This window comes from Galendromus occidentalis, unplaced genomic scaffold, assembly GCF_000255335.2.
Source record: "Galendromus occidentalis unplaced genomic scaffold, Mocc_1.1 scf7180000077527, whole genome shotgun sequence".
In the NCBI taxonomy this organism is placed as follows: Eukaryota; Metazoa; Arthropoda; class Arachnida; order Mesostigmata; family Phytoseiidae; genus Galendromus; species Galendromus occidentalis.
Genome location: NW_003805515.1, coordinates 727,911 through 863,189, shown reverse-complemented (window position 1 = coordinate 863,189; position 135,279 = coordinate 727,911). Strand labels below are relative to the sequence as shown.

Genomic DNA, 135,279 nt, shown 5'->3' with positions numbered 1-135,279 from the left:
TCGGAGGAGAGGACCTATCATTCGATTCGGAGCAAATCTTAGACATAACTGAGTCTATTCGACTTTTGATTGGCGGGTTTGAGGCTTCGATCGAGCTAAAGCCATCCAATGTCTCGGAACAGAACCGTACGAGCGAACATGACACGCGTCTGCTCGCCGGAATCGCGGTGGGAATCTTCGAATCACCCCGAGAGCATCAAACTCGGAAAGCCACTGACCTCTTGTAGACTATCGCGCTAAGGATCGTTCACTTTTGACAGTACTGGACGCTGTACAACAAACGCTGGTGTTTCGGTTCCTTCCGGAGACGAGAATCGAAACGCGGACCAGTCTAGGAACACATACCTCGTTCTATGCTGCCAAGTGCGAGCCTAGACTGTGATGGAATAACGAGAACTCACCTCGCTTCGCTGCCATGACCACCGCTGGTGTCGATATCTCGCGTCGGATCTTATCTTCTAAAGTCGAGGAGGGCATGCCAGTGGAGCGTCAGTTACAGCAGCAGCGAGACCGGCAAACTCATAATGACTTTTTGGACGCAACAAATGCTGATCTCTGCGCTCATAGCTCATATATCTCGTCCTCGAATCCTCGACTCGAAATCAGCGGATTTGTCGCTCAACCAGACTGTTGACTGCGATCGCCTATGGCAAGGCTAAGGATGAGATCGGTCATCTTTCAGATTCAGCGGACAACGATAGAAAACGATACCGCGGGCAGAATGCGGCGGAAAATCATCGGCGGCTCGCGTAGAGCAGAAAACATCGAGACCCAACTCATCTCTACCGTCTCTTCCACCTGTCTAGAGACACAGGTTCGATCCCGAGAAACCCAGGACCAAGGGCTGCACTGTTCGATGTATTGGAAAGTCGGATGAATAAGCGAATCACGACGACTCCTCGAAGTTGCGCGTCTCGGGACCATGTTTATTGACCGTTCGCTGGGTTCGGCGTTTCCTGCTGAATCTGAAGAGGCTGAAGGAGTAGCCGGTCGTTGGCCAGGTCGGCCACTAGCCTCTCAAAAGTGGATTTGCGGCGGAGCCAGGCAAAGCGCATCAAATCTCATCGGGGAGAGCATCGGACAAAGACAGACTAGCCTCCATTCCTATAGAGGTCAAAGAATAGTGGTCAGAGAATGAATCCAACCCACCTAAGAAAATCCGACTCGTCAAATCTCGTACCATCGGAGTCTGGAATACCGCTTTGGTACGTCCCAGAGAGTCTTCTTCAGCCGAAATGGTTCGGGACGCGCCCAATCCATATCACGAAAGTAAGATATCGAACTGAATTTCCCTGACGAAAGCTAGGCGACCGCTTGAGGAAGTAATCAGCTCGATCGGTCGTAGCAAGGCTCAATTAGCGCAGGAGGACCCCGAAACTCGAGCTGGCGACCGGAATAGCCTATTGATGTAAAGAGCTGTTGTGAGTATTTCGTGGAGCTTTCATCCCTCGACAGTGGCTAGATCGAGATTGTACACAATCCGTCGAAGCTAAGCCGACGTTTATCCCCAAGTGGATATACACGCACACACATACACAAGTACAATACACTGCCATTGCAGCAGACCTCATCATAATTCTTTTCTATGAGAGCACAGAACGAACACAATGCGTGCCTCTGATATGATTGGCACTTGAAATGGAGAGCATGCGACGGACCAAGCCAGAGATGCACCGGAATTTCTCTCGTCCCGCGGACGTTCACCGGATCGGAGTTCGAATAAGGCCAGAGGCGAGGACTTCACGCTCAGGGATCGCTGTTTCTCCTGATCGACAGGGGGTGCTCGATGAATTCGTGATCACTCCCACCAAACCTACTCGGAGACAACCGCCCCACACTCTCCGAGCCCCTCTGGGACGAAGAGAGAGGAGGGGGAGCGAGGATTTCCGACACATGGTCCTAGAGTAACAAGCGGCCAAGTGATTCGCCATGTGATAATAATAGTAATAATAATCATCATAATAGTGAGAGGGGCGTCTGGTTGATTCGACAAGCGTTCGATTTGCAAGAAAGCATTGCTTCACTGAGGCGCTCACCAATGGTAGGACTCAATTCAAAGCAGAAGTTTAGATTTACAAAGCAGAAACAAACTTTGTTGGTAGCCTTTTCCTCATCGGGAATGACTGACATCGAGAATGAGTGCTCCTGCAAGCTACGAGAGCTTAGATCCGCCGAAGAGGGAACACACGTTGCTTCGTCCATTGAGTTATGAAAAATCTATAACTTATCGTGAGACGTTTGACATGAATGGATATTGCGTCGTCACGTCATCCATCAACGAGGTTGGGTTTTCGAACCGGGATTTTTCTCCCGAGTGAGCTGAACGCCATCGGGAATGTCCAGGTGCGAGCCAGTGTCATGATGAAGGATTAGACGCTTTCCTTATAGGAGGTCGATTTTGACAAAACGTCCGTAAACCACCTAGAAATCGCTCTGGTCGCTGCTTAGTGCGAATGGCGAGGGGGGAGGGCTCCGACGTGGAGCGTTGGCGCTTCTGCCACCAGTCGTCCAATAATCTCTATTACTCCCTTCGGCGGTGTTTGCCGCTCTGTCAGACCACACAGTACTCGCAGCAGCAGCAGCAGCCGCCTCATCGCAACCATATTGAAACCACATGGCTTGCAAGGGCAGACTGACTGGTTGCTAAGTCGGTGGGTCGGTCGAGCGAGCGGGTGTTTCGCGACGCCTCGAGGCTCTCGCGATCCAACGAGCCGTCGGCTGTTTGCCGGTTGACGCGTCCCGTGCGCAATATCATATGAAGAAGTAAGAAGGAACGATAGAACCAATATCCAAGCATTAGTTCGGCGCTTGCCTTGTCATCTGGCTCTGTGTACCCTTCTACAACAACCGATGTACCTAGCCAACAGCCTCACGTCGACCGGGTGATCGAATCTTCCCCATACGAATGAGAAATTCGATTCGAACGAAGTTCTCGTTATATTTTCGGAAGACAAAAATCTATCACAGTTCATCTCAATGTTTGCATTTATCATAGACCCCGTCGCCACATCCTCCTGACATCGGGGAGCCTTCTAAACTTCTGAAGAGAGAAGATGGAAGCCTAGAGGGCGGCCTAAATTTCCTTCAAGGTGTCCGCGACGAGCTTCGAGCTTGCGTCGGTCAACATAGCGTCCACAGCATCATGGATCGTCATGCCTGCTCGGATTGCAGATCCGAGCAATATGTGGAATCCTCGGAAGACCGCCATCAGGAAGCCTAATGGATTTTTGCCGGTGAACTGGAGTACGCCTTGCAAGTAGAGGAAAGCGAGCATGCTGATCATTATGAGGAAAAATGTCCGGAGCTCGTCCCAGGCCTGTGGAGGGATAAACCAGCTAGATACGCTCAATTTCCGTTTTGATAAGCTCTATAGGGTATCCGCCTCTTCTCAGGTCACTCATCAGTGAACTCGTAGCGATACTCACTTCGGACGGTACTCCATTGATCAAGTCTTGAGTCATGAGATCGATCAGCATCCAAGCTTGCTTGAACAAAGGTCGCAGTTCTTGAATGCTGTTCCGGCTGCTAGGAATAATGAATTCGTCGATAATCTCCTCTTCGATGATTTCTTCTTCGATTAATTCTTCCTCGATTTCCTCACAGGCTGGGGGAGATGCTTCTCTGGGAATCAGCTGCGGCTCTGACGGTACCCGTGTATCTCCCGCGGGCTCATCCCTCAGAGGCTGGTAGATCGGTGCGCGGAATTCGGGAGGTATCGCCGCAGCTTTCTTCGAAGGCTTCCGAACGAATGCGTGTCCTACATCCTCATCGATTGCTTTCTGTGGACTTGAGAGGCTCCCAGTGCGTTCTTTCTCGAAGAGTTCCTCATACATATTGTCTACGTTGTCGTCTGCCAACGATGTGCGTCTCGGACTGACCCCCTTGACGCTACCGCGATTCCGGCACAAGCTGTAAGGCGAGTTTCGAGCCTCCGCAACTTCAGGAGCGAGGAGTCCATGAGCTTCCGAAGGCTGAACGATAGGAGACTCATCACCGACTTGTTCCAGGGGCTGGGTGCGAGGTTGGAACGGTGGAATTTTCGGTACGAAATATTTAGACGGCTTCAGGAATTCCTTCTCCTTCCCTGTTCCGACTTTCGTCAAGTCTTCTGTGCTCGGCGACCAGTCACGACAGTTCAGCAAGGGGGGTGCCGTCTTTGGAGTTGGAGGTTGCTCGACGTTTTTGTCTCGGGCCAGTTTGCTCATGAATACCTTTGTGAGCATGCCGTCCGGGATCGATTCAGGACCCTGGACAGCGGGTCCGAATACCAGAGGCATGGGCGACGTTGCTTTCCGCCTCTCATCTTTCTTATTGAAACTGAAAAACTGACCCAACTTCGATTTCTTCGTGGGGGTCGTGGGTTCTCGAGGACTGGGTGGAGGCGGCTCGAGCTGATCGGATCTTTTGCGTTCAGCGCCGGCGTGCGACAGAGACTCGTCCGCTTTCTTATTTTCGAAGAGCCCTTTTATCTTACGAATAATTTTCGAGGGTTTTCTCTTGATCGGATTCCCCTCTTGATCCTCTCCGCCATCACCCACGAGAAAATTGCCATCACTTTCATACCAGTCGTTGAAAGATTCCGGCGATGTCGGTCCCAATGTCGACTCGTTCGGCATTTCTCGATGAGCCACCGGTGCTTTCGGGGTGACCAACGCCGCATCACTCGCGCCACCGTCAACGATGGCAACCCCTTCGTCGTATGCAGAATGACTTCGTTGGTCGGTCGGAAGACCCTCATCTCCTTGCGCCGTCTTCCGGGACTGATGAGGTTCGGTGGCGGCTCGCTCAACCGCGCGAGTTTTCGTGCAACTGACTGGAAGATTACTTCCGAGCGCGATTTGTGCGTCACGAACCGAATGTGGACTTCTACTCCGTTCTCGGCGGTAGGGGCGCTCTTTATCGAACCGTTCCTCCGGAATTCCTCCTTCGTCAAGCAACGGAAGGTCGCTCCTAGGAACTGCTGTGAGGGAGCTCTCCCCGACCGCCGGGGAATGATCGGGCTCGTCTATCGGTTTTCCGGAGAAATTTGCGTCACCATCAAAACAGGGCACCGGTTGCTTATGAAGTCGAGCCCTGACAGGTGAGGATCGTGACCGACCCGGTGCTTCTCGTTGTACATCCGTCGTGGACTCCGGTGGGGCTTCCGGCTCCGAATCTCGCTCCCGTCTTTGCGAAACCGTCCCCTGTAGTTGCAGGGGATCGGACTCGTGTTCACCAACCACCTCCTCTCTTAGCCGTCCTCGTAGCTCCGCGTCGAGCTGTTTCTGTGGATCCGCTTGCTGTTGCCTGATCACTCCTGTCTTTTGATGCTCCTTGAGCTCCTCTCTTAGACGACGCACTATGTCTGCTCCAGTCTGTCTCTCGAGTCCTCCTTGGTCCCTTCGATATACTTCTGTCACTCTCTGCCTCTCGCGGTTCACTTCATGTATTCTCTCCGTAATCTGTTGCTCGGTCAATTCGCCTTCATGTTGCTTTCGGGAATCCTCATGGTCCCGGTCCTGGAGCTCTTCACGATGGATCGCCAGATCATCATAATCAGAGCGAGGTATGACTGAAGTGTGAGAATCTTTCTCAGAGTCTTCACCCCGTCGATCGCTTCGCTGTCCACCCGTGGCCGGAACGTTCACCGACGCGTCCGGCCATGAGGGGTCTTGTCCTATACCAGAGTAAAGTTTCCGCGGTTTATCGTATATAGGTGCCCCGGGAGCGATGACGGCCTTCCTTTCTGCACTTGATTGAAAACTTTTGCCACTGACGAGAGGTTCCGAATCCTGTTCAGGTAGGACGTAGAGCGACGATGATGCTGAAACGTCTCTGAAGGTATCGTCCGAGACAGAATTTTCGGGTGATTCGATACTTGGTGTGCTTTCTTTCGACCGCATAGAGCCGGGTCTATGCCGACGTAATGGCGGCGTTGGTTGGACCCCGAGGCCTTGACGCGATCGTCGTCGCCTGACTGAAGGCTGTGGGTTGAGTTGAGATACTGTTGGATCCTGGAAGGATGATTCGATTCGAAACTGTCGGTAGCTCGACGAATAAATAATCGGAGCGGGTATTGTTCGAGCGCTCTTTTCGCTTCCTCTCCGAGCCACTCGAGAAGAATTTCCCCCAGGAGAGCTGAGAGCGATCGAAAACTTTTAGACTGCCGAGTGAACCCACCTGTGCGTCGAGGACCTGGTGCTTCTCTTCCTGACGAGGCTGCTGCTGCTGCTCGTCCAAAATCAAAGAATTCCGAGTCTCATCCTGATTCGTTCTGCGCCCAAGTCGTCGCTCCTGAGCGATACCGCCAACATACAGAACTTCGTAATACCTTTAAATCATGAGAAAACAAGTCGACTTTGGTTATAGACTCCCATAGTCATTCTATGTTTTGATATGGATAAATATGGATTGATCACCTATTTTTTCTATTGCCGTTCGATGGCAAACCGATTTTCAAGACCCGAAGCATCTTGGATAATGAAAATAGATCCGGAGAACATTCTCACTCGGTTAGACGATTTCTCTCACTCCGGTATCTTTCCACTGTGAGTGAAATTTATCTACTGGAGTGACTTCGACCCGAAATCTGTCGGAATGTGGGTCGGAAACGCATCGAAAGTCCGGCGCCTAGCTCATTCGGCGCACCGAGGGTTCGCGTGAGTATCCCGTTGACGAGTGCCTCTGAATCGTGAGTTTCCCGTCTTTGGAACGACCTGACATACGCGAGCTTCGGTGGTCCCCCGGGACCATCGTCCAGAGCACATTCGCTGTCTGAGGCGATAGCTCGACGGTGGAATCCAGCGAATACAATATATTCTCGATCACTTGGTGCAACAATCAAAATAACATCAGGTACACGAGATGTGTTCAACTCTCGTTATTCGCGTCGAGAGCTTATCCTCGATCTCGTGCTCGAGGAATCGAACGGGTGGTCTCCAATAGGCGTTTATATGTACTGAGAGATTAGGCAAATATACACTTTCCAATTCCCGAACTCTCTGTGTCTCCAAACCGATAAATGATATCCCGCTGCTAAAGCTCTCTCTTCACGCCGTCAAACCCGATCATCTCCCAGCCTAGTCAGTCATGGAATCGCGGGAGTCATATTTGGAAGAGATACTGAGTGGACAAGCTGGAGCGGAAGAAACTAAACCCCAACGCCTAAAACTAGACGCTGAGCACGGTACTATCTGCAGAAAAAGTCATGCTCTGCACGCTGTTGATGGCAACGATCGAGGGATGACCTGAACACTCACTTGTCGCCTCGGCCGACCCGGAGAGGCCTCCGCGGTGCACTCTCAGAAATCGGGGCTCCGATTCCGGGAGCTTCAGACTGCAACAGATGATTGATATATTGAGAGACCCAGTCTCATACTTGCGACGATTCCCCAGAGCCTAGAGTAACTCCCCGAGAGTTCTCGTTAGCTCCGGAAAAGGGCCCAGAGATGGTGATCATCTACAGCCGGGAAATCGGGCCTCGTGGAATGAAATGAACTGATCAGCACCACATAGCCCGGTCTGGTCGAACACGGAAAGCACAGCCTCGTGGCAGGGGGCTTCCACTGAAAACCGAAACCAAACTCACATCCATGAGTGAGGCACTTCATCTGACGGGATTTCTGATCTGAAAAGTTTCAATCCGAAGCTAACAAGACGTATTCTGTCTCTCAGTCGAACTGCTTCTCAGCTCCCATCTCTACGAGAGTCAGACCGCTCTCTGTCCAGTTTTAAGGCCGCGTCGCCAAGGCCTGAGCGTCGGAGAGCTGAGGCCAGAATAGCACAATACAGACCCACTGGTCACGCGGGCAGACACGCACACACACTCTCACATGGAAGCTGGCGGGCTCGCATAGACTCGAAAATGTGTCGTGAAGTACCTAAACACTCTAAATTTAGGTTTATCTACGTCACCTTTTTGTGATGACTATGTAGGTACTATATCTGATTTCAATGTTACCGCTTCGAGCGACCATGGAAATGAACGAGGTGGAAGATACGCTCTCAGAATCCGACGCCAGACGAATGCAACGGAAAGAACAGGAGTAGGCAATCAAAAACATTCTTCGGCCGATCATAAACCTCAATCATCGGAAAGCAGCCGATATTCTAGCATTTTTTTTAGCCTACTCGACAGGGATGCCCCGGCTGAGGCATTGAGCTGCTTTCGTCTTTCGTGGGAGCTTCTTCATCGAACCGGAGCCCGTTGTCTGTCGATCTCGACAATGTTGTTCGAATGAGCGGCAATTTACCGGAAGAGCATGACGTCGTTCTATTATTGTTTCCGTCGCTCTGGCTGAGGTCTGTTATGCTCACGCTTGTTAAGTCGCTGCCGACGATGAAGGTGCTTGTTGCCCTTTCGATGAACAGACCGACGATTCCAGCCAGCAATCGATCGACAGAGTGAACTCATGCGATTGATTGTTGGGAGTCTGATACCAGAGCGTGGGCTTGGTAGCCAAGAAGACCATTTCAATGAAAGTTGCGATTTCACGCTCTGTTTCTCCAATCGGAGCAGAAACAGGCAGATTCGTTCGCGCAGCCAATTTTCGTGATCAGTCGCAGAACGGCGTCGCATCGGTCGTGCTTGAAAATAATCTCGACATACATCTCGGGAGCTGCCCCAGAAAAAGAGGATGGAAATAAGAATTTCGGAATTGTATCTCGTGGGATTCTAGAGAGCATCGCGTTCGTGAAACTGATTTTTTGGGCTCCTGCGGTCGAAATGACAAGAGTCGAAGGCAGCCTCTCGTCCCACAGGAAGAACCAACCACAGAGAGTCCTGGAAGTTATCCAAGGAGAATAAATTGAATCCGCCAAGCTCCGCCTTTGAGCTGCACATCCTCGTCGCTCCGTCTCTTGGTTGGCTGGTTGCTTCGTTCTTTCGTTCGCTCGTCTGTTCGCCCGCTCGTCCCTATCTTGCCGCCACTAGCCGCAAAAGAAGCGTTGGTGGGAATCAGAGGGGTCCATAAATGTTGCCATTTGACAGTCCGATGGAAAAGGAGATGAAAGGAATCCTGCTCCCGTGAAAAGGTAAAGCGAATATCCCTTCGAGAAAGCTCCCGAAATCGAGCTATAGCGGGGCGCCCCGAGGATTGTGTCTGAAAATTCTGTTCGCGGACAGCTTGAGAGTTTGGCATGTATCCAGTCCCGCCTAGTGCCGATACCGATTCAAATATCGTTCAGGACTGCTCGAAGCTTCATCCATCACCAATCTTTCTCATTCAAGGTAGCTCCGTGGAGCCTCCATGAGCCGAGGAGGCGCGCCACTGTTCCTCGGACCCGGCCCGACATTGAGAGATCCAATTAGCCGAAGGCATCCTGGTTTACTCCTTCTCTTCTTTGTTGCGACCCAGTATTGTCCTGCATTGTGAGCCATCGCTGTGCTTGCGAGCAACCAGCGACGACATTTGCACCACAACGAGCGACGCCTTATATCACTTTGCCTTCACCTCATCGTAAGTCTAGGGGGCTTGTCGGTTCCTCGCACGGAGCACGAGAGACCACCGAGTGCCATTTAGAGCTTGTTCGACAGCCCACAAACCCTCAGGGAGTCTTTCCGGTACGAGAAACCCTGGTTTGAGGTTCTAAGCTGAACTTGTCGGGATGCTTTCCAGGGAGCGATCGGAGGGGGAGAATCCCCTGACTCAATCGCTGCGGATGACATCACTCGCTTCCACGAATTTGGAAATCGATGGCTTATTTGGACCGCGAGACGAGTCGACTCTCGCCTTCAGATGTCAGCAACGATGCTGAGCTCGTGTGCGGCTGTCACATTTTCCGCATCGACAACTCGGAGCGGGCCAGGAATCCGACACTCTCTCGAGGATCCTATCGATATGATCTCGTTACGGGGACCGCGTCAAGTGCGCGAAGCATCTCCTGGCGTTAATCTAGTCTCGGCAAATTTTCGCGTCAGTGACTTCTCGATGGCTCTTCGAATATTTCTCAACACGATCTGCCGACAAGTACCTGTGACTTCATTCCTCACAACGTGTAGGCCCGCTTCGTTGCGAGCAGAGACACCAGATGGATTCCTCCTTCATGACAGCCCTATATTATTCCTTCTTTTTACAATACGCGTGCTTGCCCCCAAACCAGAGGTGCCGTAACCTGTCCGTCTCCGAGATTCCTGGCGAGTCGATTTCTTCGCGTCATTCCTCGCTGTGTGAGTTCCCAGGTACCTTATCCACCGTACGAGCGCTGTCGAGCGAGCAACAACATGTCGACTTTTCGCAAGAGTCCACGATGTTCGGCTCGTGAACGGGGAGATTCCGCTGCGGTGCCTGGAAGGTCGAGGCCCTTAAATGGACTTGGTTCAGAGATTTCGCCCCGTTGATGTGTACGAGCCGAGGAGATCATCTCCTCGAGATTTTTCCTTCGGTCGGCCGGGATGTACTTCGGGATCGAAAGGATCGATGTCGACAGGTGACCTCGATCGCTCCTCGATCGGGCCCCTCCGAGATGCGAATGACGTAAGGATGGGGAACTCCGAGAGAGTAACGAGAAGAAGTAATAGATGGTTCTCGCTAGCGAAAATATGGACTGCAATCGATCCAACAAATGGTCATTCTTCGCGACGGGAAGCCGTCACTGCAGGCTATATGTACCGCTCCACCTGCTTGCCCCCGAGCCGAACGTATTCCCCGAGCCCCGCGACATCTTTCCAGCATGATATCCGACGAATGGACTCTATCTTTATGTCAACCCCCGAGAGACGGAGAATCATGCCGTATCCGAGCGGCCTGCTGGTCAGCCTGGAGACTTTCGTCGCTCAGAAACGTCAAGTTTATGAGATTCCACCCTCACCCCTGATCCAGGAGAGAGCGCATGCGAGGTGGGACTCATGGTACAATGCCGGGTCACATGGATATCATCGGACTATTAGGGTGGAGGATAATCCTGAAGAACCGGCCCCTGCAGAAATTTTATGTCTACGAATTCGCTGGAGGCTCTACTGTTGTCGTTCCCGCGGCTGTTTCTCGCCAAGAGATAACGAGATTGTCGATCAGGAGATGAACTCAAGTCATAGGGAAAACGGATCTGAGCTGATTCAAGTAGATAATCTCCCCGGTCGAGGACTTCCCGCGAAGAGAACGCGCAGGGCGCGGCCATCTTCGTATGTTGATAGCGTTAGCAGACGAACTTCCCCGGTCGGTCCGCTCAGACGCAACCTTATTTCGAACGTCAGCATTCAGGTGCTCGGATTTGGAGTCTCCTCCATTGAGCTAGGCGAAGTCAGATCGTGTCACGCCACCCAGGCTCCCGAATACACCCCGTGCCCATCTAGGCGATAAGTGATAGTGAATTCAGGGTCGAGAGAGCCTCGTCCGTGGGCGAAGCTCGAGTTCGAATCTTCGTCTCTGGCAATAGACTGTTCGTCTGTTCACTGTCGACTGTAATCATCGAGACAAGTGAGAGCACCGTATGCGACTTCGATAGGCTCTAAAAGATTCGACGTGGTCTCCGGCCACCCCAGTCTGTGACAGGAATCTTGCCGCTCTGAAATTCAGGCAAGTCTGTTTTCGAGCTTTTCCCCGTCCTTCCACCCGCACCGCCAAGCGATGCTGACGGTCGGTGTACGTGGTCTAGTGACTGATGGTTTGGTTTCTCTGGTGGTGATTCCCATTCTGGCGGTGTTCCCGTCGCTCCCGTGAAAGGAATCGTCAGGCCGTCGTTCGATGATGGTAATAGTCTGTCCGAGTAGCGAGGAATTCCCGAGTCAAGAGCGCTTTCGGGGATCCCGTAGAAGTTTGGAAGACCTGCGGCTGTCACGATGAACTGTGCGGGGATCACAACCGTGATCATAATCATGCTGTTAATTTTCAACGTCAGCTGCAGCAAAGTATTGTTGTCAGCGTCAAGGTTCACGTTCTCGACGGCGCACTTCCCTCTTTGTGGATAGATCATAAAATCATTCGGCCAACTCCCTGACTCAGGCGACGTCGGTTCTCCGATTGCCTCCTTCGAAAAGTTCAAGTCCAGTATCCCAGAGTGATACAGGATTTTTTTGGCGGATTCGAGATTTGCGCGACGGACGGCTCTTGCGTGTTTCCTCAAACAAATTTATTTTACGGCTACATATTCCTGAGCGTTCGCTCACTCATTCATCCGGAATCGTTCCTGCTACGAATTCTCGTTTCTACTTTGTTGAACTTGGCGGAAGCGATAGCGCTTGACCTAGGCTAACATGGGTTAGAATTTTCGTTCCACAAATGGTGTCAGAACTCTTCCTCTGATTTCGATAGGCGTATATGGCGACCACCGCCGTCTACATCTTGGATCTGAAGGGGAAATCTCTGATCTGTCGTAATTACCGCGGCGACATCGAGAACAATGCCATAGAAAAATTCCTCCCCCTGTTGATGGACCGCGAGGAAGAAGGATGTTCTACGCCAATCATTCGACAAGGTGAGCTGTCTACCTTGTGAAATTCCGATGTTGATATGACCCGATGCCGGGTCGGAAACTGGGAGAACCTCTCGAACTCCAACAGCTGTGTCGACCTCTTCCAGGAGATGTCACCTTTGTTTACATCAAGCACAACAATCTCTATCTCGTTTCTCTGTCGAAGAACAACTCGAATGTTGCCCTCATCTTCTCGTTCCTCCACAAGATGGTGCAGGTAAATAACTCGGTGTTTCTCCATTCGAAGCTGGAAACATTTGTCCCCGCATTCAGACCACCTCGTATTCGTCGACCTCATTCTTCCCCGAAAAATTTCACGAATGCAGGTTTTCACCGAATACTTCAAAGAGCTGGAGGAGGAATCCATCCGAGACAATTTCGTCATAATCTATGAGCTGCTCGACGAACTCATGGACTTCGGTTACCCTCAGACGACCGATTCCAAAATCCTTCAGGAGTTCATCACACAGGTATCGCGGCACTTTCGATTCGATTCCTGATCCATAATGATTCCCAATTACACCGTCCTTTCCGGGACAGGAGCATAAAAGCAATCTCGGAATTTAAGGAATCCCACAAAATGGAAGTTGCCCCGAAACTCCCTATGGCAGTAACGAACGCAGTCTCGTGGCGCTCCGAGGGTCTGAAGTACCGGAAGAATGAAGTTTTCTTGGACGTCATTGAGAGCGTGAATTTGCTCGCTAATTCCAACGGGACCGTTCTCAGGTGAATATTTTTGTTCCCGAGGAAACGCATGCGCACCGGGGAATCGCATTGAGCAATCTTCACTTATCCATTCTTCGAAGCAATATATCGAGAAGGTTTTTTTTGCCAACAGGTCGGAAATCGTTGGTTGTATCAAAATGCGAGTCTACCTGTCTGGAATGCCCGAGCTCAGATTGGGCCTCAATGACAAGGTTCTCTTCGAGAGCACCGGTCGTAAGTATCGAGCTTTCCCCAGAGTCCATATTCCTGATGCTGATGCGAAGCGATCAACAATCGTTGTCAGAAAAGTCAAATCATTCAGAAGTGTGAGTCATTTATTCCTCGTCAGGAGGCAAGAACAAGAGCGTCGAGCTGGAAGATGTTAAATTCCATCAGTGCGTTCGTTTATCTCGTTTCGAGAACGATCGGACAATATCGTTCATTCCGCCCGATGGAGAGTTCGAGCTCATGAGTTATAGACTAAACACCCACGTGAAACCGCTCATTTGGATCGAAAGCGTCATAGAGCGACACGCTCACAGCAGGGTCGAGTACATGGTGAGAGATCATCATAAGGGAGTCCTAAGGAATTTCTTTGCGTCGCTCCGCGAGTACTGCTAAGCTCGTATTGTCCACTGATCAGCGAGAATCTTCAACAGGTCAAAGCGCGATCTCAATTCAAGCGGAGGTCTACTGCCAACAACGTCGAAATCATTGTGCCGGTTCCGATGGACGCTGACAGCCCAAAATTCAAAACGACCATAGGAAGTTGTAAATACGCTCCGGAGAGAAGCGCGTGCATCTGGACGATCAAATCATTCCCGGTGGGTCTCTGTCCTGCGAAAAAAATCCGATTCGGGAAGCGAGATCCCCGAGGGAGGAAGAACCTCCTATATAATTCAGTCTCGAGCGGAAATGACAGATAATAATTGTTCTTGGGCACTAGGGAGGCAAGGAATACTTGATGCGAGCCCATTTCAACCTGCCGTCAGTCGAAAGCGAGGAGCTGGAGGCGAGAGCACCCATCGAGGTGAAATTCGAGATTCCATACTTCACGACATCGGGCATACAAGTCAGGTAAATTATCCTCACCTTCCGCAAAAAACACCCGAATATCCAGATATGCAGAATCTGAAGAGCAGACTCTGACTCCGCGCATCGGCGAATGTGCCGATCAGCACTACTCTTTGATAATTAGACTGAGCTCTTATATTTTGCAGATATTTGAAAATCATCGAGAAATCTGGTTACCAAGCCCTCCCATGGGTGCGCTACATCACGCAGAACGGAGACTACCAACTGAGAACGAATTGACGTAGATTAATCGAGAAGCTCAAAGCTTTATGTCACCTAATGGGCTGCGGAAAGAAGTTGTTGGGACTTCTACGAGAACGTTCAACCGGACCGCTACGGTCAGAAATTGGATAAACTACATTCCCTGATGAGTTCCTGATGATATCCGTCAACCATTTGAGTCACCACGGTCGAGTCACACTCCCGGATCTGAGTAGCAAGCAATATATTGATGTTGTATGACGTACACCTGGTGAAATTAGGCGACCTCATGATGAGTTCCTCGCTTGATGATAATTGAGGAAAGGAGAGCGAGCACCGGTTTCTTGTCCGAAGAAGGTGCGTCCGGTCAGGGATTCAGGTACCGCAGCCTGGTTTGGGAACGAAATCCATGGTGACGTCCGGTCGTCAGAGGCGACAGCAGTATTCGGGAATTCTCTTACGAGATATAAAGATGTAATTTAATAATTGATTACCATCTCTATCATTCTGATGAATAAACGTTGTGATTGACATATCCTCTTGACTTGTGCTCTTGGTCCCGATCCTTGCGTCATACTCGGCGTGTTGAGAAAATGGTGAGAGACAAAATGATCCGACTGCGGGATCGAGTTCCGCGAGGATTAGCATTTATTCGATTCGGGGAAGGTACAAATGGTGAATCTGTGTCATTCATGGGATTCATGGGGTCAATGTCGGTCATCGACCGGACCGCCTCATTCTTGTGCTGATGCTTTTATTGATATATATAACTTGAAATTGCGTATGTTATATCCTTTTTTGACGGGGGCGGTTTATCAGGCTGCTGCTTCGTTCCTTCTATCTGTCGACGACCAAGCCGGGAGCCCTACCTCTTCTGGAACCCCTTCCTCAACGAAGTCTGTGTCTCTGTCCGAGGATATCTTGACCGAAGCTACTGACGATTCTGGCCGTTTTATCAGAGGACTTTCTCTTAGGCTGTGACCTTGAAGCAGACCGCGGGGGTATAATCGCAAGACCAGCAAGAAACTAGAATATTCCTAGCTTACAATCAATGATGATCAGCGGGACGACAATGTGCGTCTCCAAGGCATGGCGCTGATGCGATTCCTCGATTTTCCTCGCGTGAGTGTCTGACGAAGGTCTACTCGAACATCGGACTCTCTGAACCTCCACGGGCGAATAATCCTCGAGATCTCTTATGTCCTCTCGATCAATGAGGTACAATACTGAGTCCTACCTTTTTTCGTTTGGAGCGCGGTCCCAAACTATCAAAACAGGACACCGCAGGATCGAACTCCGGAGTACTCCTTGAAAGTACCTGAAATACTTTTTCGGAGACCGAGCAGCTGAGGTCGTCCAGGTCCCGGATCTCGGGCTGACTTCGTCGGAATCAGCTCTGTGGCATTTGATCTTGCTCCCTAAAAAGCCGAAAAGTATCTGGCGAGTGAGCGAAAACGAAGATCCGACCCAGCTAAGACGCGACAACCGGATCTTCGCGAAAATGGTCACTCCTTTGGATCTGCAGAAGTTCCCGAGGAGTCAGATTCTAACGATCGCGAAAATTGCTGAGATGTCCGAGCGTTTCGACGACGTGGCGAAGGTCTGTTGTTGCAGCAGATTATGAAGAATCGGGATTCGGAACCTCACCTTGCGCTTAGATGTGTCCTTAATTCCACTGGTCCTCTCTTTTGAAATAAGGTGACGAAACAGTTGTGGACTCGCGTCAAGGACGACGGAGGCTTCCTGCCTGAAGAACGAGATCTTTTCATTGTGGGCTATAAGAACGCTATCGGTCGACGACGCGCATCGGCCAAGGTGTGAGGGCCTGATTGCCTGCTAATCATTAGCTGAAGCCAGACGTCTATCTCTTCCCGATCTTGGGGACGGTTCTGAGAATTCCTCCATCTGCAGAAAATCAAAACATTGCTGATGTCAGGCCAGCGGAGCGCCACCGATCGTGAGGATCTCTTGGAATTCTACTTGAACATCATCCAAAGAGAAATCATTGCATTGTGCAACGAAGTCCTCGCTGTGGTCGACGAGTACCTGCACGCCACGGAGGACGACTTATTATCGAGAGCAATTTTTCTCAAGACCAAAGCTGACTACTACAGGTGACTCTCGACCTTGACAGCGTTCCACCCCTTCGATTCTCGACGGACATTCCGAGCGACGCCGATCCCTGGGATCGGTCGTTCCCGAGAGCTCTCTCGTTGTAAGGGAAGCGCGCGAGTCTTCGGCTACCCACCGCGCGTCCATCCATGGAGCTAGTTCCGATTTTCATTCCTTGATCCCACAGATACATGGCTGAGGTGAAGAGGGGCACAGACAATCAACACTGCGTCGACATCGCCACAGCGACCTATGAAGAAGTCCACCAACTTGTGTCGACTCATCTGTGCCCGACAGATCCCGTTTTTTTGGGTAATACAGCGTCCTTTGAGCTACGTTGAGCCTCCCTGAACTCTCCATCTGACTGAGATGCCCCCCGCCCCCCGCCCAATACGAATGTACGCCATACTACGGAAGGGGGGAAAACAGAGCTCGTAGGAGAGTCAATTTCATTGATCACATTGCAGGTATCGCTCTGAACTATTCTGTTTTCCTCCACGAACATTTGAAGAATCCCACCGAAGCGATTCGCATAGCCCAGAAGACCTTCGATGACGCCGTCGCTGAATTAGACGCTGTCTCAGAGAGTCAGCACCGGGATGCAGCTTTCATACTGAAGATAATGAGGGAAAATCTCGAGTTCTGGAGAGCGAAAAGCACTCGGAAAATACCGTGATCCCATTCCTCTATGTGCACAATTTTTCACTCTCAGTAAAGTCTGCGAAGCCTCTCGACTCAAGGATGGGCAGTAATTTTCACAGCATCAAAATTGTCAGCACGGACGATCTGCCGAGTCGAGGACCGGCGGATCGAAAACAGGAAGTTCACCAATACATTCGACACCCCCTGTCAGACAAACAATGGTGATTGAAACTCGACTCCGAAATTCAGTAAGTGAATTGTACATGTCCTGTGGCGGAGTGGGCAAGCGCGGAAGTGCACACTGGTCGCGTCTGGCGATCGATGAATTCTGTGAGCAAAACCAAGCGAATGAAGAAATTCGGTATGTACTGTCAGCTGAGTCCCTGATGACCTCACATCTTGAGGTCATCTTCGTCATTCGCCCGAAAGACCTTGCGGTGACGAAAGCCAAGCTTCGAGAGAAAAAACTTTTTTTCGGAATTCCCTGCGCACATCGCTGGATAAATTCTACTCCGTTGAGGGCCGACCAGAAAAATGGAGAAATTCTTCGCGAGGATCGTGGGATCATTGATTTTCGCGATTCAAAAGAAGGCCCTCAGAGCACCTCTCATTCCCCCGAGTAACCGAATTTGATTTGATGGATCCCGCATGCTATCATGCATGCCTGCGCGCCATCTCAGCTGATCTATGTGAATGAGAAGGCTCCCAGGACCGACACTGAGCGTCGGAGGAATGATGGAGCTCCGGGAATTCGCAAGAAATCTGCGCGAGGATGCTGAGCACGTTCTCACTCAAGAGCAGCTTCGGTACTCGTGAGGTGCATTTCAGCGTGTTTCCTGTCTGGAGCTACCAGTAGCAAACGACGTTCATCAGAAAGAAGGGGCGTCCGTTAGATAAATGACATTATTTTCCGACTTGGTCGGCTGCAAAACCGACTGCGGTCGACAGCTGCTGTCGGATGCACTTGACCGAGACCGATTGGACGAAAATCGAGGATCGAAGATTTTCCTCGGGGCCCCATCGAATTCCTTCCCTCGACGAGGAACATCGTCTTTCTTACCGCGCTTCAAGTGTACAAATCATCCTTACTTTTTATCGCTGCTCATCTCTGGCGTATGCTCTCGAGGGACAGGAGCAATTATTGCAGAAAGGGCTATCGATTCGCAAGTCCTCATGACAGTCTTCCGAAGTCGTGGGCCGCGTGAAGAGCTTTCCAGATGTATACAGAGCCGATTCTTCCCTCATTCCAGCGCTGTGAGGCAAGCCGAGTCGCGAAATGCTCCCTCGTTTTCTGTCCATACGATGGATTCGGTCTTCTCGGTTTGCGATCTATGTATCTATATCGGCCTGCTTCGATTTACCAATGTAGGTTGGGCTATACGAATTTTACATGCACGTATCAGCGCCGAGGATCAGACCGCGGATACTCCGACAGCTCTTCACCCAGCCATTTCCTTTCTACGAGCTTGCGCGATACCCGATATCATCCAAATCTCCACGAGTTCTCCGAGAGCGCACCGTGATCAGATCCCTGATATGCCACATTTACCAAAGACCGAATCAGACCCAATTAGGATCTCTGGATAGATCGTGTCGGATGAAAATACCCTCCGTCCCTTAATGTGCTCAGAACTTGCGTGGACAGGACCGACTGAAAGAGTCAAGCGTATTCTGGTCAGAATGAATCTCGCTTTGCGTAGCATGAGTCTATGACCAATCGACGGTGTGGCTGAGATCCGGAGTCCGGTAGCTGCGGTGAGATCTCGGCTCGCTGAGATCCGGTCTCGATAGAGCGGCTGGATTTCCGCCGAGGCTACACTGATCGGATTTGATCGGGTGCGAGCCTCCGCGAGTCCCAAGTCCCAAGCAGACCAAAGAAGCAGGAGGCTGTGCTAGTGCTCATCCGCTGGTCTCATCTTTACTGGATGCAAGGCTGACTCATTGGAATGGTCAGGAAATAATTTACAGCGTTGTCGTCCTGTGATGCTCTCTTTGGCTTATGGTGTCCTTCGAGGTGGGACAGGCCGACCTGTTTGGCTGGAATGTATCTCGAGTCCGTGTGTCTCAATCCGGAGAAGCTCTTCTCCACAATGGGTACGACACAGCTGAACGGAGAAGTTCGATTTCGGGAGTGGACAGCACTTGATTCATCTCATTTGAGCGAGAAACTTTTCTGAATCGGTTGGGCATCAGTAGGTCGGAAGGACCAAGCCCTCTTCTTTTGCACGAGATCTTTCCGATGGAGACATGACAGCTCGACGGATGATCGATCAGTTGATTTCCGATACTGACGATGACTCTTCCCGCGGAGTTATTGAAGGTGCTCCTTCCCTTCCCCTCTCTTGGGCGGCCCGCTCGCCGAAATCCTTACCTGGCACGAGAGCAGAGAATCTTGGCGGCAAATGTCACACAGATGAAATCGTGGCCCGGTCGCAATGCTACGCTCACTGTCGCCGGGAGAAGCATCCGAATTATCCAATACCTAGCGGTTTTCTTCTGTTCCCAAGCTGAAGTGAGCCTTGGAATGTTTTGTGCTGTCTTCTCCGCACAATGAAGGCGGTGGGCAATCCATAGAGGAATTCATGAATATACCGTGACAGTGCCGCCCCCGCAAGAAGTGACGACGACAACAAGGTGAGTTATTGGGCAGTATAGAATGAAACTGTGGGCGAGAAAAGCTCCTGCATTGGATCCAATACCTGCACCAGCGATTAAAGATCCGAATGAGCAGCTCCGACTTGGCTCATCCGCGTAGCTTCGTTCATAAATTAACTTGGTGTTCTTGTGCGAATTTATTTCGGCACGGAACTTGTTCTGCTCGAATCGTTTCCCGCGTTCACTTCCCGAATCCGAGGGAAAGTCGATGCGACCAATGGAACGTATGAGGGTTGGCGTAGCTGTGCGGAAAGAATGGAGAGACAACAAAAGTAGTGCTCCTCGTTAACGATCCAAGCCTGCACTTCCACGGAGGGATCTCGTCAATGTTGAGAGACGAGCTTTGCTGGTCAACTAGGCAACTAGGCTTGTGATCCACGGTACCTGAAGGCCTGGATAAGATGGATGTGATCCCGAGAAGCGAGCCCTCCACTCGGCCTTCCGGAGGGATCTATGTTTTTCCATCAGCATAGGCCAAGATTATGTTGCCGCCTTCGCAACCTACATATTACTCTAGGTCTCGATGGGAGAGGCGACTGAACTTCGGAAAATTGTGACTGACTGTCTGTCAGTGCCCTTCTCGGCTCTCCCGAGTTGCTGGATCAGGGCAAAGAGGGAGCTCGTGAAAGCCTAAATATCGGATGTGATCCGAAGTTATCCCACGCCGCGAAAATTCTCCGTTTCATCTCAGCCGTGCACTCCACGTCGCGCAGGTCGGTTTTCGTTCCTGACCGAAGACCGCGACTTCTCCCATCAAATAATGTCGTGAGAGTCCGAATCAATGACGAGTATTGAGCGGAGAAGCACAGGGCTCGCTCGATCGGTCGTTAGATACATTCTCTACACTGCGTCTCGGGATCGATTGTCGATTGGCAATCCCTAGACAAAGAATCACTTTATCGAGTGGTTCTTTGTGATGAGCTCTCGACGTCGAACGTGTTCGTGAGGGCGTCATCGCGGACACGCAATCGTCACCGTGAGCCATGAACCTGGTATGGGGATGATAATATCACAACGACAGCGATGTTTCACCAAAAAATTTCAATCCTCCGAGGGAGAAGTCCGGTGTGGATACAATAGAGACGCATCAGCCTCGCCGTGCGAGCGGGATAGGCTCCGGCAGCCCGTAGATTGCCTACCTCCACAAACCATCGAATCCATTGAATAGGCAATCCGAGTCATTCAATGTTCTCATTGAGGAATATGGGCTGAAGGAATTCCAGAATTCTGGGTGATCCGTCTGAATATAAGAATACTGATTAAGGAACGCAGACCAGCGTTCATCCATCGGTATTTAGCGGCTCGCGCGGAATTCTCCAAGTTCTCCTCGAGGATCCGTATCATGATCCCGTTCGGTTTTTTTTCTTCCCCGACGCGGTCGACATCGGAATCGACTCGCGACGCAGGGCTGACAGGTAAAAACAGCCGAAGCCGTTCTAACGATTGTCGTGTACGTCTTCAGAGGCCCCACGGTGTACTCTCCCTTCACGAGGAACATTTTCTGTGGGTCGAGGGTCAGGTGGTAATAGCTACCACTGATAAGAGTTTTCTCACGTAATTTGGAGCTCGAGGGCAAGCCCTGCTTGCAGCTACTGCGACCCCCGCCCCGGGATGATTGTCGTCGTAGGGTCTCTGCGAGAAAGCTTCTCAGCGAGTGAGACAGCTCAATTGTTCAGTTGTGCCGTCAGCGGCAGGAAAATTCGTTTCTGAGGCATGAAATCGTCGATAAGGAGCTTCAATCAAATCCGCGCCGTCGACGGACCGGAATGAAGGTCTGTATTGTATGCTCTACTCGGAGCAGGTTTGAGAGCGAAGCTGAAGATAGTGTAATATCACGTGTATTCTCCGATGAGCCCAGCTTCCAGTTATTGTCAACGCAGATAGAATCCGGAAGGTTGACGTCCAACACACTCGTACGGAAACGGAGCTGATACTTTCTGCCATCCGCTTTTCCGATTTCTCGAAGATCGTTCCTCGGTGTTGAGATTCCGGGCTCAAACCTCGAATCCCCATGCTGCGAGCCCGAGAAATTCCATGAGGACATTGCTGGTGCGAAGCGTTCTCAGAGAAGAAAGCGCTTCGGGCGAATCATTGAACTTGAGGTACTGATCCGCACAAAGCGCCGAGGATCTCCACACGCACCTCATGCTTACCGGTCGACTGGATACGCCAAAAGAATCAATGACCAGCGGGTTGGCGCTCGATGCGTTCAGAAGCTTCGCTTTCGCTCCAGGCTCCGGGGGTAAATCGGAGAGAGGCGAGCATCGTCCCTCAACTCTGTTCTGCACAGCTGGTGAAACGTTGCTTGGTCTCAGAGACAACAACATCCGCAAATGTCCACCAGGAAAAAGGTACGATCTAATTGAGCAACCCTATTAGTGTTCTTGGTCCCGAGTGAATGCGTCCCTAAATCGACGAGCGTTCTCTTCTTCTCGCGGTCAACCCAGAAAGGTGACGTCGGACGAAGAAAAATCAGAGCCGACCGAGGATTGTTCTGAGACGTTTTCGATGTCAAGCGGAGAAAAAATAGCTCATTGTTGACGGTCTGATTTGATGCCTGGTTCATTTCTGATTTTGGTGACAGGAGCCCGCTGATTGCGCGCTTAGCGCATCGCGAAGCGCCTCGACACGCTCTGACGGATCGCGGCCGCTTTGCGCGATTCCTCTATAATAATCTTATTGACGGGATGATTTCCCGTTGCAGTCAAGAACGTAGCTCTTATCTTGCCATTCCGTCTTCAAGCGAACAAGCTTCACCCATTTCGAGCGTGGAAAAAAAACAAGGAAGGACATGGAACGGCGAATCCCTTCTGTATCTTCTCGGTCACCTAGCTATCGATGAGGGTCATTGCAGACGTTTCGCGCAGAGTCTTTACAATGTGGTCAGAGCATGGAATAGCACCAAGCCTCAGACGGCTTGCGTTGCGGTCGGACGCTATCGCTGAAGCGTTGTACGTCGACACCGGGTGACTCTGCGCCGTTACATCCAGTTGTTTGAATGACCCATGATTGAGGGGATTCCACGCCGTGTCGGGAAGGATCCGCGATAAAGTGAACGGAAACTGAGAGAATCAACGCCGGCGAACAGTCGGACTCCGAGACTCGTACGCGGTCAGCTTGAATCGTTTCTCATCGTCAAGGTTATAGCGGTCCTCGATATCGGAGCATTTCGCCGTATCGAACTAGTGCAGTTCGTGCTGCGGTTCGTCGCGTGGTGTTTCGATGGACCGTCGAATCGGCTTTTACGATTCTGAGGTTCCGAATGCGGACGCCAGTCATTTCGATCGTAGCTCGCCTCCCGACCGAGGGTTTCCGAGATAAAATTCCGGATAGATGTTGGACTATTAGTTCGTTACAGATTCGACGCGGGTATTCTTGGAACCGCACCGCGCATCACAATCTCTCCGATGGAATTTATCCTCGGATTTTCGTCATCTAGGTCACTTGTGAATGATCAATCGAATGCAGGCTATAGGCGTTCAATAGCGGCGACAAGGTTATTGTTGACACCATTTTCCCCGCTGTCGGATTTGTTCAAGAGTGTCGACAGCAATTGATGCATTGGTTCACGCCTCTCGTCGTGACACTCACTTATATATCATGAGGTTAGGCTCAGCTGGGAACTCCAAACAGCCGCGTGGTTCCGGATTCCAGCATGTCATATGTATTCCACGAGGCTTAGCTCGCTAATCGGGCGCTGATTAAATGAATTCGAATGCAGGTCCTAGCAGCAACGTCTAGGTCGCATTGGCGTGACTCATGCCACGTCCAGGATTTCCGAGATCTCGCTCAAGCCGGTGTCAGCAGGGACGGAGCAGTCTGAGCTTTTTTTGCGTCAGAAGGCAAGATCTCGGCCCCGATCATCGTAAAAAATACTCTGGATCGGCATCGCCCAGGTCTAGGCCCCTGATTCTTCTCCCTCGATTAATGAGGCTCGTATCACATCGCTTCCTCCGAATAACCGACGTCCCCGTTCTACCGGAGGGCGAGAGTGATTCCGATCGCTCAAGCTCCACTGTACGCAGACCGACCACGGCTCTCTGGAATCTATTAGATAAACCGAAGAAAGCTTGGAGTGATCGCAAAATGCGCGGACGTAGAAGCGTGTCGCAAGATGCATAGGGATCCGAGAAACTTCCACTTAGGTTTTCTGTTGGTCTCTGCCGTGACCTCGGAGCTCCTCGAAAGTTCTCAATACCTCAGGGACCTTACGTCTGTGGATGTATCGACATCCTTCTCTAAGCATTGCACATTGCTCCTTCCAGGACGCAGGATGCGACCCCTCACCCCAGATCGCGTGAAGATGCTCGCGGGAGGATCATCCCTCCGTGGCTTCAACTCCGTCGGGAAAATAATCATAATATGCAACATTCTTCTCGCGCTGTACAACTTCATGTGTTTCAGCGCGCCGCGGAATCACTCAGAGCCATGCGTTGTCGTTCTGAACAACAGTCAACTCCAAACGGCTGCAGAGAAAGGCTTAGTAAAGGTATTCCCGAATAATCCACCAGAACCGCTCAAGCAGAAAGGGGTGCCCGAGAGCTCCGCCACGTCGACGCAGGACTTTCGGAGCGACTACGTGGTGCTCGCCAACTATATCAGGGCCAAAGGAACACGGCCCGAATTCAACAAAAGTGTCACGTACACGACGCAAGCTACTTACGAGTTTTTTTTCCGCACGTAAGCGAGCTATGCAATCGCTGGAATGGGCCGATATCGCTGGCCGTGTACGCGCCTGGGAGCGATCTCGCGGTGGTCAATCGAATGCTCGCCCACCAAGTTCGCTGTGATCCTTGCATAGCTAGCAACGTCACCTTCCACGTTGTCTACCACGGCAAGCATACGCCACCGAATATTCCCGAAGATCCTGAGCAATATATCGCTTCTATGGAAATCGATTGCGAAGAGCCGCCTCGCGCCGACTCCAACTACAGGAAATTCGCGAATCTCACCTATCCGATAAACGTTCTGCGGAACGTCGCTCGTCTCCGAGCAGAGACAAAGTACATCCTGGCCTCCGATATCGAGCTCTATCCGTCGGCGAACGTGATTCCAAGATTCATAAATTTGATGGAATCGGCGCCCCCGGGTCGCGCGGTGTACACCCTCCCAATTTTCGAAGTGGAGAAGGGCAACCCCGTCCCTCGGACCAAGACAGACTTGCAGCAGCTCTACGCCGACCGGAAAGCCATATTTTTCCACCGGTACGTGTGCGACACCTGTCAAAACTTCCCCAAACGTGACAGATGGATTCATCAGAACGAAACAAATTCAACCGCACTCGGCGTGTTCGTGACGTCGAAACGTCGCAAAGACCGCTCTTCTTGGGAACCAATTTACATAGGTACAAACGAGGAACCGCTTTACGCGGAGCAGCTGAGTTGGGAAGGCAAACGTGACAAAATGTCTCAAATGTTCGAGTTGTGTCTGATGGATTATGATTTCCGGATTCTTAATGACGCCTTCCTGTGTCACGCGCCAGGCATCAAGAAAATCAGTCGTCAGGATATCGCCTGGCGGGCACCATTCGTCCGACAGAACAACGCGTTCTATCCGAGCATCCTATCGAAAATTAAAATAAGACACAGTAAAAATGGCGTCAAGCCCGAAAAGTGCCTCTGAATTGGAAAAAGGTGTCCTGGCCGCGTGGACGTGTTCTGTGATTAATCTTGTGCATCCTCGGTCGGGGACTCTCGTAACACACAACTACTTCCTTCATGGGGGGATGCAGAGCCCATGAACCGTTTCTAGTCGAGAAGCATCTGACGATTCGAAGGAGAGGATTGTGTAAGATATTGCTTTTCCTAGGTATGTATACATAGGATTGTTGAATAAAGATCGTAATTTCACGAGTAACTATATTCTTTGCAAGGAACGCTTGGTTTTTCTTCTTCGCTCCGACGCGACCAGCGTCCGCTTCGCGACCCTACCCCGCTCGACGGTGATTCTCTGCATTTGGTGGCCTCGGGAGACCTTGAACCTAAGTCCGAAGTTCCGTCCGCATGGGCACGCTTGGAGCACAAGGACGCCGAATTCAATTCAAATCACTGATAACAACGAGTCTTGGTCTCGTGTCGAGCCCTCAAAACCGGTAACGCTCACGTGAGCAGGACACGTGGGAGTATTCGAGATTATGGAAACACTTTTTAGGCTCACCCGGGAATCCTTGCTCAGGCAAGACGGGGTTCGATGCCTTGGTCCTGAGGAAATTGATCCGATCTCGGTCTGATGGATGGAGTCGCAGGTATTGAATATCACTTACACTATATATACTAGTTGCTTGCCAACACATAGTGTCCATTCGGACACGTGCAGATATCTGCGAAACCGCCTTCAAAAACGGTCGGCCGGGCTCGTCATTGGAAAACAGTATAAAATTTAAAAGGCTGGATGGACCAGCTAGGGCACGCCTCTTAAAGGGGCCCAATTTTTCCCCCATGCCAATTCGTGTTGGGGTTAACCATTCACTCGTGGTCGCTCATTTCGATCTCGACATCGTCGACCCTCTGAGACGCCTGGGTCTCGCGCTAAGGAGGGAGAACCTCATTCATAGGTGGCAAAAGTCGGCGATGCTGATGATCCACAGGTAAACAGTGATTCCGGTCGCTCCATGCTACAGAAATCTCCCGTCGACGAGCGGGCTACGATACAATCGGCAGGGAAATCCTATTTTTCAGATTATCACAATAGGGTTAGCCTTCCAAAACCTTCGCACCGTGGAGAAGGGTCGATCTTCGCCTATACAAGTCGATGGCCTCTCACGAGTCAGCGCCACGACAGGGAAATCCAGAATTCGGCGATAGAGGATTCGTCCTGAATTGTTCTGCGGTTTCGAATCGCCGACGGTTCGGATATGAGCCATTCCTCACCGAGGAATATGCGGGGGACATATGCAAAGCTTCCAGAAGCTCGAACACGAAAACGAGGGGACAGACATCTACAAAGGAGTCAGATCCTGGGCTCGGTGTCCAGCTACCGCCAGCGCGGCGGAGTAGATCGAACTCGGAGCGTGAAAGATGGAGCTCTTCCTCCGGGAACAAGAAGGTATGCGAGCGGGAGCCCTTCGCGAGAATGAGAAGATTCCCGAGAAGTTCATCTGATAGAAAGATCATTCGACTCGTTGCTCGCTCTTTTGTGTTCTCCGACATGTCTCTCCATCCAATTCCACGCGGTCGTCCAAGATGGCCACGGCGAAGCATCAGATCCTCTTGGAGGTGATCCCATCGCTGAAACAACGAAATGTCACGAATCCACCAATTCCCTGAGGAGCTTACGTGACATGATAGAGTGAGATCCGCGTACCACACTCCTCATGATGGAGACTCTCTCCGAAGGAGAAGACGAAGAGGAGGGTGGAGGTCAGGATTTGTTGGGAGATATTCAAGCCTTTCTTTTCTCATCTAATAGACGCGAAAGCTGACCAGACACCCGCCTTTCATTTAAAGACGTTCTCGATGTGTGGGCCGCAAAGGTTGAGGAGTATATAACTCAGCCCCAGAGGAGCGTCACATGGAAATCCTTCCGTGGAGAAATAAAGAAAGCGCCTAAGAAGAGGTCGAGGAGATATCGGGAGCGGGGCGAACCACCGTGGCGTTTTTTCCTATATTTCCTGGTTCTTGTCATAGCCGGCGTTGCCGGATTTTTCGCTTACCAGGACTTGACCGAGGATGGATCCGCGCTTGATTCTGAGAATTCTGACGGAATCACTGCGATTCCCGATGGAGTCCTCGGAGAGGAGGAACGGACAGATTTCCCTGAAGAAACTCCCGCCCCCCAGGATCAAGGGATGGACCCTCCTGAAACCGATCCTCCCGTGGTAGAAAGCGACCCTGAAGATGGAGGAACCGACCCTCCCGAAACAGAAAGCGACTCTTCCGAAGAAGAGACTAACTCTCCAGAAGATGTCTACCCCTCCGAAGGAGAATCCGACACTCCCGAGGGTCGTCTTCTTGGGGATTGAGCAGGAGAGGTTGCGAAGATTTTTGCGAGAAACTTCTGCGCAAGCCCAGACAAGAGCTCTGCTCGAGTGGACATATTCATTGATTTGGTAATTCTTCACTTTATTAGGCATGACGATGGCGAGCGTGTGTAAAACAGCACAAGGCAATGGTGAGGGAATAAAATGGACAAGATATCACGAGCGTGGATGGAGATATTTCTTTGAGGCGTTTCTGAAGGTACTGGGCAGTCGATGGACTGAGGGTCCATAGGGGGGGAGTTCCAGGCGTGGGGAATCTGGAACAGAGAGAGGCGAACCCGGAGGGGGCGAGGGAGGGGGAGATGGAGATCGACAGGGTTGTGCCTCCTGGCTGAGGTGGCAACACGGGGGGGGGGGGGACAGAGGAATGGAGGGAGTAGGCTATCACGTCCCAGGAAAGCAAGACAGTCGAGGCGGTAGATGAGGAGTTTCTCCACATCATTAGTGTTGGGGAGATGGGAGAAACATGAGACAGAATACAAGGAAAGTCAGTAATAAGGATAGTCTCCGATGCCTCGTGGAGCTGAAGCTCGCGACAGGAAATCCGTCATCGTAACATGGTGCAGTCGGAAAGAAGAACTCCCGGGAAGCTTGATGAAGCCTCGAATTCCCGGTGCCTCCATTGAAGTAGGAGCGTGGTCAGAGTCTTCTGAAAGTCGGATCTGGATCTAGCTCCGGTAGGGACAGGATGTACAGGCAGATCTGAGACGAAATACGGAGCTGATGTGGGCTTCTTGAGTCGTATCCCAAGGAATCCCCCGTGTACACCGTGGAGCAAGTCTCTCGGGGCCGGTCATAATCATGACAGTGGGTCGTTCTTTATCAACGATCAAGGGGCACTATGTGCATTCATGTTCTCCTCGTTTTGCTATGGAGACAATACATTTCGATCTCGAGGCTGTCATCTCCCGAGGATGCGATGAATATCGTATGAGAAGCGAAGAGACGTAATTCTCGACAGCAACCTGGACGCCATCGAGAGGCAAAGGGATTGTGGAAGGTTGTCACGGTCGTTGATCGATGCGATTGGATCAGGATGATTGAAACGTCAATATTCCGCAGGAGAAGTCCCCGAAAGAAATACTTCGATCAACAAGATCGAGATTCCATCGAACGATCAAAATCATTGACCGATCACATTATCCTCGAGTGAATGGCATCTATGACCTAGGACGTGTGGGAGGACTGAAGCCACATTCTTGAATAGAGATCTCCATTATTTCCAATATGACGAGTCGAAGGGGTGGCATCAATGCAAGAACATTCAGCACAAGGGGATTCGGAGCTGTTGTCTCTACGCTCGACGAATCAGAGCCGGTTCCGACTCCTTTGAGCGAATACCTTGTGTTGACGAGATATCCCAGCGCCTTAAGCAGGCAGGCTGATACGAGTTGGTGTCATCGAATCGCGAAACCAGTCGATCGCGGACAAGACGGACTCAAGAATTGGAATCTTCCTCTCGGAATGTTTCGGGAAATCGTGGATCCTCCATCGGCTGCTCCTTTCAGCCGAGATCCATTCGAGCTCAATTTCTGCGGAGTGGTCTCTACTTTGACTCCTTAGGGAATGCGATACATAGGGCTCCGGCGAAGCCAGTCTCTGAATACGAAGGGTCCATAATAGTGATATATGGTACGACTTTCCCCGGACTCGACCCCTGTTAAACGTCCTCTCGCTGACCAGTCCGGCGACACGCTCTCAATCAGATCGATCGCCGCGCTGCCGGTCCCAAACGACGCCCGCTAACATCGCAGGGTATCGTGTCAGCTTGGAGAAGAGGAGTTTGTGAAGCTCCCTCGTATCTCGCCGGAATCCCGGACCTCGGACAGAGTTCGATCAAGCCGATCTCCCATCGGTGTACACATATTGCTCATCAATTCATCAATGATAATGAATAAAGATTCATGAGACACATAGAAAATAAGACTCACCTCCCTCGAGCACCAATCTCTCCCTCGGAGATCGATGAATTTCGTCGGTGACCGTGAAGGCTCCAATTGCATAGTTGCAGATAATTTGTGGACACGAAAATCTCCCTGAGCGACGACGGCATCGGCGGGGCGCGATTCATGGAAGGACCACGCGGACGGATACCCTCCGATGACGAGCAGACCATCTATGACTTCCTTTTCTCCGCTGATCACTTTGTCAGAGATATCGGCAGCGCAGAGCCCCTGGACGACGCAGCACGCAGAACCCTTTGCAGAAAATGACTTCGGTTCCGAAATGGTCTACGAAACCTACCCCGTCAGTCGGAAACAAAACTTGAATGACATATGGCATCCATACAACGGCGACGAGCCCTCGACGTTCGATCGTTCGAACCCTCTGAGTGGAGGCCATCGAAACAGACGGCTGTGGCATGAGCCCGGAGTCTGCTGCTCATCCTTGAGCATCATCGAGATCGCCCCTGTTTTTCGAAGAGTTTCGACCACCTCGAGCATCGGTGGCTAAGTCCAGGCAACAATCCGGATTCGCCTACTAGAGTCGACCGTGCCCTTCCGCGAGTCGATGTCGGTGAATAGGAATTTCCACCAACAATCGGACCAAGTCATGATCGAACGCAATGTGCTCCGTCTCACATGGCATCACAACATGGATTCGTTTCCATAACCTTATGTTCCGCTGGTGTCCATGTTCCCGTCGAGGGATAGACCGAGTTTACATCAATTCACGTGGTGAACCATACTCAGTACAATCGGCTGACGGCGCGCCGCGTCCGGACGCTTCGCTTTCCCGGAGGTTCGTTTCGGTCCGTGTCGCTCCCAGAGGAAGTCTCGGGGAGCTCTGCCGTCAAGTTTTGTTCAGCAAAACGATGAGGTTCACTTCATCAAAGATCCTGTGTGCTCATATTATGCTGTGGTTCTCGATTTTCTCGGCATGTATCGTCGGAGCTTCAACCCAAACGATAAAGGAGTTCCGCAGGAAGTACACCGCGGATTATATCATCCGAGACTCCGATCACATAAGAGAAGACCTCAAGTATCTCATCGACGTTCAAAGCTCTGGCTCAATGACTGATACGGAGGCTTCATTTTATGTCATAAAAATGCATGACTTCGACGACAACAACCTCCTGGACGGTCTCGAGCTGATACAGATGGTGTCACATTCCGCTACACTTCACGAAGACGCGGGAAAAATCACCATCGACTTCATAACGGCGTCTGTCGATGCTTTCCTCATGTACGACGAGAATCAAGACGGCTTCGTTAGTTATGCGGAGTGGGCATCGAGTCTTCTGAGGACGAGAGCGCGCAATCGACGAAACTGAGAGCTTGCGATCGCTCAATATCGTGGACGATACTTCAACCCATTGGTTCGCAACCTAAGTTCCAGGAAACCACAGGGTTCTGCAAAAACATCAGCTCGCTTGTCAATAGCCGTAGTTTTCTTCTCGAATTAAATGGATTGTTCTCTCTAATGATGCATGCAGTGTACTCCGAGCTTCGCGGGTTGACAGTCTCGCAGTGATGAAGGAGCAAAAATGGATGAATGTCTCTCGAAACCCGCGACGGGCATGGGGGTCAGGGAACCTCCGCTCTGCCTAACCAGCGAACCTCACCAAAACTTCCTTAGGAAACAAGATTATATTGATCCAGGTGCTTGAAGGATAGACCTACCTCGATGGAATGCCTTCGAAATTTCTCATTTTCTGGATGTCTGTCTCATATCCGGGCTTTTTGTCCGGAGTAAACAGCACATTCTACTCGAGGCTAAGAGTTGATGGTTAATCGCGGCAACTTATCGACTCTGAAACTCTTCGAAGAACAATCGGACTAGATGGGATGGCTCTCCCCGATCATCAAGCTGTCTCAGAGTCACTTGCTCAGAGACGGGGATCCGGGCTCATGCTTCTGCCTGAGTGCTGCCATGAATCTCTATCGAGGTCCTCTGCAAGGAAGACTCCGCGGTCCGCCCGTGTTCACAGGCGAACGAAGCCTTCCCTCTGTCTCCTATGTTGAATACCCGATTTCACAATCGTGATTGAGCGTTTCGTACGTCATCGGTTAATAGTGAAGGCGTCCCGTACCTCCGTACGTCATCGGTGAAGGTGATAGATTTCGGTGCGATCCCTCGTAGAATACCCTCCATATTTCAAACTGCGCGCGGCCTCTCTCTCTCGAATTATCCTCTCATGACGGCTCCTCCTTTCCCTCCGATTCGTGAAACCGTCCGCCATCTTGTGGAACCAAATGTCGTAAACCCACTTGATTCCATCAGTCGTAAGCTCACTGTAGCCTCCCTGCTAGAGGGCTTTAATCCGCGCGAAAATGACGGCTGGAGAACAACAAAAGGCCAACGGCCATGTGGAACCAAGGCCTCGTGTACTCAAGCTTCAGGTTAGTATGGGGAACTTCAGATTCGTAAACATCTCAGAGAGTGACCGTTGCCTTAGAAAAAGCGCGACAAACCTACAGTCGGCATCTGGAACGGGTTTTCATCATTGACAGAGCGCCTCGAGAGATTTTCGGTGTCGAGTTGGGTGGAGAAATCGCTAAAGACCGACTCCGTATGTCTCGGGGATTCCCTGAGCGTCTGAGCGCCGGGAGCTGTCAGAGTTTCGAGCTCCTCAGAGAGTGAGTCATCTAGCAGTGAGGTGGGGTGCTCAGCGCCCTCCACTTCAATAGAGCGTTTTCACCTCTCCGCAGAGTCATCCCGTGGTCGAACCCGATCCTAATTCAAAGCGATATTCTATTTCATTCAATCTTTTAGGAGCTTGGCGGCGACTGTCTATGGCGGAGTATGAGTCCAGATTCGTATCCGTTTATTTACTTAGGAAGCTTGTGTATTCCCTGAGAAGCTTCATCAGCTACGATACTCTGACGAAGGCTCCATCTCGGTCGAGTGTAGCGATTCTCGGGGCCTCCGTAGACACATCAGAACGCGGCGGATCGTTCCCGATTCGCCGGCATAACCTTAGCACGAAGCTCGGCAGCGGGACATTTGACATGTCAGTGATCTGTCGAATATTCTTGATTTCGTCTCCGTTCTCGGATATATTCCGCTGATCCGAGGAGGACAATCTAGAAATACAGTCACACCATCGATTTTATTCGAATGCCATCATTGGAAGCGTCCGAAAGCGGCGTTCCTTATCCACATATCGCCTGAAGGCTAAAGTTTCTACCGGGTGACCCAGATATTTTCGGCAACTTTGGTGTCACATCCGGGTCAAAACTCTCGTCATATGATTCCCTAGCCGTGCATCGATCGAAGTGGATCCAGCTAAGGAGGGAGTGAGCATAAAGTTCTGGAAGAGGCTCCGATTCCGTTGAAGAGAGTAGCCCCTGAGCTCCCGCCCGAATTGAGCCGATCCCGCCTGGCGTTGCCGCAGATTTTCTGGCGGACGACGACCAACGAACTCCTTGCTTCCATTGTTGGCTCGCGTGAATCTACAACCGCTGTCTGATCTTTGTTTTCGATAAGTTCGCCGGCATAGATGCAAATTGTGGGGACACCACGGGGTAGAAGAGCTCCTCAGACATGATATTCTAGAGAGTATTTGTCGCGTATTTTCGAAGCTCAGTCCGCTCGAATCGCATCGAATTCAATCGATGCACGAGTCCACAGGATCGCGACAGCTCGAATTTTCTCAGGAAACCCACTGGAGTCCGCTTGGGCTGTCAATAATTCGGAATTCAAAAGTGCTGTGCGATCGAATCCTCTCGTAGGCTTGGAAACAACAATAATCGACCAAGCGCTCACTTAGCATGACTCGATGCTTCGATTCACAGGATGACGTCGGCTTCCGCACCCTCCCAGACCAGAGTGTGAGACGGCATTTCCAACATGGATTTGCGTTCAACATACTTTGCATCGGGGAGACGGGTATAGGGAAAAGTACTCTCATGGACTCCCTCTTCAATTATTGTGAGTCATTTTCTCCACAAAATAGTTGGGCGTATCGAAGTCTATTTCTTCTCTTTCGCGAAGACAGAGCTCTGCGCCCCATGAACACTCCGCTCAGATCGTTCCGCCACCTTTCAGCTTTCGATCTTCCCCCATCGACCCACGACCACCCGGAAGTGAAAATCATGTCGAAATCGTTCGAACTCATAGAGAATAACGTGAAGCTGAACGTAGGAATCGTAGAAACCATGGGATACGGAGACCAGATCAACAAGCAGAAAAGTTGCCAAGCCATAATCGACTACATCGACTCGAAGTTCGAAGGATATCTCCAGGAAGAACTTCAGATCAGCAGGAAGCTGAGCACCTTCAGAGATGGACGCATCCATGTCTGCCTCTATTTCATAACTCCGACCGGACACGGTCTTAAAGCTCTGGACCTTGTGTGCATGAAACAACTCGATTCCAAGGTTGGTCGACTTCTGTTCCTATCGAGCACGTACATACACGATCAGATCCACGGAGAGCTCAAAGACCTCAAGCTCGACATTGGAAGTCGCGTGATTTTCACCGAGAAGTTTTTTGCTCACCAGGTGAACTTGATCCCTGTGATCGCTAAGAGCGACATTATCTCCAAGCAAGATCTCGCGTCCTTCAAGCGGAGAGTCCAGAGCGAGCTCACAAACAGTGGAGTTCAAATCTACCAGTTCCCCGTGGACGATCCCATGTCTCCCCAGGACGCGAATAGACAGTACAATTCTCTGATGCCGTTCGCTGTCATCGGATCTCGGGACCTCATCAGGGTCGGGAGTAAAACCGTGCGCGCTCGCCAGTATCCGTGGGGTGTAGTCCAGGTGAGGGCACGGGGAGCCTTTCTCAAGTGTTGGGGGCGGCAAACTCGGAATCGGGAAGATGATCCTCATGAGCCTCGCTCCCCCTGTGCGGCTCGGATCCAGATGGGGACGTTTCAAAAACCATTTGTTCTTCGTTTCCAGATCGAAAACGACACCCATTGTGATTTCACAAATCTGCGCGACGCAGTTCTGCGCTACAATCTTGCTGATTTAGTCGAGTCCACCCACGTGAAGCACTATGAGCTCTACAGGCGGATGAGACTCGTCGCGATGGGCTTCAACGATGAAGGAATCAGCGACTCGAGCACGTTCGAAAGAAAACGTGCCGAGCACCGAGCTGCTCTCCAGAAAAACGAGGAAGACATGCGGCAGGCATTCGTGGATAAAGTAAGTCAGAGAAGCGATGACCTCTCGAGTGAAACGAGTGACACCCTGCTGGATCAAGACGACTCTGGAGAACTTAGCGGGAAACATTTCTCACCGCCTCAGAAACGAACTGATTATCTCAGTTCCACGTATTCGTATGAAACCGATGGTCACGTACGGATGCTGGCCGCTCGTTTCGGGAATTCCTTCCATTAAAGAGGATGCGCCAAAGAAAATCGATCGACTGATATCCATATACTTGTTACTTCTATCGGATATAGGCAGCCACCAGTCGTCGCGGTCCCGTGGTTGAAGCGATCCGTTGAAGCGCGCGATCCGGGGACTCCAGTCTCGAATTTTTGGATTTTTTCGGAGAGCTTTTCGACACTAGACTATCCGCATATTCCGATCGAAAAGAGAGAGTTACTTTCCCTCGCTGGGGTCGATCCCTGCCTGAAATCGGGGCGTCGATCATGAGGCGAGTATATGCGATCGGGAACGACATGTTTCCAGGTTATCGTAGAGCCTCCATTGGAACTATTCATTATAATTGTTGTCATAATAATGGGTTCCAGTGCGATAGCGACCCCGCTGTCGTCCTCCCTCGGCTCTCCTCGTGTAATAAATAATATTGTCATTCGCCATAGAGCTTCGTCCTGAGTCGGACTGTACCCCTCTTCTGATCCCATTGAATGTTTGTGTTGGCCTTCTCGCTTTGCGCGGGAGGCAACGTCCTTTCTCTGGGCTGTGTGAAGTCGGCTCTTCTGATCCAAATTTCGAAATAGATGCATGTCCCACTTTTCCCTCCGTATCTATCCTCTTCGCTTCCTCTTCAAGTGAATGTTGAATGTTCTCATCAGGTAAACCTCAAGGAAGCGGAACTGAAGGCGAAAGATCAAGCGATGAACATGCGGTTCGACGCTCTCCATAAAGAAGTAAGTGGTCTGAAGCACGAATGCTCTGATATGTCGACCGGTCATTTTTCAAGGTTGTGATTTCTCACCTTGCCTCAGGAAGGCCTGAAACGGACTCTGTCTCATTGGCAATCATCGTTTCAGTTCATTATGCAACAGAAGAAGCTAGAAGAGGATAAGCTCAACCTCGACGAGAGGATCAGGGATCTGCAAAGGAAACGACAATTGGTTCAACAGCACAACACCATGACGCTCTCGAAGAGCAAGAAACGATGAGCTTCCTCAGACCCATGTTCTGCACGGATCGCTCACACCACCTGCTCAAGTTTTAGAACAACGACTTCGACGCCTCTGCATGTCAATCGGTTTCCTCTATCCCAGAGAATCCGTTCATTTTTTTCTCACATCACACGTTTCATCTTAGGGCTAGTTTTTGAGGGTAAAACAAAACTCATTGTGTTGTATTGTTTCCTTACACAGTGGATATATCAGTATTGACGACTCTCTCTCGGCAACGAGGAATTGTTTCGTAGCCGGTTGAGACGATGCGTTCGAATCCCAGACATCCTTTTCGCCAAACTCCCGATTTTTGTCAGCATACAAAAAATGTCGAGTTCCTCTCGCTAGATTCCATCGATCAAATCTATAATCTCCTGTTTTCGTGCCAAACTCGCTCAGAGGCGTAGATCATGATTCGTGATCGAGAATCAAACTAAACGCGAATTGCCGATTATTCCTACCTCCTTCAACGATGCATTACTGTCATACATTGTCTCTAGAAAAAACCTGACAGAGTAACGTAATAATTAGGTAGAGTGGAAGCGAACAAATAAATGAGACTGGAAATCAGACGTGCTCTTTAGGCAGGCAGAAACGAGCGCTTTTTCCTGGTTCGATCGGCTGACCCGTCGGCTCCATTCGGGTCTTGGTCTTCATCTTGGAGCGTCTTCGCCTTCGAGTTGACTCCTCCCAAATGTCTTTGGATAGATGTGATACGACTTTTATTTGGAAACTATTTTTCCGGCTGCATGAGGCGGATTTGCGTTTCCTTCGGTCATTTTTCGCCTTGCCTTGAACATAGTTCAGAGTTTTTCCTCTCCGGAGACAGACAATCCAAGTCAAGAATGAATCCCCGAAATAATTGAGGAATCTAAGCATCTAAAGTCTGGGATTCGTCATGCTTCTCATATTCACTGAATGTTGTCGTAAGAGATTTCCTAACAAAAGTAGGCATTCATAATTCCGTCTTCCATCACGAGACATCCGAGATGGATTCGCTGATCGCGTGAGTCTCGCTAGACAATGGCTTGACCAAGGAATATCGCGGGCAACGGGTCTATGAAAATCTCTATTCTTTCAATGTGTTTGACGTTGACATCCGCGTCCCAAAGATGAATCTGGAATGGGGTCTCAACAGCGCCCGCCTCGAGTTCTACGGCCTGTGGAGGCCGGCTCTGGAGCCGGGACGATGAAAGGCATCAAGAGAAGGAAAAGTCGGACTTGGGATCGGAACGAATTCGCGTTGTAAATCAATTTATTCCCATGATATTCGTTAAAAAGGGATCCTGGTGACATCAGCAATTATTTCTATCTGCCGCCTTGAAACGCATATCGCATTCGGAGAAAATGACTAGTTTTCCATCGGAGTAGTCTACGTCAATCGGAATGAGGTTTGGGTGCTCGATGTCCGTTGAACATGATCGTTATACCTATGTTTCGCCTAATGAAACCTTCGTGATTGTGATCGCCGTAGAGGTCAAAACGACCTACGAGTAAGTCAAAAGTCTACCGCGGCAGAGATGGCAGGGACAACAGGGATACTTGAAAAGTTGGCGCGTAAACGGCGCACCTTCCAAGTCTGAGATACTCTCGACTCGGACAGTAGGATGATCGGCTCCACTTCGCTATGCTCTGATTGCACTAATCGTCAAGGCTATTCTTCGTAGCTTGGGATCCCGCATGTGCCTCATCTCAATATCAAGCCTAATCTTCCTCGGAGGGCAAGCTCGTACGGTATTCACATATCCCAGTCGATGCTCAAAAATACGCTACTGAAATCTACCGCCGGAATTTCCGCTAGCGAAGGCAGCAACAAAACCGTGATCAAGACGCTCCTCATCAATAAGGAACCGTCGGAAGCTCGTGCTGCGCTGGCTGCGAGACATTTCTCGCTCTTATTGCAACGCGCATTGAGGGTTTCATGCGCACAGGGTTTTATTCTTCATGTAAACATCCCAAATGCGCCGCATTTCAGCTGGAGATCGAACTTCGGCGCGATTGAGCACGTTCCCATTGCAGTCCTGAGCGCTACAGGAGAAGAGCCCTTCACCCAAATACTGAGGTGCCGTACCCAGGAGCCAGGTTCCCACCGATACGTCCTCACCCTGGAAATGGTGTAGACTCGCTTTGTTTTTGGCTATGTATTGAATGAGGTCTTTCGAAAGAACGTAGGTCGCCCCGCATGGGAAGTCCGGATAGACCTGCGAGGGGAATCCGACGTTCTCCGCCCATTTACCGTAGAGCGAGATAGGGAACGCCCGGCGGGTTTTGGCCCAAATCACTTTATTAGTCACGAGGGACGTACTCAGTATGTGCTTGAGCCTGGAGAGATCGAGAACGACGTCATCGTCCACCTTCACGAGAAATGTCAACGGCTGCTTGCCGAAATGCGCGAAGGTCTCGCTTATTTTGTGAGGCAAATTGCGGTAAGTTTCCACGACGTTGACGTTGACAATGTCTCTGTATTTATTCATTTCGCTCAGGATCAACTGATCCAGTTGCTCGATGCGCTCTAGCCACAGACGTCTGCGGCGTAGAACGCTCAACGCGGACAGTTCGGCGGTGCGCTCCACAGAAAGCTCGGCTGAGACTCCTGATAATGTTTCAAGACCCCAAGGTAGACTGTGCTCGTCCCTATGATCGTAGTAGACTCTCTCGTATTCAATAAAATCCTGTTGCAGAAACGTCGTCGCGCCGCAGTAAGTACTAATATTGCCCGTAAGCATTAGAATGCCTTCAAAGCCCTTGCTCAAGCGGACCAGTCTGGTCTTATGATATCTATACCCATCCATAACATCGTCATCGTCCTCTATGCTCACTTCTGCGAGAACCTCTTTCGATACAGCGTCTAAAAGGTGAACTTTCACACCGCGTGAAGCCTGCAGTGCTCCGAGTTTCCGGAGAATCGCTGGATACTGAATTCGGAAGCTGAAGCCTATAGCGGTGCGCGAGGCTCCGTCGGTGCACTCGGCGTGCTCCCCGATTCGGAAATGACCGGAGGAAATATTTGGATGGAAAAATTCGCATGAGAACTCATCGACTCGATCACGGGGGTCAATGTTGCACGATTTCCCTCCCAGCACAAAAAACGCCTTCATGTTGCCTTTATCGGCAAGCCACGTTTCACGGATTGCCTTTCGTCTTTCCAGATGCTCTCTGTAGAAGGGGGTGGGAATCATTAGAGGTGCGTTCCGAGGAGTGTTTTGAGTGATTCATAACGGAGGATCCCTTCAGACGAAGTCACCCTCGAACTGATATGCGCTCTCTCTCTCGTCTGTCATTCCTCGAAATCAGAGTCTCACTCACCTGTCAGAGATGATCGCAACCACAATCATGGGCATCGAGTTCAGCACCTTCTCGGCCTCCAGCAGGGTTTGGTAATACATGAAACCCTTGATGAGAAAGCCGAAGAGCGCGAAAGTGACCGTCACGAAAAGCGTCAGTCGACGCTCATGCTCGGGGAACATTGTTAAACAACTTTGATATGTGAAGCTTCTACTCTGATGAACCCTTGATCCGAACCTGGAAGTTGGCCCCGTTAATCCCTCAATGACTAATATTGGACGACAGAAAGAGACAGACCCAATCCGCATATTTTGAAGCTCGAAAATTAGCATGGTGCATACCTCCTATTGGCTTATTGCGATAAAGATCCGGTCATTTGTACGTGATGGTTAGGGTGATGAGGCGTATTTGAGGCTGAATGGAAAGCGTCGGAAGATAATCTCAAGAGAATCTCCCATGATTCCGCTGTAAGCTGGAGCTACGAGAGCCCGCCACTGGAATTGAACACCAGAACGTTATCCTCGTCCACGCTCCGTCGCGAAAGTGAGATTTCCTCTCGACATGATTCCGCGTTAACCCTCTCTTCAATCTAGTTCTTCATTTCACCTCCGGACGACTCCGCGCACTCTGCGAAAAATGTCGCAAGATTCTCTATCGAGTCCAGGTTTGGGATGCGATGGCACTCACCAGAAACACTTCTATTCGATGAAGAGAACCAATTGACTGAAATACTCACCCTGGGTTTCAGAAAAAACTCTGGATCGTCAGCTGGACACTTAGACCAATAGCGAATTTTCTCTCCATACTCTTCATTTCTGAAGGGAGCCCAAATGGTTCCAGAGCGGAACAGCAGGGAGAGGAGGAGGTGAATCCGGACCTTGTCGTCTGCTATGCACTCCGAGAGACACTCACGAATGAACGTATGTCCTCGCATTTGGTCGCTCGGCGGTCCGTTGTTCGCCGATTGAGTGAACTTTAATCTGAGGTGTCGACCAGCACTTATCGGTGAAGCGGAAGATGGGAAGAAACCCACTCTGGCTCGGGATACCAGTCACCTGAAAAGGGGCCCGCATCCAAGTTTCCTTGAGACCCTGACATTCTACCCGAAATAGCATATGGAGCAAATTGGAAAACTTCGATATTGATGCAATCTCAACGGCTCGCTCGAACGAGCCTCGGGGAAGGTTCTTCCCCCAGGACAGAGACTGTTCCTGGTTTCTCCTTTCTCCTGGATTTAGCTGGACATCCTCTCTCCGACTAGGGATCTGTACCTCGACGCACAGACAGCTGAGGAGTCGACGCGTTCTCCAAGACAGAATGGTTTGCTGGACTAAACAGCGTTCGAATCATATTTTTATAATTCATTCAAGTGGTGGATATGGATCATTATCATGGGTAATCTGAAGTCATCAAGGAGAACGCAAAGAAACGGCTCGAATCGACCGAAGCGGATCCTGACGATATCGATACTACTTTTGAGTCAAGAGACGAATGTATCCCGGAATCGGCGAGAGTCGTCAATTGGCCATTCCACTCCGTGAGCGAGTCGGTGTATCTAGAGCTTCCTCGATCGAACTGCTCTGTTTCCTCAGATCTCCATCTTTTCTCCTTGTTCTGCTTCTGGCAAAGGATCCGCTGAAAACTTCACGGGGATCCTAGCCAGTCCCTTAGCGCTATGTCCGAATTCTCATGAAGGACGACTGCAACGATTGATCTAACTGCACGGACCGCTTGCGATGACATTGCGTGAAGATAGTGGGGCGCCGCCTCAAGCGCGACCAACACCAGGGAGCAGATCACCATTCGACGATTCCAGCGTGGCTTTGATAAGACAAAAATGGCAGCAAAGTCCCATCGAATGCAAAGTTCTGGCAGATTGAATACCCTTTTCCATGAATATCCGTTGCCACCGTCCATGCGCTCTCCTAGGGAATCTCCCAGACGCTTTCTCTAAGAACTCAAGGATTGTCCTTCTCGTGCGTTCAGCTCGCGTTTGATCCTCTTTTCGGTCGATAGTCCGCAGAGCTCTGGTGTTTCGGAACCTGTGCCTTACACAACTTTGAGTTCCCAATCGCGAACATGAAATTTTTCTCTCTCTTCTTGGAGTCATCCCCGGGAGCACGCGAGTCACGCAGTGGTCACGCAGGAACTCCTGTTCCTGATCATCATGAATCGAACGGCTCAGATGCTGAGATTCATCGAGCAGATCTTCGTCCTCTACATCTACATCCTCGATGTCGCTCTCGGATGGGTTTTCTTCCCCCACTAGAAGGAGTCCTCAATCTGCGACTGCAAGAACCGGTTTTAAGTCTAGCGAAACCAATCCCTCGAACCTGATTCTTATCCTCGGAGACGTTTCGTTCAATGAATTCCCTCGTCTAGGTTGAATCGATAGTACCCAGCTCCACCGATCCGAGATTTCACTCTCTCGATGAATTCGCGGGGCGTGATCTGACCCTCGTCCAATGCTGCCCAGAGACTGCTAACCCGCTACTCATTCTCTACATCCAGACGCTTCGGCGCTGAGCGTCCGCAGCCGTCGGAAAAACTGGCGTCCGACGTCCACATCGAAATCGACGACGGAGTCGACTCCGGCCTCGCATTCAAGAGCAGCAGATGAGAAGAGAAAAGACTCAAGCGTCCGTCTTCCCATTCTAATCCAGTTCATTCAAAGTCTTATCGTGAAGAAGATTTGGGGAAGACGATGACCGATGAGATTCCACGTTTCGGCTGCGTCTCGTCACTTCAAGGAGGCGTCACTTGATTCTACGGCATTATTGGTTCCACATTGGGCCTTCAATACCGATAACTCCGCTGAGCTAACGACCCGGAGCCAATAGGACATCACGTGGTCGACCAGCGAGTTCAGCTGAGATGGAATCGAGCTGGTTCTATCCGAATTAGACCGACCAGAGGCCCAAGCATCGCACATCAGTAGAGGAGCGGCTCGCGCAATGCTTCTAAACACATTTCGGATGAACCCTCAGATAGCAGTACACGCGTAGTAATCCGATTTTCCTCAACGCCTTACTTACCTCCAGGACTCTTCCGTTGGCCTCACGCGCCAGCTCAACGAAAACCTCCACAATTTTCTCGCCGGGAAGAGACTTATGAGTCGAGCTCGGAAAGAAGACTAGAAAGAAAGTCTAGACTTCTAGACTTCGGAAACGAAGTCTCGTTGACGAAGGAAACTGCTGACGAGCGCGTTTGAGCATGCCTCCGGAACGTAGATTGAGCAGTATTGCAGTGGATTGAGAACGGCCGGCGTAGTTCGAAGAATGGGGACAGTTGAGCAAAAAAAGGCTAGAGTTAGCGGGCTTCGAGGACGCCCGACGCCTAAGCGAGATTCGGGAACGAATGAGGAGCGAGCGGTCAGATTGCGTTTGGATTGCGGGGATCGGCCCGTGGATTGAGGGTCTGGGACAAGGTAGCAACGATCAATGAGGATAGAAACGTATCGGAAACGCTACGACATCTACCGCAACACCGTTTGAGCTCCGAGTAAAACAGCGAGTTCCTCAAGCAAAAGTTGTGTAGTGTGCGTGTGAGAGAGATTTCCGATGACTCTCGGGCTAGTATCTCCCAGGATTGTCGGAGTCTGGGTGACCCAGGCTCGATTTCTTCGGGTTAATCCCACTCGTGAGGGCCGGGCTCATATGACATTGTGTCCATCGCATGTTGCGGCATCTCAGCATCCACCTCATTGAGGGGCATGAGAGCCCGTGTCAGGGCTTCGACATCAGCGAGTTACAGGATAGAACATCAGGGAAGTGAGCGGCGGGTGCTTTGACGTGCGGGAAGGTTATGGCTTTTCTCTCTATTCGAGGAGAGCCTTGCCGGTCGGTGACCAGGCAGCCAGTCATCGGTAATCTTGGTCGCTCCCTTTAGTTGTCGTCGGTACGTATGTAGCGAGTAGCGAGCTATGAAGGCAGGCAGCTTGGCTCCTTTCACCTGCTCCAGAGCCCACTGCACTCGAAGTCCTTAGCCTGCTGTCCTGACCACCTGGCCCTAATCTTCGCATTGGCGGCGAGCGAGCTAGCAGGCGAGCGAGAACATGCACATAAACCGGGGCCTGCTGCTCGGCCTAGAACTTGGCATTCATTGTCGAAGACGTCGTCGCTTCATTGGTCGTGGACGTACTCATTGTCAAGTTTGGAGAGGGGCTGATGTCCGGGCTCCGACGGCAGCTTGGCGGGGAGCCCGCTCATTTTCATGAGGAATGCGCTGGAGCAATAAAAATTAACCGAGTCGTCCGATACAAGTATTCATGCAGGTAATTTGAGTTTCGCGGAAAAGTCGATGTCGGACTCACATCGAGATGATTCAGCGTATCGATGCTTGGTGATTTGGGTCGGGGGCAGAGAATGAGATCGACGTCGACAAATAGCTAATGTGTATTGAACAAATCTTCGCAACGACGCCGACGCAACAGAGCCTCGTGTCGAGGAAATTTTCTCCATCCGTGTAAACAGATGCGTTGAGCAAACACCTAGATGAGAACAGTCGTTCCAGTCAGAGGAGAATCGCTGTCAAGCCCGGCGCCGAATGATGGCTCGAATCCGATAGAGCGGAGCGATTACCGTCTGATTCCTTCGACGCGGTGCCTCCGACGTGAGATCGTAGATCGACGCCTCGATATACGCACCAATAAGGAAACCCCTCACGGAAATTTCGGCGATCTGGAAGAGTTGCGAGCCACCTGATGAACAATCTCAGGGAAAGATACTCTCTAGTGAAGGCAAAGTCCCGGAGCCAAAGTCGCAACATACCAACGAATGAGAGCTCGCGCTACGCTCTCATGCACGCTTTGTCCCGAGATCACAGCAGGGTTCGTGATATGCGACATGTCGTCTGGTGTCCTATCAGATTGTAATATACAGAAAACTTTCAGAATGAGACTCAGTCATCACTGAATTGGCCAGGATTGCGTTCTGGGCGAGCACTTTCGGACTGGTGGCTCGATCCCTCCCCCTGCCTTCAGACCCCGCTGCGCCCGGCGAAGTCCGCACGCAAATATTGCGTTGTTGGCACGGAAATCACCACACAGCTCTGGAAGGAGGCATAGTATCCGAAGCTTTCTTCGAGGTGAAGACTGTGCCAATATCTGGAGGATAGGAATCATACCCCCGGGTTCGAGTGAGGGCAAGATGACGCTTGTTTTACGGAAGTGACTCCACAACTCCAACATTCGTGTTCCCGGAACTCGACCACCCTCCGAGCTTGTGCGGTAAGTAGACACGGGCGATCATCCAATCCATTCCAATCCATATTGGAAGTCGGTCAGACCAGTAAACTTCCCAGTACGATTTCGCCTCTGAAGTTTCCCGAATAGCGGAACTTATCCTGTCCGCGCTCGAGGGCACAATCTCGATTTCTTTGAGCTGCTGTCCGATCCGAACGCATCGGTGTAATGGGAAGTTCTATTACCGATTCCGATCCGCGTGATTGACTCATAATATCATTCACGAATCACTACATGACTCTGTGGGGAATGCTCTCCAATCGGGGTTGTATTCATCAGACCATCTCCAGACCTCGGAGGAGAGTTCGCCAGAAACGATTCGAGATTCCGAACCCCATCGATGTGGAGAACTCGCGACATCTGAACTTCAGGTTAGCGTGGAATTGACACCAGCGATCAGCCCAAATGCCTTCAATCGGGTATCGACCCGATGAATCTCGTCCACCTAGAGCAAGGTCCGCGGAGGCTCGAGCTGCAAGCGAGATATCGGACCGGAGAAGGCGAGGAAGCGTGCACGAGGGATGCTTGCGGATCGAGAACGATATTCCGTGACTTTTTGAGAACCGTGCAATCAACGCTCTTTCTTTGTAACTCCTTCAAGCGGGAGGAATTATCGTCGCCGATGTCTCGACAGAAATCATGAAGCTCGCGGCAGCGGTCGATACGCTGTATCGCTGTATACTTTCCTCTGGATCGCCCTCAGCCTGTAGCTCATCATCAGGGAGGCCTGAGCCGGGGTCAGTGGGCTGGGAACAAGGCTTCTAGCGGAGCCCATTCACGATGATAGGACTAGGCAGCTCGACTGCTCAATCGGGAATCGGAATTGCTGCTGATCGACAATACGACGACCTTCGCGCGGGCCGCTCTCCGATCCCGGGCGGGTCCTCTGAGATCGTATCATGAGACGAAGCTCCTCCTAACGTTTCCACGCTCAGACTCGGCTACTGTATGACAGGGGTTGCTCCCGTCGGATGCGCGCTCTTGTACTCGAATGAATCGTCCTCAACGTGAGCTGGTGACGGACGCGGTCCGCTCCTCGCGTGTCCCCATCCTTCCGACTAGAAAACCCCCTCGAGCCTTGTCGTGGACGATCGTTCTCTATCCTTAATCGTGAGTCGGAGCGATAGATTTCCGATAATTCTGATCCTCCTCCCTATTCAAAATGTGGTTTCGGCGACGAGAAATTTCTCCGGCTGAGTTCCCCGGTTCAAGCTGCCGTCGTTGGAGTGGCAGTGCCCAAGGATGGCAAGGAAGAAGTAGGAGGGGTCGAGGGGGACAACTGGCGAGGGAAGGTCTTCTCTGTGGGAGGCCGGACACGAGGCCGGTGGGGGCGGGCTGCGGGCAACTCGGGGGAATGCCGCAGGAGGGGACTGTCCGATCCAGATCTGCTTGTTCGCTAGCTTGCTGCTCGTGCTGATAACTTTGAAGTGGTCCCGTCAGAGCCACTCACAAGCGTACGCGGACGCAGAGGGTCGACGAATTTTGGTATCGTCGGGAGCTTCATTCGGGTCGCCGGAGCTCACTTCGGTCACTCATTTGCTCCGAAGAAATAATTCTCTATAATTTTTCCAGCCGAGATCCCTGGTCTATCCCGAGTTTTCCGTCCATCCTTCGGGGCCCTAATATCCCCGATATATACCCAGAATTATCGGGATAGAAGATTTCCGTTACGATTGAATTGGTCTTCAGCTCTCACGCGCTTTAGGATTGTTTTCTCACCTCTCCGACTCAGCGAGTCCCGCTTGGCATTGCGTGTTGAGAATCATTCGCTCCCCTTCTCTCCAGCTCTGACTTAGAATCTCCGAACATGGCTATCTATGGGTTGATACTCGAGTCCCATTTGGCACAGAAAAAAGTGAAGGACTCTTTCCGGGAATGACATATGATGACAACCCAATGATCTTACAGTTAGAAATCGAGATACGGCGCCGATGGAATCAAGGTGTTATGAGCGCACGAATTCGCAGCAGCCGGAGATCGCCACGAGATCCTCTGGTTTGGTTTACCTAAATCCTCTTGAAAGTCTGTCGAGAATGATTCTCGTAAGACGATTAAAGTAAAGAATAAGAAAGCCGCAACCCTGGAACGAGGAACTCGGCTCGATTACGCATTTTCAGCGAAGCTGAACGACACGCGAGGCTCAATAGATTCAGATTTTCTCCGAAGTCTCATCATGATCGTTCCCCTGAGAATTTCGCTCCGTCGACTGAGCGGTCTTCTCGATTTGGACAGCCGACAATTCAAATGCTCTGTGCTCGTCGAATCTCCGGTCAATGGTCACAGTACTCCCAAGCGGAGCATACTGGGGGGCGTCGACAAGGTGTTGTCAAATTTTCGAGCTGAACGACAACTTCCGGAACCTTTTTCAGATGAGGTTCAAACTACCGTCATTGATGCTCCTGGTACATCTTCTCCTAACGATCTTGTCGACGGTGAACCTTGTCGGGGGCGACAAGATGAAGAAGCTCATCAAGTACGGCTTCGCGTTCGCCCCCTTCGCCGGTATGGTGGGCTACGGTCACGGCTACGGGCATGGACAAGGACACGCACACGGGTATGAGCACTCGCTCGGGCGTTCGTCACAAGGCAAGAAGAAGAAAAAGAAAAAAGGTCCGTCCATAATTATTTCACCCTCCGAGTGATGTCGTCTTCTACGACATGGACTTTCCCGAATTCATGGACCGATGTCATTCTGATGCATAGTCCAGAGATAGGTTCACCTGGACCCTTATGATGATCCGTTCATGTTCTTACGATAATCAATCATCATTCCTCTCTCTTCTCCTCACCGATTCGCATCGGTCTTTCAGACAAGGGCAAGAAAAAGAGTAAATTCGCCAAGAAAAAAGCGAAATGGGCAAAAAAGTGGGCGAAAAAGAAGAAGTACTTCGGCGGCGAGGAAGAAACAGGCTACGACTCGAGTTCCGAGTGTGAAAGTTCAGAGGAGGAGGATCATATCGTGCCGATACCAGTGCCCGAACCGATTCCAGTTCCAGTTCCTGTGCACGTGCCAGTGCCGTAAGTATCAGCCCGTGATTTCATTATTCGTCTCGAGCACCATTCCAACAAACGAGGCGGCTGCAAGATTCATGAAAGCGAGAGGATGAAAGAATAGGCAGCTCGCATTCCCCCTATGGCGAGCCAGGTTCTCCGGGGGCGACGCGAATATAGTTTGGTAGCCGGTGCGATCACTTGCTGTCGTAACGTTGGAAATGATCTGCTCCGTTCCGATCCTCGAGGATAAACCTCTCTATCATCGTCTAGATTAGTAATATTGGCACTATCGAATGCGACCGCGATGTATGCGCAATCCGAATCTGAATATTTCTCGCTTCATATCCGTTAGACATTCGATCTGCGAGACTTTGCTTTTGGTTGAAATCGATCCCTAGGGTTCGGAGGAAGAACTTTGCTGAACGGAAACTTGTGTGAGAGTCACGAAGTCCGGGGTTTTATTTATCCACGTCGCGTATTCCATACTATTCTTAGAACACCGTGGTATTTGTTTAGTCAAAATGACGCTGGATTCACCTGGGAGAGAAACGCCTTCGGGGAAAATCACAGCGAATGGTGAGCCTGGTGCTCCAGACTACATGATCCCTCGTGTTTCAGAGTACATCATCATCACCATACTCTCCTCCAACAGCATCACAATCATCATCACCATCATGGAGCGCAGCAGAAGGGCGAAATCATTCTTATCGCTCAAGAAACGACGGACTCTGGCGCGATGGGCAACATGCATCATTTGAGCCGAAGCAGTGATGGCCCTTGGGAGAGAAAATAAATTCAAGGCATATCCCGCGACAATTCTTTCATTGAAATAACTTCGTCCGATGAATATTCGGATATCTGATTGAGTCCGCAACGGTAGGAGATCAGAATCGAGTCGGTGTCGTCAAGCGAGCGCACCGATTGTCAATGATATCCAAGTGAGCTGAATGAAATCCTGCCTAGTGTAGTGGCGGCGCTATTTCTCACTTTTCCGCATTGCTTCGGTGAGTTTGACCGATGGCTTTTCCGAGCTTCGATGCCCGGGCTCCTGAACGTGAAAAACTTTCCTCCCTCATAATCAAGAGCCAGTCAGGCTGATCTCACACATTGACACTGAACGATACCTGACTGCAGAGTGGAAATGGGAGCGGTTCGAGGGCCGCAGCGGGAAGCTGTCAGGAACATAGGATCAGCCCGAGAGGATTTCTCCACAGGATGGAAACACAGCATGGACGTCGTAGCTGAGGATAAATCGGAATGAAAGCGGAAAATTTTCCTCTCGCTCGTTCTGTGAGCTCCAATCATCCCAACCGCTGGACGAGCGACGATGGAAGGCCAGCAGGAGCGGAATCACAACTAAGTCAGAAAATAATCGCCCGGCTCGGAATGGGTTCTACCCCAAGCCTCCCTCCTTGAGGAATCTTGCAGGACCCGCAGGCGGTCTCATTCCGAAGTGGTTATGAAGTAGGTTGCAGCGAGTGTTGAGCACTCAAGGAGAGTCTGAAAAATGGTCCGGGCAAAATCCAGAGCTCAAGCTTCCGCAAACGTATTTTGATCCGATTACCGCTGATCGAACTTTGGTCCGACAGGGAACACGACCGGCTTCGCTCCGAATGAATAATGCAGACACGGGTATGAGATAACGGACGTCAGCCACTCCTGAGTGCATAAATTGATTAGGATTTTTTTACTTGTCTCAACTTCCATTGAGATCCGGAAGCAGAAGATTCGATGCATCGACTAAGCTTCCACCCCTTACAGCCCGGGGGTTGTGTCTTCTTTGGCAAATGGAGCTAACGATGGGATGGATCGTGGAAGAGGATCCCTGTGAGAGGGATTAGCTGAGGGAACTCCGGAAAGCGGGTGAGACTTGCGGGAAGGGGAAGTCCAGAGAGTTTCGGCTGGAGCTTCTCATTCATTCCCGCAGCTCACTCAGCGGATATAGTGCCTCAGCCAAAGCTTCATTTCTCCGCTTCTTTCGACGTATTGGGCTTGTTCATGCGTTCGTTCATCGGACGAGCTGGCCTGCAGGCAGGCGAGCGTGCGTGCGGTACTGAAAGAGCGACCAAAGGCAGCTATATCGTACATCCATCTGCAGTTTGGGCTGGGTGCAGGCTAGAGGGGCAGGCAGCTGGTCTCTACACCTGGAGCTGTTGGCCGCACTGCGTGGTATTAACGGCCGGCTAGTGAGCCACCCAGCAGCGGCGTCGGTGGCAGCAGCGGCGCTGAACGAGCAGTCAGCCAGCCAGCCTGGTCCCTTTTTCTAACGGCACAGACGAAAGCGAGCCCCTCGTGATCGTTCGGTTGGAGGAGGGAGCAAAAAATTGTCGATATACCCCCCAGCTTTTCGTCGCCCACTCTCGGCGATGGAAGGATTTTCCCTCCAAGTTGCCATTTCGCCTAGGGCACCCTTCGCTCCGCCGAATTAATTCACCGGTTTCGGCCGTGGAGACTTTTATTTACGACCGAAATGAAGCCAAAAGGGGCAGACTCGCTGTTCGCTTTCGACGTTTGGCTGAGGAAAATTCGACTCAGTCTACACGCAGCATTAATCGAATGCAGATGAGCGGACAGACACGCGGACGCACCGAGTCAGCGAACGACGGAAAGACCGATGCCGACGTACGAACGAATGGACAGACCGACCGACGGAGATGTGATCGACCACAGTCAAGCAAAGTCGTCATCGAAAGCTCGAACTCCACCCGAGGTGAAGGAAGAAGCATCTTGCTTGGGCTTAGAGATCGGGCGTCTCCTTCATCGAGAGACCCTTCATTCTCTTAGCGAAAGGCGTTGCTCTGGTTCGGTATTTTGCTCCCGAGCTCGCTCGCCGCTCCACTCCCTCAGGCATAGAAACAAGAAGCATACTCGCTCCAATGATGACGACGACAACGTAAGAAACGCAGGAGTTCCTGTGTGGCCTGAGTGCGACGTGCTCCGAAGATCTCAGGCCAGATTAACGGCGGTACTCGTAGCAAGGAGTTGGTGTACTCAAGGATATGAACAGTCGTGCTGTTGGAACACCAACGTTCTCTCGAGCTGCTATGCCTGGTCCTTATTCTTTGCATAGTATCTTCATACAACATCCATAAGTCCAAGAGCAAGCAAATCACGCTCTCCTTCTGCAAACGTGGCTGTTCACCAGTAATCTTCGGCGCCGACGTATTTGCTATGGGTTCCTCTCGAACCTCTCGTCGACGTATGTCGCCGCCGCTGCCGCAACTCTGGTGCCGGGCGAAATGTCGGGCCCGCGATAACTGCTCCACTGAATTCTGTCCTGATCCCTCCCGAATGGATTCGCATTAATGGAACTCAGGAGCAAATATATTCGACAATCCTAGGTTTGAATTCGGTCCAGATTTTAAGTGATCTGCACCCACCCCTTACAGCGGCGGCGACGATGACGGCGGCGGCGGCTGCCAGCCATCTGTGTGATTTCTCTATTAGCTCTGCTCCCTATGGCCCTTGAGGCCCGACGAATCAAAAGCTTGGTAGGCGGTGTGTGGAGGGTGCTTCAAGACAGGGCGCCGGTTCTGCGGCCGTAGGAATCCGATCAAGTGTTACACAAATCGAGCGCACCCGCAAGCTGACTCTCTGGCTGGCCGTCCGGCTGGCGTGCCTGCTGATTGACTGACGAACGAATGGACTAATGCTGCGAGACGCAGTGCTGGCGGCGCGTCTCGCGGCGTCTCTGAGCGAATACTATCGCGTCGATCGGGGGCGTACTTGCAGTCGTTTGCACAAGAACTCGGTGAAGGAGCCTGACTCTGACGCGCGGTGTCAGCCGCAGCCCATTGTGCTCTGGCTGTGCGGGGGCAAGCCGGCAGCATACCACGCACTCCACACGCAGGGATTATGACGGCGCTGTGTTGCTGGAACGGAGCTCGCCATGAAAGCGCCTGAAACCACCGCTTCCAGACTTCACCCGAGCAAGCAGCCAGGCGGGTGGCGGGCGAGCGGGCAGAGACAGGCTGTAACGAACACAGCATGCCTTTGAATATCTTCCTATCGCCAACAAGAGCCTCCCGGCCCTTGTAGTCTCAACAATCTGTAACTGATCGGTCCCGAGTCGAGCCTCCTCGCGTAGCCGGATCAGACGCGTTTTCGGGAAATTGTGGATTTTCAGAGATAGACCGAACAGGGGAGATAAGTGGGCTGAACGGAAGACCTCCATCCGGGAGCAAGAGAGTACCTCCGCAACGTAATCGATGGGGAAATCTGTCAAACGTTCACGATGATGTGACGATAAGACCCGTAGTTGAGATCATGACGTGGATGATGGCCTAGTGACTCGAAAAAAAATTCATATAGAATGTTGCGATGGATCGCGCAGCTCGATCAATCGTGAACTCGCGGCTTTCAGCTTAGACTGCGGGAATCTCAGTCGACTCTATTGACAGTAACGGTCCATGTTCGTGAAATCTATCTGTTTCTCTGTAGTCATCCTCGATGCGAACAATAGCTGCTCGATCGTTTCTCGAGACGAGTGTAATCGGTCGGTGTAATTGTGCAGCTGCACCAACTCCAACAAGTCCAGGGTCGGTGTAGCCAGGCGTCCGCTGAGCAAACCATGCTCTACATAGGCATGCTGCTTCAATCGCCGCGGTCGGCCAGGCCACGTTGAAGAGGATCGCCGAGTACTCAGCGGGCCTTCGTTGTTTAGTTCAATAGCTGCTGCGTCGTCCTCGCTTACTTTGTCAAATCTCTTAACAGCTGATCAATCACGCCGTTGTCGACTGCTTTGTTCTTCTTTTTCCCCTGTTCGAACGACTTGTTCAAAGCCTTCATCATGTTCCCCGGAAAAATGGAGGCTACAGCTCTGCCGCTCTTAGGGGCGGACTGACGCTCCAGGAGCGTCTCCAGGAGAATTCCGATCACCGCAGAGATCCGGATTCAGATCTTGCTCTCGATTTAATAACTTGTGCATTAATGCATCCATGTACTCAGTCGAAATCGAATGAACAGTCCTCCAAGTATTCTGCTTTTCCCTGAATGGAATTCAGCCCCGTCTTGCACCCCGTGTACGACATCAGGGAGTCCCGGAATCGCGGAGCATCGAGCCCACCCCTACAAGGGTCTTGAACTCGGTGCCCAGCTCAGGAGCAGGAGTCTTCTCTGAGCATTGTCATCAACGAATGTTGTGATGCTTATGGCACGCAGACTCACTAGTCTCGGAGTCAGTCACTCAATTACCGCCAGAGAAATGGACGGATCGTACGTCGTCAACGTGATTAATTATGAGCACGGGCGTCGCAAGCTGCTGTCGTTCGACCTGTCGCATGCGGAGGGATCGGTTGCGAGACCGAGCGGCTTCCAGCCACTCGGCTGTTCGGGAGACCTTAGTAACCGCCGGCTGGCTAGTTGCCTGGCCGCTCGGCCAGCTGTACCGCATACCGCCTCGCCGTATAGGTTCCTAGGTGGCTGCGGAACCAGTCGCACCTAGACCGTGGGGCGCGCAGGTGGCTGGCGAATTCGGCTTGCAGCTGGCTCTTCTTCCTTTTCTCCTTAGAGGGCCGTCTAATATATTCTCCTTGCCGTGGCGGCAGTTGCAGCAACAGCAGCGGCACCCGTAGCAGCGGTACACTGGCCTCCAACGTCGTCGTCTGGCCGCTGTTGCGACCGGCGCGCATGCAGCTGGCACCGACCCTACCTTCGAGTACAGCTGCGTCGGTTCGTCCATGCTCCAGTGTAGTCTCCGCACTCGCTTGCTTTCCTAGCTCCTCGTTGCAGTTCCCGTCGGCCATCTGTAGGGGCGCGATTAAGCGACATCTGGTCGCATACGCCATACGTAGATCTCGGTGAGCCGATTTCTTTGGCAGCTCTGCGCCTTCCCCAACCGTCGCCTCGGGCCCGAGTCCGAAACCCGGATGCAACTTCTTGTCGTTCTGTCTCGTCGCTGTTCCACATTCCGGGATAAGCTGTATTCGATCACAGAACTCTTTCAGAGCGGCTACCGGCATTCCAAGCCGAATCCTGTAGCCTGGAAAGTCCCGACGACTCCACGCCCCCTCACCCACCGATTCCCTCACGAGGAAAACAGCGAGGGAGAAATCGCAATGGAGATGACGGTGATAGGGAGAAACACCGAGTGATTTCGATCGCGTTCGATACGAAGACAATGCCAAATCCCATTTTTCGCGTCCTCCAATGCCGATATCGATCACGCGTTTCCGATTGCTCGAGAACCGGGGCATACCGTGCTCCGGTTTCGCTATGTGTGTATACCGATTCTCCTACTAATACTCCGCATAGGGAAGATATTATACAGGAAGCTCGAACAAGTACCCATGATTCCTGAGGCGTCAGAGTTCTTACCGTGTACCCGCCCGACGCTTAAGCTCCGTCACGTCGATTGCGGAGTATTGAGCGCAGGACATTCTCGTCCTGCCAATCACAGATTCCCCTGCAGCGACCTCTAAGACCATGTGGGAGAAAGTTTTCAAATGAGAAAGCCGAGATCGGGAAAAGAGGCAAGAGAGAGAGAAAGAGCCACATGTGTTCGTTGGCTGTCATTCCGTGTTGTTGGCATTGGAGGATAAGAGGGGGGAAAGGGGTCAGCGAGCCGCCGACACCGAGTCGCAGGCAGGCGGGTAAGCAAACGGGTGGGCAGGCGGGCAGGCGGGCAGGCGAACAGGCGAACAGGCGGGCGGGCGTCTGTACTGAAAGGCAAACCAGCTGGCGAACTACCGAGCTGAGGCAAGTGAGGGAGGTAAGAAGTGGGAGAAGGGAATCTCTTTCCCACATCGCGACCAGCTGTTCTTCTATTCTTTGGCTGTCACGGACAGACGCTGCGAGAGACCGAGAGTGAACGGAGCGAACAGCCTAGCTCTCCGATCGGCGACGTGTGGTGTCCGTGTCTGCCTATCTATCTAGCTATTCATCCGTCTGCCGTCGGGCCCGCTAGCCAGTGTTTGTGGTTTCTGCGTTTGTGGCTATGCTGCCTCTGCGTCCATCCGGTACTCAATCAGCGTTGGCCCAGCATTCATCCGGCGATCGGCGGTCGTGAGCTCGGACTCAACAAAGATTCGGAATTTCGAGGTGTCCCCGTCATCCGAGACAAGTCATTCCTTCCCCGAAATATAGGTGTGATTCGATCGCATCGCAAATGAGTACGGCCTGAACGGAGAAAAAAAATATCCGTCGCCGCAACAGTTTCGTTTCTTGTGAACACTGAAGGCGCGAACCGGCACTCTGAAAGAGAAGTCAAGGTGGACCTTAGTAGCAAAAGGTATGTTCTGAGACACTCGTGGATTCGTATGAGCATTAGTGGAGCCCCTTGAATCACAAGGAGATGATTTAAATAATTGACAGAAATCGAAAAATATAATGTCGTCTCACCTCTGAGAACTTTTTGGGGAAGTACTCTGCTCGGGAACGAGTTGGGAAGAGACTGAACCGTCCGTGCGTAGATCGGCGACGACTGCCAGAGTATCAGGAGCGATTCATTGAGAAAGATTTCTTTGAGAGAAAATCGCATTTTGAACTCCAGACAGGTCACGTATATCATAGATTTCGGTTTGATGCGCGAGAATATTTCGGAATCGGGGCGTCAAGTCTCAGGGAATCTAGAGTTCGATTGTCATACCCGGAGCTCCAAGCCGCGCTGAGTTCCGGGAGTTCCGCAAATCTCCCACGACGTGCTCTCGATTGGATTCCGATGTTCATATCTAAACAGGAGAAAGATCCGACCGAGCAGCGAAGGGAGTCCTCAGGTCCTCCAGTCCCTCACGCTCCATCGTTTTTCGCATTCCTTGGATGAGGCAATGATCGGTGGTGGGAGGAACACCTGACATCGCCTGAAATTCATTCCTGCCTGGAGTATCCGAATATGGATCCGGACAGGTTCTGGAACGCGGTGGGTGAGAGGGAAGCTGACACACCACTCGACCATGAAAGCATCAATGGTTTCCATCTGGACAGTTATTTGAGCGAAATGTTAGCTTCGGCAAAGAACCAGCTCAAGGGAGATACAGCCAGACCGTTCAACCAGGCAGCAGGCAACTCAAGAACCCCTTCGAGCGTATGGAAACCATCTGGTTTTGCGGTACGGCCTCAGATGTGAACCATGTGGCTGCCTAACGTTAGCTCGAGCGAGATCAACACGACCGCCTCCCTACGCTTGTTTTCGACTATCTTCCCTCTCGATCAGGAAAAACTTCTTCTAGCGATACGCTCATCATGTTTCCCGCTCTGCACCCCTTCCGAATGATTCGCAAGCCGCTGTCACTCTGCGGACTGTCCAGAAACGGGCATGCGATCGCCGACGACGTGTACGATCAGTGCCGATCATTTTCGGAGGAAAATTGTTCGGGTTAACAATAATTAGAATTTGTAAGGACCGAATATGACAGATCCAAGCGGGGAATCGATCGGGCCTCGATGCAGACACTTCACTGAGGAAAAAGCCCAAGTATTTCCGCAGTGATGGGAAAAAGAGGAAAGATGCTTGCTCAGGGATTCCCTCCTCTACGAATTCCCAATTAGTCGGCCGGGGCGGTTCGAGCTGGGGCCAAGAGCTCACGGTTTGCCTTTGAATTTGCCATATCGAACGACTGGCGGCGGCCGCGGCTGCCACCGGAGGCAGGGCGGCCAGCGAGCAGGCTGGCAAGCATCGACAAGATGTAGAACAGATGTTCCAAAACGGCACATGCTCTAGAGGGACTCCGATTCTGTTAAAGTCTACCGCGACTTATTTCTCGGACGGCCTTTATATCTATGTAGGAATAAACATCCCAGCGCGCAAAATCGCCCAAAAGTTCAGTTACACATGTCGCTTGCCTCGAGCATAAGCTCAGCTTGACATCGATAATTCAAGTGTTCAGCTGATGCGAGCGACATGATTCGGCGCTACGCGGGCGGGCGAGCCAAATAGAGGAACGGATGCGTAATGGAGCACGGGGGAATCTCAACGAAATTATCACGAGTGAGAGCTTTGCGGGCGAGCTTGAATCCAAATTATCGGTGAACTTCAACCTAATAATCATTATGATAATGATGATATAATAATAATGATAATCTTCATCAGTGAACTTTGAAGGGGTTGGGGGTGGATACTTTCTTCGCCACATCCTTGAGTCGATATCAGAGGAAGTTGAGAGCGTGAGAACGACATCGAAGTCACACAGATGGATTCCCTCTATTCAGGGCAAGGAAAATGCACGGCCAACGATGCTCTCTATAAATCGTAAGCGGGCGGTACGACGGCGGATCCGTCTCTGTTCTCGGAGCGAAGATCAGCCAAGAGACTTGCCACGATCGGAGTGCTTAGCCATTCTGAATCGAGTGACTCCCGGTTCCCCCTTAGTCCGCCGAATCGTCGACTATACTCCTGAGAGGGGAAACTTCTGGATTTGCGGTGCATGCAGAAGCGTCCGCACATCTGTTAGGTTGCAAGTTGGCAGTTCAATTTGACCGACGAAACCGTGATTCTGCTGATGCCGTTGCGGTGGCTGCTGCTTTTGTTGGGACTCGTAATTCGTCATGTTTTGAATGATAAATAGCCTGAGAGAATCCTAATGGAGTCATAACAGCTTTCCTTCTGACACTGTTTGTGTGGAGATTATCTGCAGCTGCGTGAAGGTGTCGAGCTAATCTGCCTCGATTGACTGAGCGTGCGCTTGTGCTTGTACTTGCAATGATGATTGTCTGATTGTGAGAGCAAACCGAAGCTGAGCCGTTGGAGGATTGTGAACAGGAAGCGGCGCTTTGCTAGAAACACACCAGACCGACATATCGTTCATTGCATCTCTCCGAGCCAATGATCGCTCCCGACCCTTCCAGCCGGAGCCTACATTGCATTAACACAAAACGGGATGAGGACGATACGTCTGCAGAACAATGGAGCTCAGCGGGAGGTTGGACGTCTGCCGTCAAGAGCTCCGTATCCCGCAGAAGAACTCCCGGAGTGAGTTTTTAATTGCGCGAGGAGCTCGTTCTCACTCACCGTCCCTTTTGTGAGATTCTCCTCTCAAGGAGCAGGCGGACGGATCGACGGGCTCGGGGCTGTGCGGGGGGACACGATTGAATATTTATCACAACAGACGACTGAGAGTGTCATGCACGCTGCTGGCCGCGCACCCAGGTGGCATCGACGCTGAACTGAGAGAGCCTCGGGTCACGATTCCCACGTACACTCTTTTCGAAAGGCGACGCGGCTGCAATGTCCGGTCCTGACATCCTCGGAATATTGTGGAAGTGAGTTCAACCCCTAACTTACTTCCCGCCTCACCTCCCTCGAGCGGCTTTGATAAATTCCCCGATCCTTTCCGTTCCATCATCATGGTTGGCATGACGCCGAAGGAAAAACGTGCCGGACGGACTCACCATCGGGCACTCAATGAAAGATCGGTCCCGTTGAATTCATTTTACATATGTAACGATCAACGATCATATCAACGATCACGTGAGATTCCGCGCGAGAACACTCATCATTGATCGATACTCCCGGAGGACACCCCTCTGCTTCGAGCAGAGACCTCCCCGTGGACGCTCTCGAGAGAAAAATTGAGCAAATGTTGTCAGCGAATCTGACCCTTCCCAGAAGCCTCCTGGATATTCACGAGTACGTGTTCTTCGGGATGGATGGGGACACGAGGGAGAAGCTTTGAAATTTAATTCCTGCTCATCCTGTATGTACGCTGTCGGGGAAAAAGTTGATGATTTTCTTCCCGTGAGGCCAGGCGGAGCAAAACGACTTCGGCGGTCCCGTCGTTGCCGTACACTTCCTCTCCGCGTCGACGATGGTGGTGGTCTGCAGATGGCGAAACGGAGAAGAAGACGAAGAGGAACGAGGGCAAATCTTCAAGCTGCGGCCTCGAAGGCCAAGAACACCTGCTGCCGCCGCCGCTTCAGCCGCCGCCGCTGCCACCATCACCACTGCCAACCATTCAGCCAAGCAAGCAGCAGCAGCGGTGTCCCGATCTCTAGCGATCCCCGTCCCCCCTTCAGATGCGCAGCTGGCCTGTGCGAGGCCCTCAACCACATCTGGATCGCCCCGCACACAGCCCGCTCGGTCGCTTGCCTGCCTGAAAGCCAGCCAGCCAGCCGGCCAGCCCTGGGCCAACAGCTGCACCCGCTCGCCCGCTGTCGAGCCCCCGAGAAACCCGCCCCTGCAGCAGACTCCCCCCTCTCACAGCCGTCTCAGCTTGCCAGTTCGCCTGCTTGCTTGCCCACTCACTCGTTCACACGAGCACTTACAAGCAAGCGAGAAATGGCAACACCGGGGCTGCGCGACTAATTGTCGATCTTCCACCCAAAGTCTGTCTGGCGGCGTGGGAACGCTCCTCGGTGGAATGCTCCCCTCACGAGGAACCTACATACGTCTCAAGCCCCTCAATCGGACACCTGTTCCCTAGAGATCGCACACGACATGAAGAGGGAGACAGGCAGATGCGTTACGGATACCTTCGTATGCACAAATGATGCCAATAGGCCGCTCGGAATTCGTGTCTTCAGACTCGGAAACGCTCCATCTCGACTTCTTTTTCCCATGCCGTTCGCGCCACGGCTCAACAGGTCGCGTGCTTCGGTGATCACTAGGCGATGACCTAGCGATCATGATTCAATCGCATCACAGTACTTGTTTGGGTCAAGGCGAGGAAATTAATGCTGCCCCGGGCGCGATATTGGAGAGAGAGACTTCACCCCCCTTCTCTCTTCCTCCTTCATGACGCCAGCTCCATACCAGCTTACCGAAAATGCACTCTCCCTCCCTGGAAAACTCGAGACAGTTCAAGGGGACAGCAAGAGGAGCAGCGCGATCTCCCTAAACATCCGGGAGGATAGAAGCGGCCCTGCAGCCCCGCTCCAGCGAGAAGGAACCTTAAGCAGCGTCTAGAATGTGCGTTGCAGGCTCAGAAGAAGATATAAAGGGCGAAATGTATACTTATCGCGGTTCATGAGAATCAGGCGCTATTCCTTTCTTTCGGGGTCGCGTTGGCCCGTCTTGCATTTTGTTCTCACAAAGCCGCCGATTGTCAAATTGCATCGTCCCGCAGTCAACTGCCCCTGCCTGAGCCCCGATCTCGTGCTGGCTTCTCGTGTATATGAAGACGGTGTTTGGAACTACCGCAAGTGGCGACTCCCTGCCTGCGTAGCATACGCTTGATGTTTCGACCAGGATCCTCTGCAGCATATCAATCTCTCGGGTTCCGAACTTCCAGCCTGAGATTGTAGATATGTAGGTCATTGCTGAGTCGCACGTCCTTCAGACGCTGTCTTTGCCTGGCATGCGAAGTAGGCGTCGAAGCAGCGAGCTGATCGTATCGAACCGAAATGTGTTGATGTGGGTGGGTCCCGCATATTACTCGCTGTCAGCGCATCGAGGAAACGGGAATATAGGTCGTCCGACCTGCTCGATGACGGGAAATTTCGCGTTGGAAAAAAACGCGATAGACTCGCTCGAGTCTCTGAGGTTCAGTTTCATAATTGATTTAATTCCGGACCGGCGAGTTCCCTCGAATCACTTCCGGCTAGCAAGTCGCGCAACACTAAACTGAGTGCATTGCGTTCCGGACAACACTTGTGTGACCAGAGACAACACGGTGTTTAGATGAATTCCGACACGAGCTCTGCGAGAGGCGACCATGGGCTTGAGGCGGGTCGGCGCGCGAGATATTGATTTGCGTGACAGCTCTCCCAGGATAAATGTATTCGTTCCGGGAATCGAGATCATCGTTCGAGAGGTGCCGCTATACGTCCCCCGCCCGCCGGACAGGGACCCCCTCGATGAATCCAGCGAATGCCCGTCTTGCGTCTGTCTGTGACGGCTGACGGAGTCTGGAGTTCACCAGACCAGTCCAGACGCCGGGTGTAATGTCGGGCAGAAGCCCTACTGCGTCTGGGTGGGATTGTTGGTGGGCCATCGCGACGACCGTTCTCAAACGGGGAAAAGACCGGGAATCCCGCTGGTCTCCCGCGAACAGACCCGGCGGATAGAAAGGAAAGCGGACGGAATCGCAAAGGTAATATTCGCGGTTTAGCAAGTGCCTCCGCCGCTCTCAGGGGTCCGAACACACGTCTACGACTACAAGAGCACCAGATCTCAGAGCGAGAAAGAAATACTCCTTTCGATGCTGAGCGGGAAGATCCTTTGCTTCTGCGAGGCTTGCAGCAATGATTGCCCATACACATCAGAAGCATAAGGAACTACGCAACCTGCCTTTGCGTCGCCCGCGCGAGAAATCATCTACCCTGATAACTTCCCATCCGGAAATATCTAGGTACGAGGAGATATTATCTCTCCTCTCTGTGAATTGAGATCCCCATTTGGACGCGATGTCAGAAATAAGCACGGCGCTGGCGTATCAGCGTATTTTAACATATCTATAGGTAAATCTTTTCTCGCATTCGACGCGCCAGCTGCATGTGGGCTACATTCAGAGGCGTGGTAGCGGAGATCATCATGCGCACTTATTCGATGCCTCCCGTGTATGGCAGCTGTGATTCTGGCCTATCGGAGCTCATAAGTTCGTCGATCTATCCACCTAATCACAGCCATAGCTCTGCTGTCCTGAATACGCATCGAGCAAGTGTGACAACGCGCTTTCATACTTCTCCGTTCTTTACAGACCTAGCATGCCCGATGCCACCGCTAGCGAGGGGGGTGAACAGCGAGCGAGTCAGGTGCCCAGATCCCCCCAGGTCACACCCGCAAACAATTCTCCATCACGAGGTGAGAGATTTTGGGTCCGAGCTCGATTCCCTCGACCTCCCCGAATATCGCGCCGGCAAAACTGAGCCGATGCTGAATTGCGAGACTCGCGAAGTCCAAATATCCTGAGGGATGAAGGTGTGGAGACTAATCGAGTGGAGATCGATTCGTTATTCGGATCTTTGAGCTTCTCGGCAATCTGAACTTCCCGTCTCGCTTCCTTGTTTAAATCAGACCCTCCGTGAGATTGTGCCAGTTAAATCGGAATAAAAGTGTTTCCGAATCCATTAGCTTCGAAGCTAGCTGCGACGTTCGAACGAAACTAGCTTCTCGAAAACAGCTGGCGACCAGATGGGTTGTCTCCAGGAGCTACGCGTGTTTCAGATTGAATTCTGACCTCTCCGTTCTCAGTGATGACATCCCAAGAGAATAGAGAAGGCGCTTACTTACAGAGGCAACGAATTTGCATGCAGCCTTCGGAGTTGATTCTCCCCGAAGTAGCTCAAATATCTCTCAATGCGGAATACGAAGTGGTAACACGAGAAGCTGCTCTGAGAGAAATCTCAACACGGAGAACGATTGATTTGAGCTCGTTTGGCAGCGAACTCTCTTAGCGGCAAAAGCTCAGAAGCTCAATAAGAAATATAATTATATAATGAGGACTTTATTTATTTTCCACCTGCGGATATTCGATGCACAGAAATATGGTAGTGTACATATGTAAGCAGTGCTTGTCCTATCCATTCACTGGACATACTTGGTGCTTACTTTAGTTTCTTGAACTCCTCAGGTCGGTCACCGTCTCCGGAGCGGGCCAGCAGCCAACGGATGGAAAGCAATCGAACGTCCCCCAGCTCTACATCGGATTCTCCACCGACTGCGGCGGACACGACCCTTCAGCAACGGGTGCAGAAGATTCGGAGAGTTTTCACAATCATAAGGAATTTCTGCGCCGATGTCTCTCAACAAAGCGGCGAAGCGATGACTAAACTCCTTTGCTCCGTTGTGGTGAGGGATCTCTTCCCCCTTTTATCTCTCGATGAGATGAGTATCGGATTCTCTTTTCGTCTCCCTGTCTCTCTACGGTATCGTCGATCGAATTTCCTGGATCAGGAAATTGAGATCATGAGCAGCTCCTGAATCCTCGATGCCCACGCGGAAGGGTTCTCCCTGGAAACCTGTAGGGACGCGGGCGTGCAGACCTCGCATTCGAGTCAAGCACATATCGACGATGGCTCCGTCCGTCGCTCGATTATTACCCTGAGACCGCTCATTCCATGAACGGCGGTGAAGACAACAACTATAGTGTCAGTGAAGCCGATTCTCATTGTGACTGCACGCTCCAGATGGCTTTTCGCACCAGCTGGTGTCGATCGATCCGCCGGCGCCACGAGCTGAGTCAGCTTAATTTTCGTGTTCGTTGTTCCAGTGTGCGACGGTCTCGTTGGAGGACTTCCGAGTCAAGGTTGCCGAGTTGACAGGTTTGCACCTGAAAGCCTTCGTGATACCATTTCTGCGAGCGAATCTCCCCGTCATGCAGAACCAGCTCCTTGTGCAAGCGAAGTCGGCCAAGTTGAACACGCTCGAATTCCTCTCCAACCACAGCGAGTTTCTCGTCGATCCGGCAATCAATGGAGAGCCCTTCGAGATCTTCGAGCAATTACCGCCTAGGAAACGACTCTACACCGACATGTCAGTGTGTGCACCATTAAGGGAAAAAATACCGGAGCATTAAAATTCTTGAGACCTACTACGAGCTGCTGCATAAATCGAGATTAGTGAGTCCCTGAAATTCTCCACAGACATCGACCGTCGAGTGCAGAACCGACAAACAAGCGACCGAATCGGTCAGAAGAGGACTTGGAACTTTTCGATGGATCTCATGTAGAAGAAGCCTTGCAGAATGTCAATCAGGTGAGATCCACCGTACATCCCGTAAGTTTGGATACTCCGAGCCGCAAAATGGAAACGGGAGCCGCTGATTGCAATCCATGCATCCTTAAGGGCGGAAAAGTCAGGCGGAAATCTGAGTTCATTCAGTATGTTGGGGTCTGGAGCGGAGCGATGAACTTGCGTAAACCCGGAGCTCCGCTGAAATTCTCTACATTCATTGCAGATGCTAGATTGCATCCTGGCCATGGTTGACAAGACGAAGAAGACGCTATCGCTCCTTCAGAAACGGCCCGATCCCCTATGGAATCTTCGCATGCCGTTGGAGCTGGAGATAAAACGGCGGGTCACCCCGCCAACAATTCCGCATTTCGACATCGGTCTGCTCGACGTGCGTCGGAGAACTGGTACTGCTTCAGCTCGAATCCTCTCGCAGACAATCTCTGTGAAAAGAAGAGAGTTCGTCCTTTCCGCGAAACTTCGATTGATTCGCGGAATTCTTGCAGCCCCTGATAGCAGTGTTGTGACTGAATGCATATTTTCCAGAAGAAGCCGTCCAGGAAGTTCGACGACAAGCGATGCTCGAGCTGGAGAAAGCAGTCACCGCCGCGGAATCGCGGGCAAGTCAGATGATCGCTATGGAGAGGACTAAATTGGAAACCATGATCTTGGAAGCGAAACGACAAGCACAGCAGGAAGTGCTGACGAGACTGAACAAGCACGAACCGACAACTAACGACTCTATGTTGGTGAGTTTCCACCCTTATCCGCCATTATTCTTCGAGTGCTTAAACGACTGATTTTGCCTGATTCCGTGTCATCGAGTCTGATCATAAGCCGCGTCTGTGATATCGGACATCGCCCCTCAGAACTGTTGGAACTGCGGTCGCAAGGCGAACGATACCTGTAGCGGATGTGGACTCGCGCGATACTGCGGCGCTTTCTGTCAGCATCGACACTGGGAATCTCACCACAAGGTGTGCAAGGCATTGCATTTGAGTCGGGAGGCCCCGGAAGCCCTGCGACTCAAAGAGGAACGGGCAGAAGAGGTACCTTAAGTGAGTAGTCGATATCAATGCGAAACCATCCGTGCATCGAATACTGACATTGCTTTCCATCGCTTCATAGGCTGTCCCGATGCATCTATCCTTCTTCTGCTCCGATCGATCGGGAGAATATTCATCCAGGGGTGTTTCACTGTTTCAGGCTGAAATCAGCGGAGGTGGCTCGATATCTGCCAATCGAAATCCTGTTGTATTTTCTGTATGAATGCTGAAGGGTGCAGAAGCTATTTGAAGGGATAACGGGTAGTCGGAGCTCGGAGAGTTGAGCCACGCTACTAATTATCAGTGCAATACCAAGAGGCAACCGTCATCCTGTATCTAGTCCATTTAATGCAGCTGCCATATAGAGAACCCACGGACGAGAGGCAAGGAACAACAGCGTTCCATTGTGATAACGATGAGTATACTATGGAGAAGCAAGGAAATAAACATTTTATGTTGCTCCGTCTAAGGAAGCGATTTAGTCATCGATATTGGGAGCGAATACATATGGATGTTCGATGTGCTTCTGTCTCACGGTGAGCTTGAACTCGCTCATGCCGGCAACGGATAGCTCTTTAATTGGGCGATAGCATAAGATAATGATTGTCATGCAACCACCCGAGAGCGCAGATCAGACGTAATACTTCGCGTATCAAATAAGAGGTGATGGAATGAAAGGGAGCTACCTGGAAATTGGCGGAATGTCAATCGTCAACCGAAACATTGATACGAGGACTCGCGTGACACCCATAATTATCAATTGTTAGCTACAGCCTTGTCGCCGGAGAGGGGGGAACAATCACTAATTCCCAGTGTCGACAAGCGTACGGGAAGTAAGGTAGAAATTCGAGGTTTACGGGCGCTGCTGCGGCAGCCGGATCAATGCTGAGCTCGACGGGAAATTTCCTGTATCGGATGCAATCGCATGCAATATCATTTTCCGGAGCGCTACGACCTTCTGGGGCTTCCTATCGGTTGGAGTGCCCCCATATTATCATCACGCCGAGCGGCTCATCCCTGGATGTTGTGCTCTATGACTGCTGATCATTTCATTGTTCAATTAGCTAATTCCGGAACGACTGAAATGAAGGAACTCATAAAATGCAGCTCCTGTTACGACACCGGAGCGATCAGACTGCCAACGAGCTCGTCTAGCAACGCTGCAAGGGGTTTCTTTCGCGGAAAATTCAGTTTGAGGAACTCAAATAGACGAGCGAAGAAATCAGGGTCTGACGAGTCGATACGAATAACTCGTGAATTGCGGGGGGTACAGCGGGCGCATGAAAGCTCCGCATGCATCAGTCAATCAACTCATGACTCTGGCCGCCAACTATGATATGATCGAGCCTTTCTCCTGGGGCAAACAGAACGATGACTAATCACTCAAGAGGGTATTTTCTCGCTGAAAGCAGCCAGAAGAGTGGATTCTTCCTAGATTCTCGATCTGACGGGTTTTGGGCTCAATGAGAATGACGGAACATATCTGCGAAGTCATTGAAAGTCGCGGGGTGTCCATCTATGACCTTCCTTCAATGGTAAAGTGTGAATTGAACTGAATCGAATCTGACCTATTCTTGGAGAACTAGCTAAAGCATCGTGATTATTCCGCTGCGGAGGGCTCTTAAGTCACGAATTCATGTCCGACCTTAGGGGAACAACTTCACGGCGCGAAATGGGACGAGGCCCTCCGCGATTGAACGATCGACTCCACTCGAACGTCTTCAGTGCCTTGGAGCGAAGCACTACTCCAGACGTTCCAGAGAGCTCAAGCACCTATGGATTGCGCAGGCGATGAGCTCCCCAAGTCTTGAAGTCGGAGCATCTCCTGCGCATACATACTTCTCGATTGCTAGGACCCCTCTCAATCTCTGATTGTGTAATCGAAGAGGTGAACCTTCCTCTTATAGGACCAAAGCTCCTCCCCCACTCCCGAGTCAAATGGGAGATATCTCCGCTGCTACATTCGAGTTTCACGAGGGGAAGTCATGCATCAGCGGCACATCTGGCATCTTTTCTCTACGTCGCGGCACTGCGAGCTCTCCTGTCGCCCGTGCCACCTTGCCGATTTCGTTTCCGACTTCTTCACTCTTCTGGTCGGAAGCCGCGAAGTACTATCCACCGACATCTCTGGGTCCCTGCTCCCAGGCTGCGTAGGAGCCGGTCTGCCGGAGATTCCTGGAGTGATGTTTTCTATACTCAGACATATCCCTTTGGAGCGATTGAGAACCATCGGCAATAGAGGAGAGAACGACCTGGCCCGTGTCTCTGAGAATCCTACATGAATCAGGCTTGGAAGTCCAACATTCGGGCGCGGGATTGCGACCCTGCGTTGGCGGGGCTGAGGCTCTAGAGCACCGCTGGGAACACGATTCTTTCTTCCGGTCGCATGCAGGGGCTTCGGACAGGATTCCCGGACGTTCCCCCTCAGACCTGACTCAATTGATTGCTCGAAATGTTCGGGTAGTTGATACAACCAGTTGCCGCGGGAGTTTTCGGGCGGAAGGCGTCTCGATGGGACCTCCTCTACGACGACCCACGATAGATCGAGGTCGATTCGCCCCGTGTGTCCGGATGGATGGATGGTTTATTGACCCTCTCTGATTATATCTCATGTGTCTCTAGCAGGTCGATTCATTTGATATCCTTCTCCGGTTCCGGTGGTAGTCCTCCTCGGTTCCCATTCCTCTAGTAGCGCTTCAGTCCTCGTGATCATCCTCGGCACGCTGTCTTCATGTTGCCCTAGTATGCACGACGTATTCGGCCTCCGGCGGGCTGTCACATTCGAATATCACTTGTTCCAGAGTTTCCTCGGCCTTGCCACATCTTTGGCAGGTTGGATCGATGTTCTTGCAGCGTGACCGATATTTCCTGGTCTGCAAGCCTCCTGCTCTCGCATTCGCAAGGAGGCGACTGCCTTGCGTGTTATCGTATAGGTTCTCGATAGTGCCCCTCGCAGTCTTGAAACTCTTGTATCTGTCTAAGGTGGTTTTACCTGACATTCCGTCCAGCCAATCTGAGTCTAGTTCGGCTCGCGTTGATTCTACTACATATTTCTTGTAGGTTGCCCGGCTTATCCGTTTATTCCTGGTCGGCAATTGCCAGGGCTCCTGACAGTTAAATTTCCACAGAAAGGACTGACGGGCTCATCGTCTGTGATAATTATTGAGCGGATCTCGATCGGGATGAATCCAGAGAGATGAATCATTAGTAAAGGCTTATCTCCCAAATCAGCGGCCTATCGCGGCGGCTGAGAGAGATCACAAAATTAACGTACACACGGGCGGAGATCCTGGGTTTTCGAAACAGACAGCGATTCTCCGCCTCCCCATCATGAAGCGCAATGTAATAATGGGGATGCATTCTTAAGGAGAAGGATATCCGCGTTGCGGAGGGAGCGAGATAATAGAGTTACATCATCACGGAGGTGCATGTGCGCCCCGATATCCGAATGAGGTTCAAACTCTGACAAGTCGATTTCGGGACAATCACACCGCCTTGTGGACGGGAGGTGAAAATAGTCGACGAACCTCATAGCGGTCAGAATGCTCGGGTACAAAATTAGGATACAATTGATGGAGCGGCTCCTGGTAGATAGACGGGAAAGGAGGACCCGCCGGAATCGGTCACATATCGATCGTCATTGTTGCTGAGAATTCATGTATTATGGTTGGAATCGATCGAGTGGACTCGAAAAGTCCTGAGGCAATCAGCACAAACTGATTCAGAATCACTCCTCGTTCTCTGTGGAGCTTCCGTCAATATGTCGACCTCGCGGAGAGTTCCCTGGAATCAAGTCGAGTACGAGCCATCGCCGTTAGCGTAATGAAGCGGCGTCAAATCCGTGGCCCTCGGGCCGCATGTGGCCCGCGAGGTCTTTTTTTGTGGCCCGCCACTATTTCCCCACATACTTGAAGCCGACGACCATTTCGAATGAGTGCTTAGTAATTAAATGAGATCGGTGGAATGAGTCCCTCCGTCCCTCCCAGACCTCCAAAACAGACGAGTTTTCCTCCGATTCCCGGTGGGGTGGAAAAGCATACCTCCATATACGATAGGCATACACGAATTCTCCTTTTTCTACGAAAGTAAATTTTTAATGTGGTCCGCCGGCACATGCGGCGCTCGAATGTGGCCCGCCAAAAATTTAAGTCCGACAACTCTGGTGTAATGGAAGGAACATAATACAGGCCATTGAGTCGCACCTCGTCGAAAGTTCCTTTAATTCCAATACCGGACAGCTGTTTAGATTTCTGTCATCCGGGGTCTCGCGTTTACAGCAAAGGCCGACGGCTGCGGACAACCCTATAATATTCATAAAGCATAGTTTCGCTTCGCGTAGGCTCCGATACAGCCGCAGCTCAGGAAAAGGCAAATCGCGATTCCTAGAAACAAGAGAAACGCATCGAATGTGCTAGTTTCCTCCGCAGCAGCGCCTGACACCATGGACAATACGAACAGGGCAACAGCTGATAAGCTGCTGCAGCTCAGTTTGTCCATCACGATCCTGCGGAAGATAGAGGCGAGGATAAGCGAGGATCATAGCTCATCTCTGACTCGAATATGTATTCAGATTCATATTCTCGGAGTCGAATGATGGCCAACTGTCCCGAGAACATCCCTTGGGAATCTTCATCATTCGAGTGTTCCAAAGCCATTCAGATGAGGTTTCGGAATGAATATTGGAGGTCACGCTGATACCTGGACTCGATGGTATTTTCACGCGACTTCGGAAACGATAATAACTGACAGATTCCGCTCAAATCATCGAAAAGGACTCGATCATGCTGAAGGTTCGTATTGAAGGAATCTGGCGCACAATCGCCGCACACGTCGCTACGGAGTACTCGAGTACTGTTTGTGTGCGCATTGATCGCGGCGGAAACGACAGGAAAGAGGAGGGAGCACCAGATAATTGCTGATGGAAATGCACCGAGTCGGTGAAAAAAAAAAGCTCCACAAGAAGCAGACGAAATTTCGTAGTACTTGGTGGTCTGCAAGTGTGGTGGAGCAAGGGACTAGGGCAGGCGGCAGCACGACAAACAACAACCACAGAGCTCCGGCGGACGCTCCCGATCCGCGCGGGAGGGAGCATGTATTTAGACGCCTCTGTCAGACTGCGGAATCCACAGAGAGCCGAGGAATCGATTGGGTCTGACTTTCCTCAATCAGCATTGAGATCCCCAGCTGTCCGATGAATAGATTCCTCTTTGAAATTATAATTTAATGATCAGGTTGCTCTCTCGTTCTGTGCTTTCCTGATCGAAAGGTTCAGGACCGGGAGCGCGCCGGGGCACGGGAATTGTCACCCAGACGAGAGCTTCTGAAGATTCCTCGTCCGGGAGCGAGAAAGCTTTCATACGTTCATGATTGACGCACTACCGACGGCACAGCTGTGACCGTTCTGTCAACTTCGATTTCTCAATGAAGAATCAGCCACAAATCATAGGCCATTGAAAGCCATGAGTCATCACTGAATCTTATTTACAACGGATTGTGATGTACTCGGAGAATGGCACCGCAGTCTGCAAGACCAGGGGTTTCTTCAGTTATGCTTCGAAGGTGACCATGGCGGGTAGCTCGGGATTAAAGAAAAATCGCGCTCCCCCGAACGCGCAGAACTCCGCATCAGCATCGGCATCGCGTCGCCGGAACTCGGTGCAGGAGAGGAAAATACGATCATTGCCGCCAAGCCCGCTCGATCTCGAGTGACGAGCAAAGATCATTCCCATAAGGACTCCTGATCGTGAGAGGCCTGGCTCTTTCTTCTCATGAGCCACTCCGTCTGAGGAGAGACTTGTCTGCGATCTAGAGAATCGGGCAAGCATACTACTGCGAGGGCTGAGTTCCAAAGCATTCCATGGATTGAGAAAACTCTCCCCGTTGCTTCGCCGCTACGCTGTCTCCGAAACTCCGAACATCTGTTTGATTACTGTAAACAGAATGATGACGCGCCTATCAGCTGTGCCGAAGCTGCGCAGTCCGTCCCCTCCTCCCTCCTCTAGAAGCGAGTGAGCGAACCAGACAGCCAGCCAGCCAGCGAAATAGCAAGCAACAAGGAGTTGAGGACTCACTAGTCTCAGGTAACGGTCTGGAGCTGCTCGGAGTTCGGAGATGATCTACTCAACCGCCGGAACTCAGTGGTGACGATGTCCCCGATGATTGAGATGGGAGAACATCGCCAGGGGCGGAAACGGAGTGTGTCTCCCACCCCGGAGACGGAGCTACGATCCCATCCCCTCAGCAACGGGTATACCAATCATGTTCTGGACCCAACAATAGCCCCTGTTGCTGAGAACCTCATCAACAAAATGTTACCCAAAGAGCTCTTGTTGAAAGTGTTCTCGTTCCTTGACATCGTCACTCTATGCAGGTGAGTGATCATCAAATGCTTCTCGGAGCGTCCGCTGTGTCGATGGCTTGGCTTCCGATTTTTCGCACTATTCGGTGTCGGAGCTTCTCCGGACTCCGACTCCATGGTATGGGGAGATCTCGTGGTGGTCTTTGTTCTGAGGCTGCTGACATGTTTCAGTCGGAAACCTGTGCGGAAATTTCTCAGCCCCGAGCGGCCTGTTTGCCCCGTTCCTTCTTCCCTGATTCCTCGAAATTCCGTCGTTCCTCCTGGCATTAATTAGATTCATAATTCAGCATGGGATTTCGTGCGGAATTCGGTCGCAAGTTCCATCGAGTCCGGAGAATCCGAAATGAATTCTTCCTTTTTCTCATCAATCGCTACTGCGACTGATCTCTCCGAAGAGCCTTCCGTTTTGAGTTTGTAGGATTCACCACCGCTCTCGTTTCTGGAATCGCCGGCAGGACGTTTCCGTTCTCTACGAGATCGACTGGAAGGGAGGCTTAGAATAGATGCTTCTATTCCTTCGAGTTCTGGAGTGGATTCCGTAGGATCGGGATCGAGGTCTCAGCCTTTGTTCGATTCCTGAAAATCTCAAGCAGGCGCATGAAACGGTTCTGACGCGATCGAAGCTCCATCGGAGAATACACGAGTCCAGCAATGGACTCCGGTGAATGCACTCTTCTCCGAACCTTCCCCCTGGACTCTCTGACGGATGGGTCCGCCTTAGACTAGGCAATACCCGACTTTGAACTCTGTGTGAACGGAGCCATGAGCCAGGGCAGAGTTTTAAATTCGGTCCTCAGATCGTATGCCGAGCTTTCCCGTTGCTTTCGCAGCGAACAAATAAGATGACTGAAGTGCGCGTCGGATAGATAACCATAACCATGAGATATAATCCGCTGCTCTTTAAGGAAACTCGGAAGCACCTACCGACCGCATTCCAATCCCACCCGATGCCTATTTATAATAAATTCATTGATAGGGAGAGCTATTTTCGATTTCATTACATTCAGCCGCTGAGTCGAGCGGACTCTCAACATCCCGGGTAGAGAATATTAGAGACCCGGCGGAATGTCTCTTTGACGAATGTCGCTTCGATAATTTCAGGTGCGCTCAGGTCTCGAGGGAATGGAATCTCTTAGCAATGGACGGCAGCAATTGGCAGAATATTGATTTGTTCAGGTTCGTATTTTTCGCAGGTTTGCAGTATGAGGATTTTATCACGGGCGATCATCGATCGCGAAGAGCTGGCTATCGAGTGACGGGCTGACGATCTGGAACTTTTTCTCTTCCCAGTTATCAAAAGGACATAAATTGTGACGTCGTCTCCTACATCGCTGGTCGCTGTGGGAGGTTCCTAACAGTGATCAGTCTCAGAGGATGCGAGGACATCTCAGGCGAAGCCTTGATTCAATTTTCGGAACACTGCCCCAATATAGAGAAGGTTTGTCGGGGCTGTCGACTTTGGAAAATTGTCGCATCATACTACTACATAGTACTACCGAGTGCTCGGAGCCAGAACGTCGAAGTCCTCCTAGTCCGGGGAACACCCCTTAGGGAAGAGATCTGGCTGATAGATGGAATTTCGTTCACAGGTAGTTTTGTCCTGTTGTCGGAAAATAACAGATGATGCAATCGTTGCCCTGGCCAAAGCATGTCGCCGCTTGCACTCGTTGTACATCGATTCCTGCGTCGAGTTGACGGATCGCTCGATTATGTCGTTCAAAAATTTGAGAGACGTCAATATCTCATGGTGCAGAAAAATAACACAAGAAGGCATCGGTGAGCGAAATCAGCGTCTCAATCGCTGACGGCGACGTTTCATTCATTAGTGCCTCCGACGGCTAGGAGTTGCGGAACCAGAGCTCATTCTATTCGCTTTCAGGAATGCTGGGAAGCGAACACTTGGTCCGCTTCACGGCTAAGGGTTGTGCTGGCGTTACAAACGAGGCGATGTCGCGTCTCGCGAGCTCATCGCCGAAGCTCGAGGCACTCGACCTGCAGTGCTGTCCCTATGTCTTCGATGCCGCCATCATCGCAGTGGCGCAGAACTGTCACGAGCTGCGAAATCTCTGCGCGTCGGGCTGCTCGAACCTCACAGACGCCTCCACTCAAGCCTTGGCGCAAGGCTGTCCCAAACTGCACACGTTAGAAATGGCTAGCTGCAACCGATGCGGAGACGCCGGCTTCGTTCCACTGGTTAAAGCCTGTCACGAGTTACGTCGTTTAGACCTGGAAGAATGCGTTCTTATCACTGATAGCACGCTCAACAGTATAGCTTTGTCCTGTCCGTTCATGGATAGTTTATCGCTTTCCCACTGTGATCAGATAACCGACCAAGGGGTATTGAAACTCTCGCAGAACTTACTCAGACTCACGGTTATTGAGCTGGACAACTGCCCCTTCATCTCTGACATAACTCTCGATTGCCTGGTCGATTGCTTCCCGGCGTTGCAACGAGTCGAACTGTACGATTGTCAGCTGATCACACAGGAATCGATAAAGAAATTCAAGGAGCGGAGGCCCGGGCTCAGACTCCACACGTACTTCGCTCCAACTACTCCTCAGCAGACGGAGCCGCCTGGGGGAGTGAGACAGCGATACTGCAGGTGCTGTGTTATAGTTTGACGCTCTTGCTACACCGATCTGTAATCATCACTCGTTTCCGTGAACCATCATCGAAGGAGCAATCGAACCAACGAGCAACACTTCGCATTGCAATCAAATGTTTTGGTTCTGACGGAGCCGCTGCTCCCACGAAGACGGTACACGTACACACTCATTTCGATCGACCGTATTCCGTGTCATTCACTGTATTCGGATCTTGGATTTGAATTTAGGATTTAACGTCTTGCGGATTGAATATCTCGAGAGCTCGGTGGCTAAAGATATGAGAATGAGTGATGACGCGAGAGGGGCAACGCCGATATGGCCACGGTGAAAGGTTGAATATTTCGCGGGGCAACGTTACACGGAAGACTCCGAGAAATATCGGGCGTCTCGAGCATGGGGGCTTTTTTAGAATTATGTCGTTCCTCGAATCAGCCACTCACTCAGTCCACGAGCGGCCCCGTAACGAGCTTTGTTAATAGTGAATATGTAACTGTGAAGTGACTCCGAATTCGGAAGTCGCAGAAATCTTCGCGATAATTACGATGTCTGAACTGAGCACGGCATTGACGATATCGTTCCTCTACAAGGAATCTTCAAGGAAACTCGACATCAACCCTACAATGGAGCCTTCGCGATGTACAGGAGGTGCCTCCTCTTATCCGTGTTCGAGTGTCGATGCGAGGCGAAGTTCCGTGCGAGGGCCAATAGTGTATTTTCAAAGGCGGAAAACTTTGTATCGCTTACGAGAATGTCGACGACGAACATAAGTATTTTCCATGGATGGCGAGGACTTGATATTTGTAGACTATTCCCCCTCGGGATGTGGAGTTCTCAATTTTGGCCCCGAGCATAGGTGGAGCATGTTCTTGAGGGACCTAATGGATTTTGAGACGAGCCATTACGCCTGTCGTTGAGAATCGAGACGTCGCTGTACTTTTGAGAATCGAGACAACAACTTCATTGTGTACATTGAATAATATGGATACGAATGACTTTGATGCGAAAGCGATCTTCTTTATTCGGATATCCGTTTCATGAGGTTCTTCTGTAGCCTGCAGGAATAAACACCTCTGCCTGTCGGATGAACGCAGTCTGTTTTCATTCTGTGAGATGAGACCGAACCTGGAAGCCCTTCACCCGAAACTACCCTCCGCCCTGCGAAGTTTGTATACTTTCCGGGTTTCCACTAAGCTTCTAGATTGATACGATCAATATTCGGCCGATACATGAGGAATCGGGAGTAAAAATCCCGTCCTCAGGAAGGAGCTCGGCGCTTCTAGTGAACCTCGCTCCCTCCGCGCTCGGGAGAAACCTCGACTACGTTCGCCTGAAAGTCGCCTGATAGAAAGGGGTCGAGAATCAGGGCGGAAATCACCATCATGTTCGAACGTGAGGAAAGAAGGTCGGAGGGCGGGAGTCTTAAATTCACTTTTCTTTATTGAGCGCAGCTATGAACTCTTCTAGTTTCTCCTGAATGGCGCGGACCCTCTTGAGTTCTTCGGCGAGCTCAACTCGTCGCCCCGTGAGAAGCTCTTTCTTCACTGATGTGTCTTCGCCGAGGTCTTCCAATATCTCCTTGACCTCTTTCTCTAATCTCTTCGTTTCCCGATTCATAACCTGCAGTGAGAGAGGATTGAGAGAGTCTGCTTTCCCTTGAGGTTCGGAACCCAATCAGAATAGCGAATCCATTGGGTCTAGTATCCATCATTCGTACCATGGGAAGAAAGGGACAGGAGAGCTCGACTACCAAGGTAACAAATATATAATCCCTTGCCTGTTGACGGAGGACATTCGATGTGGTCTGGATCATCCTCTGTATTCGCCAAAAAAGCACAACGTCTGGACATTTGGCAGCTTCATCATCGGAGCCCTTGTGGTAGGCGTAGAACAGTCGACTACAGTCCTTCGTACGTTCGGAAGCATATTTCAAGAAATGGTAGCGATAGACAGGATCCCAGGTTTCCTTGATTTGTCTAAAGATCGGGGAGCACAGCATTAGAATTGAGGAACCAATGACGGCTCAGATATTACTTGCGGAACGTCAGGGAATAGTACAAACGATAGCCGGACTCACTTATAGTCTACGCTCTGATAGCCTTTCGACTGAAGATTTTTTCTGATGGCTGTCAGTTCTTCTTGCGTCAGAGCAGGGCCGTGTTCCTGTAAGGGAATGACGAGTGAAGTAGATCACCCCCTGCGGTTTTGATCACTCTGATTTCCGGAGCCGGTGTCTTTCGGTGAACTCACTCTGAAAAATGTCTCAGGCTGTCTGAAAAGCATGGCCTCGAGCTCGGTCTTGATGGCACACTTGACGTTTTGCTCGGGACTTCGATACTTCCAGTAGAGCCACTGTTCGTAGAATCCCGGTCCGACCATTTGATACACTCGATCCTTGGCATCGGTGAACTTCGTCTTGAGAACTTCTTCCATGAACTGTACACTGGTATCCCACTGATGCTTGTCGTGAACACAACGGTCCTCGAGAGCGTTCAGCTGGATCAGACGTAACGTCTCAATGGACTTCTCCTCCCAGTTGTGTCTCGTGACCAATTCTTCGAGGACTCGTAGCATGAGCTTATCGTAGATCTGATCGTGACCCTTGCTTTGCTTCGTGGCTTCGATCATCTTCTGCAAGGTTTCCTTGAGAGCGAACCAACCGACTTCCATGGATACTTTCGGGAGAATCTTCTCGACCCACAGCTTGAGTCTTATGTCGGCAGCGGTATTAAACGTCCCGGAGTTTCTCGTCTGCGCAGCCGGGAAGTATATGCTGTCGAAGACGTGGCTCTCCACTTCCTGCCAGAGCCGAATTTGAAGGGTTCGCTCCCATTCTTTGGGCGAAAGCTGGGAGAGATGAGCGACTTCGTCGAGTAACTCGCTCCTAGCACGCTCAAATAGCTCATCGCGATCGAGTTCCCTCTGTCGGGGAAAATTGTTCTTCCACTCTGCTTCCAAATTGAATCTGGGAAAAATTGATATCGTTGAAAATTATGATTTACATAGCTATAAGTACAAGCATGAGAGAATTATACGTATGTTTCTGTCTGGTATTCCGCCGATGCCGGGAAGAAGCGCCCGGAGACAGCGGAAGGAAAGTCTCGAGTATGGCTAGCAGCACATGACATTTCAGTTATGACGTACCTCTGAGCTTTGAACGTTTCACTCTGCTGCTCGATGCTGTCTCTCACCATTCGCCAGAAACATTCACTGACACTCAGACTTAGATTCTGCGTTGTGCACTGCGACGTATTGAGGACACCGTCGCGACACAGCTTGCTGTTTAGGAAGAATTGCTCCTCGTACGCCTTGATATCCTCGATGCGGTCGTCCTTGCCCCCCTTCCCCGTAACCACCGCAAAATATCCTGTAAGAAAATATCGGGAGCTCGCTATTCGGTAGCAGATGCAGAGACGAGGAGCTCGTCGTAAGCAACCTCGAGCAGGCAGTAGTAGAGCGCATCTTCATTCGATCTGAAGTCTCACCTAGGGCTTTCATGGGGAAGAGTTTTCCGTCCAGGATCTTTTTTATCCTATTGGGATTGGCCATGTTTTTCTCAGCCAAGTCGACCTTCGTCAACACGAATACTGTTCTGGCACCCTCTGGATCCGATCGGCTCACCAGGTCAGTCACCATCGATCTCTCAGCGTCCACCGACCCGTCTTGGATGCACAGAATTATGGCGTTCGGATTGTTCATGTAATATTCAGTCATTTCCCTTATAGATTCCTTAGTTCCTTCGGCCATTTCCGTCGTCGACGTGCTGATGATACCAGGCAAATCGACCAAGACCATCCTTTGGAGTCCTGGGCCTTTGACATTTAGAGAAATGACTTCGTTCGAGACCGTTTTGCCGTCGGCGACGCTCCGCCGCATCCTATACTCGATTTCTCGTCTCAGGTCTTGCAGCTCTTTCTCTTTGGTTAGGTCGTACTCTCGACTCGAATCACTGAATTGTGCGACATGTGAGGCTGCTTCCGAAAGAGTGACCTTCACAGGCGACCGGGTCATCATCTCACCAGCACCCCGCGGGAATATTCTGGGGATATGGAGACCATTATCCACCGCGAGGAAGTTCATTCTTCATCCTGGTAACTCTAGAGTTCGCGAGAGAAAGATGTAGCCGTGGCGAATCAGAGATGAAATCCATTCCGTACCTTGCTTGAGCGATCATCTCTAAAACTGACGTCTTTCCCGCAGACTGATCGCCGACCACGACCACCCTTGGGAGGCTGTCCTGAACGTCGAACCCACATCCGCTGAGCTCGTCCAGAACTTCCGAATACAAGTCGATCAAGGACTTCTTGAGGCTTCGTCTGCTTGAGGCAAAGACAAGGAAAAGGTCAGACATGGTCCACAGGGGATTTCTCGGGATGGGATTGCTCGCTTGCTCAATGCGATTCGCTATCGACCTGACGTGGTGCGCGGATTTCCCCTTCCGGATGAGCAGGATCTCTCGTCGCAGCTCCTTGTTCTCTTTCTCTAGTTTCTCGAGTTCCTTCTGGTATTTCATTTGGAGATGGATCAACTCGTCTTGGAGACTGTTTATCCGTTCCTGCTCGAGACCCGGTCTTGTTAGGAGGAATTTCCATCTCGAGTTGGAAGCGATTCGCTACGGAGACAGAGCAAGCTTTTCCAGGGCATGGGTTCGCGAGGGGATTAGGAGGAGCCAAAGGATCGCGGTGGAACCATCAGGGTATACTACAGCCGACTTGTTTCTACTGATGCATGGGGACACACTGAACGAGTAGTCGCAGAACTTACTACTGGCAATGGTGAAATGAAAAAATCGCAGAACGCCTCTGCTCTGTTCCTGAACGATACCTGCCTGATTCCTTACCTGGTCCGTTTTTTGCCGCGGGGCTTTTTCATCTCCCGCAAAGAGTCCTGCAGCTGCTGCCGCCATGGTCTCGATATTATTACCGTTAAGATCTGATGCCGGCGAATCTAAGTGAACTGCATTCAACCAGTTGACAAAACTGGCGACACGATCTGTCAATGCTTCCCCGCCTGGAATCGAGAGTGAGCTCAAGTTTTCAGCAGCTCGGTAGAACGAATGCGGAGAAACTCATCAAAGGAAGATCGTCGACTTGAAAATCACTCACTTTTCAATTTAGCATTGTTCACGGTTTCCCGCATTTTGGAGACACTTTCATCCGACGGTAAGAGGTCCTCAACCCACTTGGCATCTGGGAGACTCTTCTTGAATTCTTCATACCTAGGATGTTATTCAGATTTCAGATGCGATCTCATATCATTGAAATAATGCGCTAGGTTCGTCCCTCCAGCATTCGATGGCGGCCTTACTTGTTCGCGATATTCGCCGCGCCGGCCACCGTTCCGCCCAGAACGAGATACCGCAGTTTCAGAACGTGTCTTAGAGCTCGCGCCACCAAGAAGATCCCTCGTTGCTGCTGAGTAGCGATCAGCTGTAGGAGGAGAAAGATTGATTGAGCCGGTCTCAAAGACGCATCGATGCCGCCTTCGGTCGAATATGATATTCACTCGTTGAGCGGTTGCATGCTTAGCAGCGCGAAATGCTATCCGACGAAATCAGAGAGCCTCCGCCGGACCGACCACCTGAACAACGCGATTTTCTAACTCTAGAGACAGCGAGCAGCGGATCAGAAATCGAGTTCACGACCCTCTTCGAATTTCACTTGCAAGAATTCTGAATCTCCTCGATGAATACGCATGCCGCGCGAGTTCTCGTCTACTTACTAGAGGCGAAATCCTCCTGTTTCCTTGGGGGTTCGACTTGGGTCGGCGCTTGAGGGCGTGATACCCCCGGGCTCCGACAGCCCTCACCGCCTCGCCGCGACAACGGCTCAACATTTCGTAGCTCCCAGATCCACCTATCACGGTTTCAATTCATAGTGTGAGAGAAAAACTCCAGTAATCGAAACGGAGCTCCACGATCGGTCGCGATGTTCTTGTCTTCTGAAAGTGTTCTTGAAAACGCGTTGCCATCTACCGCGACCATTCGGTGGTATATGTCAACGTCGACAACCTCTCGTAGCCTCCAAGTCTGCGCAGGATTATAGCTAATGCATTTTCCGCTGGGCTGTGGCGTGGCCTTGAGTAAGGTTTCATGCAGTCTCTCCAGCTTCAGATGACATTTTCTTGGGCTGAGAACTCAGGGACAGCGCGATGGCGTTCTTTCTCAATCCTAGGTATTCTTCTCTCAATCGCTCGTCTCCGGTCGGATAGAGAGGAGATCGGAGAGATGGCCCCCACAAACACGTTCCATCTGTCAAACTCGGGAGGCGGGTCGAATGAAAATCTTCGGAGGGAAGATTGGAGTCCCGACACGTTCCCTTAAGCTTCGCGCGAAGGCGGGGGAGAGCTCCCCCGGCCGAAAGGACTCATTCCGCGCGATCGCGTCAGTTACTCGCTCTGGTTCGATATTCAACGTAGTTGGAGCAAGGACCGAGGCGGATGGTCGTGCTCTTGGAAAGGCCCTGCCGCATAGGAACGGTCACGCGACTGTTCGTGGGTGCACCCAGACATTAGCGGGAGTGATCGAATGAGACCGAGATCTCGTCCGTGATAATTTTTCTTGTGTTCGCGCTCTGTATTCATCCTGCGAGTTCATCTCCCGTAGTAACCTTCTCGCGAGATCAAAATGAGGCCCCCGACGATTCGATGTCCCCTATTCTTATTGCATCGTCGATGCTATCGTTCAGAACGAAAGATGGATTCAATTCATAGGTGATAAATAAAGATCGCAACTCCTGGGGAACACTGTGGACTGCTGCGCTTTTTTATCGAGTTGGAAGTCGGATCCCTCAGACGCTGGACTTCTGCAGAAACCCGATTCTGAAAAATTTTGAGATCTGGGGGACCGTGAGCTGAAACCCGGACATCGAATGCGGAGAACTTTCTCGCTTCCTGCATGATTGAAAGGAGCGCCGCTCCGCGCGGTTATCCAATTTGGGAAAGGCCGAATCAATTTGTCCTCGTGACGAATCAACTCAGGTGGACCGAGATATAATATTTCCCAAGTGACACTTGAAGTACTTCGCAACACTTCTCACAACATGAAGTTCTGCGAGAGTGTGCTTCGATCACGAGTTGTCGAACCTATCGCGCGCTCTTTTTTGAATGGCACCTCTGAGGCAGCGCTCCGGATCGAAGCCAATAGTACCCCCGTATCCACCGCAATTCCACCCACGATTGCTGGCGCAAAAACCTTCTGCGTAGTTGGTTCGACTCCATCCAGGAAACAGTGGCGATGAAATTCAAGAAATCTCCGTCGAATCCTGGGAGGAGCGGAAGTGCTACGACGCCATATTGACTTTGCGGTGTCTTTGAGAACTGCAGCAGCACACACAGCAGAGAGGGCGCGCTCCGATCGGTGAAACTTGCAGCGAAACTTCTTGAATTCCTAAGTCGAAATGGCACCTCCCGCATATTCTGACCTTGGCAAACAAGCCCGTGATATCTTCTCGAAGAACTATCTCTTCGGTGTGGTGAAACTTGAGAGCAAGACCAAGTCTCGCTCTGGCATCGAGTTCACCGCTGGTGGAACTTCGCTCAACGATACTGGCAAAATCGACGGCTTCCTCGACGTCAAGTATAAGATCACCGAGCACGGTATCACCCTCAAGGAGAAATGGACAACCGACAACAACTTGAGCACCGAGATCACCGCTGAAGATTGCATCACCAAAGGACTCAAGCTCTCGGCCAATGTCAACTTCGCCCCTCAGACTGGTGAGTTTGGGGGATCGGGCTGGAATTGCGGAGAATTCTCGCGCGACAATCGCGAACATCCGCCTAAGCGTGCACTTCAGCTTAGGCGTAGACTCTCTGAATCCTTGGAAAACCACGTGGTGTCCTTGAGTGACCCTGTCTTCATGACGCTCCCTTAATCGCGCTGCGCTTCTCGCTCTTCTGGATCAAAGGATGTGGCCGATAGTTCATCGACGCTTGTCCGCAGCGGTCTTGACGATCTTTCCGGAGCTTCGGATGCGGATCCTTAGCGTGACCGCGCCCGGAGCTCCAATGACCTCAAACCTCACCCTGGAATAATAGGAACCACGCTATACTGCGCGATCACTCTCAGAGTCGTAGCATCGCGCTGATCGACGGGAAGCTGAGCATTGCTGAAAATCGAATTTTCGAGAGAAATGAGCGACTTCCTTTCTCGAATGGGATGGGAGCTGCCGAAGTGATCTCTAACGGAATTGAGTTTAGGCGCAGGCTCGAGCGCTCCGCCTCACAACCTCCCCGTAGACTCCCCCGGATTCCGATTTCAATGCTTAAAACTCCGCATGCCCGCCCCGAGCCTCCCCGCGACCCTCGAGCAAACATGCACCGACTTGACCAACTCTCTTGATCTTGCTCTCCCAGTGTACATGTTGTTCCGAGGTCCCTCACGATTCGAGCGAGCCGTAGCTCTGGAACGCCCAGAGTCGGCGAGTTCTCGAAACATCCGGAACAGTTCTATGCCACGGAGGGCAAATGAGCGCGTCGGAATCCTTTCCATCAAATATGATGACGACGGCAATCATTCGAGCTGCGATGAATCCCACGGAGAGAAAACGGCGCTCGCGTCGGGAATTCGCTGCGTGTACATGGAGCTACCGTTACGGGAGCTGGATCAGAATGGGGATTTCGAATAGAGTACTCATTATAGGCGTGAAGGGATTCTCTCTGACTCTGGCAAAGAACATTCAGAATTTGAAGAAGAACAAGCTGACGCTCAACTGTCGAATCACCTCGAAAGACCCAGGTCCGAATACCAGAATTTATATGGAGCTTATCTTCACTTGAGTCGCAGACATTTTTCCCTCGCGGAGATTGATGGCTGATCCTTCCTCTCTGAGATAATCGCTCGGAACTCATCGATTTTGAGCTCATGTTTCCTTTCCGAAATCTTGCAATGGGGTGGGAAAACTTTCCACTGCTACGGTTCTCGATTGAGGCTCTCCGAGCGTGACTCAACGCAGTCTCTACTTGCCAGACGGATCCCGTGGTTCATTGCTCTTTTCGACCCGCTATACTCTGTCATGATGATTCTGAGGAGCTTATGCGTCGAGACTGCTTGCTTCAATTCCGTCGTCCTCCCTGTATGTTGTCGGAGTGATATTGAGTACTGCAATTGACGTTCCAACTTACAGGCAAGAAAAATGCTGTCGCATCCGCTGGATTCAAGGGAGAATGCGTCAACTCTACAGCCGACGTCGACTACAATGGCGGCTCGCCTCTGGTCAACGCTACAACCGTACTCGCGCATCAGGGTTGGCTCGCTGGTTGTCAGGTGAGCTAATAGTGGATTATTTCGGTTTGTCGCTGTGGGCGAAAATGTCTTGAAAAAGAGTCATGATTGACGAGCAGATATTTCTGAATCCTGTATCGTTTGAACTCGCCGAAGGGTATCTCGACTCTAAACACGAGCAACGAACTTTTCGTGGGGCAGATCAGCTGCAATCCCTTTGCGGAGCCGGAGCAAGCAGCATGGAAATTGGATGGACGGAGCAGCTTAGAAATCAGATTTGCTGCGCCAAGGAGAGCTCACTGAGGGAAATCATGGCGACGGACGTTTTGCTATATGGGTCAAATCGCGAGAAGGGGCCCCGATCGTTATTCAAAGCATATGACATACATTCTCCCATTCTGAGACCTTACTGCCAAGGCTGTGCATGAAACTGACTCAATCTGACGCCCCATCGAATATTAGGGACAGCGATATTCGATAACTACGAATCGATTTGCCTTCGAGTCGTTTCTTTGCTCGAGCGAGTGCCAGACGCCCGACCCCTTATCAGAGGACGATTCATCCATTGCTCGCCTTCCATTTCAGCTTGGCTTCGATACGTCCAAGAAGAACCTGACGAAGGTCAACTTCGCCGTAGGATACTCCAACGACGATGTCGTACTCCACTCGAATGTCAACGACGGCAAAGTCTTCGGGGCTTCCGTCTACCACAAAGTGCGTCCCGATCTTGCGGCCGGTTTCTCTATCAACTGGAACCAAGGAAACCAAGCTGCCCAGTTCGGCGTCGGCGGCGTGTACACTGTCGACAGGGATACCTCTCTCCGCGCGAAGATCAACAACCAGGGCTCTCTCGGTCTCGGACTCACACATCGTCTCCGCGATGGTGTCGAGGTCACGCTTTCGTCGAACGTTGACGTTAAGAACTTCAATCAAGGAGGTCACAAGCTCGGTTGCGGACTCAATCTCGAGGGTTAACTGCTTGGGCACTATCCACTGAAAAGTTTCCACTTCCTTGTGTCCGAAGTGTGACCTGAGAGTAAAATGTATTTTGAAACAACAGCTGTTGAGGGTGTGAGACTGAAGAATGTTTAGCCATAGGAACGCAAAGCAAACCCGATCAGGAAGGAAGTTGCACTCGAACGGTGGAAGAGAAATAGAGTTCATAGACCGATGTCTGTTGAAGTGAAATTTCGAATGCTTTCGCTGCGGAAACCAAAGCAGGAAACAGTTGGTTCATCATTTGTGTACCGTCTCGCTTCTAAGAATTAGTCGGACGATACCTCGATATAATGAATAAATCATTCTCCTCGTAGTATTCCTCACCACCAAATCGTGTCCTGTTCAACCGTGCCTTGAACGTTGACGATCACGTTCCGTCTTCGTCAAATGTCTGCTGAGAACCCACGTCTTACTTCGGAGAGAGACCGCGCGGAATCTTTAAAGACCGCACTTCGAGAGCGGAGATGGATCTGAGGGCTCGGAATTTACGTGATCTAGTTGTACTCTTGAGTGCTCTGCGGGGAACGTCCGCGGGTGTGGCTCCCGTACGGGGAACACTCCAATGAATGGGAAATTGATCCAGGAGAATTGAACCCGGAGCATTGCAGTTCGAATCCCCGCTACCCCGGGAGGGAACTTTAGCGGAAGTAAGGTTAAGGCTGAATCGGAAGAGTATAGCGCTCATTTTCACTCACGAGATCCCAATTAGATCTCCGGCGTAGCCTTCCGGCTTACGATGAGGGATGTGTCTATAGAACATATTGGAAGGGCTCAGAGAACAAGCGTACACCGGCCGAAATTCGAGGAATGTAGCCTACTTCGTCGCTTCGCGTGGGGAAACGCGCCCGTTTCGATAGAGTATTCTCGGTGTGGGCGCGCTCGAAGGGAAGACCGGGTTAGGTTGCGTGTCCTCCGATTACGACTTCTCCTGGTTCTCGAGAACTTCACCGCCGTGTTCCAACTTCTGCGTCTGTTGTGTGAAATTATCATGATCGCTGCTGGCGACTAGCGGAGAGCTTGCCAGAGCTATGGTTTTTCTGAGCATCAACACGGGTACCCCAAGAAGGAGACACGAGCACTAGGAGAGTTCTCTCATGCTGGATATCGTATACCAATCCGTTCGATTTCCAGCATCCCAGCTCAGCAGTCTCTAGGGGAAAGAAGATCTCTCATGGATAGAGTGTTGAAGTGGAAGCTCGGGTTGAAATGACGCTTCGATATGCACGAGCAATCATCTGCCTTCTCCTCCCTGAGAGCTCTCGCCCCTCAATGCACGATATGCTGCAAATTCAAGAATCACTAGAGCTCGCCCTTCCATGCGAATATATCAGGTACACAGCTCCTACTTCCCGATTCCCAAACTTCCCAATTATATTCGGAATCCAATCTCAATCCATTCGGAAAGAGGCTATGCGTCAGATTGGCGGTCAGAGCGTACGAGACGGACCAGAGGCTAGAGGCTAGAATGTCACATTTTAGAGCTCGTAGGCGAGGTGCACTCCAAAGAGGGGCCAGGGATGTCTGAGCGTGGTCTGAGATCACCAGCTTCGAATTGGGCTCCGAGCAAAGCTCGGGCATGGGCTCACGGTCGGCGGCGGCTTCGGAAGGAGCTCGAATATTCACCCTCGTTTACAATCGCCTCGAACATCAGCTATTGAGGTGACTGGAGCCGAAGGTCCGGATGGAGCTCCGCTGTACTTTCGTGAATCGACTCCCAGTTTAGCCGACCCATACGACATATCACTGACGGAATGATTCCACGGGAGTCAGGTGACAGGATTGGCGTTGCTTATGGATTACGTCATTCCAGCTAATTTTGGAACCAGAGGTGATCTTCCTCTCCCGTAAAATTCAGTGATTGCTCGCGAGACTCGAGACGCGAGACGTTTTCTTTAAAAAAAATTCTAGATACCGTCGGAGCGAGCAAGCCTCCTAAGCGACTTTCCCTGTTCATAGACAGCTATAAGCAAGCCGTTCCCATTGCAGCCGGATCGTGGGGTCCCGTTCCCGGGCGAGATAGAAAATAGATCTACCACCAGAGGGAGAAGAAGATTTCCTGGGCAGTGCACGATAAAGACGATTCAAACTTTCTTCTACAAGGCATCACTTGAAGACCGATTCTCGGAGTTTGAGGGCGTTGAGCTCTCGAACTTAGTTGAACGGAGCATCACGCGCATCATTTTCCGAATTTCCGTGAAGCTCACGCTGTGATTATTTCAGATGTTATCCGAGTTCTAAGCTTCTTTGATATAGTAAATCCGATCGGTGCCGCAATTTTCATCTTTGCCGGGACAGTCCATCACGTCCAGATCCTTCGTCAAGCAGAAGTGAATTTCTTTCAGCAAAGGGAACTCCATGCCATGTACTCGCTGGCACTCTAGCCTAGCCTTCGCCTCGAGACGATTATCGAGAGCCTTCTCGACCTCACTGACTGGGTAGGCGCGGTCGTTGTCCGGACGGACCTGGGCATCTTCCAAATACTCGGTCAAGTTCCATTTCGAGTAGAGTTGCAACGTCTGGCTGAAGTAGTTGTACTCGCCGCTCAGTCGGGGGATCGATTTCGCACAGGTACCGTGCTTGCTCCACTCATGGCTCCAGAAGCTGTCAGAATTTTCACTCGTGACAGACGGCCAATACTCGTCGAGCTGAGATCTCAGAGTCGAGATTCGAGATGCGTCGAAAGGATGGGATGGATCACAGTTCTCGGGCCACGCCGTAGCATTGCTCGGCCAGAGGCCATGGATGGTCCAGAAGTGACGTAGTTTGTCCTGGGAGCAGAGGTAGACTTTAGGTTTGAGAGCAATGATCGTTCATGAATCCATAAGCAGCGGATCGAGGAAACACGATTCCGTACCGTCACACAGTTTCCCGTGGCACGACAATACCCCTCGGTAGACTGCTGACTGAACAGGAGGTAATCGAACGCAACGTTTTTCTCGCTCAAATCGCTGACGGGATGTTTCCCGCGGAGAGGTGTAGCCAATGTCAGGCTCACCGAAACCACTAGGAGGGCGCCTCGGAGACTCTTCATCTATTGGAAAATGCTCTGCGTGAATCTTGCTCCAAGTTCGAGTTTCCGGCCTAACCGATACGGAAACCCTCTCGGAAGTCGCGGGAGCAGCTCAGGGACATTATAACAGAGGCAAACTCCCTTCTGTTCTACGCGGGAAACTCACATTTATCTTTGGGAGAGTTGACCGGGTCGAACGGTGAGACGAGACTCGGGACCGTCGCGGGAGTTGCTTTGCCACCAACCAGGAACAATATGTATAGTCGCTGTCAAAACAGACGGGTTTCGACCTCCGACGGAGCGAGGGAGGTTTCGCCAGAATCCAATAGACTTGACTTTTATCTCCTAATCGTATGAACTGTTTTTTCCTTGTCGGAATTCCTCGAGGATGACCCCGGCTTCCAATATGAGGATTAGAGATCACGGAGGCTTATCGGTGACAGTGACCTATGGCCATGAGTATCTTTCCATCCCGACACGAGCTCACTCTGCTCGGCTATCCTTCCGACACCGGCTCCGTGGTCCGTGGGAAAATCTCCCCGCCCTTTGGCGGTCAGGCATCAATTTTTAACATGCTTCATTTTGTCTGACCTGAGCTCACTGGACTCATCAGGCAATGCGAGGCGATTTCGACGGTAACGCGGAGGCGTTAACTTCCGATCCTTGTCTCGCCCATGGGAGCTGTCAGACCATTGACTTTGCAATACATGAGCCAATGAAGGAAGGGATATTTGCTCGAGCCTCAAGCCGGAGCTCTTTCCGACCTGGCCCAGAATTGATCACTATCGTAGGAGTCGGGGGCATTGCCCGTTCCGGGGCAGCGACTGAATTCCACGCGTCCCCGAAGGATAGTGAGCGGGTCCGCTATGTACCGATCTACCCTCGGTACATAGAATAAGGTCCTCTGCCTTCTCCACTCCACCACGAGCCTGTCTGGGAGCGAGCTTCACCTACGCTAAGGAACAACAAGCCCTTTGAGAAGCCCCGAGGAAGCTGTTCGACGTCTCCGAGATACACCCGGAGATGACCCGCATTGTGCCCAACTGCCTTGATCAACGACCTCGACGCTAGAACGATGCTGAGGGTTGCGAGCTCGTTCGAAAGAGAAATTCGATAATTGACAAGATGAGACTGTTTTCGCCTACAATTTCCGCACGAAAAGCACATTCAGATAGTGAATGCTAAAAAGAATTCCCGAGGTATTCCCTTCGATGGAGGACTCCGCTGGCCTTAAGCATCTGAGTCTGGGAGGGATCGCAGATCTCGGCTTGTGTAACAACTCATTACCTTACCACGTGCGAGACCCGCTAAGTGATCAGGGACGTAAGTAGACACGGACTCAATGGAGGTCGATCGAATTACCCAACAAAAAGCGAAAAAAAATCAGAACTCAAACCTGCGTCAAACGCTTTTAGTGGACCGCGGATCGGCTGTCCCCCCGGGAGTTATATAAGGCCAGCGGGTGATAATTACGTATCAGCCCATTTACCTGGGCGGTGCGGAGCGTCTACGAAAACTAGGAGAACTATTCAAAATCCTCGCATTGCGTCATAGATTATCGACATCGCATAAACAGCGGAAAACGAGGGAGTATCAGGAAAGATTGAGGAGAATGTTACACATGGGTTGAGCTGGTGAAAAACACGGAGTTCGGTATTTTACAACGTTTATTAAAGAATGTATAACCGTGTGACTACATACATATATTCATTTGATTCTCCAGCAGGGATGCTGATTTTCAATTTGTACTAGGTATGAATTCGAGCTCCTTTCTGTAGCGCTCCCAGTCACCTAGGAGTCTCGAGCGCCGAAGATCCTCTCACTCACGATTCCTCTACTCGTCACCTGATCGTAGCCGCCAGCAGTCTACTTCTCATCGCTGCTTGAGTTTTCAGCATTGTCGGACGCAACTGCCGTCGGATTGAACTCGCCTTCATCCATTTCTTCGGTCTCTGATTTGATGTCCATTTTAGAAACAATAAGTCGCAGAAGCACTAACTGCTGCTCCATGTTCCTGCTCATGTCTCTCATCCTGTAAAAAAAATCGAACCAACACGGCTCAAGCCTTGTCCGAACACACATTCCTATGAATATTTTCTCGATATCTTCAAAGAATGTCTGCACACTTCTCTTTCTGCCGATTGAGCTGCTCGTTGACTTCACTGATTTGACTTTCGACCTGTTGTGTGAAACTTTTCGAGAGAGCTCGGTTGTTGTTGTTCGACCCAGCCCCGGAAGTGCCTGTATTGATGCGAGCACTTCCGAACCATCTCTTGACCGTTCTCCACTTTTCCGCCGAGGGGGAGGCACAAAGTTAATTAGCGTCGTGTCGTATCGGTGAAACAAATTATTTTCCGGAGAAATTCAGCCGGTCAAGTTCTAACACGAAACTCGAGATCGCACTCTGTTGACAGCTCAGAGAGGAGGGCGATACTCACGAATAAATTCCCGCTGCCCTTCTGATTGGGGAAAATGGAGATTTCGGTTTTATCAACCTCCGCCAGAATTTTTCTTGGAAGTTTCCGCTCCAGGTCCGTGTGCAGACGAACCTGCATGGTCAGCCTCTTCAGTTGTGCATTTCGTCGGACCGTCTCAATATCGCCGACCGCCAAACCGATCTGAAGTTGTTGAGAAGCAAGACTGAACTCCGTGTTCTCATTCAAGGACCAACCCGGAATTCTGATTGGATCTCCCACCCTCGTCTGTGGGAAAAAACGCAGGAAAACTGACCAGCAGGTTCATCAAGAGAATCGGCATTAAAATGATGAAGGCGACCAGGAACATTGTAGCGGCTACTATTTGGTACCATGCGGACGAGTCGAGATTCCTCAGAGGGCTCAGATAGGTTCCTAAAAAATCCAGTTCCCCTAACATCATTGTGCCGACCCGAATCAAAGACACCAGGGGGGAATGGAATCCTTTGTCGTCTAGCGTCTGAAACTACAAATCGATCCCGCCGTTAATTCCGTCGAGCTCAGAAGGATATCTGGACTGCAATTCCTAACAGTGAAGTAGGAAACTCACATTCAGCACGTATGAAAGGTTCCCGGTGTAAGGATCAATAATAGCTTTCCTGGTGGTGAGCTCCACACGGGCCAATAGGATGTGGAAAGATAATCCGAAAGCTATGATCAACACGGAGAAAACCATGACCACTCGCAATAGCGTGGACAGTATCTCCAAGAACATCACAACGTAGAGTCCAACCCGGTTGAACCTGAATCCGGAATCGGCGCAATCATGAGCATTCTGTCAGCTCGCGCTGCTCCGGATAGTCTACTACCAGCTTCGAGGCCGCCGACAAACCTTTGTAAAAAGAGCAAGTAATTGAACCAGGCGAGGAAGACTGCCACCGCCGCCACGATATTCTGATAGGACCTCTCTTCGGTTCGCGTAAGTTGTGACAGCGCCATCAGTCCAGCTGCGAGGTACAAGGCCCACTCCAACATGTTCATGACATCCACAAAATATTTAGTTCTCTGCGAGAAAGAAAAGAATCATCAACGGGTTTCTCGAAGAGCTTTGATCCACCAAGAGAGTGATCAAGGGGAGAAGCGATCAAAGTCATGTGATCCTTCAAAAACTCCTCTGAACTTGCATCCGCAAGAGTTTCTCAGAAATTCGCGGGAACCGAATCGTCGAAAAAATTTATTCTCACTTGCTGAATGAGCTGGAAGGCCTCCTTCAAAACATTGATCATTACGAACAGCAGGACGATGACCGAGGTCAGCGAAGAGAGTGTCGCCTGTCGATGAAGGCAACGATGAATAAATAATCAGCCGAGCAGCTAAGCCGGAGACTAATTATGCGAGCTGCGGGGAGATGATCGGAATCGGGTCGTTACGACGGAAAACACTCACGATCGAAGGTCGCGCAAAAGCATTCGCGACATCCGCCGACGACACTCCCCGCTGTCTTTTTTTATTGTCCTGCATGAGCTGGACCGCGTTCAACGTTAGGAAAGCCAGGAACACGGTGTAAACCATCAAGTTGACGATGTGGAAGTAGAGTCCGTAGGCGTTCCTACGACAAAAGGGAAGGTCAGGAATGTAATAATTTCGTGCTTCGATTGGTGCTCGAACCATTCGGCTCCCCTCACCTACCATTTTGTCTCGAGATATTTCACGCTCAACGGGTGCGATAAGAGTTCTTCCCGGCCGTAGCGTACCATGATCTAAAATATGTCCGAGAAAGAAATGAGCAAATAGGCGGAATTCACGCACGATCAGATGCTGGCAGAATTCTTCTCTCCGGAAAGTGCATGCCGGATGGACATCCCCTCGAGCTCCGACGCCGCAGCCTTCCCAGAATTCCGAACAGGGAAGGTTCACGGACGTCGAGCCTATCGAGATCTTCGAGACTCAGGGGATATCGTTTTCCAAAGACCGGCTATCCGGCTCAGGCTTCGTTTCGCTCCCTGTCTAGCTTCCGGGGAGCCTCCTTGAACCGCGGCAACAATGTCAAGAGATAGCCCCGTTGGGGCTTAGAGCGGTTACAATTTTGTTCCAGAAGCCTCCACACGATATAGAGAGCACTTTCCCCTTCGGACAGCTCTGAACAGTCTGCGGCTCGCAGTGATCGGATGCCGAAAAGTCGAGCTCGCCTAGAGAGCGCCCCTATCCATTCAGTTCACTCCGCTACTCACGTTCATTACTGGCAGAGGCTCGTCAGTCATGGGCACGACGTCCGCGTTCTCAGAGTTCTGGAGGCATGCGAAGCTGTATTTTACCTGGAGGATTGGAGGGGAAAAATCTCAATGCGGGGATTTTCCTCGGGTTGATCCGCCGCGCTGCTCTCGTTGGCATTCGGAGCCCATGGGGAAGATTCTCACGTAATATTCTGTAGAATCGTGACTCATTTTCGATTTCGAGATCCCCCGGTCGAGAACTGTCATCATCACCTCCGGCATCACCGCGGTCAGTCCCTCCACGAGACAACCGTAGGTCTTGACTTGACTCATCATGATTTCTTCACTCCTGAAAACACGAATCGAGGAATGAGAACCCACATCTCTCAAACTTCAGCGGAAAAACGAGGGCATTGCCGAACTATTACCTTGTGGGATGAGTGACCATAGCCATTGCGACTTCTGAATGTTTATAATGGAGCGCGTAATCCATCGGGCTCATGTCGATGCCGTTTTTGGTGACTTTGCAATGCATATGCAGCAACATAACAGCTGTGCTCGAACGATTCTTCATCGCAGCCATATGGAGCGCGGTATTCTGAAAACATAAGTTCGAGAATGCTGTAGACTCCAGGAATTCATCGATTATTGAAGTTTTCCCTCCCCTGCATTTTTTCTGGAGGAAAGGCGCTTGAACCGATGGTATGGCTCTCGTCGACTCAATACTAAGAAAGAATGGTCTCCCCCTTGATATTCACCCCGTCTCGATCAGTTTGATCGAGTAAGTGAGAATGGACTGCAAGAAGCTGTTCCATGGTGTTGTTGAAGCCGTTCATCGCCGCGTAATGCAGCGGAGTTCGCCCTTTGTGGTCCCGATGCAACAGAGCGCCTAGAAAAAAAAGCGGAATCGGATTTCCTCATCGCCGCTCATCGAGGGAATTCGCTCCGTCTTACAGACGCTGGGACGAGCGCCTCTCTTAGAAAATCCAATTCTCCCGACCTTTCACAAGCAGTAAATGCACCACTCGCACGTGACCGCACTGAGACGCAATATGCAGAGGAGTTTTTCCTTCGCCATCCATTTCGTTGATGATCAAGTGACCCTTTTTGCTGTCCAGAAGGTGGCGAACCTACGAGGAATCGAGAGGGTATGCTCGGCTGAGCGAGATAGAATTTCGATTTTCCAATTTCTTCTCCACGACCATCAAGACGATCTGTCGCAGTCCCAAATGTCTAGTCGCTGCGTAGGGAACGGAGTCAACGAACCGTATTGTAACGACCGTATTTTGCGGCGAAGTGCAACGGGGATTGATTGTCATTATTTTTCAAATTCACTGCGGCCCCCAGAACGATCAGGGACTGGATACTCTTCAACTGTCCGTTGCGAGAGGCGTAGTGTAGCGCAGTACAACCGCTGCTATCCCTGCGAGAGAAATTTACTTTTGAGAAAATGTTCGTCTCAACCGCGATCCTCGGAGATTCTCCTTCGGCTAGCCATTCAAAGCTCTCACCTCTCGTTGAGCAATTGCATGAATTCTTCGAGTCGCTCCTTATCCGACGTGAACTCCTCGATCGAACCTCCGCTGAGAACGATATGATGCAGCAGAGTCCTACCTTGATTATCTCGTTGGCTCTTGAGATCTGCTCCCAGCTTCAGAATAGCCATAACCGTCTTCCAGGCGCCTGTGGAATTCCACTTTCGTGCTACAAACAATCCGCAGGAAACTCTAGATAACCTCATCAGCAATCGCCCAGCATTTCACCCCACTCACTCCGCGCAGCTGCCAAGAGGAGGACCGAGCGACCCTCTTTGTCCGTTGCATTCATGGAGGCACCTTCGTCGACGAGGTACTCCACGAGCTCGACGTGATCGAACATCGCCGCGCAATGGAGTGGCGTCATGTTCTGAGCATCGGAACACGTCAGACAGCCCTACCGAGAGCGAGACTTGATTTAATTTTTCCTAGTCGATTCCTCCGCCGAGCCGGTACTCAGCAGAGTATTGCTTGGAGGCGAACACCGAAACCTCTTTCCTTCAGCGAGAATCAAGAACTTCTGTCCGTGCCGAACCCAGCATTTATGATCACGATAATCTCCCGCTCAGAGCCTGTAGGGATAATTTCTAACCATTTTCTGATCCGGCTGGCATCTGAACATGAGTCGAACGATATCGATGGCGCCCTGTGAGCAAGCGAGATGTACCGGAGTCGAGAGATCGTGTTGTTGGGTAGAGATGAACGCGCCAGATTCCAGACAGAGCTCTACCGCTTTCAAATCACCTGTAGGAAATCCATGCCCAATCGAGGTTAGTGACTTACTCCGACAAAAAATCCCCGCGGGAGTTTGCGTATGTTCCGGATAATCGATAGGGGATTAGGAAAGATGTATCGGTGAGGAACGGAATCCCGATTTCCAATTCGTTTCCTGTGTCCCTGAAAGGATCTTTCGAGGAACAAACGAGCAGAGGGCGACGAACGAAAATCACGATGATCTCTTCGTATCGTCATCGACGACGTTTTCTGTCCTTCGAACAGTGCTTTCGACATTCTATTTTCAGACCACCGAGCGGGACCGTGTACGCGAGGAGTGAAGGATGCAATTCCGTCTCTCGGTATTCTTCTCAGCCACCGGCTTGCCGACTTGCGTCAGATTGGACCTCGGTCGGACATCGCGCCGTGTCCTGAAATCCTCGATCTCAGTTCGGCTAGTGGGGGGCCCTGGTCGCGGTGTGACGGATGTCATTTGCAGCGACAGGAAACGATATTCGAGACGAATCCGGAAGACCTCCACCAGCAGCAATCGCGTCTGCTGGGTGATTTGCAAGAAGCTCGCTCAGGCTCTGTCTTCGAGGTGTGTTTCTCTAATGCAGGATCATTATACCTACTTTGTGCCGCAATGACTGTGAGGAGGTAGTATGCGCATGTGCCTATCGTATCAGTGTCAGTCCAGAGCTTAATCTGCGGAAAAACGGGAAGAATTGTTCTGCACGTCTCTCACGGCGGGCGCGCCATCCGCTCGTAATGCAAGCTCTGGGAATGGTAAACCGATAGATAGGAACAAGCGGCGCAACGAGGCGGGGAGCGGAGCGGTCCGCGCCGGGCATCAAGATACCGTGGGCGAAAAAATACCCGATGGGACTGCCAGAGACACAAGTTTTCTTCAAAGCTCAGCTCTTTAGAATGGAGGCTAATATTGACTTTACACGGCGCGCAGAAGGGTACAACGATAAATTCGGGAAATATTTGGGAAAGAAAAACTGAGGGGCATCAGCTCGAGTCCTGGCTCGGCATTCGAGGAATCTGCCCCGGGCATCATTGAGGCAAGCTACGCCGTTCCGCTGGCATGGAGATCGATAATAATGAGGAATTTCGAGTCAAGGATCTCGGCGATGCCGTGCCCTTGATATCTGCATCTAGATCCAGTTTCGGGCGCGAAGGCCACCGAGCCCCCTTCCCCAACTCGTTCGACTCACAGGCAGGGAGTACCACGCAGCAACGAGGAAAGGCAAACGAATCTGACTTAATTACTTTCTTGACGCGCTTCGATCCCGGATATTCGGCTGTACGTGGTGAGCTCCGGTCCACAATCGCCTCCTTCTCGGGAACATCTGATTGAGACTGGCTCTTATTCCTCATGGACATCGGTTGGGCTGCGAAGATCGCCGAAGCGTTCGACAGATAGGGAGCCTCGGCAATTGATCTCAGGCCCCGATCGCGCTCGAAAATTCCAGCTCTGATAAAGAATGGCGTTGAAAAATGCAACTTTCTACGATGTCGATGGCGGAGTTCAGGCCCCGGAAAATCTCCGCGTTTTCCGCTGAATCAGTAGTCATTGATGGCAGTGCATTCGACTCAGAGATATTCTTTCAAAGGTGCGGCGGCGAGTCATTTCGACGAGGACCGACCGCAATCGACGAGGATTTCCAGAAGGCAGGCTCCATCGGACAAATAAATGTTCTCACTGGTGCTTGGATGAATCCACGAAGCGTCCACGCGCCTCCGCCAAGCCGCCAACTTCGTGTGGCTTCGATGGAATCGAGGTACTCAAGCCCCGCGCCTTCATATTCAGTGGAAATGTGGCGTTCTCCGGCGGAGAATCTCCGCCGAGCTTTCCCCTTGGTTTGAATACTCGAGAGCCTCCATAGTTCTCCTCGTTCCACTAGCCTATGGATTCTCCCCACAGTGTTTGTCTCTCGGGTTCGGACGAGGAGATAGCGGCCTGCAGCCATCCGGAGACATCATTCCTCTAGGAATTTTACGTGTTTGCGGATTTCTGCGACAAATTACTCGATCGGAGGAATAAGCTTGTTCTCTGATTCGTGTTTATGGAGAGGGGAAACGCCGCGGTGCGGCCCCTCGCTCGGCTGCCTCTGTCACGTTTCCCAAGCGACGTCAGACCTTACGAAGACGTGCTTGAAACCCCCCGGTCTCGAATGATCGTCGTGAGCGAGAGGAGGAGCTCGCGGAAATTCAAACCGGAATCGAAACAAAGGAACCGAGGAAAGGGGATTTTAATGGGATGTGCGGCCCATGACCGGAATGACTTACCTGCGTGCACGGCCGAATGTAGTGGCACGTTCCCCTCAGCGTCGAAGAGTTTCATCATTTCGGCTCGGGGGCATCCGATAGACTCTCCGAACTCGAGCAGGGCCCGCATCGCGTTGGCGGAAGCATTCTTCGCAGCTTCATGAATCGGATAAAATCCGTTGTCGCACGTTGTTTTCGGGGAAGCACCATGGTCGCGCAACTGATGAGTGAAAAAAAACCGGTCCTTTCAATCCGCCATCGATCAACCGCTAACTTCATGCAGAGGAGCTGCGATCGCTTCAGGTGCCGATCGCATCGACTCATGGTTAGGTCGAGCATTCATTCGTTTTGATACCGGCCGATTCAGCCTTACCGGAGCTTCGCTAAATACCTCAACGTGTCATACTGAAGAACTGTTTTTCTTTTTTCAAGAATAAGAAATGGAAAATCATTCCGGCATTTCACAGAACGTCAAAGGTCCATCGGGGCCCCTGAATTTAGAAATGTTCTCGGGATAAAAACTCACGAGAACCAATGCAGCCTCCGCGTTGTCGAAGATGCATGCCAAATGCAGCGCCGTCCTCCCATGTTTACTCCGCATCTCGACATCGAATTTCGATTTGAAGTCGCACAGTGCTTTCAGAGAGCCCACCTACGCATGAAAACGGCGCGATAATGACATGAGTGTTACTCAGCGAGAGATTTTCTTCTTGTCAGTCGCGTCAGCCCAGTGATTGGCTGGACGGAGAGACAGAGGGGAGCTGTCGCGACGTTCGGCGTCGCTGTAGCCTTGAGCGATTGTTAACGAAGGAGTCTCAATCAAGTTACCTCGACGGCTTGGAATAGATTCTCATTATTGAAAGAATGCCGTCAGAAGCTATGGCGATTACAGAGACTCGAGTTACGAAATCGAGACATCCGAAGCATCATGAATCAAAGCTTATGACCATCGCAGGATGCACGGAACGTGCGCGGACGGACGAACGCAACGGAATTATTTTTAACCTTGTTCAGCTGAGTGGCGAGATGGAGCGGCGCTTGGAACTCCTTGTTGTAACATTCCAGTTGTTCAGGGTCATGGTTTATGAAAAGCGCGATCGCTTTCACCGAGTCGCGCATACAGGCTGAATGCAAAGGTGTGTTCCCTGGAAGAATGCGTCAGCCTCAGAAAAGATCATCACATCGACAATTTCCCGACCAGCAGCACGGACACGGACGATTCCTATCCTATAGTAATTTCACACCCAGGTTTCACGCGACTTTTCCGAGGAGTCGCGTCGAATAATTTTCTCCAGTGAGGCGCGGAGCACCCGGGTCTTGGAAGGCGAGCTCAGATGTTTCTCTCGATACCGCTCCGTCTATCGGCGCATACGTCATCCCACCCATACCGCTCCGACGTCATCGCCCTAGCGTTTGCGATTTATACTGCCATGTAAGTGTTCCAATGCTCCGAACCACACTCGTGAGAACGTACTCCGGGGGTCTTTTCTTCTCCGATGACCGCTCGAACCACGGGAAACCCGGAGAGTGACTTCGATACGATCGGCAGCGTCATAAATTGCAGGATCTGTCGCAGCCTATTCGCCACTCGCAATCGGTGGCCAAGGTCATGCTTCATCTTTCTCCGCCGCCTAGGCTCCTTTTATTTCCCGAACGGGGATAGTTGGCCACCCGTGACCCGCGTCCAGATACCACGGTGGTCAGATGCCACCATTCGGCAGCGGGCTGGTCGGACACACTGAGGGAACGATACGGGAAGGTGTTGGCTTCCGTATTTGGCTGCTCGACGTCTTCCTTTACATACCGCGGAGATTTCGAGACCCCGATATATGGAGAAGGAAAATAACGGAAATCGCAAGTCGGAGCCGACGCGGAACTCGAGATCCTCGGCGAAGTTCAAGACGGTAAGACTGCAGAAGCGGATCTCTGCGCGATTCGTCCTCGGGCTCGCGTCTGAACTAGGATCGGAGGAGCTCACCTTCGTTGTCAACCGGCCGGAGGTCCGCGTTGGGCCGACCGAGAATGTATTCCAAGATGTTTATGCGGTCGTTCAGGGCAGCGTGGTGAACAGCCTGTCTCCCTTGTGAATCTCTGAACTGCAGACGGCGCTCATCAGCTGCGAGGAGCCGTTGAAACTCGGCCAAGTTCCCTTTCTCGGCCGCCTGCAAATACGAATTTTTTCGAGGAATAATAACCATCTTTACCTCAACCTTGTATTGGAGACTTTTCCCAGTGAGCTCAGCGGCGACGGAACTATCTACATCGACCTTATAGTTCTACGGGACGAAAACGTATCCGTCTTTGTCCTTGTCGGAGGATTTCCGCTCTTCGAGCTGAGCTCCCGGATGGGTGTTCTCATTTAGCTGTCGCGGCGATAAAGTCCTGGAATCTCGGACCTACTTGAGATGCGCGAGCCGGAACTAATCACCGGCCGACTGCCGAGAGCCCTCGAAATCCATCCGAGGCTAGGAGGCAGTGGTCTTCCAGCGGACGAAAAAAACAATTTCCACGGGGCGTTCGCGAATGATGAGTAGCTACCTATCAGCCGTCATTTTCGACGCCGTCCTCATCTCGTGGCCGCACTCTCGACGGCCAGAACGGGAGGGAAGGGGTGTGTTTGATTAGCCAGCGGAAGAAGTCATACATTTCGTCCATCCGACGTCGTTTGTTAACGGGGGATGTATTGGCTGAGGTCATTGATTACGGTTGCATCGGATTGTTTGGTCGCGTACGGAGGGAAAGGAAATTGCTCCGAAAGACCATTGCTACCGTCCTGCGAGCAACCTGCGAGATATTAGACACTAGGAGGTGCAAGCTATCTATAGCGTGGAAACGAAGCCGGACGATGTCAGCCTCTCTCTTTCGATCGGTTTAATTCGAATTCCGATCGTGGAAGCTTGCTTTGGCTTCTCGACATTTCCTCGGGCATCGCCAGCGCGACGAGCAGCACACAGAAGCACTGCGTAGAGAATCGACGCTGGGGATGCATCGGTCGTGAGGCTAGTGCGCTTCTCCCTCTAGTGAGTGAGGAAACTCATTCCCCATCGTTTCCAGTGGACGACATTTCTCGCCGACCACAGCACCTTGTCTACAGGCCCTCACTCGGAGAAGAAAGCGAACCGAGATGACCGACGTCCGCGCAAAGCCTTTCGGTTTCGCCCTCGCGGGGAAAATTCTCAATCACCCAATGAAACCTCCGAGTCCAAAATAATGATGCTTTGCTTGTTAAGCACCGCTCACACATGTCGGACCAATGCTCCAAGTGTCGAACCCTTGTCAAGCGAGCTCGAGCTCAGCTGACCTTCTCGTGAGCTTTTTTTCGAGGCCGATGAAGAAACTCTAAGAAAACTCAATTTTTCGAACAATCGAATGGTGCTCTCTAGGCGCATCGATCAGGTGAAGCTCCACCGAAAATCGGATCTGAATGTACTCAGAGCTCGACAACTAGTTTGAGCTGGACCCACGCAAGAATATGTAGGACAGGATTGGGTCTAAGGTACGCTCGCTGTCACGTCATTGTGACGGGCAGGTGCTTCGGTGGCAGAAACTCGAGTCCGGCTGTATTATTGTTAGTCCTGGCGAGCCGACCCCTCAGCCTGAATAATTAGCGAAAAATGAATTGAATTCGTTCTCGCGGAGCGAGCGCAACAAGATAAGGTTCGAATAGGGAACCGCACTCGCCCAAGCTCGATTTATCCGTCTCCCGACACAGACGATGCTAATCCGCCTTGTTCGCTCTCCGATCGCAAGCTAATACACACTGCCTTATATGGTTTCGTCGATTGCATCCGACGTCCCCCCCGGACGCGTAGATGGGAGACTCCATCGGTAGCCCGGGCAGGACCGAACCTGTTTTGTACTTCCGCCCGGAAAGGACTGACATTCGGAATGAAATGCAACCCTCAGCGTCAATGTCAGTCTCCTCGAAAAAGTATTGGAGCGGAGCTCGACAGCCGAGACAAACATCACGGATGCGTCTCGAGTCGAAGAGATTCCCATCGCGAATAGACCGCGCAACCGCCGTCGCTAGAATCGACTGATCGACAGATTCGTTGTCGCTCGGTGGACTTGTGGCTCCTTCTGAGTTCACCATCGTCACGGATAGTTCATTCCACTCAGAGCCCTCCTCCGGAGATTTCGAATCGTCTTACCTCCAGGAGCTCTTGACAACTTTTGAAATCCACAGGCAAGGGATAGAAACGTTTTTTCAAGTCGAGGATCCGGGCCACATTCAAGAAAACCATCGGATCTTTGATGATTGGTCTCATTTTGATCCTGAAAGTGTCGTCCTTGAATATCCGGCGGGTCATTGGTCTTCACTCGCAGGTTGAGCGATCCTCCTGGTCAGCGCTCGCCGAACCCCATGGAGTCAAGTCTGAGCGGAGATCGTCGGCGACATCGTTCCAGACATTTCACAAGCTAATCCGGCGAAAAGTATCTAACGAATCAGTCACGTTCGAACAACACCGGGCTCACGAAACACAACCTTTTAGGGTTCCTCGGAGGGAACCTATGCCATATGCCTTGGAACATACTAGTTGTCAGAGGCCTTCTCCCCATGGGAAAGGGAGTCTGATTGAGAAAGGACTCGCCAAGCATTATGAAAACTAGAACCTCCACATGTCGCGAAATTCGGAAATAAGCTAAAAGATGTCCCACGTAAGCGACCGATGTCGCCCCAAGCCCCGGTATTTTGATCGGATCATTAATATCCGTCCCGAGTTGCTTGACGACGACGAGTGACTGGCCGGACGATGTTCCAGGCTCGTGCGCGCGCTAATACGGCCGCCCTGGAGATACCAGGATCGAAGTAATCAGTCTAGCATCGGCACTCATTTCTCCGGACCCTTTCTCTATCCATGTCGCCCGTACTCCTCAAACCGTAATTAGGTCAGTGAACTCACTCAGACCCCGTCCAGCTAGGATCCCGTGCTTCCCGAGTGGCGAAACACGGGACTCCGGGAAACACGGGAGAGAGGAAGCGTGGAGTAGCACTCGGGTTTCCGACAAGAGTACTTGAGGGAGAAGAACGCGGAGAGAAGAAAACTCACTTTCAGGATTCGGTTTGGGCTGTTGCGAATGTCACAGGTGGCACCGCACGCGCCCGCCTTCGGTGCTTTGTTGCTCCCATCCGCAGCCATCTCAGGAACCATAGGTAGGAAACGATGGCTCGTTGGGACCACTTTAGTTTCGAGGAGGTCATCCTGGAAAGCACGATCATTTCCATCAATCTCAAGTCGGACCGATAAATACACCAATGAACCCGAGGCTCTCCCGAGACTGTGAAGGCGTAGCGCAAATGAGTTGCGGGGAATAAACCTCCGGGCTTGCCATCATTCGGTGGTTGAAGGAGAAGGCCAATCGGATTGCTCGACTTACATCGTATTCATCCTCGTCTCCGTATCGACAGGTGATTGTTCTGAAAGCTGACGACAAGACCCGCTGCAGACCTCGACGTTGTGCAATATCTGGAGTCATATAATTCTGGTGTTGTTTCTCAGGAAGAGCTCTCTCGATGAAATCCTGCAAGGAGCATACCGGCTCGTAGACTACGCGTGTTTATGCATCCGTCTCCTGCGGAAGAATCGCCTCTGGAAGCTACCTTGGCGGCCTGCTGTTTTTTCTTCCCTGCTGATGTGACGGCATTGGTGATTATGTTGCCTGGGAGCACTTTATTGTCCGGAGCGAAAGGAGCTGAAATCGTCAAAACGTTTATACCTTCCCACTTCCCACTTGCGTCGGAAACTCGAAGGTTGTTGACATGAGCAGACGCGATCAACAATGGAGACTAGTTCGGCGCCGAGAATCTGAAGAGGACGTCCAGTAGGACGACCAACGAGCTCACCGGCGCCCCTCACTTCTCCGTGGAAAAGCACTACCGTTCCGAGCCAGGAGGAGTCCTTCAAGCGTCCTGGGGTGCTCAGCGTCGAAAATTTCTCCTTTCTGCTCTTCGAAACGCGATTCCGGGAACGACAGTCAACTCCAATTGATCGGGCACTTCCCCCATCCGAACCAAATCCGGATCAGCATGGGTGGGAGCGGCATGTATCCTCAGATCGATGAGTATCTCCGATACGTCCATGTTTTCATATCTGATACGATTGGTGTACTCGAGGCAAACAGTCGAGTTTAGTTGTGATGAATTCTCGAATATTTTTGACCATGTTCGTAAGATTCTATTTTGGTCAGCAACTTTGTCACGCAAACGTTGACGAAATCGGACCCTTGTCGAAATCGACGCCGTGCCGGTCGAAATTCGGCTCCCGAATGCAAATCCCGTAGACTTGCGGGGCTCTATTGTGGACTTAACTTCATTTGAATCGCGAACACAGAGGAAACATAAGGGATCTGAGAGGCCTTATCGAGAATTCACGTGTGACGGCTCACAAAGACTCAATCATGACGTTGCATGGTCCAGGTAGGAAGGGGAGCTGTAGGGGTCGCCGTATGTTCACTCGAAGGAGAACATTGTCCGGGACTGGGACGTGGGGCAGATTCCGATCGCGGAATGAGCGATAGAGTCTCAGTCGAATATTCGAGAAGTTGATCGAAAGCTCCACAAGATGACAGAGCGACCGCTCTTGTGCCGGAATTTCTCACCACTGACTTACCTGTGATCTGGAAACCTCTCATGATGGATTCGCAGCCTAAATTTCCCTTCGTCGCGCCGGTATGCCTGCACAGTGTCTGAACTCGTTCAAATGGTCAAGCGTTCATTGCCAAGGTTGAGTCCTTCCTTAAGGCCAATCAATACCGAACCTCCCCCGGAGCTTAACTGATCAGACCGCGGTCTCTCTCATAGAGGGTATATCGGCACTGGCAGCTGCGCTCAGAACGGAGTCGCGACGGGAAAGATCTACGCCTATGCTTAGACTTCATTAGCTGCCAGTCGGACGGAAACAACAAGTCGGTCGTAGGTTGGCACCTTATGAATTTTCATAGACGAGTTGAAACTCAATTTATGTCATTGATTCGCCAACATCGAGGTCAAGGCCATGGGAGCTGGCATCGGGTTGCGTGGCATTCCCGACGAAGGACTTTTCTCCCGGACAGACCGTCGAAAGATCACTACCTCCCGTGACGTAGGCGATTTTGGAATGATTCCCCGATTACTCTCAGTCGGGAGGTTTTCGGGTGCGTCCGATGCACTCCTCTGGAATTACAGCCCGACCTAGGCGTGGCCAATTATTCTGAGCTATTTGCAGAGATGACTGAAGGCACACGGATTTCGAGACAACGGGAGTCGGAGATCGGACGCGCTGAACAAGTGGAGTCAAGCGGAAACCGTTCCGACTAAGCGAGGGAAGAGCGGGTTCCGAGATACTCGAATTGCATTTCCATCCTTAGGAGAGCACCTCCCCGATCCAAAATGAGAGGGGAGCGGGGCTTTGAACGATATGCTGCTCGCGTTCTCAGTCTTGCGCAATTCGCAATTAGCAGCACTCAGAGGAAGACGATTGCAAGCGTGTAATGTTGACACTGATGTGACTCACCGTTCACTCCATTTTTGATGGAGTCCTTAGCACCGATGTGGAGCATCTGAGCTTCCATTGCCGACTGCTACGGACCGCGGGTCTCGTTGCCGAGAGATCTGTTGCGGCTACGGCTGCTGAATATTGGAGCCCAATCAACAAATGTCCATCCTGCTAGCTATGCCCGAAGGGAGGTGATCGGCCCCACTTTCTCTGCTGCCTACCTTCCCCCTCACACCACCGCTGATATACCCTTGGGTGTTGCTTGATTGGCTTTTTGTGAGTCTGCGACGTGCAGAGAAGTTTGTCTTTCGGGAGGTGCGGAGACTGAGAGCGATCCTCACAAATATCCCTCATCGTATGGAATGGCTCCCCGGGAAGGATCAACGGGGAAATCCTCAGAGAATTAGTGAGTCATGATACTAATAATAATATTTTATAATGAATACTCTAATGGGGAAGGTCGGCCCGAGGTGGTAAATTGCTAAGATCATCGGTTTTCTGGAAATCGCGGGTCCGGGTCGACACAAACGAAGTACGGAACGAGAGACTTGGAAACTTCTTACATAATTTATTTTCTTGTCGAGGTACAGAAACTGGTCTTGACAATAATATATAATATATATTTCATTCATACCTAATAAGAATATCCGGGATGATTTTTACCATCATCGTGATCATGATGATAATACTGTCGGTGGGATAGAATTAGTCGCAACATTGTGAGGGCATAATGCCTCACGGAGTTCCACCGAATGGGATGCCGCGATGAAGAGTGATGATGATGATTGTGAGATATTCCATGTGTGCGCCGATGACTCCCTATACGTCGAAATAGTTTTGGCTTGATACGTTACTGCAATTTTCCTAATTACAATGCAAAATCGTGAAGAATGAAGTAATTCGGGTGGGCGAGGGAAATGATCAAAACGGCTGGAGGAAGCTAAGGCATATGACTTTGGTTTTTTCAAAACGTGGCACCGCTGAGGGGAGAACGGAGAGCCAGGACCGCGTGACGTTTCGAGAGACTCTTCCATAACTTGGAATCAGGCCGATCTGTGCTCCGATGCTCGCATCTGTTAGGAAACTTATGATCGAACCACACTGAGTCAACTCAGCACATCTCTCGGGTTTTCGTGCCGGTCCTGCAGCAGCGGCGGGGGCGACGTGGGTGGTGGCATGAAAGATCGGTGATATTCCGATGTGCAGGGGAATTGCAAAGCCAGTTCCGAATATGTCGGGTAAGCGAGCGAGAAATGATAAGGATCCATGGGCTCTATGTAGGTCGGTCTGGGTACCGACCGCAGGTAGTTAGCAGCCGATATCAAGTGGCTGACCTCGTCCGTGTTTGTTGGGGTCAAACTCTGCTCTACATCTGCCAAGGCAGCGGCTTCTTCGTCCAATTGGTATTTTGCCGATTGTCGAAATACAGGCGCTGTGGCGGCCGTTGCGAGAGCCAGACTCCCATAGAGGTATCCGCCGCCGGTCCCCCCACTGGAGGGGGGTGTCAGCTCCGTGAATTGGGGAATGCCGGAATGCATGATCGGTTGTGGGTAATGGGGTACCGGTTGCTGGGGGTGCGGAATTATCGTGTGTCCATGTGAATGAGGATGGGGATGTGCAAATGCTGGGATTTTGGGCAGGATCTTCTCATCGTCCGGACTTATCGACCGTTTGATTCCACTGCCCTGGATGACTTGAGGTGACCATTTGGGCACCTGCGTCGGGGCTGGCACTGCTTGCGATGGGGTTGGGTATGCGGAAACGGACGAATAGTGGGGCGTGGGGACGCCAGGCGATGGCGAGGAATAAGGCACAGGTGAATATTGACTACTGCGTTGATGACTCGACGGAGACGCTGGCTGCATCGGTGGGTCGTTGTAGCCCAAATTGTAGGACATTTTCGAGTGCAGCGAGTAATACTGATATAGCCAACTGTTCTGTCGCATGACGTATGCTTCTTGTTCACTGCAAAGAGAGAAATCGACACAGATGTTAATCGATCACACAGTCTCAAGTCTTCGAAATAGGAATCCCCGGGAGGTACTCGGTGATTATTGGGGAGGTCGCTCCGGATGTATATCGGCACCGTTAATCGTATTCAAAGGGGAGACCGATCTTTCGATACGATCAATGCCGTTTCCGTCTCCAAGCTTTTCCCTTGTCTCACCTCAGAACTTGGTTTGTGCACACGATGACCGACTGTTGTGACGAGTCGGATGACGATGATTCCTTCACTTGCAACACACAATGAATCCACAACCATCCTTGGCTGAGGGTTTGTAACCGTAGGAGAAGGATACAACTTCTCTCTTGCTCGTTTTGGGTTACTGTGAAAGATGAGAAGCAACTCAGTCAGCACCGCCTTGGATTATCTCCGTGCCGATCGTCCAGCTTGGCAATACGGAACGAGTTCGCTTATTCCTACAGACTCGAATGCGAATAATTGATATGGAGATACTCACTCAGCTTATGTTTGCTCTGCGCTTCGGTGAGATGTTCCCAGTGAACGAATTCGTACCAGCTGAGGCCGTGCAAACTATTCCTCTGGTAACCGAGGTGGTAATCACCGATCGCGTCCAGATGCAGGAACTTCATGTCCATCGAGTGGATACTCGTGAATACGAGGGTGCTGCCTTGGACGACGCACTCCCGAGTTTCGGGCATTGCGACCGGCGTACACGTGGCGAGGAAGACTGGTTCGTTGCGCGAACAGAGCGGTAGATATCCGACGAAATGGCCCTGCACAAGGACAACCTTCTGGTCTCCGAAACGCATCTGACGGCGAGCGTTTCGAGATACATTCATGCGACAGAGGAACGTGCGTGTTTCTGAAGGAAGAGGGTTGCGGGAGAGTTCCGCTTGGATGTTGGCGTGATCCTGTTTCTCGATGATGTCGTAAACTGAATCTCCGTGAATCAGCAGGTCTTCCTGCAAGAACGGGAGAAGAATACGTTTTTAACACGCTGGGTACAAGATTGAGAGGAGACGGAGCTTGCCGCGTGACCCGTACTACCGATTGTCCGTCGATCTCGAGGGCTCAGACATTCGAGGAGCGCCATTCTCGTCATAGAGAGCTCGGATCTCAAGAGCCACCTCTCGGTTCCGCTGTTCTGAACAAGTATGCAGACGAGGTAATTTATTTAGATTGCTTGACACGGGAATATTACACTGTCATCGGCTATTTGGAAACCGGAACCTCCGGCAGATTGGTTCGGCCATTCGCTCCTTCGTTCGTTCCTCCGCTGAATCGCTCGCTCTATTTCGGCGTCAGCACTCGATGAAAACGGCAGCCTTCGGCAAATTTATCAAAGGTCCGACTTTGCCGAAGTTGAGCATCTGTCAAACTCAACCAGACCGTGATTGAGTGTTAACGAGTCGGCTCCCGGAGCAACAAGAGAAAATAAATAAATGTAACCGCTAATAAAATCGTTCTTTGCTCTGGTCCAATTACACTTGACTTTTCGTTACAGCCTGCCCGTTTTCTGCAACACGGGCCGGTTTCGAAAATTCTCGTCATCGCTTGCAGTCGTTCGACACGGAGAGAATACGGAGAGATCTACCAGAATCGGGATGATACAATTTGTGGATGACTCGATTAGCGAAGATCCGGGTGGGTCAGGCCCGAATGACAGAAAGGGAAGACGTCGTCCCGGATGTTTTGTTTGCGGATCGCTCCTTCTAAAGCTCAGCTTCATCAATTCACAGTCGGAATCCTGGAAGTGGCTTCTGATTCTTCCACGGTCGATTAATACTGCCATCGCCAGAGTATTCGCGGTCGAAGACCGCAGTCAATTCGGAATGCTTCTTCGGGCGAGAATTGGTGCTGATGGCGCTCTTGAGAATTCGCTCCCTCAGATCCGATATCCCAAAGCCCACTCATCTCGATCTAGATTGACTCTTCCTCGAGCGCTAGGTGACCGCGATCCCCCGGAACGGGGCAATCGGAAAAGCTAAACCGAGTTCTCGTCTCCTTTGCCCAGGAGCGCACAACTCGTGTTCGGGAGCGTTCGAGACAAGTGTGAGTTGGGCAATCGAGAGAAGTTTCACGCAATTATTTACCCTACGTAATGGGAATGTTTCAGTCCGCGTCGGTGTGACTCGCTTCGCCGATACCTCCGCCAAGTTTCAGAAGCATCGGTCCAATTCGCGAGAGAAAATTACACGAGACGCCAATGACTACTCGACTAACCGACTCCAGTGTTTTTTTTTCTGCTCCCGTGACCACCACTGTGGTCGAAAAGCTCCACTAGGATTCATTGGATCCGTATCATTTTCTGTCTTTCTTCTGTATCTGTCTCTTGCGAGAGCCCGGGCGACTCACCGTAGTCCTATCCGCGCCTCCACTCCGAAACACAATTCGAGGCAGCTCTGACTGACGTTCGAGTTCGAGTTTTCCGGCTGACTGAGCCAAAGCACATCGTCGAATTCGGGAACCTCACAATGAGAGTAAGGGAAACATTTGCTCACGGACACACCAACTCATGTCACAGAGCAAATGTTAGACTCGGTGGGTCCGCGAAGACTTAATCTTGATTTTTGTTTGAGGCCTATTCCTCGATCACTTGCTAGGTTTATGTTCAGAGCGAGTTTCTGTTGACGCTCTTTAAGAGTTAGCGACTCGGCCGGCCCTTCGCTTAGCTAGCCGAGGAGTAAACGAATCGATCCTCGCGCAGGTGTGCGGCTTCTCAAAATTAGACGTTATCCAACACAGAAGCCCCCCGGCTACTGTATTCTCGCGACTAACGGGATACATCAATGCCGAAATAGCTTTCTTCGAATGAATGTTTCAATCGAATCATTGCTGCTTAAAATCCCATGCACGGCTCGTTCAGAAATATATTTCGAAAACACCGATAACGATTATGGTACCGTTATCCTTCCGAACTGATGATAATTATTCCTTCCCACAGGAATCCTCGAAGGCACCAAGTGCCTAGGACAGCCATGATGCTAAGATCCCCGAAACCCCGCCCTACATCTCGTAATGTGGGGTGATGTTCTGGCGATCAGCTATGTCGATCCCGGAGCGGAAAAATTAGGAATGGACTGGCGTAAATGTTCCGTGCCGTTATAAATGAATTTCGAACCTTCGACGACCACAGGAGGAACTCCGGCCTCTAGCAGAAGAATGACTCGAAGCGTCAGAACAAAATCGCCACTCGGAAATGAGATTACACACGAGTAATTAATCTGTTTCACGCTTCTGCAGTCGGTCAGTGAGTAATCACTTAGAAGGCAGCTGACCCGCTGCAAACGGAAAAGCCGGATCTGGAGCCGATTTTTCATTTGCTGATTCCTTTTTTCGAAGAGACGATCGTTTTTTTCAAAATTCCGGAATAAAGACAACGATCCCTCCCGCGACTACCGACGACGGTGGAAAGTAACGTGAAAGCATCATGTGTTGGATATCATACTGATTTCCGTAGAAGTTCCCCATTTGGAGCAACCCTCGGCACGGGAAGGATTTTTTATGCCAGTCCTGAATATGTCACTACGTATTCGAGCTCGTCAATGCGCGGCCGCGAGAGAATTTGACGGAGCCAAACTTCATGACGATGACGCGATGCGGAGATCCAGTCGAGCAGCGAATATCAATCAATAATTTTCAGAGCTGCGAGCAAGGCAGGAAAAAAGCGTACACCGGTGATTTTTGAGATGCTGCTCGGAATTCGATTTGATAGACAATTATTTCCGACATGTGCATTTTTCCCTCTGTTGTAGTCGTCTCCGACGTCTGCGATGTCATCGTCGGGAACTTGAGCGTCCAGTCGCATGTCGACCAATCGTCTCAGCGAGCGACAAGCGAGCGGCCGACATCGAATCATGTCCGGAGGAGGAACTATCGCAAGACCCCGACGAAGCGATTTCTTCCCACCGCCAACAGCAAGCCACACCATGTTGTTTAGAGACGAGCATCGGTGACGTCAGCGCGGGTGTCCGGAGTTGGAAACGAATTGTCAAAGGCGAAGCGACCAACTGTAAGAGGGCGCCAGGCTCCATATATAAAATGAAAAACGCACTGCCCCCAACGACATGCCACCGCTGGTTGCGGCCGCAACAGCAGCATCCGGGTCTTTGGCGGTTGTTGGTGATGTGGTGGATGGTCGGTCGCGTCATCAGAAGCAGAAAAGAGGAGAAAAAGAAAACCAAGCAGAAGATGGAGACGACGAAGTTCGAAATTGACCACAGGCCGACGCGAGCGAGCGAACGACTTCTGTCGATGAAGACCACGAAGGGAACCGCGTCCAAGAAGGCAGCGGCCGCAGCCACGGCGGCAACAACAGCGAAAGCCAATGTGACGAGAACGGATCGACCGACAGAAGTTGCCGCACAACAAGCAGAAACCCATGTCGAGGACGAGACGTGACGAAAATGAAAGACGATCCGACTGTTTGAGGATCTGTCTCGCCACCTCTGCACCTCCATCTGCATTGATATTTAGCTCACTCGAACAGATCCATATCAATGCGTTCGAGCCCAAGCGGCACCGCATTTTCCGTTGCGTGCGCATTGCCGACCGCAAGGTAAATGCCTGGTACGAGTTGTACGCGAGAACTCTTGGGTATTCCGAAGCGCGGGAGCCGCAGCGCAGTCCTTGTTCCCGATAATTTTTCTCGTATAATAACAATTATTGTGAAAAAGAAAACGCGGTTTGCGATGAGCCCCATGATGACTCGTAGACTGAAATTAATGAAGTAGGAAATCGATAAGCACAATGAGGACATAAATCGAATTACAAGTCACGAGCTGTGCTGTCTAAACAGGAGGCGTGCTCGCCGCAGGCTTCGCACGTCGACGATGTCGTCGTCGGTGTAGTTTGCAAACCAACTGCGGAATTCAAGCGCCGCCGTCGAGGCGGCCGGCTGACCATTCGAGCGAATCAAGGCGGTGCTCCCATGTTGTGATAACGGTAAACATTACCAACGGTTTTCGTCGCAGTCTACGCATGATTCAAATTACTTATGTTCTCGCACGTTTTCTGTGACTTCGTCCCGAGGACTGCGCGATTTTGACGGGGGAGCTGCCTGATTTTCCGTAACGCGATCGGCGATAGCATTCGCAGTTAAGAGCACGTGTACTTAAGAGCCTTTGTCAGAGGCGAATCTTCTAGATCCAGGAGGATCGATAGCCGGGACAGGCTTTCAGAAACACGCAGAATCTTCTGATTCAGAGTTTTACTCACCATCGAGTGACCGAGGTATTCAGCGGCGTTATCCGATATGTAAAGTAGTTTCCCATTTTGCGTCAGCATGATCAGGAAACCGCTGAGCGCTTTTGAAAATCCAAATTGAGGCATCGGAATTTCGCTTGCGTACTCGTTGAACTCCTTCAGCACTGGAAGAAATCAGACGAAGAAAATTTTTAATAATTGAAGAGGATCAGAGCCTTTTGCCCCTTACTATACGATTCTCATTGATGTCTCGGCTGAGTTGCGGCTTCGGCGGCCTTCAGCTGCTCTCGCTCGATATCAGCTCATCTCTACGATTTAACGTGAAGTTTAAGCTCTACAGTGGTGATTCAGCTCCCTCGCTCCGACTGTTCGAGTGGCGCACCAACAACGACTTGTCAACGGCACGAACGAACCACAGCCTGAGAGAAATCGCCGAGCCCGCCGAAGAGCCGTAAAGCGAAATCACTTTATCCAGCCATTCTGGCGTTTACACTCCTCACGCGAACGGGGAATTCACTACGTCGACGGGAGAACGTCCAAATGTGTGAAAGTGTTCAATCGATAACACGACGTAAAATCGGCTTACGACGACATCGACTCCGATGCCCTTCCATTGACATGCGAGATGAGCGTTTTCTGATCGCCAGAAGGATGTCCGAGCTTTCGACTCACGACGAATCGGGTGCACGGTGAACTCTTCTCAGCCGGGGGTTCCTTCCAATAGCTCCTCTAATATTGCCATGGAAGGAGGTCTCGAGGAGTTTGGGAGTGCCATGTTCCGCTCCCCGAGACTGAGGGGGCGACTTGGATTTCGGCACCGCTGCTAGCAAGGGTCGTGCATCTGTTTGTTCGAGCAGTGTTCCTCTCTGGAGTGGTTATTGTATGTTGTTGTGGCGGCTGCTTCTACAGCACATAAAATTTTACTACGCGAACAAAAGCTGAGAAAGACCACCCCAGGAGAGGAAGAGAAAGAAGAGAATAGGAGTGAAGACAGAAATTGGACTTCTGCTTTTGAGTGACGTCTGCCGATTTGAGTCGGCTATCTTCAGCTCAATTTAGAAAAAAAAAGGCAAGACGACAACGCGAAAGACCACGTCAACAACGTCGATGGCGACTTGGGACAAACCAATCGCTTCAGTTGCCTGTAAGGTCACTTCTGAGGCGCGAATACGCACGTAATTTAGCGTGAAAATCAACAAAACAGAAGCTGGCGTTGCTTCGGACGCTGCTGCCTCCAGCAACTGCACAACTAGCAGCATCAGCAGCAAATTGCATCGCAACTTCGGGATGCGTGAAGACAAGCGCGGTGATTCTCTTCAGGCCATCGCCATCGATTCAAGCGACTTCCCTTGGACGACTCGAATCGAAATCATCGTCACAGGATTGAGATTCTTCGGCTCGCTCTGCCAGGATGGAACGCGATGCTCCGAACACCTATGGCGCACTCCAGTCCGTTCAGGAAGCGATGAACGAGAATACCGGAGATCCAGCCCAACACACCGTCGTCGACGTCGTCGGCAGAGTACCCTCCCGAAAACCGTTATTCCCTCTCGATTGTCGCTAAATCGACGATGAATAGATCAATCGGGTGCCGCGACCTCTTGCCAGACAGCGAGAGGATCAGAACCAGAAGGATCAGATCACAATTAGGTGATGTAAACACACGGACTTCATCGCGCGTCTGATTGTGAGAAAGCGGTACCGCGCTAGCCCACCTGGTCCTCATTTTCGACGTTGTCGCTGGCGATCAGCGACAAGATCAATTTCAGCTCCTGTACGAAACAATTATTTCCTAAGTTCCATGATATTGCTGCTAAGTGTAGAGAGGCGCCCCCGCTGGCTTGCTTGCTCGCTTACTTGCCCCTTGGTCCGCCGAATTGACGAAGTGCAGGCGTCAGAATCTTCAGCTTGCTCGACCGTTCGCTCATTGCTCATTGCCCGTCCGGAGACTACGATGGTAGCTCCTCTGAACAAGAACATGCGTGTGCGTTTGAACGGGGAACGATGCGCCGGTAAAGAACGAGCATCGACCGACCGGCCAGTCGGCCGGACGCCGCGTCGCTGCTAGTGATCTGGACCTCGATGACCTCAGAAATTACCACTGACCCCGTAGTTCGGCTGCAGGCGTTGCGTTCAAGTACCTCACGGCAACTCCGCCGATTCTCTTTCGCGGGACACTAGAGAATTGATTTGGGCAGAGGAACTTGGAGACAAGCTTTGCGTCGTTGAAAAAATACTGAGCTCTGATTTTTATTAAATGGCAGTAAGTTGGAATCAGCCAGGAGTTGCGTTGCGGGTAGATGGTTCCCTTCGGGGTCCCTGGCGTTCTTTCTTCAGATTCCTTCCCCGTCGCTTAGCAGTTCTAGGTCGATCCGACGAGCTGCCAAGGACGGCCCCGCTTCCGAACGGGAGCAAAGTCTGGACTGCCAGACTAGAAGTTCCGATCCAGACGAATGCTGGCAAATGAAACGAAGAGAGGGTGACGCCGGCGCCGTCCTGCAGTCCAACACGTTTATGCAGATTAGGGCAAGATAAGCAATGTCGGTTCCTCCGCATGAATCCGCGCGACCATCGACTACCAGGCGGGTAGCTCTGCGAATTGATTATTATAAAACGCGAATGAACATTCCCTACCGATCCTTCAGAGCAACTGAAGGGCTGACAAGGAACCCACACCCCTCCGACACGAACATCGTCGGAACAATTGTGTAGCTGAGGCTTGTACGGGATTTTGCATCCGACTGGTAGGGAGCCGAAAATCCCGAATGCAGGAATGAGAGGGCATGGACCCCGAGGGCGTCAGTACGATCCAGTTCCGCTTCTGAACCAGAGACTGCAGATGAGAGAACTTCTTCCTCGAGCAGCCCGCGGAAATCCATGCAAAGCTCGCGAAATGGTGGACCGAATTTTTTTCGGGAGCCGCAACGGTGGCCGAAGCTTCCCACGATGAAATTTGGATCTCCACCCACGACTTGATCGTGGCGCGGAGTCCGCTATTTCGTCTCGACGGTGGTCCAAGAGCGGTACCGAGCTGGACTGATGCGAAAAGAGCAACAAAGCTCTGCGTCGGACATTCAGTTCTCCGGGCGGATGAGTTTTAGCGAAGTTTACGGCTATTTCATTTAACTGCGTCTCGAACAACCATGGCAAAGAAGCGCAGTACTCGTTGACGACTACCGAATACACCAAACGAGCGAAACAATAGGCGAAATTCGCCGTTGGAATCCAGTACTTCGACCGGCCGACCGACGGGCCGCTTCCGTTTTCACTGGGTCACCAGAGCTGCCGTTATGAGTGCGCAAGAAAAACAATAAGTTGGAACAAAAGCTCTTGTGTTCTTCTGAGGAGAACTTCGTGAGATCAAGCATGCCCGGGCTTGGAAGAGCTCAGCGAGAGCCCCGAATGTCTCACTACCGCTAATTGTCGCTCGAGTGCCACCTCAAGCAATATTGGCTCCGAAGCAAGTCAGGGATAAGTCTAAAGCGAACTTACTTTCTCGAAAATAATTGGTTTTGCGTACGAAAACGCAGACTAGAGCCATCAGCTGTAACTGAGATAGTCGTTGCCGCGTCGACGACGGCAAGGGGAGCAGATCCCTGAGGTTGGCTATCTCTGCATTGATGAGATCACGGCGGAGTTTCGACGCTCCCTTCGTAGATTTGTTGGCTTCGAAGCTGGAAAGGAGAGAAGACACATTTAGTTGTAGTTCAATTCTGGACGAGGGTCTTGCGCTCTGCTCCAACAAGAAGAATCGATTTCCGTTGACTTCTGAGCACGGCCCCGAGTTTGACCCACGGAATATGCCAAAGATCCAGCTCTAATAGCGCCTCAATGGTCCGTCGAGAATGTGGCACCACCAAAACATGTGTACTATTAAGCACCATCAATATTGACCGAATGCGATAATGCAGACAAGACGTAAGGTTCTTCCCTCCGCAGCATCTCGCCCGAAGCCCATCTTAATGATGCGCGAGCAGCACCCGCGTCCGGCTGATGGAGTCTCGCTGAAGGAACCAATGAATGGAGCTTCAGCACCAAAAATGAAGTCTCAACGACTTCATCGGGTTGCTTTCAGCGAGAAGGAGCTTTTTAGAAGCATCACCGCAATTTCCCCCGACTAATAGCGAATTGTTTATTCGAAATGTTAATCATACTCCACAACAATCAGCATTCGCTCTCGCGCGAAACATCCGCCACGCCGCGGTGTGACTCAGATAGTGTGGTTCGTTCGTCAGAAAATGTTCGTCTATACCGATCCGTTCAGTTGTCCAAACCTCGACGCATGCTTTTGGCAGGCTGGAACGGTGCAGACTGACTGGTCCATCCGTCTGTCCGTCCGCCACTCGTTCGGCCGGCCGGGTTTATCTAAACAACCGGCAAGCAGAAGACGACGACGGCGGCGGCGGCATCGGCAGCGAAGAAGAACAAGATGAAGAAAACGATGCAGCAGAATGGTCGTCCGACAGGCGAGCGAGCGAGCAGTATTTCACACGGGCCGTTGGCTCCAATAGCAAGAGCCCGCCTCTGTGATAATTTTATGTAAGACTCGCTGCTCCGGCCAAAGAAAGCGGGTAAAGCAGACCAACGAGAGAGCTCAGTCGCTCCAATCCTGTTCGATGTTCGCCGCGGTCATTGAAATACTCCGCTCGGAGTTTTTCGAGCGGAAACCCGAGGACGGGCGGGACGGGAAACTCGACATGAATAATCGACGTTCCAGTTGACTCTGTCCTGGCCGCATACGACGATTTTCTCTGCTTTCCCTTGCGTTGTGTGGGCAGCCACTCCTCTTCGAACGTTTGGCCTTGAGCTTGCGAGTCTCGAAAAATGCTCGCTGAACGGCGAGATTCAACCGTCTTCGACTCTTCTCCGAACGGGATCTCGTTAGCTCGTTCGACGGCTTGGCCAACTCATATCGTCCTGGGTACGCTCCATTCAGAAACGTTCGCCCGTTTTCCACGCAACCGTCGGATGCCTCCGCCAACTCTTCATTTTCCCTCAGCTCCTGCAATGGAATGATCGACCGCTTCGACACGACGTCGCGCTCTTGCGACTAAATCGATGAGTTCGCTCTGCCTTTGGGGATTTTTTCTTTGCCGACGTCATCGTTCTCCCCGTTTCGATTTCCCCTATCGGGTTTTCCCGGCGTTTTTTGTCCTCTCTCTCTCTCTCGGAGCGTTTGATTCAACTCTATCATGGAGCGGACGCCTACGCGCTCAACACGGAGACGCGATACACCGGTATCCTCTTTATTATGAGCGATTCACCTACAAGTAAGCGATTCGATTTCCTTTTTCCCGGCATTTCGATAGAGTTCATTCACCCGCTCGCTAGAGGGCCTCTCTCGACAGCGTATTCATCTAACTAATTTTGAATGTCCCGAATGCGACTAATCGAGGTCGTAATGAAGCCTCAGATTTCCTTCTCCTCCCGCTCGCAGTATGATTGCTCTACCGTCGGAGCGGCGATCACGGCCCGTCGTTGGGTCGCCGCGTTTCTCGGGGTTCCCGAGTACCCTAGGTGTAAGTATACGCTCGCGCTAAGACACTAGAGCGAGCGACCAGAGGCAAGCAATTCAGCCTCGGCTTGCTCGCCAGCCACCTTACTGGCCGCCAGGTCACAGGTCAGCGGGCACCGGAGCAGCGGGCGATCCTATGGCCAACGTACATCGCGCAGACAGCGTGGTGATATATTAAAATTTTTTTGAAAATTCTCAGCGAGGGCCAAACAGAACGCAGTGACAGCGGCGGATACGGCAGCGACTGGTCGGCAACGGCGGCGGCGATCTCGATTCTTCGTCGTTATCGAACGCATTGAGTGGAAGTCAGTCGCCGTTCATCGTTATTGATCACTATCGCTCGCACAGCCAGCAAAAACATAGCAACGCCGCGGCGGCCGTTACCGGACTCTCGCTCGGGAGGATCTTCGTCTTAGACTTATAAATTTTTTTCGAGTTGTCATTCTGATCGTTCTACTCTAGCAACTCTTCTCGATTTATTGATCACTCGTCGTCGACGTTTCCGATGCTGTCGTCCATCTGCTCCATCGCCGCGCACGCGTCTTTGACGCTGTCGTCGACGTCGCTCTATGGTCGCGGTCGTCGGAACACTCCGCCATTAGGACGACAGACGAGAGTTCCAGCGTCGAACAGTTGAGCTTCTCCACTTTCCAGGGGCTGCCTGTCCAGAAAAATTCACTTTCCTTGGAAATTGACTGCGCGAAAATCGCATAGCGAGACTCGCTGAAATCGGGATGGAATCCCGCAGGATTTGAGCGTGAAATCGAGCGAGCTGACGCTGAGTCTGCTGCCACTGCTCGTCTGGAGTTTTTTCTCCGCTCACCGCCTACCGATACCAGCGACACCCCAATATTCCTTCCGATCCGTCCCATTCCAGCTGCAGCCAGACGAATCCGATGGTTCGCTTACGTAAGCTTCCGGCACGATCGCATCGAAAGGCTCCCATCTTTCGCGGTAGTGCACCAATTTCTAGAGGTCATTCGACTGACTGCCGCATCAGTTCGCCCGGCTGATGCAGCTAATTGGGCCGAAATGAGCATTTCGGTGGAGGCACGATTTTTACGCCGTGTGAGGTAGCTGGCATCGCGGACCGCAAACTTCAGACTGCCTCAGCCGCGGAACTGATGTTTCCGTTCTAATGACTGCTTTAATCAAATCTCTGTCGGGGAAAAAGACAAATGTGCTGCCATCTCCCCTCCCGAACTCGGACTGAGAACGTGCCGGGGCCAATGAGAAGTGTTGCTTACAGATCTCCGTAATTTCGTCGATATCACTGAGTTGGGGCAACGCAGCAGCAGCCGCAGCGTCTCACTTTGCCATATGCGGAGAATGTGGAAGATCGCCGAGACTTGACGATGATCGGCTGCTTTGAGAATCTTGTGTTTGCAGCAATTACGGAGGCTATCATTGCAAATCGTACGCGTGGACTCTTTTTTTCGTTAGGCGACCCATCCTTCCGAGCGGTCGCTTCGTCTTCTACGATTCGTCGTGATTTCGATATCTTTCGACCGATCCGGCAATCGGAACGGAGAGAAAAATTCTGTTTGAGGTGTTAACTAAATCAAACCGGCTTACGACTACGACCTGATGCCTCGTTGTCCGCGCGCCTCAAAAACGCTCGATAGCAGCGCGAGATAAGGAACTCCCGGAGGGAGAACGGCAGCATCGGCTATAACACTTACTACAGCATTTCGACTCGCTTCTTAGAAGCTCAAATCCCCCAATCGTCGTCATCAGCGACGTCATCGTGACGATCCGAGAAGTGTTTTGAATTCGGAATCATTTGAAGCTTGTCTTCTCTTCGGTTTTTTTTGCCGCCGTTAACTGCGCTCTATCAAAGCTCTGAGCAAATCAACGATTCGGAATTCGATTTGGAGGAAACGCGTAAAAGGGAACGCTCCGTGAGATCCTCTTAAACTGAATCCCGTCATCGAAACTGCAATGACCACCGAATGATCCTTTCCGCTTGGTTTTCGCTCCTAGCCGAGGGTTGCGAGAGCTCGTGAAATAAAGTACATCATACGACGTCGACGGCGCCACCAGCGGCGCACTAGAAATCGAAGTCATGTAGAGAAGTCTGACGACCGGGTGATTCCGAATGGGAGAATAACAATGGCAACCTTGAGTTTCGGGAAGACCGAAAGATGAGAAACTTTTCCCGATGACGAGGAAGTTGCGGAATTTCGTTTCGGCGCTCCTTCGCAGATCTCTGCGAAAATCGAGGCTCGAAATTTATGCTCTGCAGAATTGAATCAAAGTCAGATGTACCGTTCGGAATTTCGAGGGAAAACTGCGAAAAAACTTCTTCCCAGGGTTTTTTAGAATTTTTTATTCCTTCTACCGCTCGGCTCTTTCATTGGGCGGATCACAAAAAGACGCATCAGGTTTTCCGCCTGGCTGCCTCCGAGTCATGCAGATCCCGTTGATTCGGCCCCTCAAGTTGAGCGCACATGAACCGACGGAAGGATCGACGGCAAACAGGCACATTGATGGCGGACCGACTGACTGTCTGAGTGACTGACTGACTGAGTGTCTGACAGTCCGTCCGTCCGCCAGTTCATTTCTTCATTCATTTACGCGCCATATGCCGAAAGTGATATTTCAATTCTCCGCTAACTAAAGCGAAAACACATCTACATCCGACCATTACACTTCAGTCCATGTGCGCCGAAACTCGAGCGATCGATTTATTAGCTAACGGATCTGTCACGAAAGGCTTGAGGCATCTGGGCCTAGCACAATTCAGACCCGGCTACATATCTCACAGCCATGAGCGGAAATTTGCTCAGAAATGTCCCGTCAGGGATGATCCGATACATCCGTCAGCAGGCATCTTCGAATACTTCATCTCACACGCGGAAGTTCCGCATCGGGACTCCAAAACGGAGCGGATCACATCATAAGATCTCCCCTCTCCAATGAGATACTCCACTTGCGCAAAACTCGAGCCGATAGGTTTCGCTGTCAAATCCGCTCCTGGGAAACAGAGCAGTGCATGAGTTCGGCGTCGCTTCGGCGCCAACTCTGCCGGCTAGTATCGGAGGGGCTTTGACCTCGGAACAATATGCGCAATTGTCTTCAGCATACACCCGATGCCGAAGTACGGAGAAACGCTTTTGTAACAGGGCCCTTCTGGCCAATGCTGTGGTCGATCGTTGCGCGTGACCACTGGGCTTGGGCCCAGGAGCCCTGAATCCCAAGAATAATTTCAAGCACAAGATGGAGTGTGGATCCGGCCCGGTGATCCGGAGTTTTCCCCCACGCTGGCGCTTCCTCACGGCTCCGCCGGGGAATTCCGACCCAGAATTCATCTATTGGTGAAACTGGTCCAGTTCCGACCTAGCGCTCAGATCGTGATGCTCTGCGACATTCGGGGAACACCAAGTTCATGGCGGTCGTCAGCGAATTCTTTCAAACTGTGGTTGCGATATTTTGTTGATACTTTTTTCATCTTCCAGGGAAAACACGCCATGCCTGAACGATGCCGATGACAACGACCGTCGATGATGTTGAGAAAACTAAACGCCGAACACAAACGTGTGGGAGTCGAGTGCACTGGCGGAGGGTGCCTTTGCACTCCTCAACAAAATATCACGACTTCGTGAGCAACGCTCCGGTGTTTGCAACACGGTCCCAAATGTGGCCCGATACTGAGGTAGGGATAGAGGGAAAGAAATTCGTACCGCGAACAGTCGTCATAACAAACTTTCTTTTCTCCCGACTGAGACTTTCGAGTGATTTTCAGTTTTAAGCGGAGCGTCGCCATTCCGCTCCAGACGATACCGAGGCATGTTCATTTCTAGCGTGTGGAACCTGGATTTCCGAAAAGAAAATCTCTCCCCGAGCTCATGCGGCTCAGTGCTCTGATTCGGGAAGCAGTGCCGTGGGTCTTCGACCCCTCCGAAGCCTCGATTGAGATCCGGAGAGATTGAAGGTTCGAATTCGATCATATATTATGCGGCGGACCAGATCGGGATCTTCGCTGCCGATCCTTGCAGGTATGCATAATGTATTCTGGTTTTGTTCCGACTTATCCTATGTAGTTCCACGACTGCTTCTGTTGTTATTATGGCTGCTCTTATGCCGTCTATGGATATTCCAATCGTGGTCGAACGACCTGCCAAACGAACGAGATGCAGACATGTAAATCAAGCGAACTCTGAATCCTCCAGCTGTGAGGGCTGCCACCGTAATCATTTGGTCTGTTTTCCGCATCTCGACGGTGGCTCGAGTCCGTCCCGATCGAAGAAAGCAACATCCGAATCGATTGGCCGTAAATCACACAATGTTTTTCGCTATTCCGTAATCATCGCGCTAATCCTTGACGACATAGACAGCAGTTGGAGAAGTCGGTCCATCGGTCCCCGATACGATCTCGCTGCTCATCAGGCATTTGTGTCGGTGCACGACCGCTTTGCAAGTTACACGGAATAATACTGAACTCCTGTTGTTTTCGAGCATGGCACCGCTTTCGATATGAATATCACTCCGAGTTCGCCAAACTGTAGCGAAGTCAAGGGCATCAGCCCTACCAGTGCTCCCATTGCCCGGGAAGGCCATGAGGGCGTCCCGCATCAGGAGCATTCTGTGTATTGTAATGCTCTTCTGTCGGATGAAATATTTCCTTTGTGATTTCGCCTGCCGTTCCGCAGGTCCAGCCGCGCGGAATCGTCTCAGAAAGCGACTTCGATGATCGAACTTCCAACTCGAACACTTCCAGCTCTTCGGATCCGCTCATCGGAGAGCGTAAGCGCACGGATAACCCTTCCTATTCGCCCGGTCTAGGATGATCGAGGGAGGTGATGAGCAGAAAGACTGACTGAGTGAGAGTTTCACTGACCGAGCGACAATGAATAATAGTCTGGTCAACGCTTTGATGTGAGATGCGCTCGGTCCATCCGCCCCCGACGGAGGCGCCGTGAAGACTCCCAACTGATGCTCTTCATCTCTTCGAAGTAAGAACTTGAGCTGAGAAGATGATACAGAAGATGCAGAAAATGGCGGAGGAGTGTCCCTCCTTCCTTCGACGGTTGACACTAAAGTAATAACTGGCCGGCCGGTCGGTCGGTCGAGCAGTCGCTTCATCCGACACCAACAACACAATACCCAAGATCTGGCCGAGACACCACTCAGTCCATACGAACGAGCGGCCGGTCGGCGGGCCGGCCGGCCGAACGACAATCGAAGAAATGAATGTACGGAACACAGCCAGCATGAACGCAGTGAGTCTCTGACGCAATTACGCCGCTTGAAATTGCACCTGAACTCCACTGATAGATCGCTTCGCCTGCCGTGGCTCTGATCGGAGGGCGTCGCGAATCAGAATGCAGCTAAATTCTCCCGGACTCCGAAACGACGTCGAGAGGAAACTAACTCCTTGCGACGATGATCCGACGGAGTTAAGGACGGGAGGTGGCTGAAACCGGCTACAACCGACCGACCGACTGCCGATCCGAGAACGGCTCCGCAACCTAAGGACGAAGATCCGGCGATCTACAGACTCACGTCGTCGCTCAGTGACTGTTATCCCCTGAGCGTCCTGCTCCCCCGCAGTGAGGAGCTCAGATATTCACCATGAGGGAGCCGCGGTACCTCGTCCGTTGAACAACACGGTAATTGCTCGCATCAGTTGTTCCTGCGTCTCTCGTTCAGGTAATCGAAGCACAAAAGCTGAAGATTCGCGGATCTTGCTTATCAACATTGTCAATTAGGCGGTCATAAGTGCTATCTCGAATCGACGTTTATCTGCTTCAATCGGCGTACGATTCACTTCATCGAGTAGAAGAGGCGACCCGAGATCGATTCATAGCTCGACGATTATAATCGTTCCCTGCTCCGGCTGAAATCAACGCCATGTGAATCGCCGTGGTGATTCGAGTCGGCGACAGAAGACGTCGGATCTTTACTCCTCAAGACTCGTGGCGAAGCTGGTGGACCGAATGTTCTCGAGTAAGGATCATGCGGGACTCCAGCGATTCCCGGGAAGAGTTCCCCGCAAGGAGGCAAATGTCATTTTCCAGTCGGTTCACCGAGGGGGAGGCAGACGGACGGATAACCTCAGATGGGAACAGGGAGGTTCTCGGGATGTCTGGCAATCAGAGCAACTGTTCTTTCTTCGATTGAAACTCGATTAAAATTTCGGTAAGTGCCAAAATGACGTCGCCGTCGTTTAGGTGCCGCCGATTTTTCTCTTCGGGGCTCTCGGCTTCGCTCTCCCGTAGGACGCGGATATCCAAAAGAGATGTCGTTCAGTTTTCTTCAAAAAAGCGGCGCGCAGTGTCAACACGGTCTCACTTCAGTGAGTCTTCGGCGAAGTGGAGCGAATCCCTAAGAAATACGAAGGGAAAGCATTGCTCTCTATTTTCTCTGCTCTAACAAGAACAACAGCGGAGCGGCGGCATCTGTAGAGACGAGTCTCCCGGACCTTGGACAACGTGGGAAAAAATCTCAGACAAAAAACACATCGCCACCGATGAAGAAATCAAGATGAGACGACGTCCCATCACAGGTCACATTCATCTGAACAACAAGCGATAGACAACACGCTTCACCTGGAGCGACGAATTTCAGGTAAGGCGCTCTTTTTCTGATGTGAAACTCAACTCCGCAGACCACAATTTGAGAAAGAGCTCGATTGTATGGCAAGATGCGGGGGGTGCGCGAAGCCTCGGTTGAGTCGGAATCTCATGTCTCGGTGGAACACCTCTGACTGAGCGATCCTCGAAAAATGCTGAAGAGATGCCCGAGTGGAGCGAATAACACTGAGCGGCTACTCCGCATCTCGGAGCGTCAACAAACAGCCACAAACGTCATCGCGGATGACTGAACGACAATAGCCGCAGGAGGAGCGGAGGGTGTCTCTTGGTCCGTCGACGAGTGATGAAATTCAGGAATTCTGACTCCCACACCTATCACTTCAGCGCGACGACGCACCCATGACTGGGGCGACGTTTCGTCTCGATACTTCTGCCCTGACCCGATCGTCAGAACCGCTATCAATTCTGGACCAGTACCGCTCGACGACTGAACTCCTGAATCGTTTTCCTATCCTGACGCACGAGACTCATCCCCTACGGAGCAACGACTCCCGCTCTCGATCCTTTGACTCTTGGCTGCTCTTCGACGGCTCGAACAGAGCTCCATGTTTTTTGACCAAGAACCCGCATCCGGATTCTCTATGGAAACTTAAGTCTCCTGCGACTTGAACCCCAGACTCACTCAGACCACAGTCCGAGAACGCGGCGCGACGATCTACGAGAACTTACTTGCACATCTGTATGATGTTCTGGTTCGACCCGCCGGGTGGCGAAGCCGCAGCCAGCATCTGTGACATCATTCTGCCAGCGATTATTCAATTTTCCACATACAATTGAATCGCTTCGTCGACACTTTTCCTCCGAAAATTTTCAGTAGATCTTCCGAACCAATCAGAAGACTGATCGGCTCATGAAGAAGCACCTCTACGGAACGTCGCAGCTCGCGCTGAATTCGTCGTGCACTCTTTGGCGATGAGTTCGCCTGGTATCCTTAGTAGTCCGAGTTTTTGTGAAGTTCCTGGCAATCGATACTTCACACACTAAACGAAGCAGAACACAACTAGTGGGAGTCTCCGAAAACTGTAAGGTATCGAACTGAAAGCGCGCACATCGTTGCTCAGATAGCCAGAAAGATTTTTTGAAGCGGGCTCACGTCGCGTCGGTCGTTCGCTCTACGGCGGCTGGCGACGTTCTGTTTGCTTCACCAGACGGATCCGCCGGTGAAGTGCCGCCGCATGGTGGGCGGGCCATGGGGCGGGCTCTGGAACTGAAGTTGCCGTTCCATTGGTAGATGTCTGGTGTCTGGCGACCAATTAGTGAATGATTGTAAGTGAAAGAAGGAGGGAGGCGACTAAACTCAATGGTAGTGTCGTTCTTTTCGTTGCTCCCGCTGGTAACGTTGATGATGGTATCCGCCGCTACCGCCAGCGTATCGCCACCATCGTTGTTGTTGTCGCCGCCGCCGCCTCCCTTGCGACTGGTGGTTGTGGCGCTGTTGCCACCGCTGCTCCTGTCGCTGATGCGGTAGTGTTGCCGGTTTTGTTTTTCCACGCTGACGGCTCGCCGGTGGAAAAGATCTTCGGAGCGGCTACCGTCGCCACCTGGAGGGGGTCTAGCTCCATCATCCGGCAGCCAATATCAGTATGCAGTGATCTTCTACCCATCATTTCTGAAAAACGTGCGACTGTCGTTGCTTGACGGCTTGTCGGTGGGTGGGTCGGTCTGTCGGTCGGTCAGCCGAGTGTTTGGGCGGGCGGAAAGGTTGATTTGGTTGAATCCCTGGTCAACAGGACTAACTCGCTCGCTCGGAACGGAAAATCGCCTTACCGAGCTGGGCGATGACTCCGTACACGACGCCGTCGGGTGCAGTATCCGGAGCGCCACGATCGGTGTTGCTCTCCCGGGTTTTATGGACGGGTACCTGAGAAGAAGACTCCTGAGAATGTGACTACATCCTCGTTCTCCCTGATCGCGCTCATTCGCCTAGTCTGGAAATTTATCGGAGGGGTCTCCGATCCCTCCGAACGCTGCGCGTCAACCGCCTGGAGCTCGGGATCCGATGTCGTCGGCTTATCCAAAGCGGAACAATCCGATTCTTGAAGCCCATTCACGGAACGGTCCATTCATCCCGTGAGGACGAAGCACCCCGAGCATCATTCCGCCGGGGCGTAAGAGGCGACTCCACGCTAATTAAAGACTTCACAAAATACTTGTCAGCGCATCGCGTGCTTCTCCCGCGATGTGTGATATCCGAAGCTCTCTAATACCCGGAGAGCGATAATCACCGCGCGGCTTCTTCTCGGATGAGCGGATCTCTTCGATACCGACTTCGCCGAGGTCGTGGAGCTGGAGAGGAAGCGCTGGAAGGGGTCATGTCATTCCCCTTCGCTGTGTTCCATTCGAGAACTAGATGGAGTAATCTGAAATTATTCAGGCCCGCAAGGGATGGACGCTCGAGGACGCAGCCCGGAGCACTCATCGGAAAAGAGGGAAATATAGACTGTCGGAGAAAACGGATGAAGCATAAGCAGGCACCGATCGATGGAGAAGTTCATCGTACGTAGGGCGTAATTATCGGCATTGCCGTTTTTCCGCGGCCGTTGCGTGGTCCTCATCGACAACGCCATCGTCATATGTCGTTAATTCAGAGATACATCGTTCTATAATAAGAGTCATTATGAAGGAAAAAGGAACGAAGAGAGAAACTATGGGAGGCCATTGACGACGACGTCGACGACGGCAGCGGCGGCGATGCAACTGTGAACGGACGGAGGCTGACGAGCGAGCAAGAACTTCTGATTCGATTCGAAGATAAACGATCGAGACCAATCGATGTTTCCCATCTAGACTGAAGCGACTCGTGTTGTTAGTGTACCGATGACGAACAGCATGATCATCGTTCCTTAGTGCAAGAGCTGCCTATCAATCAACGAGTGTGCTCAAATAATGTCGCGAGAAGCTTCCACGGATCGTTCAGAGACTAACTAGCGAAATTCGTGGCAAGCGATACGCATCTAACCGCTAATGCCGCGAGGGATCGATGAGCTCAATAATCTATCCCCGTTCAAGAGCCAGGAGCGAGAATTGCAGAGGAGGACAAGATTCGAGCCGTTGAACGGAGACCCGACCGAGAGGAACCAGGAATCAAGGCGACTTGATTTGACTGAACTCGCCGAGCGGCCAATACAGCTGATCGCCCTCAGGTTCCCGGCCTTTTCCAGGTGTCCCTCTACCTGATCCGATCGACTGTGGGGAAATGCGAGGATCGGGCTCATGGATGGAGAAGAGGTGAACAATCGAACCCGGTACGACGTCCCACTCGACGTATCGCGGATCATTCGGGAAGACCCAAGTCTACACAACGTTAAGATGAAGTGTAAAGTCAAGGGAGCACGAGCCGTCGAAGTTTGAACAACGCTACCAGCTGCTTGACAGCTCAATCTGTTGCTTTGAAAATGAAGTGTGCAGACAAGCAGCCAATGAGCACCAACGGACGGAACGGACGATCGAGTGAGCGAGCCAGCGTAGGTACAGACGGATGGAAGGACCGGCCGAAGCTGATGAGTGAAGTCTTTGCACAACACCTCCCGACCAAAGCTCCTCTAGCTGCTAGGGCAGCGGAATATCCGCGGAATACCTACGCGTCAAAATTCGCAGAAAACTTGTAGCCTTGCTTCGCTTTCGACAGCTTCGTATGTCCGCTACTAGACCTGGATCAGTCAGTCAGTCAGTCGGTCAGCCGGCTAGCCGGCTAGCCAGTCAGTCAGTCAGCCAGTCGGCCAGTCAATCAACTCGCTTTAGCCAAATGTCACATCCACAATGAGATCCACAATGGCGGCTGAAAACAAAGCTGCCGATTGCTCTGACTCTGATCCGTTATTTCCCGCCGGTCGTCCATCCATCGGAGCTGCTGCTGCTGCTGGACAGAAGCGGTCGACCTCCGCCCATTTTTTGCTGTTGAATTTAATTAAACCTTACGCCGGCGTCTTCTAGTGGGTTGGCAGGACGTCCAGCCGGATGGTTTGCTTTGCTCGCTTGGCAAGGCAGTGTTCTTCTTTATTTCGTTTGCGTTCGGGAACGCATCCGGGTCGGACAGTCGATGCGGACGAATCGAGTCACGAGTCGCCATCGCTCCTGAAGATAATCTTCGCTGTGTTCTCGCTCATTTCAGCCATTCGAGGTGGTGCTAGCGGCAGCAGCAGTGGCGTCGTCGGTAGTACTATCGCCACCGTTTTCGGGGACGCACTCGCAGTCCATGATTACGCTCGCTCGATCGGTTTATTCATCTCGCTATCCGGCTTTCGAACAATAGACCTGAAGTTCCCCGGACTCGAGCCCGTGGAACGTTTCCACTTCTCTTTGAATGCGCTTCCACACCGCTAAGTCAGAGAACGGAAGATCTCGAGGGCTCGAATCTTCTTCTCCGGGTATTTCAAGGTCACATTTTGAGGTGGGGAGCTTTGTGCTCTCCCGACGATCACGGGTCGGAGGGCGGGGATGAGCTTCCAAGCAGTCGGTAAATTATGTCGACTCTCCGAGAAGATGACTTCCTAACTGGAGCAAGGCTATGGTTCATTGGCGTAGAGGAGCGGCCTCCTGATCTGCCCGCAGTTGCAGGCCGAAATGGGGGAATCGTATTCGACTCGTTGAAACTGTCTCGAATTTCTTATCTTCGAGACAAGGGGAGATTTTCCTCAACATTCGTTCGGCAGAACTGTACGTTCATATCACCAAGAGCATTTTTCACTCAAATCGTTCATTGATTGGTGTTCGCGAGAAGATTGAGTCTCGAAGGAATCAGCTGAGAAGAACGTGCACACCGCTTCCAGAATCGGATACTCGCCAGCGACATCTGCGGCCGGCGTAAGGTCCTTCGTTACTTCCTCGGAACAACGGCAGCTGAACATCGAATTTGTTGCACGCTCATTAGTCTCAGTCAGTCAGGCAGTCAGTCAGTCGGTGGGTCGGCCGGTAGGAGCGACACGTCGCCTGTCTCAACCTGTTGGATGATTGTCTTGGTCCTCTGCGCAGTTTTCTTCTCTTGCAGGCAATGCTTCATCTTCGCAACATCCATCCAGCCTTCCTAAATTCCGTCCATTTTCCCGTGGGCGTAGCGCAGCACCTGTCCGAGCGTCGCTTGTCCGAACTTGGCTCCCTGTCTGCGACCAGTACCACCTGTCGTAGATCACGATTCCAAATGCGAGTCGAATCTTAATTGTAATCACAACAATCGCTGGAACAGAAGTACCAACGTCGCTGCCGCCGCCGGATAGCGTTGGTGGACTCGGCCGGATCTTAGAATCTCTCGGTCACGCTCGACGCCCCTGTTCCCCGAGAACGGTCCCGCTCTCTCGTATGTGAATCCAAGTCGGTCACCGTCGTCGAGAGCCTGTGTGCCCGAATGCTCACACTTGAATGATCCAGCTCAGGAGCGGATCCATCTGCGGATCAAATAGCTCCGCTTTGGCGAAAACGTTTAACCATCGGAACAATACAACACGCACCCGAATCGGTATTCAGAAAATTCCGACAAGGACGACTCGAGAGAAACAAACAGGTTGAACGATTAAAACCGCAATCGCAGCTTTATTGCACGTTGCTCATTTCAGAAACAAACTTCCCGACAACAATTATACTCGACCACTGTGTGTTTAGACGAAATTGCGAGGCTCGAAATGTGCGACTACAGAGTTAACTTTGAGAGTCATGACTCCGGCGCCGAACCACGTCGCGATCGATGTTACGAAGACGTCGACAGAAGACGCTTTCGAAGTCATCAGAATGACTGTTGTGCCGAAATTGATGAAATGGAGAAACAGAACGAGTAGGAAACCGCAGTTAGAGGTGATGCGGAGCGGCGTGAACGTCATCACGATCACTTCGCTGCACGTGAGCAGACAAATGACTGCAATAGACAAAGGAACGTAAGAGGGTCCGATTAGACTCCTAGAATTTCCGAGAGCGTCCTGAATCCGATGAGAAGCAATGGGTTCAAATCTCCTCCTTCCAGAGCTTTTTCGTGCCTACATCGATAGTACAATAATACTGGTAATGATACCCTCGCAAATATTTGGTTTGACAGAAATAGCCAATAAAATGAATGATAGGGGCTACGTACAGTCTGTCATGAATATGCAATACGTGTTGAAGATGGCCGACACCGCGGCTTCCACATAACCGAAGAGGGTTACAAATGCGAGAAGGAGCCAGCATGATCTGACCGGGGGATAACAGATCAGCAAACAATGTACACTCGGCATCAGCACGCTGAAATGTTATCGATGACATTATCGAACACGCTCGCTAGTGAATGGATGTCATTCGATGATATAATAGATTTTTCCGTCTTTCCTCCATCATTCGGGGCATGAGGTAGACTGAGTCGACGAATGGGATCTTACAAGGCGATGTAAGCGAGCTCACGATTAGCCACTACGAAATCTCGCACGACGTCAATGAAGAGCGCACCGGCGACGATTGATGTCAGAACTACCAGATGGAGCCACAGGATGTAGAAAAGAGTGCGCAGGACGAAGACGCGCATGAAACTCAGCATAGATTCTGGATGTTCATATTCTGTGGGAGTTTATTAAAGATTAGCTTCTCGCCCGAGGAGCGTAGGGCTGGACTGCTGGACGCCTTTGGGAGTCCCGAACGAACCTTCTATCTTGAGTATTTTCTGCTTGTCGTCTTCTCCTTTTCCGAAGTAAACTTGAGGGTTTTTAACGCTGAAACACACAATGAGATATTTTTGATGTCGTTGTCTCGAGCGCGAGAGCGGGCTCGATCTCCGGTGCATGAGAGATCGCTGACCCGATTGTGGCGCATAAAATTTTCCCTGTAAAATGATCCCGATCTTGGGAGCAACATGACATGGGAGATCAGTCCTAATTCGAACCAGAGGCCCCGATGAAGACAGTTTCGAACTCTAATCTATATCGATGACCCGAGAATCTGATTCTCCAACACTTTGCCCCGATATTCCTCGACTGAATATACGTTCATCATATACGGCCCCGTTCATCGGGATTACCGGATAATAATCGATTGATCCGCGCATTCGAGCCGGAATGCAAAACCAAGTTGCCCAGCTGGACTCGGTCCGCTCAATCGGACGCTCTGCTTATCCGGGTAAGGATGAGCCATTTCTGATGTGATCCCAATAAGCGGACTATACTGTATTGTACATCGAGTGGTATGAGAATGCTGAGATCTTTCTCGTTCACCAGCGGCTCGATCACGGGAGTGATTATGGTCTAGACAAGACCTGGAACGGTCCTCTCCGCCGAATAAAATACGGAGAAAACAATCCGAGAGACATTGTGCCTTAGGGAGCGCCTGGAGACGATTATCACCGCCTACGCAAACTACGAGATGGCGGGATGCCTCCGCGGAAAACGAGGCAATTCGAGAAGTCGATCTCCTCGATCCGGCACAATACCGCCGCTTGCGTACTCCGACGTAGATGCGGGGAAACTTACAGTTTCATATCAGCGGCCAGCAGTGTGCACGAGTCCTCCGAGCTCTTGCGCAGACTGCCGACGCTCCGCTCTCGGGATCCTTCCCGCCGCTACTCGTTTGGCACGAGGCCAAAATCTTCTCCCGAAGCGAAGGTCCCAACGATAGATTTGCACTGAGGCTGCCTGTGGCCCGCCGAGGGCTCGACCGGCAGCCGACACTCTTTGACATAGGATGTCCGAACGGACACTCCCAACTTCGCAATAACTCCCCTTGCTGCCTGGAGCGAGTACATGGTTGTCTACGCCGAGGTACTTCCCTGGACTAATCTCGTGCATTTTTTTACGCGGATACTTCGCAGCCATGAGCTCGTATAGGATCGAGCCCAGAATCGGATTGAATCATCGAGAACGATACAAATCCATTACTCGAACGGCAGCACCAGCAACAATTGATTCCACTCATCATACTGGCAAATGTAGTACAATGTCTGGGTCGGTCACGACAACAGAATGCAGTTCCCCGGCTGACAGCGTGAACCCTCGACCCTGAGGCGGCAGCCATGGCGGCTGCCGGACGAGCCGTGAATTGGTTTTATGTAGAAGTTGAAAAGCAACAGAAAGCGATCTGGAAATCGTGGCTACAGTAGCTGAAATCGGGGAGACGGAAAGCAAACGTATTGATTGATGAACGTGGCACTGCTTTTTCTTCCCGAATAACGAAAAGAACTGATTCGAGAAAAGCAAATCATCGGAACTGAATCGACATTCATACAGCGCGTCACTCCGACGAATACGAAGTTCTCGTCAAAGCGTTTTCGCTCGCCAAATTCGACCGGTGAAGTTTCGATCTCCGTCGATGCAGCCCTGGACTCGCTATCCCGACACCACCCGTTGGACGTCGCGTACCGATGCAGCGTGCGCTCCGGCTGGAACGAGCTCTCCGTAGAAAGAATGTAAAACTGATGATACCATCTCGTCCAACGAAGGTTCTGCGTTAAATGCCCACCGCTCGGGTCCGCAGAACTGGTCGCATAAGTTTTTTGTTGTTAATTTTGAAAGGGCCATTGTCCGAGAGGATCGGTCCATCAAGATCCGACAGAGCCGAGCAGCGACCAACCGAGCAGGCGGCCAGTCATCCAGTTGGCCAACCGCCCGCCCCTTGCCGAAACAATACCCAACCGAGACGGTCGCTCACCGAACGCGTAGATAAGCAGGACGATTTGTGGCCCGCTGAAAAACAGACAAGACGAGCGACCTCTTTTGAAGGCAAAAGGCATCGCCCTGTTCCGAGACGAGAAAATCCGTCGTCGACCACCGGACGAATTATCGGGAAGCATTCATGCGAGAACAAGCAATGAGAACGCGCTTCTGAAAAGAATATATATATTGCGGATCCAGAGTGTGCGGCTGCTCGCGCACTTTGATAGACTTCGAGAGGCTTCCATGCAGCATCCAATCGGCTTCAAACTCTGTCGAGCCGAGGTGTCTCACAGTAATTGACCACCGTTCTTAAGAGAAGCGTGAAAACCTACAGCTTCACCTCTTACCCTCAGCGTTCAGGAGAAAAAGAACAACCAAGCAACCGAGGTAAATAAGTGTTCTCAATGATCACTGTCGCCGTCGTGTTCCGCCCGAGATGGCCCCACATTTGACCGAAATCATCCGCTGATTCATTCGGCGACCGCCGCCGCTATCGATCTGCCTTTGCCACAAATTCGAACGCAGGTGCCCGATCATGAGCTATTACCGCAATTGAGAGAAAATAAAATGAAGTAAAACTCGAGCCGCGTCCCCCTTCCTGAACGTATCCCGTTCGAGCCCTCAATTTGTAATTTCGCCTCACGAAATTTCCGTCAACCAATTTTCGACTTTTTCTTTCTTCCCCTCCATGAATGGAGTTCCGAGCTCGATTCGTGCTCGTTTACCGCCACCGCGGATCGAAGAGTGCAATTACCATTTGGCTGAGCGGGGCCAGAGACTTTTCTTCTAGGGAGCTAGATGTGAACCAAATCCGTCCTGGGACTGCGATTCGGACCTTTCATAGCAAATCGCCCTAGCCCACCCAATTGTCTTTCCGAGGACTCGTTTTCAGAATGAGAATCCGCGACTTCAGAATGAACAGGAACGCTCCGGAACGTTTCTGACGACGACACGTCCGGACGGTCAGTCAGACATTGACCCTTTCCGAATGAATGACGGAGATCGTATCGGCGCATATACATTCATTCGTATGTATGTTTGAATCTTGGGTACGGTCTGCGAGGTATCAATTGCCGTTCCCGATAAGAAGAATTATTCCTGGCTTAAAAGAATGAGCGAAGGAAAACACAACAATGGATCAAAACACACGGAATCATTTTGGAAGCCGTGGACTCCTCCATCATTTGGCCGCACTACAATTCATGTAGTCGTGATGGATCGCGATCCAACTGAATGGCAGAGCGTTCGGGCGGGCGGACCGATGGACGGACGGACAGGCGAACGACAGTCGGCTCAAGTCCACTCGAGTTCAGAATTGATTGATGTCGCGTCAGGCGATTTTCAAAACATCAACAGTACGGGGTGAAGAAAGAAAACACGAGGAAGGCTGACTGCCGATGTTCATTGAGCTTACGGTGTTGGCGGCAGCGAATTCTCCAGGGCGTCGTAGAACGACAGCAAATGGGCCCCGAGATTCTAGCAGTCTGGTCGACCAAGCAACCGACGGACGGACGGACCGACCGACCGGTCATGCAGTCACGACCGTGGCACTGCGGACATCCGGGAGGTACTGAGAATCAAGGCGATCATCGCAGTGGGTACCTAAGCCTACTATGTAGGTACAAACAACATGTTTCTGCTCTCATCGACAAGAGGCCAACAACCGGGGGCAGCAGGTTAAGCTCAAACTGGGAGTGGTTGCGGGGGAGTCCCGTCTGGCTCATTCCGGCGCTTGTGGTGACGTCGGCGACAGCGATGACGATCTTGATGATGATACTATTACTCACTTGAGAGATTCGAGAGGGGCTTGGCGGAATTTTCTCTTCGAATCTCTTAACGGAATGCGCCAAGGGGAACAATTTAGGTGTTGCCCCGTCCGCGAGGCGGTCCAACAAGCGGCTCATGCACGGGAGTACAACCTTGAAAAGAGCCAATCGGGTCAAAGGTCTGACCCTTGATGGAGATTGTGGTCTAATCGACTCGAGGTCCGGGCGGAGCCCCAGTTCCGAATTTCATCGCTAATAACGACACCGCGAACGAGATTATCCGTGGTCTCGAGCCGCCATGGAGGCGGGGACCGTTGGGAGGATTTTCGCGCTTTGCGACATCCTGTGGACGGGGAAAAGCCTCGTTCATCAGAAAACTGATCCAACGTCCAGATTGTCAATGGAGATCCGATGAGAGCGTTGCTTGCGGTTGTTCATGTTGTCAATCAGACAGGAGCAGCTAGAGCAGACAGCGGTTCATGGAGACTCATTCGAAGCTTCATCGATTCCGACGCCGTCGTGTCAGTCAACCCGGATCCGCGGGACCTTGACCATCGCCATCGTCGGCGTCTTCTGGAGACGGTGACGACGAGGAGAAAAAATCACAAGATGAGACGCAAGCGACGATAGGCCCGCCTGTGTCGCCTCTGGGTGTGTCAACCACTCACAGATTATTGCCTCATTATCTAATACGATGTTATAAATATCTCCGCGTGTAATACGAGGAGCTCTCGTCCGCGGGAAATTGAAGCCGAAAGGGGAGATTTCTTTTTTTCAGGCCCCGCAACGAGCCTGCTCTACTCTGAGAAGTGCAGTCGATCGACATCGAGTGGATATTGGCTGTCAGAAGTTCAGGCCGTCAAACGGGGCGCGCCCGGAGGACGAATTGCGGAATCAGACTCCTCAGAAGACATCGCCTCAAGTTGATGAGGGTGCACCCTGGTCCCCCCGTCCCCACAAACACACAAGGGGAAGGCGTCGTGCCTCGCACAATCAGGGGAGAACTTCGCTAGGGGTCGCGTTCGGACCTCCCCCCCCCCCCTCTTTTCTTGTCGGACCAACAGTTCAGAACTCAGGAAAATTCCCGAGGGACTTCGCCCATTGAATTCGTACGTGACACGAGCGGTCCCAGCATTTCGAGATTCCGACGCGGTACGGCGAAGCTGATGGACCGGCGGAACCCATTCCAGGCGACGAGTGTTCGTTGAAACGAGGGTCTCCCCATGAAATAACGCCTCGGCGGCCACGCGATCGGAATCAGATGCAAAGCTTATTCTTTGAGAGGATCCATACGAGGTGGCTCGTTGTGAGAGGGTTCAACCGTGTTCCTGCAGTGCTCAGACAGCCAGGGAGGGGCACCTGTGAGCAAGCTCGGGACGTAACGTAGCCGACTCAGCGGTATACGCGGTTTGCGATTTCTTTGAGTAAAGTGATGACTCGTCGAGAGATATTGGTAAGGAAGAATCATGGTGCCCCATTCGTTTGATGCGATGCCATGCGACTCCCGGCGACGGCCACCGCCGCCGTCAGTCACTCAGTCAGTGAGCCCGCACGCCTGTCTGTCCGACGAACGAACTTACTGGCTGGCTGACTGACTGAGTCCGACCCACCGACGGACCGACTGTTCGGATGATGTCGTCGTCGTTGTATCTATTGATGGGATGCATGTCGTTATTCAATTCGTACAAACGCACTAAGTGATACCTCACCGCCTCCTGTTGATCCGATCCGCGATGCCCCCATACAGGTCGTGACTTCGGAGGTACCAAGGTCCGGCTCAACGGAGGGCGAACGTAACGACAGGTCATAGGTTTGTTGGGGATTACAAAATCCCCCGTTAGGCCTCTGCATGTGTGGGGGTGCATCAACGAAATTAGCAGGCGGGACACTCTGATTCTCTGTCGTACACGAGAAGTGATGAGGCTCGGCTCGTTCATCCGACAGCTTGACTGGGACAAAACCTCATCGAATGAACGCAAAGCTCGGAAGTCATTGACAAAGTAAGAGAATCACTGTTAGACTAATCCGGCTCTTGCCGCGCTCAGAACTCTTGATAGATGCAGAATATTTTTTTCGCTATCGGGATGAGGCGATCGAAGCGGGAGCGGGACTCGACGGATTGCTCTGCTGGGAAATAATCGATGAGAATGTGCGCGTTAGTGTGTAACAGCAAACATTATCATCTCCTCCCTTGACTCTTTTATGGCCGCTTTCAGCCAGCTCTGGTCGGACTCCAAACCCCGAGACGAACTCGTGAACGCTCTCCCCAGCCTCCTCGAAATCGTGACCATATTCCGTCCGAGCATCCTGGTTGTACACTTCGAAGCCATCGTTCAGGAGAAGATGCAGGTCGAATGATTGCGGAGCTAGGAAGCCATCCCGAAGCTGAAAAAATCCATCGCTCTCGGGAGGTATCCGATCGCGAGGAACAGGATTCATAGGTAAGCGGTTTTAAGCGATCGGTCACTTCTCTTCCGATCGATCGAGTCACATGTCGCCAATTACGTAAATCTCCATGGGCTCATCGCGGAGATCGCGGTGAAATATGAAAACTATCCCGATCCTGGAAACAGGGGCGCATACAATATATTCGGATGCCATAAAACAACACCACGAGCGTAGTTGCCGGCTCCAGAGAATTGAGCTGTAGAGAGCATAAACAAACATGTGTGCTCGTAAAT

General features: G+C 51.4%; 14 protein-coding genes and 1 pseudogene across 14 annotated transcripts; 8 read left to right on the top strand and 7 right to left on the bottom strand.

Annotated features, from left to right (window-relative positions):
• Nucleotides 1-3,073: 3,073 nt before the first annotated feature.
• On the bottom strand, nucleotides 3,074-6,451 carry LOC114828479 (uncharacterized). Its single transcript, XM_029112776.1, has 4 exons — nucleotides 6,399-6,451; nucleotides 6,160-6,310; nucleotides 3,426-5,993; nucleotides 3,074-3,316 (listed from the first exon to the last, which is right to left on the bottom strand). The coding sequence occupies exons 1-4, from the start codon at nucleotides 6,449-6,451 to the stop codon at nucleotides 3,074-3,076; spliced, it is 3,015 nt and encodes a 1,004-aa protein (XP_028968609.1).
• Nucleotides 6,452-11,555: 5,104 nt separating this feature from the next.
• Nucleotides 11,556-14,894, top strand: AP-1mu (adaptor protein complex 1, mu subunit). The gene is made up of 10 exons (XM_003748009.2): nucleotides 11,556-11,666; nucleotides 12,228-12,390; nucleotides 12,495-12,604; nucleotides 12,714-12,857; nucleotides 12,956-13,113; nucleotides 13,226-13,326; nucleotides 13,442-13,650; nucleotides 13,752-13,916; nucleotides 14,039-14,169; nucleotides 14,313-14,894. The coding sequence occupies exons 1-10, from the start codon at nucleotides 11,661-11,663 to the stop codon at nucleotides 14,404-14,406; spliced, it is 1,281 nt and encodes a 426-aa protein (XP_003748057.1). The 5' UTR covers nucleotides 11,556-11,660; the 3' UTR covers nucleotides 14,407-14,894.
• A 974-nt stretch (nucleotides 14,895-15,868) lies between these two features.
• Nucleotides 15,869-17,155, top strand: LOC100908473 (14-3-3 protein gamma-like). The gene is made up of 5 exons (XM_003748084.1): nucleotides 15,869-15,967; nucleotides 16,066-16,182; nucleotides 16,279-16,481; nucleotides 16,667-16,791; nucleotides 16,947-17,155. Exons 1-5 carry the CDS (start codon nucleotides 15,869-15,871, stop codon nucleotides 17,153-17,155), a joined length of 753 nt encoding a protein of 250 aa, XP_003748132.1.
• A 4,935-nt stretch (nucleotides 17,156-22,090) lies between these two features.
• On the top strand, nucleotides 22,091-25,643 carry LOC100908329 (beta-1,4-glucuronyltransferase 1-like; annotated as a pseudogene).
• A 4,926-nt stretch (nucleotides 25,644-30,569) lies between these two features.
• LOC100908186 (multiple coagulation factor deficiency protein 2 homolog) lies at nucleotides 30,570-31,028 on the top strand. Its single transcript, XM_003748083.1, has one exon. It carries the CDS (start codon nucleotides 30,570-30,572, stop codon nucleotides 31,026-31,028), a length of 459 nt encoding a protein of 152 aa, XP_003748131.1.
• A 904-nt stretch (nucleotides 31,029-31,932) lies between these two features.
• LOC100908384 (septin-2) lies at nucleotides 31,933-36,607 on the top strand. The gene is made up of 7 exons (XM_003748010.1): nucleotides 31,933-32,097; nucleotides 33,493-33,628; nucleotides 33,746-34,077; nucleotides 34,201-34,461; nucleotides 34,603-34,848; nucleotides 35,688-35,762; nucleotides 35,886-36,607. Exons 1-7 carry the CDS (start codon nucleotides 32,029-32,031, stop codon nucleotides 36,015-36,017), a joined length of 1,251 nt encoding a protein of 416 aa, XP_003748058.1. The 5' UTR covers nucleotides 31,933-32,028; the 3' UTR covers nucleotides 36,018-36,607.
• Nucleotides 36,608-37,939: 1,332 nt separating this feature from the next.
• On the bottom strand, nucleotides 37,940-39,487 carry LOC100908047 (UDP-GalNAc:beta-1,3-N-acetylgalactosaminyltransferase 2). The gene is made up of 2 exons (XM_003748082.1): nucleotides 39,327-39,487; nucleotides 37,940-39,176 (listed from the first exon to the last, which is right to left on the bottom strand). Exons 1-2 carry the CDS (start codon nucleotides 39,485-39,487, stop codon nucleotides 37,940-37,942), a joined length of 1,398 nt encoding a protein of 465 aa, XP_003748130.1.
• Nucleotides 39,488-54,401: 14,914 nt separating this feature from the next.
• LOC100907907 (protein CBFA2T2) lies at nucleotides 54,402-64,593 on the top strand. The gene is made up of 9 exons (XM_029112802.1): nucleotides 54,402-54,769; nucleotides 61,110-61,213; nucleotides 61,983-62,200; nucleotides 62,622-62,884; nucleotides 62,995-63,106; nucleotides 63,309-63,489; nucleotides 63,629-63,831; nucleotides 63,952-64,140; nucleotides 64,289-64,593. Exons 2-8 carry the CDS (start codon nucleotides 61,117-61,119, stop codon nucleotides 64,138-64,140), a joined length of 1,263 nt encoding a protein of 420 aa, XP_028968635.1. The 5' UTR covers nucleotides 54,402-54,769; nucleotides 61,110-61,116; the 3' UTR covers nucleotides 64,289-64,593.
• Nucleotides 64,594-70,247: 5,654 nt separating this feature from the next.
• Nucleotides 70,248-73,108, top strand: LOC100909097 (F-box/LRR-repeat protein 2). The gene is made up of 5 exons (XM_003748015.1): nucleotides 70,248-70,498; nucleotides 71,588-71,662; nucleotides 71,777-71,924; nucleotides 72,076-72,262; nucleotides 72,366-73,108. The coding sequence occupies exons 1-5, from the start codon at nucleotides 70,275-70,277 to the stop codon at nucleotides 73,106-73,108; spliced, it is 1,377 nt and encodes a 458-aa protein (XP_003748063.1). The 5' UTR covers nucleotides 70,248-70,274.
• A 1,402-nt stretch (nucleotides 73,109-74,510) lies between these two features.
• Nucleotides 74,511-79,060, bottom strand: Opa1 (Opa1 mitochondrial dynamin like GTPase). The gene is made up of 12 exons (XM_018641305.1): nucleotides 78,812-79,060; nucleotides 78,398-78,519; nucleotides 78,196-78,308; nucleotides 77,919-78,100; nucleotides 77,503-77,645; nucleotides 77,248-77,409; nucleotides 76,576-77,129; nucleotides 76,235-76,457; nucleotides 75,341-76,055; nucleotides 75,168-75,253; nucleotides 74,868-75,066; nucleotides 74,511-74,710 (listed from the first exon to the last, which is right to left on the bottom strand). Exons 1-12 carry the CDS (start codon nucleotides 78,923-78,925, stop codon nucleotides 74,519-74,521), a joined length of 2,805 nt encoding a protein of 934 aa, XP_018496821.1. The 5' UTR covers nucleotides 78,926-79,060; the 3' UTR covers nucleotides 74,511-74,518.
• A 1,326-nt stretch (nucleotides 79,061-80,386) lies between these two features.
• On the top strand, nucleotides 80,387-83,645 carry LOC100909239 (voltage-dependent anion-selective channel protein 2). The gene is made up of 3 exons (XM_003748016.2): nucleotides 80,387-80,806; nucleotides 82,216-82,355; nucleotides 82,899-83,645. Exons 1-3 carry the CDS (start codon nucleotides 80,488-80,490, stop codon nucleotides 83,286-83,288), a joined length of 849 nt encoding a protein of 282 aa, XP_003748064.1. The 5' UTR covers nucleotides 80,387-80,487; the 3' UTR covers nucleotides 83,289-83,645.
• Nucleotides 83,646-85,186: 1,541 nt separating this feature from the next.
• On the bottom strand, nucleotides 85,187-86,640 carry LOC100898090 (ribonuclease Oy). The gene is made up of 3 exons (XM_003748024.2): nucleotides 86,489-86,640; nucleotides 86,167-86,343; nucleotides 85,187-86,080 (listed from the first exon to the last, which is right to left on the bottom strand). Exons 2-3 carry the CDS (start codon nucleotides 86,341-86,343, stop codon nucleotides 85,547-85,549), a joined length of 711 nt encoding a protein of 236 aa, XP_003748072.1. The 5' UTR covers nucleotides 86,489-86,640; the 3' UTR covers nucleotides 85,187-85,546.
• Nucleotides 86,641-88,188: 1,548 nt separating this feature from the next.
• On the bottom strand, nucleotides 88,189-99,785 carry TrpA1 (Transient receptor potential cation channel A1). Its single transcript, XM_029112797.1, has 23 exons — nucleotides 99,627-99,785; nucleotides 97,454-97,637; nucleotides 96,481-96,620; nucleotides 96,002-96,127; nucleotides 95,497-95,695; nucleotides 93,077-93,228; nucleotides 92,722-92,881; nucleotides 92,461-92,632; nucleotides 92,216-92,372; nucleotides 91,950-92,079; nucleotides 91,708-91,838; nucleotides 91,378-91,547; nucleotides 91,154-91,298; nucleotides 90,968-91,051; nucleotides 90,426-90,496; nucleotides 90,183-90,345; nucleotides 89,981-90,067; nucleotides 89,629-89,801; nucleotides 89,347-89,539; nucleotides 89,053-89,256; nucleotides 88,761-88,940; nucleotides 88,449-88,609; nucleotides 88,189-88,354 (listed from the first exon to the last, which is right to left on the bottom strand). The coding sequence occupies exons 1-23, from the start codon at nucleotides 99,783-99,785 to the stop codon at nucleotides 88,189-88,191; spliced, it is 3,507 nt and encodes a 1,168-aa protein (XP_028968630.1).
• Nucleotides 99,786-104,056: 4,271 nt separating this feature from the next.
• Nucleotides 104,057-122,972, bottom strand: dysf (neuronal PAS domain protein dysfusion). The gene is made up of 6 exons (XM_018641260.2): nucleotides 122,902-122,972; nucleotides 113,614-113,795; nucleotides 110,134-110,285; nucleotides 105,413-105,878; nucleotides 105,118-105,277; nucleotides 104,057-104,915 (listed from the first exon to the last, which is right to left on the bottom strand). The coding sequence occupies exons 1-6, from the start codon at nucleotides 122,970-122,972 to the stop codon at nucleotides 104,057-104,059; spliced, it is 1,890 nt and encodes a 629-aa protein (XP_018496776.2).
• Nucleotides 122,973-127,823: 4,851 nt separating this feature from the next.
• On the bottom strand, nucleotides 127,824-129,661 carry LOC108864873 (protein lifeguard 2-like). The gene is made up of 5 exons (XM_018641259.1): nucleotides 129,654-129,661; nucleotides 128,833-128,900; nucleotides 128,574-128,748; nucleotides 128,291-128,439; nucleotides 127,824-128,077 (listed from the first exon to the last, which is right to left on the bottom strand). Exons 1-5 carry the CDS (start codon nucleotides 129,659-129,661, stop codon nucleotides 127,824-127,826), a joined length of 654 nt encoding a protein of 217 aa, XP_018496775.1.
• Between the last annotated feature and the right edge of the window lie 5,618 nt (nucleotides 129,662-135,279).

Bases quoted from the DNA above. Each gene is read 5' to 3' on its own strand.
- LOC100909097 (XM_003748015.1), top strand. From the start codon at position 70,275: ATGTCCCCGATGATTGAGATGGGAGAACATCGCCAGGGGCGGAAACGG. The intron at 71,663-71,776 runs GTTCGTATTTTT...TTCTCTTCCCAG, and splicing joins CAGAATATTGATTTGTTCAG to TTATCAAAAGGACATAAATT. The intron at 71,925-72,075 runs GTTTGTCGGGGC...TTTCGTTCACAG, and splicing joins ACTGCCCCAATATAGAGAAG to GTAGTTTTGTCCTGTTGTCG.
- LOC114828479 (XM_029112776.1), bottom strand. From the start codon at position 6,451: ATGCTTCGGGTCTTGAAAATCGGTTTGCCATCGAACGGCAATAGAAAA. The intron at 6,311-6,398 runs GTGATCAATCCA...CATGATTTAAAG, and splicing joins AACGGCAATAGAAAAAATAG to GTATTACGAAGTTCTGTATG. The intron at 5,994-6,159 runs GTGGGTTCACTC...TCATCCTTCCAG, and splicing joins ACCAGGTCCTCGACGCACAG to GATCCAACAGTATCTCAACT.
- TrpA1 (XM_029112797.1), bottom strand. From the start codon at position 99,785: ATGACCCGCCGGATATTCAAGGACGACACTTTCAGGATCAAAATGAGA. The intron at 92,633-92,721 runs GTGAGTGGGGTG...GGAATTCCACAG, and splicing joins CCTCTTGGCAGCTGCGCGGA to GCGCCTGGAAGACGGTTATG. The intron at 91,299-91,377 runs GTAATAGTTCGG...TCGTGTTTTCAG, and splicing joins ATGGTCACTCATCCCACAAG to GAGTGAAGAAATCATGATGA.
- LOC100908384 (XM_003748010.1), top strand. From the start codon at position 32,029: ATGACGGCTGGAGAACAACAAAAGGCCAACGGCCATGTGGAACCAAGG. The intron at 34,078-34,200 runs GTTGGTCGACTT...TTTGCTCACCAG, and splicing joins TGAAACAACTCGATTCCAAG to GTGAACTTGATCCCTGTGAT. The intron at 35,763-35,885 runs GTAAGTGGTCTG...TCATCGTTTCAG, and splicing joins TCGACGCTCTCCATAAAGAA to TTCATTATGCAACAGAAGAA.
- LOC100908047 (XM_003748082.1), bottom strand. From the start codon at position 39,487: ATGTTCCCCGAGCATGAGCGTCGACTGACGCTTTTCGTGACGGTCACT. The intron at 39,177-39,326 runs GTGAGTGAGACT...CCCCTTCTACAG, and splicing joins GTTGCGATCATCTCTGACAG to AGAGCATCTGGAAAGACGAA.
- LOC100898090 (XM_003748024.2), bottom strand. From the start codon at position 86,343: ATGAAGAGTCTCCGAGGCGCCCTCCTAGTGGTTTCGGTGAGCCTGACA. The intron at 86,081-86,166 runs GTACGGAATCGT...CTCTGCTCCCAG, and splicing joins CCACGGGAAACTGTGTGACG to GACAAACTACGTCACTTCTG.
- LOC100908186 (XM_003748083.1), top strand. From the start codon at position 30,570: ATGAGGTTCACTTCATCAAAGATCCTGTGTGCTCATATTATGCTGTGG.
- dysf (XM_018641260.2), bottom strand. From the start codon at position 122,972: ATGATGTCACAGATGCTGGCTGCGGCTTCGCCACCCGGCGGGTCGAAC. The intron at 113,796-122,901 runs GTAAGTTCTCGT...TCTCCTTTCCAG, and splicing joins AACATCATACAGATGTGCAA to CTTCGAAGCCAACAAATCTA. The intron at 105,879-110,133 runs GTGAGTAAAACT...CCGTTCTTGCAG, and splicing joins AATACCTCGGTCACTCGATG to GAAGACCTGCTGATTCACGG.
- LOC100908473 (XM_003748084.1), top strand. From the start codon at position 15,869: ATGGTCACTCCTTTGGATCTGCAGAAGTTCCCGAGGAGTCAGATTCTA. The intron at 16,183-16,278 runs GTGTGAGGGCCT...CTCCATCTGCAG, and splicing joins GACGACGCGCATCGGCCAAG to AAAATCAAAACATTGCTGAT. The intron at 16,792-16,946 runs GTAATACAGCGT...ATCACATTGCAG, and splicing joins GACAGATCCCGTTTTTTTGG to GTATCGCTCTGAACTATTCT.
- LOC100909239 (XM_003748016.2), top strand. From the start codon at position 80,488: ATGGCACCTCCCGCATATTCTGACCTTGGCAAACAAGCCCGTGATATC. The intron at 80,807-82,215 runs GTGAGTTTGGGG...TCCAACTTACAG, and splicing joins CAACTTCGCCCCTCAGACTG to GCAAGAAAAATGCTGTCGCA. The intron at 82,356-82,898 runs GTGAGCTAATAG...CTTCCATTTCAG, and splicing joins GTTGGCTCGCTGGTTGTCAG to CTTGGCTTCGATACGTCCAA.
- LOC108864873 (XM_018641259.1), bottom strand. The intron at 128,749-128,832 runs GTTCGTTCGGGA...AAACTCCCACAG, and splicing joins GAAAATACTCAAGATAGAAG to AATATGAACATCCAGAATCT. The intron at 128,440-128,573 runs GTAAGATCCCAT...ATAACATTTCAG, and splicing joins GAGCTCGCTTACATCGCCTT to CGTGCTGATGCCGAGTGTAC.
- Opa1 (XM_018641305.1), bottom strand. From the start codon at position 78,925: ATGTTGAGCCGTTGTCGCGGCGAGGCGGTGAGGGCTGTCGGAGCCCGG. The intron at 78,101-78,195 runs GTGAGTGATTTT...TCTCGATTCCAG, and splicing joins GAACAATGCTAAATTGAAAA to GCGGGGAAGCATTGACAGAT. The intron at 76,458-76,575 runs GTGAGACTTCAG...ATTTTCTTACAG, and splicing joins CTTCCCCATGAAAGCCCTAG to GATATTTTGCGGTGGTTACG.
- AP-1mu (XM_003748009.2), top strand. The intron at 12,858-12,955 runs GTATCGCGGCAC...TCGGAATTTAAG, and splicing joins TTCAGGAGTTCATCACACAG to GAATCCCACAAAATGGAAGT. The intron at 13,327-13,441 runs GTAAGTATCGAG...ATTCCTCGTCAG, and splicing joins TCTCTTCGAGAGCACCGGTC to GAGGCAAGAACAAGAGCGTC.
- LOC100907907 (XM_029112802.1), top strand. From the start codon at position 61,117: ATGCCCGATGCCACCGCTAGCGAGGGGGGTGAACAGCGAGCGAGTCAG. The intron at 63,490-63,628 runs GTACTGCTTCAG...CATATTTTCCAG, and splicing joins CGACGTGCGTCGGAGAACTG to AAGAAGCCGTCCAGGAAGTT. The intron at 63,832-63,951 runs GTGAGTTTCCAC...ATCGCCCCTCAG, and splicing joins CAACTAACGACTCTATGTTG to AACTGTTGGAACTGCGGTCG.